The sequence below is a fragment of the Dasypus novemcinctus genome, chromosome 8 (assembly GCF_030445035.2).
Source record: "Dasypus novemcinctus isolate mDasNov1 chromosome 8, mDasNov1.1.hap2, whole genome shotgun sequence".
Classification (NCBI taxonomy): Eukaryota; Metazoa; Chordata; class Mammalia; order Cingulata; family Dasypodidae; genus Dasypus; species Dasypus novemcinctus.
In genome coordinates, this window is record NC_080680.1 from 24,296,577 (window position 1) to 24,440,755 (window position 144,179).

Here is a 144,179-nt window from a genome sequence, read left to right on the forward strand (position 1 = left end):
CAGAAGAATTTCATGATCATTATGCCCAGGTGTGAAATACCCCTCAGGCAGTCAAGGGATAATGAACTGGAAGAATAAGGACAGGAGGCAAGAGGCTGGCAAGGAAACTCTGGCAATAGTTAAGCTGAGAGAAGGTGAATGCCTGGGCTGGGCAGGCATTAAAGGATGGAGAGGAAGCCAGGGATGAGGAGATAAAAAACTGGTGATTGGTTGGGTATGAGACATCAGAGTAAATTAACAAGCGAGACTCTCCACCAAGGTTCTGACTCTGTAAGGTGAAAGGCAATGCCTTTTACAGAAGAAAGAGAATAGGAATGAAAACCAGTTTAGGGGATTTGGTTTTAGTTTAGCCACACTGAGTTGGAGGTGCCTGTGGGACATCCACGTGGAGATGTGAAATGGGCAATTTCCAAATAAGGGTGTGGAGCTAAGGACTAAGGAGGCAGGGGTTTGGGAGTCATTAACATATGGCCACCTTCTTTTCTTTTGCATCTTTTCCTCATTTCCTCCTCCCCTCTCTCCATTGGTTTTTATGGGGTCATAGGTTTTGTTGTTGTTTTTTGTTTGGTTGGTTTTTTGCCATAGATGTGTATATTTTGAATTCTCAGTTTGATTCCATTGGTCTGTATATCTGTTCTTGTTCCAGTACCATATTGTTTGAATTACTGTAGCTTTCTAATAAGTTTTACAAATCAGGATATATGAGTTGTCCGTACATCATACTTTTTCTAAGTGGTTTTGGCTACCCTAGGCCCCTTACTCTCCTACGTAAATTTTAAGATTGACTTTTCCATCTCTGCAAAGAAGGCTGTTGGAATTTTGATTGGGTTTGTGTTGAGTCTGTAAATTGCTTTGGATACAGTTGAGATCTTAACAATATTTAGTCTTCCAATCCATGAACATGGAAATTCCTTCCATTTATTTAGGCTTCTAGTAATGTTTTATAGTTTTTCATTTATAAGGACTTTCCATCCTTAAATTTGTTCCCATATATTTGATGCTCTTAGTTGCTATTATAAATAGAATTTTTTCTTGATTTCTCTTCAGATTGTTCATTACAAATGTACAGAAACACTATTCTTTTGCATGCTTCTCTTGTATCCCACCACTTTGATTAATTTGTTTAGCAGTTCTAGTAACTTTGTTGTGGATTTTTCAGGATTTTCCATATATTGGATCATGTTGTCTGCAAATAGGGAAAGTTTTACTTCTTCCTTTCAAAAATGGATGCCTTTCATTTCTTTTTATTGTGTAAATGCTCTGGCTAGAACTTCTAGTATGTTTCAAATTAGTTAAATTGGATTTTAAGTTTGGTTCTAAGTGAAGGTCAGGTGTGACTAAATGGGAGCCTGAAGCCATAAGGCATGAGAGAAGATAGTTTGTTACTCACAGGTCCCAGAGCAAGAGGGGTGTCATGAGGGGTTGGCTGGAAGCTCAGTTGGCTCAGGAGGCTCAACCAGTGGGTTGGGATCACATAAGAGAGCCAAAGCGGGTCATGGATTCTTAGAATGATGATGAAAAGTCAACACTCATTCTCCAGAAAAACACATTTGCACATGCATGCAAAATGTTTGGATGGTTTCTGAAAGTTCCATCCATGGACCCTATCTGACAGGTTCTAGGTCACAAACCCCCACTAAAGTAAGAGGAGGGTGGTTTGGGAAGCCCTGTAGAACATTAACACTTCAAGGGTGAGAGGAAGGGAGTCTCAAAGGCTACTAAGATGCATAAGAAAGAGTGCCTAGAAAGAAGCTGGAACTTCAGGAAAGGGCTGCAGAAAGTGGGGTAACTGCAACCAAGGGAGGGCCAAGATTCAGTGTCAGGTAAGGATTGCTCAGCATTTGCCAGGTTTGCAATGAGAAGGACTGATCGGTGGGTGCAAGTTCCATGGAGCAGACAGGGCACAGAGAGCTGAGGTATGGATCGCAGGTGGGAAAGTGGACTCAACAAGTGAAGCCTCAGTAACTGCCAGGTCCCACTGGATGTACAGTCAACACACCTCACTGTTTCTACTAGTTACTTTTTTTTTTTTTTCTCTCCCCTTCCCCCTCCCTCCACCCCAGCTGTCTGTCTGTTCTCTGTGTCTATTTGCTGCGTGTTCTTTGTCCGCTTCTGTTGTTGTCAGTGGCACGGGAATCTGTGTTTCTTTTTTGTTGTTTGTTTTTGTTGTGTCCTCTTGTTGTGTCAGCTTTCCGTGTGTGCGGCACCATTCCTGGGCAGGCTGAACTTTCTCTCATGCTGGGCGACTCTCCTTATGGGGTGCACTCCTTGCGTATGGGGCTCCCCTACAAGGGGACACCCCTGCATGGCACAGCACTGCTTGCATGCATCAGCACTGTGTGTGGGCCAGCTCCACATGGTCAAGGAGGCCCAGGGTTTGAGCCACGGACCTCCCATGTGGTAGACAGACACCCTAACCACTGGGCCAAGTCCGCTTCCCACCAGTTACTAATAACCAATCCAATAACCAATATCTAATGAGGTGGTAAAGTTCCTTAAAGAATAAAAGTAGACCTTAAGACTGGAATACGCTGGAGAAGGAGTCAGGAAATCTGCAAGGAAAGTGGAGAAGAAAAACAAAAGGTACAGAGATATCTGAGTTCAACCAGAAATTAGTTCTATTACACCTATGTGGAATTGTTAAATTTTTTCCAGTTAAAAAGTTGAGTTATTTGTTCCTATTTTACATGTGAGATTAGACATTAATAAACGTGGCATAGTTTCATTGAGAAGCAATATACCAATGAGATCATTTCCTCCCACAAAGATGGCAGTTGATGGCACTTGGTTTATAAACAAATTAAAGAAGAAATAAACTATTGCTCAACTTTTAAAAGATATATACGTATTCAAATAATCCACGTCAGTAGCAGGGCCAATCCGCGTGTGTGCAGGTAGCAAGAGTTATAACAAAGGAGGGTGGTAAGTGCAGCAAGGGAACAATCAAAAGAGCTCCTGTTGTTCTAGAAGGGTGTGAAATGGCCTGTGTCTTATTTCTTGGGATTCCTGCTTCCCGTATATAAATAATTCATACTTCCTGGAACCACGAGGAAGGGACTCTCCCCTTTTTTCCTGCGAGTGTCACTGTGAACTAGAAGCTTTGGGCTTCCATGTTCCAGGCTTTTACTGAGATGTCATCACACTCCATGCACTTTGAGAGAGTCTCAGAGCCTTCTTAGCAGAACTTCTTTGAACAAGGAGACAAGATTTCTTGTAGTTCTAAAATATTTTTTTTCTAGGAGGTACTGGGGATTGAACCCAGGACCTCATACATGGAAAACAGGCACCCAACCACTGAGCCAGATGCATTCCCTTCGAAAATTTTATGAATCTTTTTGTTCATTTACAATTCGTTGCAACTGCATTATTAGTTACAAAAACAATAACAACATCTCACTCAACAGACCTATAACAAGTAAAGAGATTTAATCAGGAACCAAAAACCTGACAAAGAAAAGTCTAGAACCAGGTGGCTTCACTGGTGAATTCTACCAAACATTCATAGAAGAATTAACAATTCTTCTCAAACTCTTCCAAAACTGAAGAGGAAGGGAGCACATCCTAACTCATTCTATGAGGCCAGCATCACCAGGGTGAAGACAATACAAGCGTAGAGCAAAAATATCTAACCCTTTGATAGGACCTATAAACTCATTCAATCTTCACAATGCAGTACTAGAAAAATCCAGTATAGATTAAATATTTAGGCACTGTACTGAACCTTTGTAACTGATGGTTAAGAATTATATAGATGCCTTTATATATTAGTTTAAAAATAGCAAAAGGTTAATGTTAAATTGCTGAAACTGTCTGGATTTAGCCTAGATCTGCTATTATGATGGTCATTCTAGACAGATCTCATCCCTGTTTATGGTTACTCTAGACTTAGCCCCTCCCTTGTGTATAACCACTCCATCCACCTTTCTCCACCACCCCCCCCCCCACCGCCAGTTGTCTGTTCTCTGTGTCTGTTTGCTGCGTCTTATTCTTTGTCCGCTTCTGTTTGTTGTCCGCGGCATGGGAATCTGTGTTTCTTTTTGTTGCGTCATCTTGCTGCATCAGCTCTCTGTGTGTGCGGTGCCATTCCTGGGCAGGCTGAACTTTCTTTCACGCTGGGTGGCTCTCCTTATAGGATGCACTCCTTGCATGTGGGGATCCCTACGCGGGGGACACCCCTGCGTGGCAGGGCACTCCTTGCGTGCATCAGCACTGCACATGGGCCAGCTCCACTCGGGTCAAGGAGGCCTGGAGTTTGAACCGCAGACCTCCCATGTGGTAGATGGATGCCCTATCCACTGGGCCAAGTCCACTTCCCTCCACCCACCTTTTTAATATCCATATGGAAAACCTCATGACCGCCCTCTAATTTGTACTTTCCTATTCCAGAATCTTGCTCTCTGACAATGATTATAACCTTGTAACTCACCCTGGTTTGGTACACTCCCCACCATGTTCAACCCCTTAATGTTTATTTGTGAAGGAACCTGTGTCCAGTTCTGCCTCAGTTATTAGCATCCCGATGGTATAAAATATTAGAATTTCTGCAGTTCAGGGAGGCTGATTTGATATTGTACATCTCAGATCTCCTGCCAGTGAATAATTCTCTTTTCCTTCCTAGCCTAGTTTGATGTGTCTGTCTATTCTGCTGTGCCCAGTGAATGAATCCAGGCGAGGACCATCCCAGTCCCTCTTTGACAACATGAGAAAAGAGGGTGATTGAGTCACACAGCTAGTAAGTGGCAGAGCTGGGAAATTGAACCCAGGCAGTTTGCCCTTCACCACTGCCACCTCATTCTAATCTATATGCTCACACACAGGACGTACAGAGAGTCACATCACAAACAACCATGTTCCCTCCAGCCCAAATGGACAATAATCACTTAAACCAATTTGCTTCACCTTTTCTCTTCTTTTTTTCTTTTTACTCTTTGTGAAAGGGGAAGGGAAAGCATTGATTCTTTGAGGAGGAAGTATGGCTAGGGAGCAAAAGCAGAGAAGAATGAGCAAGGCAAGTTTTGGCAGCAGAGACACGATTAGCCTGCCAGAAAGGAGGATTCTGTGAGGCAGACTGGAGAAGGATGAGATTAGTTCCAGGGAGCCTTGAATGCTAGCCAGGCTCAGAAGTTTGGGTTTAGGGTGGTTGGTCCACGTAGTTTCTTAAGCTCTTTAGAACTTTATGTAGGCATTGGATACAAACATGAAGGCGAAAGATTGCCTGATCTCAAAGCTAGAATGAAAACCCACACATGAGCGAGTGATGGGAGAGCCTGCAACCTGAGTGCTGACCTGGGCCCTGACTCCTTGACGGGTTCTCAAAGTATCCCCTGCTAGAAGGCTAGAATCCCGTGAGCCAGACTGGGACGGGACATATACATCAATAGGGCTATACAGTATTCATTTATTCGGGAAATAGTTGCATATCTGCAATAATAATACAAGTTCATTTATTAAGCAGTCTAAGTACCAAGTCTGGTCACAGCAATTTCACAAATATTATCATTAGATCAAAACAAAACCCTGAGAGGTCTACGAAACTGAGGCTCCAAGAGGTTAAGCTAGGGCAGTCTCCTTTTTCAGGAAAGGCCCTGACTTAGAAAGGAGACTTGAGCCATCTTCTGGAAGAGTCTGGTGACTTCTTCATAGTATGCTTCACCTTGTCCATACATAGCTCTTGTATTTTCTGTGATGGGTCTAAAGGCTTGGTGGAGTCATGGAAAACTTTTTTTTCCCCAGAATTTATCAGTGTTGATAGTATGTACTTCCTATTGTGCCACAGCAGAAACACATACTATTTGCTTGACCCACTTAAAGCAAATTGCTTGTTTGGATTGGATTGGCCTGATCTCTTTATTACTATTTCACTTTCCCCCTGTGCCAGCATGTCATCTATGTGATGTAACTTTGTCTTCATACGAAGACCAGTGTCCACACAAAGATTTAGTACCAAGTGATGATAATCCTTGCTCAAGGGATCTCAAAATGATGCTTTTCTGATTTTATTATTAGTTCTATATTTGCTTCTGGCATTATTATATAAGTATAGCTTCTTATCAACTGTGACTATTTGGTTACCCTGAAAAATGTAATTCCTTCTGGCAGTGTAAGTGCTTGCATTTTCCTTTTTTATTATTAATAGTGACTCTCACAGTAATGGTGTCAGGTGCAAGAGTTTTATTTGTCTAGCTTTTTTATTTTTAAGGGTCATTATGGACTCATGAAATTCCATAGATGTGTCCCAATCCATTGTTCTTTCTGACAAAATTGTCTCTATTTTGTTAGCCTTTTTCAGATCACTCCTACGTCTTTTAGGTAAAACCCACACCTTTAGATGCAACTTCATGTTTAAAAGTTTCCTAGTTTCCGGCACAAAAAGCCCTAGGTACAACCTGTACTCACTCCTTTTAGGGGGGTGGTATTTAGAAGATGACACCTGAGCATTCCAACCTCTTCTGTACTGTCTGTACTGCCTCCAGGCCAGGACTATTGGCACAAGCATTCGCTGGCATATAAGTCATTGTCCTCCACTGAGCAACAAGAAAGAACCGATTCAAGGGCTGGTCCAAGTTCAAGTGAAAATGTCCTGAGGCCGGAGCAGAGTCCAGAGGGCCTGGAGAGAAGAGAGAGTAGACTAACGAGGTGAGGGATGGACCTTCTGCCATGTTCCTCGACTGAGAGAGGACAAGGATGGCGATAGCTCAGTAGGCACAATCATCCTCTTAGGAAGCTGGGGAATAGGATTTCTTTATTTTTTCTTTTCATTTAATAGCTAAAATTTGTATTGAATGAGTGAATGGAATTTATGTGGAATGACTGGCTGTGAATCACGTTAGTGAATGCTAACAGAGCAAACAATAAGTAGCAAACTAAACAGGAAAAACTCAGATGCTGGGATTTTCTTGCTTGATACTTTGCCATTTGTGCATTTGTGATTGTGATTGCTACATTGCATATGTGAGACAATCCCTTTTCTGTTAGTAAATTGTTTCTAGCAAAAAAAGTTGGAATAGAATTAAATATATCAATATTTCTCATTTTCTCCAAATTATACTGTGACTCCAAGATTTTCTACCACCTGGTCTAAGAGCCACAGCACAGCATCGAGCTGCCTCCTCCTCCAGAAACAGAATATGAAATAACTGAGTAGACATAGTTCAGGCTGAAAAAAAGTAACTGAGCTCAAGGTGTGATTTGAAACATTTACTTGTAGACTTCAGCAGATATTAATGACAACTGACATTTGGGGTGCATGCCTAAAGTCTTTAAATTTTATGCAATAATTATTTGTTATTGTTATCATTCTGAGCCATATGACTTGATTTAGTAATGACAAATCTTACCTTTTTACAGGTAAATCACATAAAAGGAAACCCCTATACCCAAAAGTTTTAAAGCACTTGTATTGGCATATGTTCATATAACATAATAATCTATCCAAAGTGTACAATCAACAGCTTTTAGTATAATCATAGTGTTGCGCATTCACCACCACAAAAATTTTTAGAACAATTTCATTACTTCAAAAAGAAAAACTCCACACCCCTTAGCAGTCACATCTCAATTCCTCTATCCTTCCCCAGCCCTACATAACCACTAATCTAACCCCATCTCTATAAATTGACTTATATTTACATTTTATATAAATGGAATCATACAATATATGGTGTTTTGTGTCTGGTTTCTTTTGCTAAGCATAATGTTTTCTTTTTTTGCCTGCCATTAGCATCTCATAACATTAACATATATTTGTTCAGTTTCAAAGAAAAACAGTTATATATGCAATATTATCCATATCCATATTTCACATGAGGTTTTATTTTGCTATACAGACCCATGTTTCACTTTCTTTCCTTTTAGCAACATACTTGACCTTAGACTTTCTCTTTAAACAACTGTCATACCCATATAATATCACTGCTAGTTATGAACATTATGTAGTGCTTTCACCTTTTCTATTCATTTCCAAAGATTAACACACATCCTTTTTACCAATTCTGCACAAGTTAACCCTAAGCTTTCCATTCTCTAACCTCATTCTATTTTTTGGTGTCCCATAGTCAAGTTATTCACTGCATGAGTACACAATATATTTAGTTCAGAATAGTGCAATCATACCACACTTGTCCTTTTATGTCTGGCTTGCTTCACTCAACAAATGTCCTCCAGGTTCATCCATGTTGTCATATGCTTCTACTTCATTTCTTCTTCCAGGTGCATAATATTCTGTCATGTTAATACACAGCAGTTTATTTATCCATTGATTGATTGATGGATGCCTGGGTTGTTTCCATCTTTTGGCAATCATGAATAATACCACTATGAACATAAGTGTGCAGATGTCTGCTTGTGTTATTGCTTTCAGTTCATCTGGGTATATACCTACTAGCAGTATTGCCAGGTCACATGGCAAATCTATATTCAATTTCTTCAGGAACTGCCAAACAGTCCACCACAGTGGCTGTACAACTTTCCCATCAACAGTGGATAAGCGTTCCTATCTCTGCCCATCCTCTCCAACACTTGTAGTTTTCTATCTTTTTAATAGTGGCCATTCTAATAGGTGTAAAATGATATCTCATTGTAGCTTTGATTTGCATTTCCTTAGTTCCGAGTGATGTTGAACATGTTTCATGTGTTTTTTTGTATTCTTTCTTTGGACAAATGTCCATTTAAGTTTTTCCCCATTTTTTAATCTAGTCATTTGTCTTTTTATTGTTTATTTTATCCTCAGAATGTTCATTACTAGTGATTTTTACAGGTTGATTTTGTACCCAAACTCTTTGCTGAACTGTTTATTAAGTCTAGTAGCTTTGTCATAGACATTTCAGAATTGTCTAACTATAGAACTGTGTCATATTGGAATAATGAGAGTTTTACTTCCTCTTTTCCTATTCGGATGCCTTTTGTTTTTTTCTTTTCTTGTCTCATTGCTCTAGCTAAAACTTCTAGTGCAATGTTAAATAACAGTGGTGATGGTGACCATCCTTGTCTTGTTCTGGATCTTAGAAGGAAAGCTTTCAATCTTCCCCCATGAGTATGATGTTGGCTGTGGGTTTTTCATATATGCCCTTTATCATATTGAGGAATTTTCCTTCTATGCCTCTTTGTTAATTTGATGTTATGTTAATTTTCTTATGTTGAACCACCCTTGCATCTTGCATACCAGGAATAAATCCCACTTAATCATGGTGTATAATTCTTTTAATATCCTGATGGATTCTATTTGCAAGTATTTTATTGAGAATTTTTGCACCTGTATTCATTAGAGAGATTGGTCTGTAATTTTCTTATAGTATCTTTATCTGGCTTTGATATTAGGGAGATGTTGGCTTCATGAGATATGATAGGTGACTTTCCCTCCTCTTCAATTTTTTTTTTTTTTTTTTTTTTAAGTACTGGGGCCAGGGATTGAACCCCAGAGTCCGTATGCAGGAAGTTGGCACTCAACCACTGAGCCACATCAGATCCCCTAAGTCAGTTTTTTCAATTTTTTGCTTGTTGTTTTTGTTTCTTCAGACTGTATAGGGACCGAACCAGAATCTGAGACTATGTGGGAAGCAGACACTCAACTGCTTGAGCCACATCCATTCCCTCCTCTTCAATTTTTTGGAAGTTTAAACAGGATTGGTGTTAATTCTTCTCAAAATGCTTGGTAGAATTCACCTTTGAAGCCATATGTTCCAGGATTTTTCTTTGTTGGGAGATTTTGGATGACAGATATAATCTCTTTAAATGTGATTGGTTTGTTGAGCTCTAGTATTTCTTGTAGAGTTAATGTTTGTTGTGTGTGTGTTACTAGGAATTTGTCTATTTCATCTAGGTTTTCTAATATGTTGGCATACAGTTTCTCATAATATCCTCTTATGATCCTTTTTATTTCTGTGGGGTTGGTGGTAACTTCTCCCCTTTCATTTCTTTTTTTTTTTTTCCCTCAAATTACTCTGAATTTATTTGCTCTTTGTTTTGTTTTGTTTTTAATTTAATTTTTTTAATTTTTTAAATTAACATCACAAGGAATCCCCTTTTATTTTATTTACTGATTTTATTTACTCACATCTTCTATTTTTCTTTGTTGGTCTAGCTAAGGTTTGTCAATTTTATTCATCTTTTCAAAGAATCAGTTTTGTTTTTACTTTATTGTTTTTTGTTGTTGTTATTGTTCTCCATTTCATTTATTTCTGCTCTAATCTTTATTATTTCTTTTCTTCTGCTTGCTTTGGGATTGGTTTGCTGTTCTTTTTCTGGTTTCTCCAGTTGTTCAGTTAGACCTTTGATTTTAGCTCTTCTTTTTTAATATAGGCATTTATGGCTATAAATTTACTTCTTAGCACTGCCTTTGCAGTAGCCCATAAGTTGTTTTTTTTTTAAGTATCTAGTAGTTTCCAACCTTTTACGTATTTATTTTCTTCCTTTCCCCCTCCTCCTCCTGCCCCACCCCCCTATTTTTGCTGTCTGTGTCCATTAGCTGTGTGATCTTCTGTATTATTTCTCTTTTTGTATTCTCTTCTTGCCTTTCTCCTCTAGGATTCATCAGGATTCAATCCTGGGACCTCTGATGTGGAAAGAGTTTCCCTGTCAATTGCGCCACCTCAGTTCCTGGTCTCTGCTGCACTTCACCTTGACTCTCCCCTGTTGCGTCATCATCTTGCTGCATGACTCACTCATGTAGGCACTGGCTCACCACACAGGCACTTGGCTTGCCACACAGGTACTGGCTTGCCACATGGGCACTGATGTGGGCACTCGACTCACCACACTGGCACTTGGTTCACCACACTGGCACTTGGCTCACCACGCAGGCATTTAGCTTGCCATGCGGGCACATGGCTCACCACGCAGGCACAGCTTGCCACATGGGCACCCACTTGGGCACTCAGCTCACTGTGCAGGCTCTCGACTCACCACGTAAGCACTTTGTTTGCCTCACAGGCACTCGGCTCACCACGCGGGCACTGGCTCATCATGCAGGCATGCTTTCTCTTGTTTTTCACCAGGAGGCCCCAGGGATCGAACCTGGGTCCTCCCATATGGTAGGCATTAACCTTATCACTTAAGCCACATCCGTTTCCCCTCCCATAAGTTTTGATACGTGGTGTTCTCATTTTATTTGTCTCAATGTATTTATTAGTTTCACTTAAAATTTCTTCTTTGACCCACTGATTGTTTAGGAGTATGTTGTTTAGCCTCCACACATTTGCCACTTTTCCATCTAGTATTGATTTCCAGTTTTATTCTGTTATGATATGAGAAGGTGTATAATTTCAGTCCTCTATGTTTATTGAGATCTGCATTGTGACCCAACATGTGGTCTGTCCTGGAGAGAGGCCCATGGGCACTTGAGAAGAATGTATAACCCACTAAATTTGGATGCAGTGTTCTGTATATGTGTTAGGTCTAACTTGTTTATCTTATTTTTCAAGTTCTCTGTTTCCTTGTTGATCTTCTTTCTAGGTGTTCTATCTAATGATGTGAGTGGGGTGTTGAAGTCTCCAGTGATTATTGTAGAGATGTCTATACCTCCCTTCAGTTTTGCCAGAGTTTGTCTCATGTATTTTGGGGCACCCTGGTTAGGTGCATAGATATTTATGACTATTATATACTCCTGGTGGATTGTCCCTTTTACTAATATATAATGGCCTTCTGTATCTCTTGTAAATTTTTTGCATTTAAAGTCTGTTTTTCTAATGTTAGTATAGCTACCCCTGCTCTTTCCTGGTTACTATTCACATTGAATATCTTTTTCTAACCTTTCACTTTCAACTGGTTTATATCCCTGGGTCTAAGGTGAGTTTCTTGTAAGCAGCATATGGATGACTCATGTTTTTTATCCATTCTGTCAGCCTGTATCTTTTTTTTTTTTTTTTTTTTTTTTTATTTCTTTTCCCTTCCCCACCCCCCTCCCTGTTATCTACTCTATGTGTCCATTCACTGTGTGTTCTTCTGTGTGTGCTTGGATTCTTGTCAGTGGCATTGGGAATCTGTGTCTCTTTTTGTTGTGTCATCTTGCTATGTCAGCTCTCCATGTGTGCGGCACCACACCTGGGCAGGTTGCTTTTTTTCGGGTGGGGTAGCTCTCCTTATGGGGCGCACTCCTTGCACGTGGGGCTCCCCCATGTGGGGGACACCCCTGCGTGGCACGGTACACCTTGCACATATCAGCACTGCATGTGGGCCAGATCACCACATGGGTCGGGAGGCCCTGGGTTTGAACCCCGGACCTCCTGTGTGGTAGGCAGATGCTCTTTCAGTTGAGTCAAATCCACTTCCTGGCCTGTATCTTTTTATTGGGGAGTTTAATTCATTCACATTCAATGACATTACTATAAATGCACTATTTACTTCCTCCATTTTATTCTTTTTCATATGTCATATCATATTTTTGTCTGTCTTTATACTCTTTTGGTTATCCTTTCTGCTGTTCTTTCTTCTATAGTCTCCTCCATGACTCTCTCTCCTGTCTTTTTCTTTCAGGTTCTAAGGCTTCCTTTAATATTTCCTGCAAAGATGGGTTCTTCTTTGCAAACTCTCTTAGTTTCTGTTTGTTTGTGAGTACTTTATACTCCCCTTCATAGTTGAAGGACAGTTTTGCTAGATAAAGAATTCTTGTCTGGCAATTTTTCTCTTTCATTATCCTAATTGTATTATGCCACTGTTTTCTCACGTCCATGGTTTCTGTAGAGAAATCTGCACTAAGACTTACTGGTCTGGGCTATGATGTGAACCATTGACTATGGGGTGCAGTGATGCTCAGAGATGAACTTACCAGGTGCAATGGATGTATCACGATGATGGGAGAGAGTGTTGCTGTGGGGGGAGTGGGGGGCGGGGGCGGTGGGGTTGAATGGGACCTCATATATTTTTTTAATGTAATTAAAAATAATAATAATAATAAAAAAAAAACAAAAAAAACTAAGACTTACTGGATCCCTTGTACATGATGGTTTGCTTCTCCCTGCTGCTCTGAGAATTTTCTCTTTAAATTTGACATTTGACATTCTGATTAGAATGTGTGTTGGAGTAGGTCTATCAGATTTATTCTGATTGAGGTATGGTGCACTACTTGGATATGTAAGTTAATTTCTTTTGTGAGAGTTGGGAAATCTTTAGCTATTATTTCCCCAAATACTCTTTCTGCCTATTTTCCCTTCTCATTTCCTTCTGGAACCCCCATGGCATATATGTCGTTGCATTTCATGTTGTCATTTAACTCTCTTGAGCGCATGTTCAATTTTTTCCATTCTTTTCTCTCTTCAGTTTTAGCTATTCCATCTTTGATATCACTTGTTCTTTCTTCTGTCATTTTTAGCCTGCTGTTGAATGCTTTTATTGTGTTTTTTATCTCACCTATTGTGTCTTTTATTCCCATGAGCATTGTTACTTTTCTGTTCAGGATTTCAAATTCTTCTTTGCACTAGCCCAATGTCTCCTTGATGTCCTTTATCTCTTTAACCATATTGGGTTTTTTAAAAGATTTATTTATTTATTCCACCCCCCTCCCCATTGTCTGCTCTGTGTCCATACTCTGTGTGTTCTTCTGAGTCCACTTGTATTCTCATCAGGCAGCACTGGGGATCTATGTCTCTTTTTATTGCATCATCTTGCTGTGTCAGCTCTCCATGTGTGTGGCACCACTCCTGGGCAGGCTGCAGTTTAGCATGGGGTGGTTCTCCTTGTGTAGGGGCCACTCCTTGAATGGGAGTCACCGTTATGCAGGGCATCCCTGCATGGGCTAGCACTCCTTATGTGCAGCAGCACTGTGCATGGGTCAGCTCACCATACAAGCCAGGAAGCCCTGGGTATCAAACCCGTTGACTTCCTATATGGTAGGCGGACACTCTATCTGTTGAGCCACATCCACTTCCCCATATTGTCTTTTAACTCATTAATAACTTGATTTTGGAAAATTGTGCATAGCTCACTGATTAGTTCTCTCAAATCCTGCATCTCTTCCATGGCTTTGATATATTCCTTTCCTTGGACCACATCTTCTATTTTCTTAGTATGGCTTGTAAATTTTTGCTGATGTCTAGGCATCTGATTAGAATTTAATTTACTCAGATGCTCAATTTCTTCCTCTTTTGTAGGGATTTAGTGGCATGAGGCTATGTGTTGCCACTGCTCTTTGATTCTTGGCTCAACCTGGGTTATTAGGATTGTCCCTGCTGGTTGCTCAAAACTAGACACTGGACCCAGTAATTGGTTGTAGACTCTCTTCCTAGGGCCTTGGGGAGGGAAGCTATAGAGGTTGGAAAAAGCCTCTCCTATTTATTTTTAATTTTCTTGCAAGCACTTCCTTGGTCTGCCAGCAGATGGCGCTCTTTGACACTTCACAGTTCAATGCCTAGTCAGTATATTCATTGCAACACAGACTGCATCAATGTGATAGAACTTCCTATCTGGAGGCTAAGAGCCTTGTAATTCGAACTTTCTCTGTGCCAGTTATCCAGCCTTCTCTGGTAGCTCCCTCCATTTTCCCGGCTAGGAAATATTCCCACTCCCCTCTGAGTCCTCAAAAATCAGTACCAGTTAGTAGAGAAGATTGGGAGGGTCGTATATCTTTAGCCTCTTGCCAGCCCCCAAGGCAAACAATGATACTGGCCTGGAAGGGCTCCTGGGACACAGCAGACCAAATTTGTAAGTTAAAAGCTGAGTCAGCCTTAGGCTGTGTCCCTTTCTCCCTTTTCCTGGGATGCCCTCAACAATCAGCCCTCACTAGAAAAGAGGGAAATTGCAAGAGTTGGATTTCTCCAGTCCTGTTCCGGCTCCCAGGACAAACCACTGTGTGGTCCCATCTAGCCTGGAAGGGCTGGTGGTACACAGCAGACAAAATTTGTAGGTCAGAAACTGAATCAGCCTTAGGATGTGTCCCTCTCTCTCACCTTTCCTGAGGTGGTAGATTCCTGGAGCCCCCTTTGTCTGTAGCCCCAGTCCCAGAGGCCTGAGAATTCTGAATTGTCTTTAGTGTAGAAGATAGAACCGACAACAGCACCTGCTGATTTCATCTCAGTTGTCGCAATTTTCCTCCTTTGTCCCTCTCTCCTCTGGGCGGTATCCAGCCTTTGCCTGGTGTCCTAAACTCTAAACGATCTTTTTCTAGATTGTTTCAGCCTGTCCTCTAGCTTTTTTTTCTGGAGAAGAGAGTCCGTGTCTTTCTAGTCTGCCATCTTCCTGTATATCATATCTTATTTACATCTGTGTGTTTATTCTTTTGGCTATTCTTTCTGCTATTCTTACCTCCTACACTCTACTCTAAGCCTTTCTGTCCTGTCTGTCTTTTGAGTTGTAAGACTCCCTTTAATATTTCCTGCAAAGGTGGATTCTTTTTTATGAACTATCTTATTTTCTTTTTCTTTGAATATATTAAACTCACCTTCATATTTGAAGGACAATTTTGCTGGATAAAGAATTCTTAGTTGACAATTTTTCTTTGTTTCCTAATTGTTTTATACCATTGTCTTCTTGCTTGCATGGTTTCTGATGAGAAATCTGCACTAAGTCTTACTGGGCATCCTGTGCATGTGATGGTTTGCTTCTCCCTTGCTGCTCTCAGAATTTTCTGTTTATCTTTGACGTTTGACATTCTGAATAATATGTGTCTTGGAGTATATCTATTCAGGTTTATTCTGATTGTGGTACTCTTTGCTTTTTGTACTAGTAAATTCATTTCTTTTTTCTTGAGAGCTGGGAAATTTTCCACCATTATTTCCTAAAATATCCTTTTTGGCTTTTTTCCTTTTCTTCTTCGGAAACTCCCAAGACAAGTATGTTGCGTGTTTCATGTTATCATTAAACACTCTGAGCCCCTGCTCAATTTTTTCTTTCATTCTTTTTTCTCTTTCTTCAGTTTCAGCTGTTCTGTCCTCTGTATCACTTATTCTTTCTAATATAATTTGGAGTCTGCTGTTGTATGCCTCTAATGTGTTTTGATCTCACCCATTATGTCTTTTATTCCCATAAGGTCTGTTACTTTTCTGTTCAAGTTTCCAAATTCTTTTTGCTTACTCAGGGTCTTCTTGATGTCCTTTATGTCTTTAATCATATTATTTTTCAACTCATTAATTTGATTTTTGAAATTTGCATGAATCTCTTTGATTAGTTGTCTCTAATCCTGTAGTCTCATCTGGGCATTTGATCTATTCCTTTGCTTGGGCCATTCTTCCATTTTCTTAGTAGTGCTTATAAATTTTTTGTTAATGTCTAGGCATCTGATTATGATAGTGAGTTTTCTCTGATGCTCAATTTCTCTGTCTTTCATGGGGATTTAGTGGTGGGTGGCTGTATGTTACTGCTGTTCTTCGATTCTTGGTTCAACCTGTTCTAGCTCTTAAGGTTTGTCCCTGTTAATTGGTCAAATCTGAGCCATGGACCCAGTAATGAGTTCTGGACTCATTTTAAGGGTTTTTTGGGATGATAGATAATTTTGGAGAATTAAAAATTATAAATATAAATGTTTCACTGTCCTTATATATGACTGATAAAGATGCTAGATGTATTTATTTTTATATATGAATAATTCAGAAAACTTTTCAACTTCTTTGACATATTTTAAACTTACAAAAAGTTGCAAGAATAGTACAAAGCTCCCATTTACTCTTTACCAAGTTCACCATTTACATTTTGCTACGTTTGTTTTATTGGTTTTCTCTTGCACACATTCATTATATTTTTTCTTTTTTTTTTTTTTTTTAAAGATTTTTTATTTATTTTTATTTAATTCCTTCCCCCCCCCCCCCCCCCGTTTGTCTGTTCTTGGTGTCTGTTTGCTGCGTCTTGTTTCTTTGTCCGCTTCTGTTGTCGTCAGCGGCACGGGAAGTGTGGGCGGCGCCATTCCTGGGCAGGCTGCTCTTTCTTTTCGCGCTGGGCGGCTCTCCTCACGGGCGCACTCCTTGCGCGTGGGGCTCCCCTACGCGGGGGACACCCTTGCGTGGCGCGGCACTCCTTGTGCGCATCAGCACTGCGCATGGCCAGCTCCACACGGGTCAAGGAGGCCGGGGTTTGAACCGCCGACCTCCCATATGGTAGACGGACGCCCTAACCACTGAGCCAAAGTCCGTTTCCCCATTATATTTTTTCTGAACAACTTTGGAATAAATTGCAAACATTATGTCCCTCTATCCTTAAATATTCCAATTTCCGAAGGGCATTCTCTTATACAACCACAGTACAATTGTCAAAATCAGGAAGTTGAACATTGATACATTATTATTGCTATTGCCAAAATTCAAATTTTGTTAATTGTCCCTATACTATTCTTAATAAGAAACATTTCCTTTGGTCCAGGATCCAATCCAAGATGATGCTTGTATTTATTTGTCATTTGTCTTTAGTATCCTTCAATCAGAAATTTCCTCTACCTTCTTTGTCTTTCATGACCTTGATACTTTGGAAGAGTGCAGGATGGTTGTTTTGAAGGATATCCCTCACTTGGGTCTAATATCTCTAAGATTAGATTCATTTTTGGCAGGAATACCACAGAAGTGATGTTGTGTTCTCAGTGCTTCATATCAGGATGCACACTGAAGTCACTTTGTCTCATTTTTGGTTGTCATTTGGTTAAGGTGGTATCTTCCAAGTTTCCCCAACATAAAGTTCCTATTATTTCTTTCTTTAAAACTACTATATAATTTGTGGAGAGAGCGACATTTACAGGCTATGCAGGTTTTCTTGTCCACATTGAATTTTCAGCCACTAATTTTTGGATCCCTTCTTCATTCTTGTCATTACGGTTGCAAAATGGTAAAGAAAACAAATTTTTGAGTGTTCTTTTTTCCAATGATTGCAAGACTTTTTCTAATAGCAGCCTTATTTAGCTGATTATTAAAAACTACTCACCCTTGACAAAATCCAATTTATTTCTTTTATTTGCTCATGCTTTCGGTGTAAAATCTAAGAAGTTTTTGCCTAATAAAAGGTCCTGAAGATGTTTAAAAAAAACAAACAAAAAAACTATTCACCCATCTCTCATGAACTATGTCCTATTTTCTCATCCCAAAAGGGACAGAGCGTTTCCCACCACAGAATGACCAACTTTGTGTTGTTAGGAAACAAAACCTAACGTATTCAAGCCATGGGCTGGTTCATGGACCTTTGCTTTATTTATTTATTTATTTTAGGAGGTACTGGGGATTGAACCCAAGACCTCGTACATGGGTAGCAGGCACTCAGCCACTGAGCAACACTCGCTCCCCTGGTTCATGGACCTTTGAGTTACACAAGATCCACCAAAGGACTGCAGCTAACACTAACTCCTGCTATAGGTAAAAGTTGGGGAAATTTTCTACACAAACCCAGTCCAGTATGAAACCCTGGTCTCTGCTGTCCACTCAGTTAAATGGTTTTCTCTGAACACTGCAGACAGAAAGTAATACTAGTAAAAGGGAGGATCTTCATCTCTGGAAATCATATCTTCACAGACTCCACAATGGGCTTCCTGGAAAATCTTTATTAATCCACAGGCATTAGGTTGCCATTACCATAACCCAGGCCAAAATTGATGTTTATTCTTCACTCCTTTAGCCTTGCCTGACTAGGTGCAATGGTAACACATTCACCTTCCAAACATTTAGCCCCAGGGATTCAACCCTGGCCTTTCAAGGACTTTCCTAAAAACGAAGCTGTGGTTTGGCTTCCATGGAATCTGGAATGTAATGAGCATTACATTGTACTGGACATTTTAGCTGAATTGCCTCATTTAATCCTCACAGCAGGCCCGAAAGATAGGTACAAACACAACCTCATTTTGCAGACAAGCACAGGCATTTAGAGAGGAACAGGAAAGTAACTTCCTCTAGGTTCCAGCTAGTCAGTAAGAGAGAAAGCCTGGAGTGGAAGCTGGACTGAGCCCAGAGCCCATGCTCTTCACTGCTGTGTTATACTCATCTGAAACACATACGAAGACTTTTTCTTAGCAGGACCAGGAGTAAGAAGAGTTAGACAGGCTTCCAGAGTAAAAAAATTTAAGGAAGTGGTCACTCGCAGGTGCTGATCCTGCACTTGCACAATGCTGTGAGTGACTGTCTCCTTGAACTTTGCATCTTAGCCTCTTTGCTTACTGCACTCTAGGCCCAGTTCTTGGGAAGAGCCACCTGTGAAAACATGTGCTCCTAACAACTCATTGTGGAGCTCACACAGGTTTCCTGGGACAGATGGGTATGTAGTGATTTTAGTTTTCTTCCTGTTTACCAAACGCTGGGGAGAAAGCAGACACTAAGACAAGTACCCACCTGTACCTGGTGGTGCTAAGCATTCATTCCCAGTGGAATCACTGGGGCATGCCAATGTCTGCACCTTCTTAAGAGTCACCTCAACTAAGCACAAATTGTACAGATTGGTTAAACTCTGCTTTCCTGACATCTCATCAGTTTTTCATTTTAACAACTTTTTTTGCACTTGCCTTGCTTGTGATTTGTTTTAGATTCCAACTCTCCCCACTAATAGAATGAGCACCATTGGATACTGACTCAGTTGTGCTTTCCCTGGGCATTTCTTTCCCAAACATGGCTATTGGCAGGACTAGGTTTCAGAGGAACGGCTTCAAATTACGGTTTTGTCACTTAGTTGTGTTCTTGGAAAACTCTCTTGACTTCCCTGAGCCTCAAGCATGTCATCTGTGAAATGGGGCTATTAATACCCCATTTGTAGACTTGCTGTGAAGACTCAATGGAAAGGATAGAAGTACCTAACGGAACATGGTCTTTTGATGACAAGAGCATCCTTCCAAGAATTCTTACTACAGTGATACAGATAGCCAAACAACCTCCACCTCTTCTCACAAGAGAACTACATATGTAAGGGAAGAGAAACAATATACTATGATGAATTTTTAAAAAATTTTTAACCTTCATACTGTAAAAAAATATGGAAGGCTTTTGGGTTTATTTTTATTTAATAAGCTTGTGCATTATGGTATCTGGGTTCTCAGGCTTTATAAGGCATCTCTTAAGGAATGGAATAAGAGATAGGAATCATTTGACTAACAAGCGTGGGTGATTTGGTTATTACGCATGCTGTCAAAGATAGAAGTGAGTTTGAGCAATGACACAAGCTATTCCTTCTACTTAATGATTCTATACAACTGGAAAATGATTTACAATGTAGTCTTGTAAAGTCAAAGAGAACTTTCACCTCATTTTCTGATCACAATTTCTATTTCCAAATTGGGCAAAATGAGTCATAGCTTCTACCAAGGTAATATTTTAAATTATAGCCCCATAAATCCAATTTATTCTGGTATTGTAATCATAGAGTCTGAATTTTCATTAACTCTAAAAACCCTTAACTATTGGCTTTATACATACCTTTTTCTGTTTCCTAAAAAATATGGGGCATTTCACGAATTTGTGTGTGCCATCCTTGTGCAAGGGCCATCTAATCTCTATCTTTTTAATTTTAGCATACGTGCTGCTAAAACAAGCACCACACTTCCCATTTTATGCTAAAAATTCTCTGGATATGATTAGCGTATTTTGCATTTTGGTATCATGGCTCCCTGTGCAATTTATTCTAATTAGGTTTCGAATTTTCCTTTTAGCTAGTGTAGTTAAAAAATGGAAGGGCAGGTCACTGTCCTTTTTTTTTTTTTTTTTTTTTTTTTATTGCTGACCTTCATTTTTTATTTAAATATAGTGATCTTTTTTAAAGAAAAAAAACTTTGCATAGCAAATATTTCACATAAATATAAACACGCATGAGTATTTCATAATAAACCAAAATAAACTTTGAGACATAAGAATTTAAAATCTCTAAGGAACAAAACAACAAACCCAAGGCAGAATCAACAGGAGCAACAAAAACACGCATTTCATAACGCTTCAATAGGTCTTGTCTTTCATCCCACTCGTTAAGGCCTGAGTTACAAAAATCCTACCTTTCCTCACCAAATAGAAACCGTCAGTCTGGCTGTACCTAATATACATCCACATAACAGACTATTTCTCTTTCAAAATAATACAATAAATACATCACACAAATATACAGGCATCCTACTGGAACAGCCTCTCAAATATGAAAGTAAGGACTTTGGAATTTTCAAGTTTTCCCACCACAAAGCACATAGATATTAACACCACATGTAGGAAGAAAAAAAAAATGCAGATTGTTACAGAAATAAAATATTTAGTTAATGAGTGGTATTATCTCAAACCTCTAGTTTATCTGTATAACATTTTCCCAAATCACATCTTTACTGTGGCTTGCCATGGCCCCTCAGACATTTGGACTTAAATCTTCACACCTCACCTAAATAACCCACAGTACGGTAGACATTGTACAGAGCAACAATTGAGTTAGACTTAAACCCGTGATTATCGGCATGGATGGTTTCCAGCTGTCTCTTAAGTGCCTGGGATGTTTTTTCTGTCTGAGCCTAACCTCTGGACTCCACTGATTAGCATTCATCTCTTCCCGATACCGGACCTTAAGCATCTGAATGTCTGTTCCTGTGGACACCCGAAGGAGTAGAGGTGAGAGTGAGGTCCCACCAACCAGAGTTCAAGCAAGAGGGAGGTCAGTACATACACAGGGCATTCCATATGGGTTGAGAGCCCAGAGGAAGAGCCCCTGAAGATAGCACTTGTGGAGTTTGGAGGGGGAGAGGGGAGGGCTCTCCGGGCGGAGAAAGATGACTGAAAGAAGGCCGGGAGGCAGGAAGAGAAGACATCCAAGTCGGCTGGCCCCGGGGGACTCCTCAGAGGTAGTCTGTGAGGCCAAATTCTCGATTTCCAAGAAGAAACGATTCCTTCCACTGGTGGGTAAAGCTGGAGGGGATGGGGATGAAGGGTGGCGCTAAAGGATTTGTGCAGAGACCAAAACCAAAGTCGTGTAGAGATGAACTCTCCAGTCAAGTAGGACGGATGAAAAGAGGGGGTCTGAAGCTGGCAGAGCTTGACCACAAGCCCAGTGCCACACAGAGGCACTTCCTATACAAAAAACATCCTGACTAGGTATGCCAAAATCCACAGTTTTGTTTATATAAATCAAGACTTTGGGAGAAGAAAGAAAAAAATTAAAAATTAAAGTCTTAAATAAATGTTTCTGGTTCACGTTCAAGTTCCTGGAACCTGCCCCAGCTTGAGCAAGTGAAGAGCAGTGAAACAGTTCCCACGTCCAGTAACACTTCAGGTCTCCCAGTCATGACCTTCACCTTCCTGAGCCATTGTCATCACCGAGGAGTTAGAAATCAATTGTAAGAGTCCAGCACTGGGCACGGGGTGTACCCATGGCCTACGCTCGCTTGGGTAGAATGGCATGAGCGTAAGAATGCTGCCGGGCAATGGGTCCCCCCATCCTGCCCACATCCCTGCTCACCAGGGGGTCCCTGTGGTTGAAACAGAGTTGACTTGGTACAGCCCAACTCTAACCAAACCCCTCACCGTGGATCACCTATTTCCTTTCTAGGTCCAGAATGTTTTCCTCCACTAGCTGGGCAGGGAGGGGCCTGCTGTGTGGAGGGACCAGGGGAGGGAAAATAATTTTTATTTATTTTTTATTTGTTTAAAGATTTATTTATTTATTTCTCGCCCCCCACCCCTCGCCCCCCACCCTCTGCCCTGGTTGTCTGTTCTCTGTGTCTATTCGCTGCGTGTTCTTCTTTGTCCGCTTCTGTTGTTGTCAGCAGCACGGGAATCTGTGTTTCTTTTTTTTGTGTGTCATCTTGTTGTGTCAGCTCTCTGTTTGTGTGGCAGCATTCTTGGGCAGGCTGCACTTTCTTTCGTGCTGGGCGGCTCTCCTTACGGGGCGCACTCCTTGCACATGGGGCTCCCCTACATGGGGGACACCCCTGCATGGCAGGGCACTCATTACACACATCAGCACTGCGCGTGGGCCAGCTCCACATGGGTCATGGAGGCCTGGGGTTTGAACCGCAGACCTCCCATGTGGTAAATGGACGCCCTAACCACTGGGCCAAGTCCACTTCCCAGAAAATGATTTTTAATGTCTTCATGCCTATTGAGCCAAAGAAGATGGAAATGTCTCAGGACTGTTATTCAAATGACAGAAATGGGCTACTCCATACTCATTATGGGATGATGTATCACACATTTCACTCAGTATGGAACATTTACTAGTCACCAGTTTCCTGCAGCAACAGACGCGCTGGGAAAACTGCACAACCATGTTGGGATGTGCAGAAGGCAGTCTTGTCCCTTTCTTCTAGTTGCATAGGAAAATACAGCTCAACGTGGAAATCAGGCTCAAACAGTGGTACGAAAACATGGACCAAAACACCTTATGAAAATAATATGCTCATTTCATGCTCGGCATTCCTATCTAGATTCTGGTTTTTTGGAAACTTATTCCTGGTTCAGTTGTTCAGAGAGATTTCTCCACGATGCCTCTTTTCCACTCCCCACCAATGAATGAAGAACACTTAAATGGATCTAAATGAAAGTAAAGCCCCACTGTAATCGGGTCACGCATGGCAGCACGGTGGCTGCTGGCTTAATCCGCTCACCCAGCCTCATGTATTTAGGGACTGTCTGGATCTAAAGTTGAGCAGGAAGCACTTTTATCTTTGGAACCCAGTAAAAATTCCAAGGTACAAACCAAGTCCCATGTATGAGAATCTGTGGCTCCCACAAATGAGATTCGAAGGAGAAAGCAGTGGGTGGAGCCTGGGCTGGAAGCAGGAGGCCTGCCACAAAGGAGCCGTGCACATCACTTTCTTTGCTTGTAAAGGAGTTGAACTAGCAGGTCACTAGGGTCTCATCCAGCTGGTCCTTGAGCATTCTGTTTTTTTTAATATCTCAGACTTTTATTGAATCAATTCATGACCTGGGGAGATTACAATCACCATGAGGTAGAGAGGAATACTGCTGAACAAAAAGAGCATTAGGCTTTTTTTTAAGCTTTTTTTCTCTTTAAAGATAGATGACATAAAACTTTACATTAAAAAACATAAGAGGTTTCCAGATACCCGCTCCACCCACACCAACATTCCCTTTCATCAGTAAGGCACATTCATTGCATTTGGTGAATGCACCCTGGAGCACTGCAACACCGCATGGACCATAGTTTACATTGTAGTTCATACTCGCCCCCAGTCTATCCAGTGGATTATGGCAGGGTATACAATGTCCTGGCATGTGTCCTACAATATCATTCAGGACAACTCCAAGTCCCAAAAATGCCCCATATCACACCTCTTCCTCCCTCTCCCTGCCTTCAGCAACACCCATGTCCACTGTCTCCATATCAATGATACAATTTCTTCCATTGCTAGAGTCACAACAGTTCTATAGTAGAATACCAGCAAGTCCACTCCAATCCATATTATATTCCTCTATCCTGTGGACCTTGGAATGGTGATGTCCACTCCACTTCTAAATAAAGAAGGGGCTTAAATCCCACATGGCTGATGGATGCAATTCTCCAGCTTGTAGATGTAGACATTCTCGGTTCCCTCATGGTGGTTGACCATTCTCACCTCCCCGTCAGCTGACCTGGGTAAGTCCAACGAACTGGAGAGTAGGTGTTACAACTCTGCTGAGGCTCAGGACCCAGCTGGCACATGGCCAGTCCAGAGATTCAAGTCTCCTGAGCATACACCAACCCCAGTGCCAACCACAGATTCAGTAAAAGTGACAGAAGAAGCATGTGTAGAAAGGTTGCATGTGAGTCCAACTCCATCACTCAGGAGAGCATTGGGCTTTTATAGTCAGAACAAGGGAATACACTGGGAGGAAATTTTCATTGGTTAATACAGACTGTATTTCCTAACATGGTTGGTGCAAGCAATTCTTAGCAATGAGGAAGTTAGCTGGTGTACAAATAGGGATTTAGCAGCTGCTGATTGATTGGTTTTAATCCTGCTTTCTGGACAAACTGGGCATTTTCAGGGAATAGAAATTTACTTAGATATTGCTTAGCACGGTATCTCCAATTGGGCCTATAGGATTTTCTTTACCAAGAGATATGGAAGATAAATCCATTTAACCTTCCAGCTTATTACTAAGAGTTTCCTAAATTCTCTTCTAGAACTGAAGAACAATGTGAGTCTGAGATTGAAAGGCCTTGCTGAGTCTAGGACTCTGCCTTGAAGGGCAGGGTGTCAGGCTGGCTCAGACACAACTTCCTTACCACTTTGTATCAATAATTTAAGGTGGTTTTAACATTCTTCTGGGCTGTAATTTGGGGTTTTTCCTTCCTCTTCTCACCTTCAAAGACTGTTTCATTTAACTCATATAGACGGTTTGGCCGAACTGAGGTTTTGGTTTTGTTTTGTTTTGTTTTGTTTTGTTTTTAATTTTATTCATTTTGTAAAAATATTACATTCAAAAAATATGAGGTCCCATTCAACCCCACCATCCCCACCCCACCACTCCCCCCCCCCCCCCCCCCCCCAGCAACACTCTCTCCCATCATCATGACACATCCATTGCATTTGATAAGTACATCTCTGGGCATCACTGCACCTCATGGTCAATGGTCCACATCATAGCCCACACTCTCCCACGTTCCATCCAGTGGGCCTGTTAAAACTGCATCACTAGCTTGGTGAAGATACGGCCTTCGAGTAACCTAGACCAGTGCACATTTGTTTGTTTTGCATCAACAGTGTTAACCAGACAGGACTTTAGTTCTTTTTTTTTAAAGCAATATTTTTGAACCATATTCACGTACCATACAATCCTTCTGAAGTGTATATAGTGGCTTTTGGTATATCACAGAGTTGTGCATTCATCATTGCAATCAATGTTAGAGCATTTTCATTCCTCCAAAAAGGAAACCCTTCTACTCCTTAGTAGTCACCTCTCAATCCCTCCATCCTTCCCCTGCCATACGTATCTGCTAATCTAATCCCATCTCTATAAATTTCTTTTCATTTACAATTTATATAAATGGAGTTAAACAATATGTACTACTTTGTGCCTGGTTTCTAGTGTCTGTCACTTAGGATAATTCTTTTTTTTTAATTGATGAAAAAAATATTAATATATTGCTATCCACTATAGTCCATAGTTGCTTTAGGTGTATTTTTGCCCAACTACCTCCCTATTATTAACATCTTATAATGTTAATGTACATCTGATTCATGGAAGAATGAAATTGTACTACTAACCACACTCATCATTTGCCTCAGGGTTCACTATGTTATACAGTCACTTGTTTCATCCTTTAGTTTCCCTTCTAGTGACAGCTCTAAACTTTGCCTTTCCACCACAACCATAGCCCCATATTGGTATTGCTAATTACATTCACTCTAATGTGCTATCATCCCCTCTATCCCATTCCAAACTTTTACAACCTGATTACAAATTCTGTACAAATTAGGCCTCTGCTCCCCATTCTTTATCCTCGTTCTATCATCTGGTGACCAGTCTTCTAGCTATTAACTCCAAGACTTTGTTCATTATATTTAGTTAATATTAGTGAGATCACACAATAATGTGGGCTTTTTGTTGCCTGGCTTCTTTCACTCAACATAATATTCTCAAGGTTTATTCATGTTGCCATGCATCACTACTTCATTTCTTCTTTTGTCTGAATAATATTTCATTATATGCACATGGCACATTTTGTTTGTCCATTCATCTGTTGATGGACTCCTGGGTTGTTTCCATCTTGTGGCGATTGCGAATAATGCTGATAAGAACATCAGTGTACAAATGTCTGCTCGTGTCCCTGCTTTCAGTTCTTTTGAGTATACACCTAGGAATGGGATTGCCAGATCATATGGCAGATCTATATTTCACTTCCTGAGAAACCGCCAGTTTTCCACGGTGACTGCACCATTCTATATCCCCACTAACAGAGAATAAGTATAGATAGGACTATAATTCTGTTAGGTCTTCTATAGATCCACTTATACTTTGACACAAGAGATTGTTCAAAAAACACAGGAGAAAATCACCCATCATCTCTAAGTTAAAGATTTGACTATCAGAGAGCTCCAGAGCCTCAAACTCCTACTCCAGCCCCTGATCCACCACATTTTTCTCTTGGCGATGGACTCCATGCTAAAGCAGCCCTGTCTTGCAGCATATTTGTGCACCAAAAAGTTGATTTTGAAAGATCCGGCTCTAGCCATCACTTTTACTGTCTGCCTCACTCAACTGCAAGTCATTTCCTTCCAACCTCAAGAGAAATCACACTGGGGAGAACTCTCAACAGGGTTGGAGGGTATTCATAAGCTAGTTGCTTCCTGGCAGCCGACTGGCTCCATTGGTGTCGGGAGCCTGCTGTGGTGGCACTGCTGGCACAAAGGCTGTGGAGAGGCTTGGGCTTTGTCCTCACCTTCGCTGCTAGAGCTGTCATCATTGCTGCCCAAGGAGCTCTCCGAGTCTGAGGAGCTGCTCCCACTGCAACTGCTCTTCTGTTCAATATGTCTACTTCTGCCCTCAGCTCTCTTTTGGTGTCATCCAGCTGAGGTTCAGGTGAGGGGTTTTCTTTCAAGGGAGAAGTTTCGGGTCCAGCTGGGGGCTTCCATGGAGCTTTGAAGGCCATAGGTGGTGGAGGCAGTGGCAGCTGTGGTAGCTGTGAGGAACAAGTGGACTGCTGTTCCATTTGGACCTGGATTTTACTGCTCCCCTCAGCTCTTGTTTTCTTGACATGAACGCTGTTACTGAGTTTCCAGCAAGGGTTCAGCATTGTTGTGATTAATGACAAGCACACAGTCTTTCTGATAAGGTCATTTGTTCCCCGTGAACACAGTCAATGGCAGTGTGGATCCAGGAATACGTGGCAGCATAGTTGTGGCTTCATCCCCTTTGTCAACCTGAAGCTCTCCTTCACAGGAGGTGTCTATGGATGCTGGCTTCAAATCATCTTGGCTAGGGTTTCTCTGGGGTTCAAGAAGCCAAGCAAATAAAAGGGGATTTCAGGGTTCAGGTCACTGTCTTTTTCTAGGAAGTACCAGGGATTGGACCCGGGATACCTCATACATGGGAAGCAGCCCATTTGGAGCTACAGCAGCTCCATGGTTCACTGTCTTTTAATCCAGTCTGTACAGAGTCCCAAACCTGTCTTTGTCCACCACCAAGGGAAAGAAAACACATCAGGTTGTTGCATTTTAAAAAGGTTCATATACCAGTCTTCGCAAGGAGGTCAGACACTGGAGTTAAGTTTCTGCCATTATACCCATAAATGGCAGATTGAAGATTTCTTTTCCTCCATAGAATAAGAATCCTCCATTCCCTTAAACTTAATTGGTTTTGAGTCCATAAAGATTGCATCTGATTGCAGCAACTGGTTTCTTCCTCCAACCATTTTACATGTAAATTCCCCATGCTATCTGCTTTCCATTTATCTGCATCTCTCATAATTACTTCCCATCAGATTTTTTTTCCTTTGCTAGCATGGTGACTACTTATTATAACATTGTGCAGTAATGGGGAAGAATTAATGAAAATCCCTATGTCTGTTCATCAGTAAGAATTACTGAACAGCTATAGCACAAAGGAAGCTTGGATGGTGTTGGTAAGTGATGAGGATTTGGACTAGGGGTCCAGGAACACAAAGTCAATGGAGATCAGAGTGAGTTTTTCCCACAGTGCCAATATGGTGGGAATTTGAGGAGGGGCTGTCTTTAGCCATGGTCAAGCAGAGATGGTGATGCTTTCCTTCGTATGCATCACATATCACATGCTCAACCATGGGTGTACCTGGCCTTACTTAGAAAGTATGTACTTAAAATGCATGTAAATCACCATTTAGAAATCACTGCACTTTTTTTTTTAAGACAAGCATTATCTTATAGCAAACTTACTACATGGCAGGCACTCTTCTAAGTGTTTTTCAAAAATACTCAATAATGCTATAAAATGGGTACTATTATCCTCTCTCTGCAGATGAAGAATCTGAGGAACAGAAAATAAAGTAACTTGGTCGCTTAAATTCATGTATCTAGCAAACCAGGGACCAGCATACTTTTTGTGAATATGTTAGACGTTGAGCTATACATACCATCTCTCACAATTACTCAACTCTGCCACTGTAGCACAAAAACAGCCATAGATGATACGTCAATGAATGGGTGTGGCTGTTCCAATAAGACCTTCACTGATAGACATTGAAATTTGAATTTCATATAACTTCCATGTGTCATGAAACATTCTTTTAATTTTTTTCAACTTATCTAAAAATGTATTTTTTAAAAGATATTCAGATTACATAAATTTTACATAAATAATATAGGGGGTTCCCATATGCCCCACTCCCCACATGGCCCACATATACCCACATTAATAACATCCTTCATTAGTGTGGTACATTCATTGCAATTGATGAACACATTTTGGAGCATTGCAACTAAGCATGGATTATAGTTTACACTATAATTTACACTCTCTACCACACAATCCATAGGTTATGGCAGATATATAATAGCTTGTATCTGTCATTGCAGTGTCATTCAGGACAATACCCAAGTCCTGACAATGCCCCCGTATTACACCTGTTTCCCTCTCCCTGCTCTGAGAACCTCCAGTGGCCACTGCCTCCACAACAATGATATAAGTTCCATTGCTATAAGTCTATAGTAAGTCCATTCTAGTCCATAGTTCATTCCCCAATCTTGAGGATTCTGGAATGGTGATGCCTACTCCACCTCTAACTGAGAAGGGAAGTTCAGTCCCATACAACCAATGGATGGGACTCTCTTGAGTGGTAGGCTCTCAGTTCCTTGCTATGGTGGTTGTCCATCATCACCTCCTTGTTAGTTGCCCTTGGTGAGTCCAGTGAACTGGAGAGAGGTGCTGCAACTCCACTGATGCTCAAGGCCCAATTGGCACATAGACAGCTCAAAGATTCAAGTCTCATAAACGTACACCTACCAACTCCAGCACCAGCTAAGCCAATGCCATCTTGCCAGAACTCAGTCAACTGTTTAAAAATGTAAAAACCATTCTTAACTCATGGGCCATATAAAAGCAGGCAGTGGGCTGGATTTGGCCTATGAGGTATACTTTGCTGACACCAGTAGTAAGTGGTAGAACCAACATTTGGGCCTAGGCAGAATAGTTCCAGTGGGTTCTTAATCACCATATGTATACAGTTTATATCAAGGCAATAAAAGTAAATCATACTCTCTATAGAAAATTTAGAGACGTATAAAAGAGAAAATAAACTAGCACCCATAAAAACCGCAGCCCAGAAATAACCACTAGTAATGTTTGGTGTTTTCTTCTAGTCTTTCGTTTACTCTGAGCAATGTTCAGTTTTTTATTCAAGTTTTTCATTTATCAACAGATAGGAAATTTCCTATTATGAAAGATTCCTACACTAATAATTTCATAATGGAATCAGTCTTTTTAGTAAGAGGACACTCAATCACCTCTCATTTATCTGTTACATGTCTTCATTTCTGTGAGCTGGATTTTAAAAGCAGCCCAATGTGTAGATAAGGTAGGTAAAGGCTTTGGAATCAACCAGATCTAAACTAAACTTAGAAAAAAAAGCTTGAGGTATAATTTACACACCATAAAATTCACCCTTTCATAGTGTACTATTCAGTGATTTTTAATATTCACATTGTTGTGAATATTAATTTTCGTTGTCTAAAAAAGAAGTTCCATAGTCATTAATAGTCACTCATTCTCTTCCCCCATCCCCAGGAAAATCACTAATCAACTCTTTGCCTCTATGGATTTATTCTGGACATTTCATATAAATGGAATCATTCCATTCATACTCTTTTGTGTTCATCTTCCTTCCTGTAACATAATGTTTTCAAGGTTCATCCGTGTTGTAGCATGACCAGTACTTAAGTTACTTTTGATTACTAAAATAATATTAGTAATATCTACTGTATGGATGTATCACATTTTGCTCATCCATCAGTTCATGGACATTTGGGTTGTTTCCATCTTTGGGCTACTGTGAATAACGCTATGAATATTGGTGTATAGGCAGTTGTTTGAGTACCTGTATTCAGTTCTTTGGAGTATACATTTAGAAGTGGGATTGCTGGGTCAAGTGCTATTTTTATGTTTAACCTTTTAAGGAACCACCAACCTGTTTTCTATGGAGGCCACACCATTTCACATTCTTACCAACTGTGTATGAGGATTCTGGTTTCTCCACATCCTCACCAATACTGGTTATTATCTGTATTTTTAATTATAGTTCTCCTAGTGGGTGTGTTAGACCTAAATTTGACTTCAGCTTCTCCCTATTATTAATAGCTATATGAACTCCGAGAGTAAATTCCTTAACTTTCCTTCAATGCAGTTTTCCCAAATGTGTAATAAAAGGCTTTTCTGAAGGTAAACCAAGACCACCACATGTGCAGTATCTGGTGTGTACCTGGCACATAGTAAGTGGATTTTTGATAGCAGTTACCTCTGCCAGCCCCACCATACCTAGCCACCCAGAGGAAATATACTTTGTCACTGAGGACTATAGAAAAAGTTTCCTTTTCTGTATTCTCTCCATGAATGAAAATGGAGAGCGAAAATGAGACCAATGAGAAAGATTAACGAGGTGGGTGGATCTAACCGAAGCACACCATTGTTGACCAGAAGCTTCCACCCTGCTCACCCGCCCCATCTGCCCTGCCCCAACCCAGGTATCTGCCCAAATCATTCAGTCGCCTATTGTTGAAACTTCCAGACGGAAGCTTCTCCTTCCTCATTCCTTTCAACAGCAGTTGGCAATCTGACATCAGCAGAGGCTGTGTTCTTTGTCACAGGTACAGGAGACCTCCAGAACTGACATCTGAAAAGAATTCTGAGCAAGCATGGCTCTAGCCAGTAACCACGAGCTCAAGGAGCTGAGGAGTGCTGTAGCATCTGTAACTGAGGGCCATAGCAATGCTGCTTTCCAGGTGAGCCAGAGTTTCATCTTATTTTTCTTTTAAGACTAAGTAAATGGAAACAATGCTCTCTACTTACGCTCTTGGCAACTTGCTCAACTAAGGCAGTAGGACTATTGGGACACAATAGGATTTTTAATGGTATGCCTTAAGCCTATTTTTCTTTCTTGGACTCCTCTTGGGTTGATAAACCTGATTAGTCTCTTCGAATTGGACCTGTTTTGCTCCTGACCTCTTTTTGTTGTTTGGGGCTCACTGCAGGGGCACAGCACTTACCTGCAGGCACCTTTCCAGAGAACTAGTGAGAGGCAAAGAATAGGGGGGAAAGTTAAGAATCCAGATGCTAGATGGAGTCAGCTCTCTGGGGTTCCTTGTCCCAGTTCCAGATTTGAGGGCCTCTGGGGCTGGCCCTGGAGCCTGCCCAGAGCTGCTGGGTCATGGAAACGAGTCCTATGTCATCATCAACCAAAATTCCCCGAGTGATTAATGCTGCTCAGCCCAGGACTGGGTGCCACAGACCTGAAGGACGCCTTTCACTGGGAAAATACCACAGGCTATGCTGACTGGGTCTGGGAGAGGGATTTTAAGGGCTGTTCCCAAGTGTGCTGGCTTTCCCGACACTTACTATGGGAACTTGGGAGGAGACACAGAGGCTGCATGAGCTGGTGTCAGCAACCTCTTGGGCTTCGGGGAAATCAAATGACAAAACAAAACTGTCAGGTACTAGAGAAAAAGGAATGAGGAAAGTAAGGGGAATTTCCCATTCACGAGTGGCTTTTAGCTGTCTGTACAGTATTCAGTGGTACCCATCTCCTGGGTTACAAGGATTAAATGAGGGGAAGGTACATAATGGCTCTATTATTATTCAAGGAATGAAAGAAATGGAACTGGATAAATACCCAAAAAGAGTAGAAGAGCAAAAAAAAGGGGTGCAGTGGAGAAAGGCCCATGTCACCAGCCACTGGCTGTTCAAGGGAGGTGAGCAGGGCACACACCTCCCAATGGCAGCTCTTTTGGGGATCCCCTCACATGCTCCTAATCAAAACACAGTATCCCCAGGCCTCAGGCACTGAGTAGCGTGTCTCAAACCAAGCAGAGCACCACACCCCAATACTAAAGAGGGGTCACCGATTGATTTCTTCCAATTCATGCATTTCCAGAGATGTGTGTTTAAGCAACAGAATCATTAACTTTTTCATAGGTTTGGGCACCGCTAGGAACTGATAACAAATCAAGAAGAAATAACAACCTATTTTTAACCTCTAGGAGCAGAGCAGGCAGAAACAAACAAGCTATTAGAGTATGTTGTGATGTGGGGAAAAAAAAACCCATAATGATGGATGTTTATACCAAATACATTACAAATAAATGTGTAGGTGGAGTTGGGCCAACTGGGAAGTCTGTGAAGACATGGCAGGAGGAGAGGGGACTTCAGCTAGGGCTTAAAGAATGGTCAGGGATTTCCAAGTCAGAGCAGAGAATGGGGTTAAACTGAGCATTGCAGGCAAAGAGAACTCTGGGCACAGACACAAGGGAATGAAGGAAGGGGAGGCATATTGACCCAGATCTTGTGTGTACAAAGGGGCATTTGAGAAGGAATCAAAATGTAGAGTGACTATCAAAGGACTATTCTTAGGTTGTAGGATCACTAGGATTGAAGGTGGACTAAAATGGAGAGATTTGTGTGTAGTTGTGGCCCCCAGTTGGGAGGTTAGAATAATAGCCGGAACTAGGCTAGTGGTGGAGGTGCCTCTGCGGTAGAATTGGTGGGACCTCAGGGTGGACTGTAAGACCAAGGGCTCTGAGGCTATAGGCTGTCTGGGTGACTTAATGCTTTAGTGTTCTCCTCTGCAAGAGAGGCCAACAATAGTACTGACCTCAGGCTGTTGGGAGAATTAAAAAAGCTAATATATTGGGGGATAGTGCCTGGCACACAGCAAGAACATAATAATGGTAGCTTTTGGTGCTGAGGTAGGTTAAGGAGATTGTGGAATCAGCATTTCTAGTTTGGGGTATTGGCTTGAATGATTTCCCTTAACCTAGATGGGAATCTAGGATTAGGCTAGAGTGAGGAAGAGAACGAGTTTAATTTGAGGCCTCTTAGTTGAAAGTAAGGTGATTCCAAACATCTAGATAAAGGTGGAGCTGAAGTGGGAAGCTTATACCATCGCCGCACTTGGAACGTAGAAGAGGGTCATAAATTTGAGGGCTGTTAATATAGAGACAAGCCAAGGGCCTGGAGAGGATCACTGTGATGGGAAACCTGGGAAACACCAGGGTTGGAGGCCTGGAGAAGTGCAGAAGCCAGAGGGCTGCAGTTAGAAAAAGAGAAGCAGAACCAGGAGAGGAAAGGGGCTGGAGAAGCTACAAGGTTAAAAGGAAAGACTGCAAAGAAGTGGACAGGAAGAGGACCACAGGATAGTTGGATTTGCCAACTAGGAAGTTATTAGTGACCCTGGGTTGGACTGGGAGGAGCAGTTTGTGCTGTGAATGATATTTAAGAGACTGGAGAAAATGAGGACAGAGAGGAGAAGGGAGTAAGAGAGCAGAACGGGGTAAGAGAGGTGCTCAGGGGAGGCAAGGTAGAGGTTGGGGGAGGGGTTGCTTTTTCACTAAAAAACCTAAAAACATTTTCATTGTGAAATATGAAAAAAAAAAACACACATAAAGACAAGTATTCAATTTACTATAATGCAAACGCTTACGTAACTGCTACCCAGGTTAAAAAATAGGATACTGCCCTTCCCCCAGGACTCCAACCCTGAACGTTCTCAGTCACAACCATCTTCTGCCCCACCCCACCCCAAGGAACCACTATGCTAACTTTATGGCAATTTCCTCCTTGCTTTTCTTAATACTTTACAACATAGGTATGAATCCCCAAGTGCCACTTTTGCCTATTTTTTGAACTTCCTATAAATATAAAGATCTAATATGAATTCTTTGCTCATTTTAAAGATTTATAAGGAACTAGGTTGCACAAATTCTTTTGTTCAACTTTATATTTCCAAGATTCAGCCATGTTCTTGGATGTAAGTAGAAATCATTCAATTTCATTGATGTATAGTATTCCATTGCATAAATATTCAAAATGTATCTATTTTATATTTGCATTGTCAAATTTAGGGCTTCTTCTTTGTGCATGCTTCCTGGTGCTTGTGTAGCTAATTTATTCTGGGGTTATACTGAGGAGTGGAATTGCGAGGCCATTGGGTATACATATATATTTTCACCTTTAGTAATAGTGCCAAACTGGTTTCCTAAATAGTTTTTCCAATTTATACTGCCATTAGCAGATTGTGAGTTCCTGTCACTTCATATGATCACCAATATTTATCTGTCTTTTAAATTTCAGCCATTCTGCCGAGTATATAGTAGTATATCATTGAGGTTTTAATTTTCATTTTCCTGGTTATTAAAGAGCTTAAGCAACTTTTTATGTGTTTGCTGTCCATTCAGTGTCTATTTATGAAATACCTTTAAGTCTTATTCATTTTCTCTACTGAAGTTTGACTTTTTCTTATTGACACGAAGAGACTCTTTTGCTCCTTTCTCTCTTCTCCTTCTGGGAATCCCATTATGTATATTATAGTATACTTTATGGCGTCCCACTAGTCTCTGAGGCACTTGGTGTCCTGCCAGTCTCTGAGGCACTATTATTCTTCATTTTTTTTCTTTCTGTGCCTTAGGCTACATAATTTCAATTGGCCTATTGTTCAAGTTCACTGATTCTTCTGTAAGCGCAAATCTGCTGTTGAGTTCTTCTCGTGAATTTTTCATTTCAGTTTTTGTACTTTTAAATGTCAGAATTTCTATTTCTTTTTTCTAATATCAATCTCTTTATTTATTTGAGACATCAGTCTCATACTTTCCTTTAGTTCTTTAGATACCGTTTCCTTTAATTCTTTGAAAATATTTTAAATAGCTGATTTAAAGTCTTTGTCTAGTATAATAGCTAGGCTTTCACAAAGACAGTTTCTATTGGCTACTTTTTTTTCCCCCCTGCATATGGGCCATTCTTTGTTTCCTTGCATGTCTCATAATCTTTGGTTGACAACTGGACATTTTAAAACAACCCCCCCTTTCCAGGGTCTGTTGTTTCTGTTTATTGTTGTTAGTGCTGCTATTTGATTGTTCAGTGACCTTCCTGAACTAACTATATCATATTCCTTCTCATGTTTGACCACTGAAGTCTCTACTTGACTAGCTGAGTGATTGGCTAATTGTTATACAGAGATTTCCTTGAATTCCTGAAACCAGTATGTTTCCTAGTCTTTGTCAGAGAGCTCAGTTTGCAACTCTGTCTGAACCTTCACCTCCTGCTCCTTTGGAGGCTCAAGGTCAGCCAGATGTGAGAGCTTACAGCATTCTCAGGTCTTTCCTTGGCATTGCCCAGCTCTGGACATGTCTGTGACCTTCTAGATTGTTAGACCCCTTATGGACATCTCAATTACCCTGCTTTTCTTTCTAGGTTTTTTTGTTGGTTTCATATTTTCCTCAACTGCTATCACCACCTCAGGCAGGTGAGCTCTGAATCAGGTCAAATAAAAACAAGCCTTGTAAGTGGGGTTTTCAAGAGAGAGCTGCCAGATTGTTCAAATAATGGGATATGGACTTACGAAGTCCATCTTCACCCCCCATCTTCACCTTCCAAAGGCTACTAGTTTGCACTGCTAATTTAGTTTGTTGGTTTTTTATGGACTTACTGTTCTGGTTTTTTTTTTTTAAGTTTTTTAAAAATTTATTTCTCTCCCCTTCTCCGCCCCTCCCCAGTTGTCTGCTCTCTGTGTCCATTCGCTGTGTGTTCTTCTGTGTCTGCTTGTATTCTTGTCAGTGGCACCGGAAATCTGTGTCTCTTTTTGTTGCATCATCTTGCTGCGTCAGCTCTCCGTGTGTGCAGCACCACTTCTGGGCAGGCTGCACTTTTTTCACACTGGACGACTCTCCTTTCGGGGTGCTTTTAGTTAATTCCCAAAGTTCTGAAAAAGTTGTTTGGCAGCCTAGGGTGGAACATGCTCGATCATCACTCAGGAGTAGAGCCAGGGCTAAGATTCTGAGGCATACAGATATCGCTGTGGCCTTTTACCAGAACTGGGGAAAGAATCCTGACATCTGATGGTTGCAGGAAGAGGAAAGGAGAAAAGGAAGTTTGGGTGCCATTTTTCTACACTGTCCAAAGAGAGATAACCGTTTGACTCCATGAAGCATCTTTTGGTTCTGCATGTTAACTGCATGGAGTAGGACCTGGTTTCTCATCCGTCTCTGCGTCTGAACTGGTTGCCACCCAGTTGTCATGCCGGTAATACCTGGAAGCCCAGGGTCATCCACGGGGGCACCAGCTTCAGCTGGGTCAGGAGGCGACTTTCAGGGGTGGGGAAGGATAGTCTGCACAAGTTTTCGTAAAGATGCTTTTTGTCTCACTTAAGACAGGGCAAGACCAGGCTCTAGCTTTCTTTTTTCACCACTAATTATAGAAACCTCTATTCTAGTGTCCCTTAATTTAAATTGAGGGTCACGGTCTGGGAAGCTGGTGTAGCTCAGTGGTTGAGCATGCGAGGTCCCAGTTTCAATCCCCAGCCCAGGTAACTCCTGCCCCGCCCCCCAAAAAAAGTAAATTAAGGGGGGGTGGTACCTGCTGACCCACCCTATCCAGCTACCATTGATGTTGAATGGAGAAGCTGGGTCCTGAATGCTATCTCTGAGCTATTATTTGTCAAACAGGGAAAAAAGTTGGGGCTGTCTGGAGTTTTATGTAGGTGAATTATTGTGGGCATTAACCCCAAGTCTCTAGTGTTCTACAGAAGTTTTGGAATGCTGTCTTCAGCATGACATGATATATCATGATTTTCACTCAAAGCAAGGATTACGGGTCCTTGGTGTGCTAATTCCACTTCATACATGGGCTAGGTGAAGTCACTTTTAACCTTGGCAAGACTAATTTTTGGTAGTTACAGGGTTTATTTTTTCCTTTGAAAGGAAGTCAAAAAAAGAAAAAGATTATCTGCATGTCTTGTGTTCTTTGGAAGTAAATAAAGTTAGAGGTTTGTTTTGAAAATCCTGATTTTGAAGAGAGTGAATCATGCTTTTAAGGAGCTGCCTGTGGGTGTCCAGGAACAAGTAGATCATTACCAGGAACAGCCGAGTCAGGGAAGTGGGACATGAACCTGAAGACTTCTCAAGGTGCTTTTCCAACTTCTGCAATCAGAGGGTTTGTTTGCTTCTTTTCCTCTTAGAGCCAAAGCTCTTTCACATCAAGCATGACGTTGATCTATTCAACAAAACTGTGTTGAGCTCTGAGATTGTTCCCAGCATGTGGTAGGGGCGGGAAGTAGAAAGCTCCTATTTGATTAGTGAGAATAGTTAAACAATGGCAGACTAGCACTGCATCGTATGTGAAAGGCGCTACCTAAGACATAAAACGCTGATCTCATCTAGATCAGTATTTTCCAAAGAATTTACAGGCTTTCATTTTTTTACTTACTCAATAGATAAATGTCGAGCACTTATTCTGTGCTAAGTAGAAGGAGACGATTCAGTAGGGTGCAAAGGATATAATTCACCACAAGCTACCAAGTCAAGAACTATATATATACATTTTTTAAGATTTATTATTTATTTCTCTCCCCCTCCCCGTACCCTGTGTGTGCGTGGTGTCATTCCTGGGCAGGCTGCACTTTTTTCGTGCCAGGCAGCTCTCCTTACAGGGTGCTCTCCTTGCACGCAGGGCTCCCCTACGCTGGGGGCACCCCTGCGTGGCACAGCACTCCTTGCATGCATCAGCACTGTGCATGGGCCAGCTCATCACATGGATCAGGAGGCCCTGGGTTTGAACCTTGGGCTTCCCATGTGGTAGGTGGACGCCCTATCCGTTGGTCCAAATTCACTTCCCAAGAACTATTTTTTTTCTTTTTTATTACATGGAAAATTTCTATGTAGAAAAATCAAGGCCTGGAGTGGGAAGGTGCAAGAAGCATAATCAGGGAGACAGGCAGACAAGAATAGAGGCCAGTTCTCCTGATTGACTTCAAGACCCTTTGCTGATTACAGAATCTTGTTCTCAGGAAACCGAAACCAATAGGAAGATTACATGACAGCAGATTTCAATACCCTCAGGAACATTCTGGAATAAATTAGCCAGCCAGGCTGTAAGACACTGTGACTAAAAGTCATGGTATAGTAAGTATTGGTATAAATTCATCCTTGTAACATGGTCAGAAGGCAATCATGTGACGCAGGTCTCTTTCCACCATGAAAAATGCCCAGCCTCAGAAAGCCACCCAAAGAGGGGTCTAGGAAAACACATCTGCTCCCCTTGTGGATTATCCAGTTGCTTTACTTTCCTGACCTGTGCAACTGTGGGAAGGGTACCAGAAGTTCCCAGCAACACAATCTACACATGCTATCCTGTTACTGGGGAACCCATCAATTCAGGGGGGTCTCAGCTTTATACCCTACCGCTCTGGTAAGACAGGAAGAGGAAAAGTGAAGTGAAGTAAGTGTGTCTGCAGTTAGTTCCATAAATATTTGTGTGCAAAATGAATAAAGGATGCAAAGAGGAACAGGCCCCTTTCTGATCTATAAAAGCTAGCAATCCAATAGAAAAAGGCACATACACAATATATGTCATAGTTGCCCACTTCTCTGCCTGTGTCCCTCCTTTCCATTATATCCCTTTACAGCTTTTCTAGCTTTTAAAAAAAAATTTTTTTTTATTTAATTTAAATTTAAAATTAAAGATACCGAGCCCTGAGTTTTTCATCCACCAGAAAGTCTATTGGTTCAACCATATTTTCAAGGAGGAAGTTGGCTACAGAGCAGCAGTCTAAACATGTGCAGCCAGGGAGGTTTGAAACAAAAAATTGCTTAAAATTGAGGGTCGGACCCACACTGATAAAAGTGGTGGGGAGCACAGGTCTCATTTCATAGCCTGTTGGCCCCAGCAAGGGGCGGAGATAGAGACAAAGGAGCACACACAGCCAACAAAAGACGGGTTAGGCTCCCTGGTAGCCGGTATCACAGCTTCCTCATTCCCCTGCAGAGCATTAAATCTTTAGATCCGAGAAGGAAGAGAAAGGAATAGCTCAGGTGTGCGTAGCCATGGTGTGGGTAGCCAAGGTCCGGAACGCTCCAGGTTCTGACTGCATGTACGTGACCTAGACCTTGGCTGGAGGTAACAAGTGGTGCGCTGTTAAGGAGGAAGTGGGGAGGGAGGGAAGTGTGGGGCTTCTGAAGGAAGGAGCCAGGTGGGGCGCTGTGGCAGCAAGGCATGGAGTGCGCAATCCAAGGCTTTATACTTGAGTCATTACGAGGAAGGCAAAGCAGGTTGAAAGTGGAGGCTTTGAGTCAGACTGCCTAACCTCTCAGTTCCTATTTCCTCACTTGAAAATAAGATTACTAATGGCCCTATATCGGAAGACCATTGTGAAAAACCCATGTGAACCACTGGCCTCTTGCAAATGCTCAAAATATCAGCTAGTATTAATTAAATCTTTTCACTGGGGATGTTTGTGGGGTATAAGCCCAATCAAATTTTGAAATCCGGGTGTGAAGTTTGCCTCTTCCTACAGCAAATATAGGAATCCACTAATGCACACCCTGGATGGAGATGCTAACATGCAGGTTTGAGTCATTATCATGTCAGTGAAGTAGAAACCTCAAGTACCTTAGGTACCTGCCAGAATGGGAGAGAGTTTGGCTCTCAATGTCTGTGTTACATCAAAGGACATGAAAGTAATTTTTCAAATATTTCAGTTCATTCTGATCTATTTCCAGTTCAGTCAAATGTTTAAAATATGTATATGCTTTCAATTTATTCCATGTGTCTCTAATTAATTTCCATTTATTTAGTCAGCACTCTTTGGAAAGAAGGGCTTGTGACCAAGGCGACTTTAGAAACTTTTTTCCATAAAAAATGAACAAATTCAGATACCTATTGTGTAGCAATGTAACCTCTTTTTTTCCAAAGTTAGCACTAATGTTTTTACTATGGCACAAAGCAGTATTTTATAACATTTACTTAGTTTTACAGTAAAAACATTTTATGTATAACTGTAGAGAAACAGCTGTACGGATAGCTTCCAACTGAAAAACAGGTTGTATTTTAAGTCCACTGGACTGTTTGGAAAGTAAATTAGAAAATATTTGCTCCGTAGAAAATAGTAAAAACAACATTTTACAGGCTAGTGCAACAAGTCCATTTAAGAAAAGAAGTAACAGAATTAAACATTTACAAATATCCCTTGAGCTCTGGGATCAAGTTGCCTCTCAGAGCCCTTTACTGCAAAGGTATCAGTTGGAGGCAGTAAGATGTAAAGATCCAGTCAAGTAAGAGAAACAAGGGCCTAGAATATTATAGTAGTTTTTCATTTCTTCAGAATAATTAAAGGAAATGAGACCTACCATACATTTTTAAATCTGTTATAGCATGTTCCCTGAGACTCCCCCACTATAGAATTCTGAGAATTAGGGGAGAAGGTAATGGTGCTCCCAAGCCATAGAACACACAGATTCCCAGGAAAAGAATATCTTAGAACCAGAGAAAGAGAGAACCAAATAGTTTGTCTCAAAAGGAAGCCTCTAACATAGCAGTACAAACCTGTGTGCCCTCTGCCCTTGATTCCTTCTTGTAAATAACAACATTAAGCTTCCAATAGAAAGAAGTGGATTTAATCTCTTTTAATGTCCCGCTGTCACCTGCTTTGTCACAAGAGTCCAAACCAGGGGAGGAATTACGAGGAAGTGATCGTAACTCCCTAACAGAGCACAACTGGGCCAGGCTTCCTCCTGCAAAGTGTTCGGACTTTGGCACAAAACGGACCTTTGCATAAGCAGGGCTGGAAAATGCTGATGCACAGGCCAAATGTAGACTTTAGGCCCTTTTCACTGGATTGCTGGGAGGGTTCCCAATTGGGATATCTGCTGTAATAAGCTGGTGACTGAAAAAGCAAAACATGATTTTAAGTAGCTTAGGGCAGGGGTTCTTAACCTTTTCTGTTCCATGGACCCCTTGGCGAGTCAGGTGAAAACCATGGACCTATTAATAAGTCCACACTATACCTTGTATTATTTATTGAGTATATCACACCCACACAAACACATCCTACAGGAATGTTGTTTTTCTTATTTTATTTAAATTCAAGCTCACAGATCCCTGGTTAAGAAACCCTGGCATAGGGGCCAGTGGACATGCTCCAGAATGACCTTACAGGAGAAAGGTGTCGTGAAGGAAATCCGGTGATCCAGTATAAGCTATAAATACTGTATTGTATAATGTTTCTGAATCCAGCAAACTTTGACTAAGGATCAGGAGCCTTACAAAAAATAAACAGAAAAACCCCACAATCTATTAACAGCTTACGTCTTAATCTTAATCCCTTCAGACAGACTGGGGGCTTGCCTATTTTTTAAAAAACAGCTCTAGAAGGATGTAAGAATAAGAAGGATCTTAGATCTCAATCAATAGAGTCAAAGGGATTATATATCCTTGTTTATTTTTTCTCAACTGTAGGAAGATGTTTTGCTAATAGAACATTTCCCTCATTTCCCACACGTCAAAATGAGTCACATCTTAGGAATTTCAGAAACAGCCAGGTTGGTTCCAGTTAATCTGTAGAAGTAGCACCTTGAAACATTTAAGAGCCTCTTATCCAAATTATAAACAACCAATTTGTTGTTGACAGCTTGTCAATACCATGAGAACAAGGAGTATATCTACAATCTCCAGTAACTAGCACAGTGTAGAGCATATAGTAGGCAATATCACACAAGTCAGAACCAAATATTTTAAGGAGGGAGTGGCCCACTGTGCACAGTGAAGACTTGATTTGGGGACATCTATGATCTTGGCAAGGGTGATGGACTGAAGAGTGAATAGGAGATAAGGAAATGGAGCCAGTAAGTGCAGGTGTCTCTTTCAAGAAAATCAGTTTTTAATGAAGGAGAGAGAAAGAATGCCCACCTATGAATTCTGGGTTTTGGGGCAATTAAAAATGGATAAAGGTGCAAATATTAGAGAATCAAGGGAAGAGGGGGCTAAGTAATATAGTGTGGGAAAGCACAGACCACTGTGAGGCCGAGTTAGGAGTCCAAGGGCGATGTCACATTATTGAATTGGATTCAGGCTTGGATTTTTCCATGGATTTCTTTAGACTTCTCTGTTCTTCTCCCTCCCAAGTGAAAGAAAGCTGTACCTGTAAGAGAATTAATGCTCACTCAATTGTGGAGGAGAAAAGAATTTTATTAATGAACTTGCAAGAACGGGCACACAATCAGAATATGGAGGTTGGTGTGCCGCAGGGCAGGATACAGCAGAATTTATTCCCTAAGCCTGACACACAGATCCCTGCCCTGTTTCTCCATTGGCTGGGTACTCCAGAGGTTACAGCCTATCCAAGAGATCTAATTAACCCACGAGTCCCCCCCAGCTCTGTATTTTTACCCCTATTAGGAGTTGGCACCATTTTCAAACTTGACGCCACTTTCAAACTTGGCGTCAGAGCTGTTAGAAACCATGAGGCTGATTTTAGTTTTTATTTCCCTGATCCCACGTTACCTTCATGTGAAAGCTAAACTAAACCCTTTTCTTACAAATCATCCCTCTTTCTCTTAGACTCTTTTTTGTTTTCACAATTTAGTTTCTCAAATCTAAGAGCTTCCTCATGTTCTTCATCATAGAGATCTTCCTCTTTAAGGGGGTGTAAGTTGTTTTGCTTGGACTGTATGGGCATCTGTTTGGTTAGGGTTGTTTCAATGAGTTTTTGAGCTAACCCTTGGGCACATGGCATGATGCAACATCCAGCTGCTCTGAGTACCCCAGCTACAATGATAAGGAAAGTCAGGACAGACTGTGCAACCCCTTTCCATCTTCCAAACCAGTTTTCCAACCATCCTTTGAGGAAGCTGTCAATTCCAGAATTTTCTGCCAATTCCTCAGATAAGGCTATTAAGCCCCGCAAAGCTTTAGTGACAGTTCCATCTGGTGCCATATTATTGGCGATGAATATACAACTACCCCAATCATAACATAGGTGCTCCCTTTTCCAGCTAGCATCCTATTTTCCCATGTCATTTGGCTAGTGGCATCTAATTGTACTACACTTCTGGTATAATTAATTAAAGCAATGGATTCTATTGGTTGAAAACTCTCCCACCCTATTGATTGACTCAGGATCCCTTTTCCTATTGATTAGTTCAGGATCCCTCTGCATAGGGGTCTCAGGGCCTGTTACCTGCTCACTCCTTCATCCCCCCTTTTTTCTCTTATGGGTGATATGGTGCAGTTTCTGAGTCCAGCTACTTCCTGCTGTATGGGGGCATAGTTAAATGGAAGGAGGGTTTGGAGCAAAGGGTCAAACACAGGGTCTGGCAGCCTGATCCAGTTTCCCCAGGGCAGGCTGGAGTACAAGCTGAGATTTAAGGGCAGCCACTAGGGAGAATAGCTGAAGTATAGATTGGCTCCAGAAGCCACTCCCAGCAAGAATAGGCAGAAGCAAGAGAGGTAAAACATACCTGTGCTTAAAGGAAGAGAAGGATACACAAGAGGAACACAAAAACAACACTTCACAGAAAGGTCCGGGAAGGAGAAGGTCGGGAATCTCCAACATCAAGCAGACTTTTTCTGGAACATGAATTTGAGATCTTCAACCGCCTCCCAGGAACAGGTGGGGGTCCTCCAGAATTTCAGCAGCAGGGCCCTGGAATCCTTGGAAGAGTGCATTTATGTATCCAGCAAATCTAGTACTGAGTTGAAGCATCTTCTTAGGAGACCGGCAGTGCCCAGAGCAATGAGGGGGAGGAGGAGCCCAAGGAGGCCACATTCCAAAAGGAAGTGGTTCCATGTCAAGCTTGGGGCAGGACAAGACGAGAAGCACATTGCTGAGTGCTTGCTCACCAAGTCGTGCATTGAGACCGGTGCTCTGGACAGCTCTGTGTCCGGGCACGAGAGTGAGACTTTTGTGAGCAACTACACGCTCTTTCTGGCAGAAGTGGAAAGTCTAGCACTGCCATATTCATTCCTGGAAGGATGTTAGGCTCCCCAAGTTCTTCCCGACAGACAAGCTCATCTTTGATTTCCTTTATGACCTCATCACACACTACCAGCAGGTGCCCCTGCACTGCAACGAGTTCAAGATGTGCCTTTCAGAACCTGCCCCTCAGACCAGTGCTCACGAGAGCAGAGTGTGGAACCATGCGAGCCTGACCAGAGCCCCACCTTGGGCAGCCTTAGCTGTGCTGCAGCCCGATGAGGTCAGCTTGCACTCAGCAGGTGCTGCCTTGAACAAAACCTGCACACCTTGGACAGTCTCCAGGCATTCAATGACAAGAGTCCTGAGGAAGTATTATGGCAATAATGTACTCTCTGAAATGGCACTGCAAGCAAATGGATCATTTTGTTGGACTCAATTTCAATTCTAACTTTAACCCTGCCCTGGTTGAACACGTCTTAAAAAGGTACAGGCATCCTTCACCTGCTATTGTCGAAAGAACAGCCAGAATTTTGCACATATTGCTAACTCTGGTTAACAAATATAGAAACTGGGACAAATCTGAGATAAATACCCAAAGCATGGCTTACTTAGCAGCCTTACGCACAGTGTCAGAGAATGCTCAAAGTCACTGCAGCCTAAACATACAAAAGTCTCTGCTTCTTCCTGATATTTCAATGGAAAATATCCCACTCACCATGGTGACCTAAGCTATAAGACACTCAAGGAGAATCAGCCATGATCCTCTTCCAAAAGTTCTGAAGGGTACCTTGCAATCACCCATCCAACCATAGGTCAAACCAGTCCCCAAGCAAGGAAATCCATGAACCCAGACATGGGACAGCCCTCCCGGCTAACACCAAGAAGCTGCTTGGAACAAGGAAAAGTTTTGATCACTTGATATCAGATACCAAAGTTCCCAAAAGGCAAGAAACAGAGTCGGGGATCACAACACACTTTTCTGCCAGGTTTCAGATCTATCTATTGATTAGCAACCTGTTTCCTTCAATGAAGAGAAGACTGGCACATAACATGCCCACCATCGGGACATGCTGTCCCTCCCTGAAATGAAGGCTGAGAAATATGTGAACAAGGCCAAGGGCAAGAAGTTCCTCCAGTACAATCGACTGCAGCTCACCCACATCAACCCCAAGGGCCAGCGGCTGACTCCTCAATTTATGACCCCTTGCCCACGTGGATCCGTGGCAGCCAGCCCATGGCCCTCAACCTCCAGACCCCAGACAAGCCGAGTCAGGTGAACCAGGCACTCGTCCTGTCTAGTGGGCACTGGTATAACATCAGAGCACCAATTCTGGACTCCAGTAAGTGAGAAATACCCACTGCCTTTAGTGGTGTCATCCTAGGAATTAAAGACAATTTACCAAGAGATTTGGCTTACATTCTTATGGCAAAAGGTTTGCATTGCAGTACTGCCATGGACTTTGCCCATGCTAAAAAGCCATTTGCTGCGTGTTTGGAGTTGGCAACAGAGTTCTTACCAAAACTTCATCAGGTCATGCTGAATGAGATGCTGCTTTTGGATATTAATACACATGAAGCTGGAATTGGGCAATGTGGAGAGAGTCTGCCTTCCTACCTCACTAGTAGGATTCAAGGATATCTAGAAATGAGCCTTCCTGATATTCCTCCTCGTCAAGCTACAGCTGAGGAGTGTGTTGCCTCTATATTAAACTAGACAGAAAATGAATACCTTACACTACAAGTTCCTACACTTCTGCTTCAGACTAATCCATATGTAAAGCCTCCAGCAGCTATATGCAGAAAACCTCCAAACCCCAAAGAAAGCAGATGAACTGAACCCCACGGGGCTGACCAAGACCTTTCACTTCCAGATCAGTAACCCTGAGTTGCCCTCCTGCACTTCACAGTGTATGAGGAAGACGTGTTTAGTGACCAGAACTTTCTGGCTCAAGTCATCCTCTTGGGCACTAACAAAGTCAGCTGCAGTCAGTGCCCTCCTGAAGGCCTGAGGACAGGGTGCAGAGCTGTGCCTTTGAGGAACAGCTACAATGAGGACCTGGAATTGGCTTCCCTGCTCATCGAAATCCTGGTCTCACAGCCTGGAGCCTGTATTCCAGCAGCAAATGCTAGACAAAAATCCAAGCCCTTCTTCTTACTGTTCTAGCTACCCTGGTAAAATATACCATAGATGAATCTGACCAACAAGTTCCCCATGAATACCTAGCACAAGCCAGTGCTGTCCTCCCAAAGTCCTTCCCATTGTGCAACCTGCTGGACGGGGATTCTCTCAAGGTCCTTCCGGTAGCATCTTGTGGAGTGTCCATAGCCACAGGTTTAATGGCAGTGGTTTTTTTCTGCCAGGTTGTTGATTCATCTCTTTATTCCCTAATCTAGGCTGCCTCAGCTGCCCCTGAGAGTTTACACCTTCATTCTTAAAGGGGTGCTGAAGGATGATTGTCATTCTTCTGTAGCTACTTCCTGCTGCTCAGGGGCAGGAGGCCCTACCTGACAAGGTGTAAAACCCTCCTGCTACTCTATCATGGTTGGAGGAAGACAAATCTGGCACCTGGGATGAAGCTGGATGAAATCTCTGTATGGTTAATAAGACATTAATTCCGGAAGAAATAAACATAATTAGAATTTTGAGGATATAGGGTTTCACTAAAAGGATACTGGGCCACAAGAGTAGAAAGGGCCAGGTGCCTCTAAAGGCTGCATCTTCCCAAAGTGGGTGGACTTTATTTTGTAGGTTTTAAAGGCTAAACTATAGGAAATGAAAACAGACAAGGTTTCTTAAGGGGTGTCCAGTTTGCCTTCCCCCTAGAGTCATAGGCATTTGGGTTAGAGTTAGAGGGAACAGCTGGCTTTGACAGAGACACTACTTAGCTTTGTTTCTTGAAGAAGTATTTCAGGCCATCCAATGACTGGCACTTGTATGACCCATCAGGTGCTTCTGGTGAGCTGGCGCTTCCTTGGGCAGCTGGTTCATCAAGAGAAGCACACCCACACAGCTGTCAGAGTTAAAGGGATTGCCAGGCCATCCCAGAATATGACGGGGACAAGTTTTGGAATAAGGGCTAAGAGGGAGACTTGGATTAAGCATGTTCATTAACTACTTAGAAAATGAAGTTTACCAGGGCCTTTTAATATGTTCAGTATCCCTCTGCATATGATCTAGAAAATGTATCACCATAATTATCAAGCATATATCTAGAAAAGGAGAGATATAGGTACAGTACTTAATACTAATCAATGTACTAACTAATGCATAAGTTCCTTTTTGAGTTGCAATTAATAGATCTAATCTCCAGGTTTGTAACACCATATAAGTTGTCTCCACATGGGAGCAGACCATAATGCCAACTATGTTTAAGTTCTACTCACAGCACTCTGGTAATCACTGTTCCACTTAGCATGTTCTTCACACAGCCAGCGTGCTGCAGCACCATTGACCCTAGAGAGAAGCTAGGAAGGTAGGCGTCAGTGTTCTACCAACCTGGTGTATAGCACCCTTCAGCAACATGAAACAGTGCCAGTCTGGAGGGGATATCCATTGTGGCATCTGGCCATTTTGAGCCATCAGTGGCTACTGCAAGAGTCTGAAACTGTCATGTAGTCTCCATTGACTTCAGGAGCACAATCAAAGACGTATTAGATACCTTTATTGTTTTAGGGGTCAGTGACCAACTTGGCCAATAACTCAAATGGAGAGGCAAAATGCAGTGTATTGAAGGCCTGGTTTGAATGCACAAGAGAGCTTGACCGTGCTAAAGTCTATCTCTTTGGATTTTTAGACATTTTTTAAACACTTCTAATGCAACGTGTAACATATCAAATGAAATTAACTTTTTAGTACCTTACTTTTTACTTCTACTCCTTTACCATGACAGCATTAATTAACAGATATTTTACTTCAGCAATACAGATGCCCAATGGAATCAGGAGTATCTTTCTTTACTACCACTTGAATATGCAGATTGAGGTGGCCTCTGACAGTTGTTCCTGTTATGAAGTTACTTTTTATTATTAAAAATCAATTCAGTTTCTGTTTAATAATGACTTACTGGAATTAGCCATTCAAATATTTGAGTTTAAACAATGCTGCTACCAACTTCTTATAATTATCCATAACCACATAGACAATAGTTGCTTCATCTCAAGACTAATTCCACCCTCACAAAATACATTCCCTTCCTTGATGCTACCTCTTGTAATACCTTCTACAACTTGCCATGTGCATTCAAGTTTGGTCCTACATAATTCCATTCTGACTTTATGAAATCCAGCCATCTTATCTTAGGAAAGAACACTTTCCTTTAATCAAACGTATCAAATTTTAGTCAACATTCCCACAAACCTTTTACTTCTTTCTATTTCTCCTTAAGTCTCATATCCCTCATTCTGTTCTGTAAAAAAAGAATAAGCTATTCATCTCAATTTAGGCATTTCAAAGATTTCCATACCTTATTTGTCAATATAAGCACTTATTTAATTTTTAGCCATTTGAATAGAGCTCCTTTAAGAATTTTCATTTGTCAGTTTACTATTACCATCCGGAGGTATCAAAATATACACTGAACAAACAAACACAAAAAGAATTGTGAAAGCAAGGTCAGCACAGAGCCAATCCTCATCTGCCCCATGTCTTGGCCAAAATACATCAGGTGGTCTTTTCCTTTGTTCGTTCTTTCCCTTGGTCTGATCATTATCGGTCCAATGTTTCAGCATCCTCCCTAATGGACTATCCGGAGGAATGTCTCTGGGGGACCCTACAGATACCCCTTTTCCTCTTTTTCTGGCCAGCTGACTGCTCCCTCCAAAGCTTCAGATCCTAGATGAGCCCCCAAAATTGTTAGAAAGAAAGCTATATCTGTAAGAGAATTAATGCTCACACAATTGTGGAGGAGAAAAGAATTTTATTAATCATCTTGCAAGAACAGACACACAACCAGAATATGGAGGTTGGTGTGCCGCAGGGCAGGATGCAGCAGAATTTATTCCCTAAGCCTGGCATGCAGATCCCTCCCCTGTTTCTCCACTGGCTGGGTACTCCAGAGGTTACAGCCTATCCAAGAGATCTAACTAACCCACTTGAGTCCCCCACCCTTTGTATTTTCACCCATATTAGGAGTTGGCGCCACTTTCAATCTTGACGCCAGAACTGTTAGAAACCATGAGGCTGATTTTAGTTTCTATTTCCCCAACCCCACATCACCTTCACGTGAAAGCTAAATTAACACTTTTCTTAACAAGTGAGCAATAGAGGTTCTTAAGGCAGTTTCCTTTATGCAAATAAATCTGCCTAAGTCAGAGAAAGGCAAGAAACAATAACAGGCAATGAGAACCAGACTGAAATAATTTCACATCACCAACACAAATATCAGAGGCTATGGTGAGAGTGAAAGACAATCCCATAGCAGCAAGGGCACTGCTCTCAGTCTTGGAGACATAGTGGTCAAATCTACATTTATATGGCTTTTAGCTAGTTCTGGGCTCTGGAAACTCTGTAAAAAAAAGAAATAAAAATAAGTGCATTTTGAGAAATTTAACTTAGAGTTTTTGGTCTTATCCCCAGATTTGATGAAACTATTTTGAAATAAAGAGCAGATTACACCACCATCTGCACGTGCACACGCATACCAATTTTGCTTTCGTTAATGCATCCTCTGGGATTCCTTTTGAATTCACCTTCAAAAACTGGCCATTTCTTCCACATCACAACCAAGAAAATTAATATTGCTGCAATATCATCTACTTTAGTTCATGTTTCAATTTCCCAATTGTTCCAAGCTCAAAGGGGTTGAGTGCCTGCTTCCCATGTACAAGGTTCCAGGTTCGATTTCTGGTCCCTCCTAAAAAAAAAGCCACTGGGTTTTGTCTCTTTTAGTCTGTAGCAATTCAGTCCTGTAACACTATTTCCTCCTTTGTGCTCATGACTTTGACATTTTTTAATAATCAGGACCAAATGCTTTATGTGATAGGCTTGGAAGAGCAGCACCACCAAGTGGACATGGTATGCATCAACCTCTAAGCCCACACGAGCCTATCTTATCTGGCATGGGAATTACATTGGGAGTTAATATGTATTTCATCTTCCAAATATAAACCAGGAACTCTGATGCATTCTGATGGTATAAACAACCACTTTTAGTAAAAAATCAGATGGCATTAGCTTTATAAACTATCAAGCAAGATGCTTAAACATCATTGATTTGTGTCCTTTTATTTTAAGACTCTCTGTGCGTAATGATACTAAGGCAGGGTGTTAGAAAGGTCCATATTTTCTCAGATGTATTCATACGGCAGGTGGGAGAAGGGTGGGGGAAACCGTTCAATGGGCTCATGGGGGAGAGGGGCACATTCCATGCAAGAACTCCAAAAGGAGTCAGAACTACTTGTATGAAATGGATATGAAAAACAGAAAAGTACTCTCATGACATTATATTAATACATATGAGTAGTAAAAGAAAAAAATAATTCATATAGTACAGAAAGATTTAAAAAAAAAAAACAACTTCCATTTCCACCTCCCCATGCCTGCCAGGCCCCTCTCCCAGAAGTGTCCGTCCCTCCAGATGCTTTCCATCTGTGTGTGCACATCTTAAATGCACACAAATGGAATCATATTGTACACAGCCTTGGACCTGCACAGCTTGCCTTATCATCCAGGGACCTCGCTCATCATTTTTGTCATTGTTGTTCTTTCATTTTTTTATTTTATCTTCTTCTCACTTATTATTTTTGAGGAAGACATTGTATTCTATATTGTGAGTATCATAATGTATTTATCTATGGGCACATGTAGGCACTTTTCAAGTTTTGTTTGGGTTTCTTAAATTTATGTATTTAAAACAACCAAAGTGGCAAAAAATAATCTATGTGATTTCATTTTTCAATGAGCCAGAGCTTATATTACCATTTCTGTTTAATTCTTTAATTTCCTCTTTACCTTTAGCAGTCCTGAAAACTGCTTTCCTTGGTTTTTGTTCTTTTACTAATTTATTGACTCACTGTCAACCTTTCTTGCATTTTAATTTAAATAGATTTAAGGCTATAAAAATTTTCCTATAAGGCCAGCTTTTCAGGTATCCCATAAGTATGGACACTAGAGTTATCATTATTTTTATTATCTCTAATATTAATTTATTTTAAAACTCTTAATTCAATATTAATTTTTATTCTCATTTTGTAGTTATTTTTTGGTTTTGAGTTCTAGTTGGATCCAAATGGTGGATTTGGAGAGTTTATTTTATTTTACTTTATTTGCTTGGGTTTTTTTTTGGTTTGTTTTCTTTTATCCCCTCATTTTGCTTATAAGTTATACTGTATTATGCTATGATTATAGAATATTATGTACAGTATTTCTATTTTTGGGTAATCATTGACGTTTTCTTTGTGGCCTCATGTAGGTCAATTCATGACCATTTTTTAAAAGGTCTTGCTTAGCTGTGGGTGATAACATGGAAGTTCATTTCTCTGTTTTGTGGAAATCTATGTGCATGTTTAGTCCAGAGCTGATAGGGGCATTGCAGAGTGTGAGGACTCCAGGCTCCTGTCTTGTTCTGAGGAGCATGCCTCCATTCCCATGGCCCTCAAGCTCCGAGGTGGCCCCTCCAACCTGAACACATTCTACCAGCGGGCTGCATCCAAGAGACAGAGAGGGAAAATCCTACCCTTCAATGCTGAGGGTCTTAACTTGGGATCCATAACAGAATTCAGGTGGTTTGTGAACTTGGCTGGATGTGTATTTTCACTAAGTTCTAATTAGAACAACTGAATGTACGGAACAAATTCTAGCACATTAGCAGCCCTGTGACTTTGTCATCAAAAGAAATCAATATATTTTCATTACAATGAAATTAAGGTAGTTATTGGAACTTCACCACTGGATCTAGTTGATTTTTTCCTTGACTTTTTTTTTTTTAGAGGTACCAGGGATGAACCCAGGACCTCATACAATGGAAGCAAGCCCTCAACCACTGAGCTACATCCACTCTCCAGAGAGAGTTGGTTTTTTGTTTGTAACGGGATCAAACCCGGGACCTTGTACATGGGAAGCAGGCTCACAACCACTTGAGCTACATCCCACTCCCCTAGTCTTTGATCCCAGCCCCCCCAAGATGGCTCCCTTGTCTGCTAGCTCATTGTTTTTAGCTCATTGTCTGCTTATTTTCTCTTTAGGAGGCACCAGGAACTGAACCCAGGACCTCCCATGTAGAAGGCAGGCACTCAACTGCTTGAGCCACATCCACTCTCTGCTCATTTGTTTTTGCTCAATGGCAGCTTGTTGTCTGCTCATTGTTTGTTCTTCTTTAGGAGACACTGGAAAACAAACCTGGGACCTTCCATATGGGAAGTGGGCATTCAACCACTTGAGCTACATCTGCTCCCCTATTCCTTGACTTTTAATGTGCTAATAGAGATGCACATATATTATTCAATCACAAATTTGCTTTAATATTTCAATAACTATTTTAACATAATTGGTTTCCTTTGACTCCTATGTATTCTCAATAAGCTTCACCTACTGCCCTTTTGGACACTTCCTAGAAGTGGTACACACTTTCCATCCCATTGCCAGAACTTAATCACACAGCCTCACCCAGCTATGAGAGAAGTTAGGAGAGGAACTTTTATTCTGGGCAATCTTAAAGCCCTGCTAAAATTCAGAGTTCTATTTCTAAAGGAAGAGGGAGAAGTACATATTGAGAACAACTAGCGTCAACATATTCTCTTTTCAGCTTATGTAATTCAATAGATGTCAATTAGAGTCACATTATTGTTATTTTGCTCTTCTTTATCCTTGTTTTTATCTTCTTGATCTGTAATAGAAAGATTCCCTTTTTTTTTTTAAGATTTATTTTATTTCTCTCCCCTTCCCCTCTGTTGTCTGCTCTCTGCGTCCATTCACTGTGTGTTCTTCTGCATCCGCTTGCATTTGTCAGGTGGCACCGGGAAACTGCGTCTCTTTTTCGTTGCATCATCTTGCTGAGTCAGCTCCCTCTGTGTGCAGTGCCACTCCTGGGCGGGCTGCACTTTTTCTTTTTCACTCAGTGTGGTTCTCCTTGGAGGCCGCACTCCTTGCACATGGGACACCCCTACACAGGGGCACCCCTGTGTGGCACAGCACTTCTTGCGTGTGGCAGCACTGCGTGTGGGTCAGCTCACCACACGGGTCAGGAGGCCCTGGGGATCGAACCCTGGGCCCTCCATATGGTAGGCAGACACTCTATCAGTTGAGCCACATCCGCTTCCCAGAAATGTTCCTTGAACAATTGTTTCAGCTATTTCTCCCCGTATTTCCTTTATGTTAATCATGCTAATCAAGATTGCAAGGTTATGCTTTTGCCCAAGACGCCGTGGCCTTCCAGTGCTGGGGTTCTTTGGCTTTCTCACCACGTGGCACTGTCCTCTCCTTTCTCGCTCCTGTGACTTCCAGGTCCAGCACTCCAGGTGAAGGCCTGCCCTGCTTTGCTGGCCACGCCTTAACTAAATGTAGCATCGACATCTTCAAGAGGCCCTGCTGACCATGGACTCACACCCACAGGGAGGCCAACTAAGATTGTGTGTCTGTTGGGAGACATAAGTCAGTATATCACACTGACCGTTGCTGCTTTTGAACATATTAATTGCTTGTTTTTCTGTATTCAGCCTTAGTCTAAGATCATGACCATTCTTAATATTTTTATATGTTGCTGAGGTTTTTTTACCTTTTTTTTTTCGCCTTTCCAAGTCACTGAATCGTTTTGAGAATATGATTGCGTTTTGTTCGTCAATCTGATTTTTAAGTAGGCTGATTCTGTCCATTGATCAGTTTGCCAGATATATTTGTTCTTAGTTTCTGTCATCATATTTTTTGTAGTGCTTTTTAAAAAATTTACATTGAACGGTCTATTGGTTCTTTGGTTTGGTTTCTTCTAAAGATGTATTTTTTTGTTTGTTTTTAATGGTTCCTTTTATAACCACTTAAGACTAAGAGTAATCACAAAATTAGGGTGCTTTCCATCTTTCATTCCTTTCTTTACTTCTCCATCATTTGATTTTTTTACTGAGTATATATTTTGAGCATTTACCTTTCTAGCAACCTACTTGTACTACCGTCTACCTTTCCTCTCCTTACTCTTTGTGATGGTCAGGTTCATTGGTCAACTTGGCCAGATTATGGTGCCCAGTCGTTGGGACAAGCAAGCACTGTCCTGATTGCTACTGTAGGAACAGTAAATCATCAGTAAGTGGATTACATCAATGACCGCTTACATCTGCAATCAACTGAGGAGATTGCCTTCAATACTGACAGCTGTCTCATCCAATCAGTAGAACACATTAAAAGGGAAAGTGCTGATTTAAACAGTCAGAAGAGAGAATTTCCATCTATTTCAGGCAGCCAGCTTCTCCTGGGGGAGTCACTGAAAACCTTCCTTGGTATTCTCGGCTTGCAGCCTACCCCGTGGAATTTAGATTTGTGCAACCCCACAATTGTGCTAGACAGTTTTATATAATTCTCATAATATTTACAGATACCACCTGTCAGTTCTGTTTCTCTAGAGAATCCTAATACACCTTTTAAGCATTGTTCTGATTATTCTTTCAGGGATAATAAATATTGATAATTTGTTCTGGAATCATAATCACTGAGTTTTAGACTTTAATTAGTTAAATAGGGTCAAAGTTTACTATCACTCCGTTTACCATAATTTCTCCATTTGTCATTTGCTTGGCTGAAGTTCCTCCAGTAGTTGCATAGGAACTATTGTATGAGTACTTGTATGTTTAAACTGATTTTTTTTTTTTTTTTTTTTGAGATACTGGGGGCCAGGAATTGAACCCAGGACCTTGTATGTGGCAACCCAACACTCAATCACCCAGCCACATCTGCTTCCCTGGGTTGGTTTTTTCATTTGTTTGCTTACTGTTTGGGTTTTTGTTTTTTCAGGAGGCACCAGGAACCAAACATGGGACCTCCCATGAGGGCGGCGAGCACTCGGTCGCTTGAGCCCCATCCACTCCCTAAACTAATTCTTTTAATTTGATGATCATAAACTTTCCTTTCATTTTTCTTCTACATCAGGTGCAAACTCTGCCTTTCTACTCCTTTCTTGAAATGCCTATACTTAAGGGTACCCTCTCACAAAGATCACACAAGGAGAAGATTTTACCAGGGTTTGTGAGCCGTAGGAATCGCTGGTGTTCGCGCCACTCACCGTAACACCCAGAGGCCTGATTCTGTGCACCAAATTCAAAGCTCCCTCAACATGCAGAGGGGACGGTCGTGTGAGAGGGGTGAGACCACGCGCCCCGGGCTGGCCGTGTTGCTCTCCTCCCACAAGCTCTGCTGCTCAGTGGCCTGGAACACAGCCAAGCCAGGAGGACCCCGTGCCGGGGAGGGGCAGCCCAGCCATGCCGTCCAGCCAGGGCCTGTTAACTCACGTTAAGGCCCTCACAGGCCTAAGACCTAAACCGGAAGGTTTCATGTGCCGAAAAGGTCGGCAGCCAAAGACCAAAGGCTTATGGAATACTGTCTTCCCAAATACAAGTATTTCGGGGCAATTCAGAAGACGGCATGGTAGAGAAATGGCAATAAAGAATTAGGCATCTATAAATGGTAAAAGTTTAAAAAAGGCAGGGGGGGCTCGTCCCCATTTTTTTTGTTTTAATATTTATGTTTTATTTATTTCTCTCCCCTTCCCCCATCCCAGTTGTCTGCTTTCTGTGTCCATTCACTGTGTGTTCTTCTGTGTCCGCTTGTATTCTTGTCAGTGGCACCTGGAATCTGTGTCTCATCTTTCTGTTGTGTCATCTTGCTGCGTCAGCTCTCCGTGTGTGCGGCACCATTCCTGGGCAGGCTGCATTTTCTTTGCACTGGGCAGCTCTCCTTGCGGGGCGCACTCCTCGCATATGGGGCTCCGCTATGTAGGGGGACACCCCTGCGTGGCAGGGCACTCTTGCGCGCATCAGCACTGCATGTGGGCAGATCCACACGGGTCAAGGAGGCCCTGGGTTTGAACCCTGGTAGGTGGACGCTCTGTCAGCTGAGCCAAATCTGCTTCCCTCCTCTCTTGTTTAATGCTTAACCAGACATGTGCTAAGCAACAAGATAGAGGAAAAGACAAGAGGGACAGGGAGCACATGACAACCACCCCTGTGAAGGATCCCGGAGCTGCCCACAACCTTTCAGAACTTAGTGCAAGAAAAGGTTAGGAATGTGGCCTTTGTTCTGTGTGTCCCGATAGAATTCTATAGAAAAGGATACCATAAATTAATATGGGAGGGAGGGATGGCTCATTTCAGTAGTCTCCAATGTTCCGAAAGGTATAATATGATTTTAGGAATTCAACCACAGGAATAAATGACTAAAAAAGACCTCTCCATAACACCCACTACCCATCAGTAGTCACTCCAATAGCATAGTGAGTGCAAGATAAAAGAGACGAGTAGGAAACAAACTCCAAGCACAACACACTCCTGGCTCCAAATTCTGCCCTTCACAGGGACCTCAAACCAAGGCACCCTTTAGTACGCCCAGCAACTAAAGCTAACTGGAGAAATTAAAAGTGGTGTGCCATAAACTGCTTTGAAATACTCATACGCAATACCCACAACTTTCTTACCATTCAATAGCATGACAGGCTTTGCAATTAGAACACAGTCCTGGCTATAGGAGTTAGGTGCACCAAGGTATCTGGTAATCTGAATAGTTTAGCAGGTGGAAAGAAACAACGGGCTAAAAAGTAGTAGTTATGGTTCCCCTTACAGTGAATGACTCCAGTTTGAAAAGAAGCTGATAAACTAGTGTTGTCAGGGTCATTTTCAGGCACCAATAAATACCCACAACATGCCCATTATTTCTGTTGGAAATTCTCACGTGGGAGACATTGTTCTTCCTGAAAAATGCCCAAAGGTAAAGGTCTGCACTCTGCTGGGGACAAAATAATCCCATTAAACTGTGCAAAACATATCCAAGCTGGTGCTCCTGCTGTAATTCAAATGAGCCACCCACTCTCAATCCCCATACACACGCACACACACAAACACATGCCTTCCTCGGATTCCTTGTCCACTAACTTTAAAAAGGCAGAAGCCTTCCCTGTATTCTACAGGTAAGTTGCAGATCCTGCCAGCAGGTGGCAGGAATAACCAGCAAGCAGAAGCTGAAGGTCTTAGTGGAACTAGAAAACGTCAGAATTCAGGAAGGGAACCATAGGAACATCAAATTGAATCTGCATTTTATAGAGGGGGACAGTGGCTTGGGACAGTGTGACCAGTGTCACACATGTTCTTAGGGACCCTAAGGACTAGCCCCCATCGTGTGTTTCACCAACTGCTGAATTTTTTGTTTTTAACTTCATATCATAGAAAATTACAGCATTCATAAAAATAGTAAAATGATTTCCCAAGTACCCATCAGCCAAATTCAGCAATTAGCAACATTTTTCTATCTTCCATTCTCTGTCTCGGTGTAAATTTTTTCCCTTATATATTTCTACACCAAGCCCCCAAAGGTACTACATTGCTGGTTACTGTGTATCATTAGTGCAACATTAAAATCACAGTGGGTCATATTGATTCAGCAAACAAGCTTTAGTATAATATCTGCTATGTGCAAGGCACTGTAAGGTAAGATATAAACAATCGTAACACAAGGAAAAGTGATTGTGACAATACGTACACTGTGCGTGTATCTAGGTAAGACTTTGTTCATATTTATACACTGTTGTGAAGTTTCAATAAATGGAAAATGAAATAAAAGTGGGATTTTTTTTTAGATGCTTAGTGCCAGCCAGAGCTCTAAATTTAAAATGAAAGTCATACACTTGCTCTTTTTTCAAAGACAGTCAAGCTCTCAGGGGATAGGATAGCGGAGGACATTTCACAGAAAGGTGAGGGAACCTGCCTGACACCATCTAACGTTACTTTATTTGGACTTTAATATCCTGTGAAAAGGCAAGTCCGAATGAAATGGGAGAGAAGTTAGGCCCTCAGAAAAATGATAAAAGAGCCAGGCGTTTGACACATCTGGAAGCTCTGGACTTCAAACACTCCTCCAGTATCAAACTCCACTCAGTCCCTTAAGGAAAGCCGAGATGGACTAAAAAGAAGGTGTTTTCCTTGCACTCAATACTACCAGAATGTGCTTGAAGCCAGAGGAAACTCATTTTGACATGTTCATAAATCCAACATCTAAAAATAAAACTACGCAGCCTGCTGTTTACTACGTTTTATTTGATTTGATGAGTTGATATGTGATGTGGAAAGGAGTTGGAGCCCTCATCTTAGCCTATCCAGCTCTCTTCATCAAAAGTTACACGGACTAGGCAAGTCCAATTGCCCTCCTCTCTCTTCAAGTTTTGGGCCACACAGATCTTTCCTATCAGAACAAAATAAAACAAATCATCTACTTTTTTTTTAAGATTTATTTTTTATTTATTTCTCTCCCCTTTCCCCGCCCCCCCCCCCCCAGTTGTCTTCTCTCTGTGTCCTTTTGCTTTGTGTTCTTCTGTCCTTACCAGTGGCACCGGGAATCTGTGTTTCTTTTTGTTGCGTCATCTTGTTGTGTCAGCTCTTAGTGTGTGGGGCGCCATTCCTGGGCAGGCTGCACTTTCTTTCGCCCTGGGCGGCTCTCCTTACGGGGCACACTCCTTGCGCGTGGGGCTCCCCTATGTGGGGGACACCCCTGCGTGGCAGGGCACTCCTTGTGCGCATCAACACTGCACATGGGCCAGCTCCACATGGGTCAAGGAGGCCCTGGGTTTGAACCGCGGACCTCCCATGTAGTAGGCGGATGCCTTATCCATTGGGCCAAGTCCGCTTCCCTCTACTTTTTTTTTATGAACACCAAGATTGATTGGTTATTACTTTAATCAGATGACTTAGGGACACTTGTACATCACTTGTACATCCGGGTATCATTCATTGAAGAAACTTCTCTGATTTGTTTTTTGTTTTTTGTTTTTTTTTCTTTTGCACTGACATTGAAGTTTTCCAATCTGTACTTTTTCCTCAGCATGACGATGCCGTTCTTGAGAATAAGAACACCTCAAGAAATAACTCGCTAAGGAGTAGAGCTGTGCAAAACAGAAAGCAAGAAAACACTACAGAGGTATGGCTGGGTAAAGCTGTAACTACGGTAACTGCTGGACAACAAGGTACCTGGAAATGGTAGAAACAGAAAGCACAGCTCTCAGCTGGTGTTCAGAGGAGTGAATTAAACATTAATTAAGAGTTTGCAAGGCAGAGTTGTGAAGAAAACACACATGCCCAGACAAAGAGATTTTGTTTTTATGCATCTGTTCTCTAAGTCCCCTAAGGGAACAGAACCAGGGCTTCCTCTGGCATCCCACTACTACGGATCCCAAGCTCTACCCCAAGGCTTAAGCACTGCTTAAGCAAACACGTGAACGTCAAGACAAGAGGGGAGGCTCTAAGATGTAGTTCTAAACTGTGTTCCATCATACCTAAGGTTCTTTTGTGAAGCCTAAGAATAAGATTGAGCAGTCTCTGCTCTCTTCCTGACCCCCAATGTCAAAATGCCACTTTTATCTCTTTTACATTTTGAACTTGTGGGTAGGCTTTCATTTGAAGAAAGCCTTCTGCTGCTTAAAAAGCAACCAAATCACCTACATAGAGCATCCTTTAAAAGTAATTCTGGGTGCTTATTATTGTGCCATTTATTGTGTGGAATTTTCTCATTATAAAAAAAAGTAGAAAATTTGGAAAATTATCACATTATAATTTGGAAAATTTAAAAAATGATCTATAATTCCAGAAAAAAATAATCAGTGCCTAACATCTTGGTATATAACCTTCCACTCTCATTTTTTAATGCAAACATACACCTACATGCATGTGATACCTATCCTGGACTCTTACTAGGCATATTATTTGGCAATGATTGATCTCACTTACTATATGGTCAAAGTATCCATGTCACTCAATATCCTTCAACGAACAAAAATGAAAACCATAGTAATGCTGGATATTCCACAAATAGCAGATAATCTGGGAGCAATTTCTGTATAAGAAAATAACTTTGATCATTTAAATCCAATATTTAGCAAAGTTTGAATATTGGCCAAGTTGTATTAGAAAAAATTGAATAAGGCTCATGGCAGCAGCTGCCACATGGTGGTCTTGCTCACCTCCCTAGTTCCTGGGGTCCAGCCCCCCAGAATGAAGATAGTCTGAGTCAGGAGTATAATGGTATAGTATAATATAATATATATATATTATATATTATATAATATATAATATATATAATTGGCACCAGTGGACTATAAGCAGAGATGTGGTCACAATTTATTTCTATGATTTTTATATTTTAAAAGTAAAGAGAATCAAAGGCCTCCCTAGATATGACAGGTAATCAAAAGCTGAGATTTGGCATTATACCTCTTAGAGCATGTTCAAAACAGCTCCACATCAGCACACTTTTTTCCACCCCTGCTATTGCTTCCAACAGTTGGAATAATTATTTGAGATGTTATTGCTAAATGGAGGGAGGTAAGAAATCGGGGGAACAGGACAGATCCATGATGTCTGAGAGCTCAAACTGCACCTAGAAAGACGGATTGCAGGAATGATGGTCCAAGTATGTAATTCACTCTATTAATTAGAGCAGAGGCTAGCTGAGTAAGGGAAATATTCCACTTTACCCCAACTAACAGAAGGACCCTCAGTCCCAAGGGAAGGCTTGTCAGCCCTTGAAGGTGCTGAGCTAGGGTTCACATCTGCAGACCAAGGCAGGAAAATAAAACCAGCTTTGATCACAGTCCTTTCCGAAAGTGGTGTTGGCGGGGTATAAAGGGAGATTTATGTGTCCTGTGTTAGTAACTTCTTTTCAGCACTTGCCTGGAAACAGAGCCGGGGTTGAATGATTACAGTTGAGCAGGAGCAGAAAGTAAAATACGAGTCCGCTCCCTAAAGAAAAGGAAAAGTTACCCGTGGCTCCTTTTGAAGGAGAGGAGGAGATAAAAGTGATCTTGGATTTATTGTGATTTATAAGGGGACAAAAATATCGGTGCAATAGATAATAGAAGCCATCTTCTTTCATAATTATTTAAAAGGAACTTTTGAAAGGTCTTTGCCGGGAGTCTTGAGCAAAGGAGATCAGGGTTCACTGTGTCCAGGATGCTCATCATTCGTCTCTGCTCCAGGGAGAAGAGTGTATCACCATTGAGCAGGATCCTCCAAAAGACACAGACAACATAGAGGACGGCCAAGACACACGTCAAAAGGGGTACGATTTTTAAACCATGAAATAACCCCACCTACCTCCTATTTGGGTCTGCCATTTTGTCTTATTCCCAGTATAATTTTTAACATTTATTAAGATTTATTAGAGATCATCACCACCACCAATCCCTCTCCCCATGACCTACCCAGTGCCGTTTTCAGAAAAATTAACTGACCTGGAAGATAATCGATGTAGCAAATTCAAACTGCTGATGTCCTGGGAACCCAATTTGCTGGATTTGAATTCACCCAAGCCAGTCTCCTAATACAAAGGCATAAATTACCAACCAATTACGCCCAGTCCATTCAAAAATAGTTCATTTTCTCAATTCGAGTAGTAAGCAACTGGTCTTTCAAAATTCAGTCCACTTGAAATCCCAGACAAACTGATGCCCTTATAGTATCGTGAAGATATTCCAAGTCTTTACATCCCCATGAGGTAAGAGAGGCAATGTGATTATTTTTCAGACCAGGAAAATGAAACTCAGAGAACTTTCTTACCCAAGCTCAGTCACCTGGAGAGGAATAAAGCCACGTTAAAATTTTCTATTCTGATTCCTACTCCCAGATTGTCTCCAACTCTACTGTAACACAAAAGTATTTATCCATTTTCTAAATTTCTATTTAAATTTGATTTGAATTTCTGCATCTCTGGGGAACTTGGTTTTGATGCATAGAAAACGTCTCTGGAGTTGGTAAAAATTAGGGTTGGGAGCTCTTGTCACACATGCATCTTCAAAAGAATCTTTACCATCTCAGAGACCCGAGTTTAGTTCCATCCTTCATTTCACTTCATGAGTGCCCGACCCTGAGGACTAAGGTTCTTTTGGGTGGCCAGAGGTAATCAGGTTACACGTAATGTTAATGGAGCTAAATCTACCACCAGCAGGTTGGCAGGCATCCAGCCTAGATAACCAAATGGCCTGTTTTCAGCTATTTTATGCAGGGTCTGATTGCTGTAATGGACTATACACATTCCCTGCAATTTAGAAACCTGATCAATCTAACCCAAAGTAGACAAATGTGCCTTATTAAATGTCACTTTCTATCCCTGCTACTTTTAACACCAAGGATAAAAGCATAATTAACCTTTCCTAAAGTTAAACCATGAAAAAGTTCACCTGAACTATACTTTTATGCCCCTAATATCTTCTAGAGCAGTGTTTTTAATTCTCAGTTCACATATTCACAATACATGCTTCATGACACAATGCCTATTGTTACTATGTGGGTTGCACTCTGATAGTTCCTTTTTCCCTTTTTCTGAAAGGTGATTTTGTTGCATTGTGTGGACCTCGCAACTCACCACTGGGTCCTGACCCACAGTTATAAAATATCACTCCAGCTAAGCAATATATACTCCCATATCATCTATCTACTAGTAATTCAGTAAATGACTGTTGAGTACCCTTAGCGCCCAAGGTCATAATGTTTCTGTTGTAGGGTTCACAGACAACTATTCTCCAGGAGGTTTTAATTGGTCTTGGGTTCATAGCAAAATTCAGTCAGAGAGGACAGGAAGGGTAAAGCACAGCAGGACACCTTTGTCCAAGGAGATCTAAGAAGGCTTTATGGAAACTAGGGACTTGAGCTGTGCCGGGAAGCTGAAGGGTGGCTCAGACTTGAACAAGCAGGCACATCAGAGAGGAAGGCAAGGGGAGGTACTAACCAAAGGGAGAGCAGGTCTCCCATCTAAGGAACGAAGGTAGGAGAGGAGAATGGAGTTTGGGAATCCTCTGTGTGGGGATGAAAAGGGGTTGTTTTAGAAATGCTGACCACCAGCCAGAAATGGTGATGGCTAAATATGCACGTGAATCCCTTCCACCCGGCCTCCAGGGAAAGAGAAGGGAAGAGGCCTCCATTAGCAGCCAAGATCCAGTTCAGGCGTGGAGGGGACGTAGCAGACAGTCATTGCAGTTTGGGCTCTGTGGCCTCCCTCGTGGGGGCTGGGGATACCAGCCTCCCCAGAAGACACAAACTTTGCTCATATCTACCCCCCCTCCATGACCAAGCCCAGAACAGAAGCGAAAACATGCCAACGATTCCAGAACTTTTAGAGAGAGGCCTAGTACAAGCCATTGGTACAAGTCATTACAAATCCACAAAATTCTGCTTTACATTTCAAGTATCCAGTGGCATCTGTCAGACTCCAATGAAAGAGGATGTGATTGGGAATAGGGAAACAACTTGCTAGGACTTAGTAGAACAAGTTGGATGGATTTTTTAATCGTTTAATAACCACAGATTAAAAACTACTAGAGGTCCTTACAGACTAGAAACTCTCCCCCTGTGATTTCTTTCTGCTTCTGGTTAGTCATCCACCGCCGCTGCTCTGTATGTTTTCTGCATCTTTTTAAGCCCCCAGGACATGGCACACTCATTCGCTAAACCTGGATCTAGGCTGTGGTTGGTTCCAGCCTAAAACAAAATGGTGCTTCCCATTCCTAGTCATAGGATGTAAGCCTCAGGAATTGTGCTTTGTTGTTTGTTTCACCAAGGCAGCTATGGAATCCAGCCTTTGCAAGCCATTTTATTTCATGTTTTCAGTGTTTGCTTTTGTGTTGTTACAGATACCTGGGAAAGAAGTACGATACAGTTTGTGGTTTTTATAGGAAACACAAAACCATCTTTTGGCATATCATCTGGGGCATCTTATTAGCAGGTGAGTAGCAAAGGGGACAGGGAGACCAATGTCTCTTTTTGGGGATCCCCCGAGACTGAGCTTTCTGTGGAAATCTATGAAATCTCCCCTTCCCCTGGACCTCCCTGAACCATTTAGAGGCAGAGAGGTAATCAGGAAGCTCCTGAGTCTTGGATCATGATGGGACACATGTGGAAATTGCCCTCCGTCCTATGTATGATCCAACAGCTAAATTTTTGAGGCATCGTGTCTCACAGCTTAGGTAGAGATTGCTATTGTGATGTGGATTTAAAGGGTGAATTGGTGAATGCAAATTCAGAAAGTGAACAATCTTTACAGATGGACCTTTGATGGGCCTGTTTTTCTACTGAAACTTAGGGTGAACCCTAGCTGCAAACCAGGAGAACCAACTCCTTTGCCAGGGGTTGCTTAAGCAGTTGACCTTTCTCTGACAGCCTGAATGCTTGGTGGGGAAAATGACTAGTACTAAGTGAGGGGTGCAATGACCAAGCTTCAAGGTTCAATGACTCAGAAGAAGTTCTGTAAGAGAAAAGACCTAGCCCTCTGTCCTCCTTCTGAACACACGCAACAGGAATCCAGTACCTCTCATCAGAGGGGCTAATGCCCATATCAAGAGCATCCCTGCATCCAATCGTTTCTTGATTAACCTCCCCAGTGGCTGCCCGCTGGTCTCCAGGCAGGTGCTGAAGATGCTGAGGTGTGTGTTTGCTTCCCCGACAGCCTACCTGTGTGTGGTGATTGCAGCTTGTGTGCTGGACTTCCGCAGAGCCCTTCCTCTTTTTGTGATCACCGTGGTTGTCATCTTCTTTGTTGTCTGGGATTACTTGATAGCCAAATATGAAGATCGAATTGCTGCATTCCTGTCTCCCGGGAGAAGGCTTCTGGACAGCCATTGGTTCTGGCTGAAGTGGTACCTATGGATGGTTCTTACTCTGTGTGGGAGGGATGTGGGTCTTCTCCAGCACTGTTCCAAAACCTGTGCTGAACCTGGTTCCTCTTTTGGGGGATACTGAAGCCACCCAGGGAATAATCTGCTAAAATGCCTTTGTTTACAACCAAGAAATCAAAGCGATAGGCCATGTGTTCACTTGTCCCTCGGACTGCCTGAATTTCAAGTGCTAGTAAATGAGAAAATGTTACCTAAACCATGGTGGTTAAATAACCTTCCGTGCACTCCATTAGCGAGACAGCTATGTACCCACGTATCAGGAAGCATGCATTAGCACTAATGCAAAGTGCTGATAAGAGGGAAAAGTGCATGTGATAGAAGGGGCTGCGTGGGAGCTTTGAGTTTCCTGCATGATGTTTCTCTAGCCCTAGAACTAAAAATTGTTTTTAAAAAAAGGAACAGCAGTTGTGAAGTCATCAGCAGGAATGGCTTTATAGCTCCCCAATTTGTCAGTGTAAGGACAATAATCATGATCAATCAATAATGTCTGTGCTGGCACAGAATGGGGAACGGTAGCCCAAATGCCACTTAATCTCAATATCCAATTATAGTGAATAGTTCTAACCTGCTAGGACAATTAGCTACAGAATTAGATGTGCAAAATGGTAGAAATCGCTGACAACAGATCTGCACAGAGCATTCATTTTTAGGGCAATTTATACAATTTATACACATTCTTTTAAAATTTAACTTTCAAAATGGGAATCATGGGATATATTCACTCTCGAATTTACTTTTTGAATTTTTAGTTCCTCTATGGAACTGTGACCATTTATTTTAACTAAGATTTTTCACTATTTTTAAATGTTCTCATGAAAATCTTTACACATAAACCTTTCTTTTCTGTAGTGCTGATTAATTTTGACCAACTCTTTACTTGCATTTCTTTATTTACTGGTGAAATCAAATACTTTTTCAATCAGGTTTCTTTCCCCTATTTTCTCTCCATGACTTTTTTGTGGGTTTTAAAAATTGCTTCGATATTGAGGACCACTAGCACTTGACTTCTTTGTGTAGCCAATATGTTGAAAAACCATGATCAAGGACTCTGATCAAAATACAACTGTATTTTTTTTCAGCTATCATTCTTTCTCTCTCATCCAATGGGAGCTATCTACCCTGCCCTTTGTTTAAAAATACTGGGGGGAGTGTATGAGACGGCGGCTGAGCACCTGCTTCCCATGTACAAGGTCCTGGGTTCAAACCCCAAGTACCTCCTTAAAAAAAAAAAAAATACATACATACATACATATATATATATATACACACACATACATACATATATATGAAGCCCATGACCTTTTAGCTCACTCTTTGTTAATAGTCCAACGATCAAAGGCATATTTTAATATTATAATTAGCATGACCAGTCTCATGAAATAATGAAAACTATAAACCTGACTAAATGTTCCTTAATTCTTCCCCCAGCTTGGGTCTACCTTCAGGCAGGGAGCTTGCTCTGGGCAAGGGTGCAGTCCTTCTGCTTTCTCCTTTCTCCCTGTCACCGGTCAGGGAGCTCTGGGCATGAACCTGACCTCCTCAGGAGGAAGGACCTGCAAATTACTAAAGCAGATCCCCATATCCTGCCAGTGGCTGCTTGGAGCGTTTTCCTCAGCCTCTCTCTGTGAGGCCTCTGCTTCCACCAGATGGTCCTATGGGGTAAGACTCTAAATTGGTTCCCTCCAGCATGGCCCATTTGCTCCACCAGGAAACTTCACACATCCTTGGACCTGATAAACTCAGGAAGTGACATCTCAATACAGCGCCCTCTCTGGCTCTACCACCAAATCAGTGAGTCAGCCTTGCCATAGCCATTCAATTCCTCAGGAGGAGTCAGACCCAGTCCGATTTAGCTCTCTGAGGCTCAGATGAGGTGTCCCAACTGCACAGAATATATTTCAAGTCCTCATTAAAGCGCTTCTCATTAGGGAACCATCCCCCAAAATGGAGGCGAGGACTCCCAGTAACTCTCTCCAAGAAATCTCACCTGCCTTCCCTCTCCAAATACATTTTCTCCTCTCAGTCCCCTTGATATAGCCTTGATCCTGGCCCAAGATTCATGTGACAGATTTCTCAGAGGCCATCTACCTTTGAATCTACACATGGTGCACGTCTCATCGCTAGCCACTGTTGGCAATGGTCCCATCTTCATCCTTGCACTTTTTGCGCTTTGTGAATTTTTTTGACATGCACAAGACTTTTTAATGTAATCAGATCTATCCCTTTTATGATTTACTCCATAGTTTACAAGCATAAACAACTATTCTGGAAGCACAGCTTCCTGATGCTGGGGTGTATAACTCTTGCTAATATCACTTCTTTGTTAGATTAAGCTTGATTATGGTTTTCAAGCTAGCACAAGAAATGGAGACAATACCTCTTTTCCCATTCTCTTAGGGTGATTTGGATCATGCTTATCCTGGGGGTTATTTTCTGGCTGATCCTTGACACTGCCAAATTGGGCCAACAGCAGCTGATATCCTTCGGTGGGCTTGTAATGTACATTATCCTGGTATTTCTATTTTCCAAGCACCCAACCAGAGTAAGTATGAAATCAATCTTTTTTCTTTCTTTTTTCCCCATGTTAAATAATGATTGTGAGAGAAGTTAACTATTATTCAATATTATTTCTCATCTTGTTAGGACATTTTAAATGACTAGCATACTGTTCTTGCCAAACTTTCAGAGTACCAAACACTACTCTCAAATTTTTCATTCCCGATAATTTTCCAATTATACAACTGGTGAGATTTTCCTTCCCCATCAAGTCTAATTTCTATTCATGTACCCCATGAATACACAAACACACATACAAAGAAAACTCATCCATTTTTAGCCTAAATTTCTCCAGACCAGAAAATAATCTAATATTCTATCATTGGATTCTGCAATTTTTCAGATTTCCATTTTGCACTTTGGGCTTTTATACCCCAAAATGTTGTCCTTATCATCATTAAACAGTTTTGGTCACACTGAATTCAATTCTCATCCTTACTCTGTCAGGCTCTAACCCACAAAATGGGCAAGAATTCTGAGACATTGAAGCTTCCTATATGCAATTTACAACGACAAATTGTAGAAGATTTTACCAGCCGAAAGATTGACCCAAGGGAAAAACCATTGATATGAGACCAAATAGGATCCAAATGCTTTGCTTTGTTGGGCCGAACACCTCTGTTTTCTGTGCCTCCTGCCCCTAATCCTTTGCAGCCCCATAATCCTTTATAGACCCAAAGTCCTTTGCAGGCCACTCATCTCAGGTCCAAAAATGAAAGATGATGGGCCATTACTGCTGTACTCCTGGATCTGCTTTAGAGTTAATTGGTTCCTATTACATTGAAATGAGAGCCCCTCAACAGGGTTGAACACATAATTCACTTACAGATCATCAGATCAACAAACCCTGGAGCCACAGAGAAGCTGTGTTTTACCTTTCCATTTTCCAGACAGAAAACATGTACAGTACAGGTCAACCAGGAAGGCCAGTTGCTTCCTCCTTTATAGCTTTAATTATACTGTTCTTTGACCTAAGCTATTTTATCATGACATGGCATTTATATCTTCCAAGTGAACTAAAGGCTTCACATTCAGATTTACAGAAGGCCTACAATCCTGAGTTTTTTAGGTGTGATTATGTCATGCGATTCTCTGCTCGTGACTTGGCTTCCCCACAAATGGATCATGGGTCACATCCAAGAATGCTCTAGGCCATGCATTTGCTTCCAAACAAATAGTGATCCTCTGAGCATTTATGCTGAGTTCAGTATTTATGTTCTAATACGAGATCTCTGGATCTTTCTGTATAGGTTTACTGGAGACCTGTCTTTTGGGGAATTGGTTTACAGTTTCTTCTTGGGCTCTTAATTCTAAGGACCAAACCTGGATTTATGATGTTTGATTGGTTGGGCAGACAAGTTCAGGTAAGTTCAGGTCAAAACACCTTGCTTTTCTAATGCTTTCAACAGTTGGATGTATTCATCAGTACATGTTAAAAATAGGTTTATTTGTCTGTATTAGTCGATCCACATTTCAATCTGATAGCATGAGTTAGACAAATAATTTCGTTTGTTAGAATATGTTAATCTAGTTAGTTTCTCAAGATCATGTCTGCCCCTTCCCATATCAGCCACTACATCACTCCCTATCCCTATTTCCCCCTTCGTCCCACACAAGACTCTTCAATGTCACACTTCTAAGATGCTCCCCCACACAGAGAAATAAGCTTTCTTTGCCTCTTACAGTAACTAGCACTACCCATTTGCCATCAACGGTTTGCTGGAGCAAATTAGCATGCCGAGCTCATTCTTTAGTATCCTGGAATCAAATTAAATATCAGACAAAACAGGAAACCTGAATGCAGATAGAGTTCAAAAATACACTTCCTTCCCATTCACTAGAGGGGTCAAACTGAGAAGATTAACTCAAGTCTTTCTCACAAGTCTGCCAGGTTCCACCCTCTGCTGAGTCTAGAGAATCCTGTGGACTATAGGATGTAATGGTTTTAGTGATCTGCTCTTTTTCTTTCTTTATTTCAGACTTTCCTGGGGTTCACTGATGCTGGTGCCTCATTTGTCTTTGGTGAGAAATACACAGACCACTTCTTTGCATTCAAGGTAAAGTAAATCCCTTTTCTCTGTAGTTAATGCCTTTTCAGTAGCTTCTCAGTCTTTGTAGATGTTCAGGCATAGCTTTTCTTCTTCTTTTTTTTTTTTAGAAGGTACTGGGAATTTTACCCAGGACCTAGTACAGGGAAAGCAAACACTCAACCACTGATCTTCATCTACTCTCCAATGAGACTTGGGTTTTTTGTTTGTTTGTTTGCTGTTTTTAGGAGATACTGGGGATCAGACTTGGGATCTCATACATGGGAAGCAGGTGCTCAACCCCTTGAGCTACATCCACTCCCCAGGTATATCTTAGCTGACCAAACAACCAGGTATATAACTAACTGCCTGGTGTGAGTCATCTCTGAACAATCATGTGTTAACACACTGAGATGTTCATGTCATGAACTGAATTCAGAACTGGTAAAAATAAAGTCACAAGAAAGGACTAACTTGCTACCCAGACCTGCCCTGGTATCTGACTGCCTTGCAGTGGGCAACTCTTGCCCCCCACACGCCCCTCCCCGGGGCAGTGGCCTCTTTCATTTCACGCTAGAGCAGGATCCCTGGGGACTTACTGGAAAGATGAGCCCTTTCACTCCCCCAAGCTTTCAGGAAGACTCTGCCTGCCTATTAAAGCCGATAAAGCAGCAAAAGGCACACAAGTGGTTGAGCTGATAATGGCACAAAATGTCCAGATAGATAGATCGAAAGATAGATATAGGTTTTTCTAAATTAGATGCTGTACAAATAGTCCTTGGTCATTCTGTGCCTCTGGAGGCAGCTGGTCTCTGACACGCATCTGGGGAACAGCGGGGCAAGGGGGTGTGGGGAGATGGGGTGGGGAGGGGCCCAGGTCATAGCTCTGTGGGATCCGTGGTGGGTAGAAGCTGCCCCTGTAGAAACCTCCAGGCTGCCTGAAGGCCCCCAAAGAGCATCAGGAAATAGAACCTTTAAAAAAGACAATTTTTGTTGGCACAGAGCTATGTAATCAATTTTTTTAGTGTTTGAAAATCTACAGGTAAAACAATGATCGTAAAGGTGAGAGAATGAAGGCTTACTCTACAAGAGGCAGGGTAGAAGAAGCCTGCTCGCCTTACCTGATCCCGGCAGCTGTCGGGAAGTGCTCCCTGTGGCAGATACAGATCTGAGGCCGCTCAAGATGAATCTTGACCAAGGTTACTCTGCAAATTAGTGCTGAAGGCCACATCTGTTTAATGTCAGAACAACAAGAATATCTCCCTATGGCCTTCAGTTTGTTAATCTAATTATCAAATTCTCCCAAAACTTTATTACTTCTATGAGGCAATACAGTGGGAAAAGCTCATCATAGCAGAGAGAGGGAGACACATACACATATCTAGGAACTCTGTTCAAGCTTATTCAGAACAAATTAGAACAAGAGGGAGTGGATGTGGCTCAAGCAGTTGAGCACCTGCCTCCCACATGGCCAGCTTCAGTTCCTGGTGCCTCCTGGGGGGGGGGGAAAAAAAAACAACTCATGGAAGCCAATGTGGCTCAGTGGTTGAGCACCAGCTTCCCACATACAAGGTCTTGGGTTTAATCCCCAGTACCTTAAAAAAATTTTTTTTTAATTAGAACACAAGACTATCAGGAGGAAGATGCCTAATAATAAAAGTGTTGTTTCGAGTAGTTTTATGGGAGACCCAATCTGAACCTGCTGAAACATCTCTCTCCAGAAACAGGCATACATTAACCCATGATCCCTTCTGTGCCTCCGCCAACCCCCTCCTGCAGGTCCTGCCGATTGTCGTTTTCTTCAGCACTGTAATGTCGATGCTGTACTACCTTGGACTGATGCAATGGGTCGTTAGAAAGGTATGGCGTGTGGAGCTGATTAGTCATTCCAGGGACAGCCTTAAATGCCTTTTGTCCAGGCGGCTGAGTTTGCTAGGCTGCTATGTCAGCACAGTGGGTTGTTTGGCTTAACAGTGGGAATTTATTGGCTTGTGGTTTTGGAGGCTGGAAGACTTGCTTCCTCCCGGGGCTGGAAGCCTTCTGGTTGGCCGACAATCCTTGGGTTCCTGGAGAACCTATCACATGGCCCCGTTCTCTCCATAAAGCCTCCAGGAATCCAATTAAGACCCACCCTCATTCAGGGGTCCCGTCTACAATGGGGTCACAGCCACAGGAATGTGGATCAAGAAATCACCTAAATCTGCACCAGGTATTTCCAAAATGCCAAAGTATCCAAGAGCAGTCCCCAAATTATTAGAGTCAAACCCCCCAAACACCTACATGTGTCCAGACAGGGAATTTTATCTCAGGGGTTCCTAACAAAGCTTTGGCTTGCAACCTGCTGCCATGAAACCTCAACAATTACTTCTTTGGCAAAAGAAGTGACTTCAATAGGCAGAACGTTTGCCCCAGGAAGCACAGACCCTGTTCTTTATCTCGGTTATATCAGCCTGTGCCTTACACAGAGTCATTGTTTACCTTAAGAAGGTTACAAGAGTGGACACGTCTGGTTGTGGAGTTGCTAGAGAAACCAAAGCAAGAATGGGAAGTTGCTTTTTCTTCCTGAGGGAGTTTTAGAAACACACACACACAAAATAGATATTTACTGGCTCATGTCAGCCATCAGCCCTGTGCTTAAAAGTCAGATGAGAAAACTGGAAAATATGTGAGCTAGTTTGGATGCACACAAGAGCAGGGCAGTGCAGGAAGAGCTCGGGCGTGGCCACAACCCTCCTTTGATTCCTCTGAAATAAGTAAAAAGGTATAAACAGAGAGAAAGAGAGAGAATCTGAATACTAGCAGAATTCAGAATTCCAGAAAGAAAGCCCAGGACCCAGAATGTTCTGATCGCTTCAAACAATTAGAACTACTTTACTCATGTCTAAGCTCAGAAAGAACGGGGAGTGGATACCATAGGAAGGCCCAGCGTGAGACTTTGATTCAAAGGCCAGTGCAAAAGTGAAATCATAAACCTCGTTCATGTGAATTAAGTCGAAAAGGTCAAACCTCAACTCCATTACAGCTCTGCCACTGCTTCTAGCTGAGTGACCTTTGGCAAAAGCTATTCTGTGCCATGGTTCCGCTTCTATGAAACGTGGATAATTATAGGACCTCCCCCAAAGGGTTGTTAAGAAGACGAAATGGGTTAATTTGGGTCAGTGGCTTAGAACAGTGTGTAGAATGCATGATGGTGAGCAATTAGTATTCATTACCTGTCTACAGTGTATTTTTAGAAATTCATTTATTAATGTTCAAAATCCATACAATGACTCAGACTTACTGCTCAAACAGGAGAATTTGGCCCGCTCAGTCAGCTACATATGGTACCATCACCAGCCTGCCAACAACGGTTGAAAGCCTCAGTATTTTACTCCAGTTTTGTTTTTGCTTTTTATTCCTGCTTTGCAGTTTTGTTAAGCAAATAGTTCTTCACTGGCTTTGTCCCTTTTTCCTCTTAGGTTGGATGGTTAATGCTAGTTACAATGGGATCATCTCCTATTGAATCTGTGGTTGCTGCTGGCAATATATTTATTGGACAGGTGAGTTGTAATAGCAAAAACCAAACCAAAACAGAAAAATCCTGCTGAAGTGGATGGTTTCTTTCCATAAAGTGGAATAAGAAAGAGGGACAGCCATCCCTTCCAAGAACCTGTGTGTCCTACTCTGGAATTTGGGTTCTCAAAAATTCATAGAGGAGGAAGACTGAATATTCTCAGCAAAGCATGGGCCTTCTCATATAGATTCTCCACAAATAGTTTCTGATTATTGAATTTATTTCTCACAGTCATGGTAAAAGATGTGTCCTCTGATCTGTCCCAGGGTGATGAGCAGTTCTTAGATGATAAATCCCCTCTAACAGTCCCATTTTCCTAATCTACCTGATCTCTGGCAACCGTCCAGAGGTTAGGAGAGCTTCTGCTCGAATGGTGTTCACCGTTTATTTTGAAACTGCAAATGTGCAACAGGAAGCTTCACATTCTGCACAGTAATACTGACCTAGAATTTGTTTTGTGGCAAAGGAGGAGACCAGGAAAGCCTTTCCATCAACCTCATTGCTGTATAAATACTCAAAGCTCACTGTCAACTTACCTGAACTGGCCAAAGATCTGTCCTTGATGAGCATGAGGAAAAATGATGACGGGTTTTTTAGGTTGTGATTTTCACCACTCTGATCTACCACATGGAAAAATGCTCTCAAAACCCATTTAAAGAAAAAATATGGTGCCAAAGTGTGTCCCTCAAATTAGCACTCCTAGGGGTTCCACGAGTAAGAAGCGGTAATAACAAACACCTCGCTCAGGATGGGTAGCTTTAGGCAGAATGGAATCACACGCCAAGGAAACTGAATGTGCATGCCTGCCAACACCACTGCCCCAGGAAATTGGATCTGAAGCAAAAATGAAGTCACCCAGAAAAATCCACAGCCCCCAATCCCAGTTTCACTACCTCTCAAGGCAGGTGAGCCTCCTTTTCAAGTCCTGCTCTGTTCACTCACCTGGAGTGTAGTCTTTAGAGCAAGGCCCATATTTCCTTCCCTCCAAGTTGAAATTTTTATAATTATAGTCATAAACTCTCCCAGGACTAATTAGGGCACCATCTTGAGTTGATTACTTCTACCTGTGGAGTAAGAAGACTCAGGGACTGGGTTATCCATAAATTGAGGCTCAACACGTTCCGTCTTTCAGAACAATTAGAAATAATGAGGGGGAAATGGTAAAATTGCACACAATGCTTCTGTGGTGCTCAATTTGGCAGTTAATATGCTAAAAGTACAGCTATTATTTATGGAGTGGCCCACATTACAGACCCCCAGGCCTCCATAATGGGATTCAAATCTCTCCAACTATGCTCTCTCCGGTTCCTTCCTACACTGAGGGGAAGAGCAGCTCTGATTCTCAATTACGAAAGGGCCTCTGGGCACCTGTACATGTTATTGCTGGTAATTTTTATACCTATGTCCCTAATTTCCCTCTGCTGTCAGACATCAGTGGGATGGATTATCAAACATGAGCGTGCATCAGAATCACCTGGAAGGTAATTCTTGTTTAAATCTTCTTGAAAACACAGTTTGCTGGAACCCAACCCCAGGTGGAAGATGGAAATTCACATACATTTTGATCACCAGTCCATCAGGCCAGGCCACTGAGCAGAGTTATTTGGCCAATGATGTTCCAACCATTAGAAAAGGGTACCAGGTACAGGGTGTCCCATGGCACAGCAGCATCCAGCCCTAGGCCAGGTGGAGTGCTCATATGTAAACTGGCAAACATTCCAAATTTACATACGCTTGTACGTGCACAAGGACCCAGAGCTCACAATGGTAACTCAGAAGTCAATAGGGGGAAGTGGGTGTGGCTCAAGTGATAGAGCTTGTGCCTACCATGTCGGAGGACCTGGGCTCAATCCCTAGAGCCTCCTGGTGAAAAAGAGGAAGAGAAAGTGTGCCCGTGCGGCAAGCCAGGGCCCACGTGAGTGCCCACAGGGTGAGCCAGTGCTGCATGAGTGCCTGCACAAGTGCCTACATGGTGAGCCAGCGCCCCCCACAAGTGAGTCACACAGCAGATATGACACATCAAAAGAGAGACATGGGAAGTGTCAAGGTGAAGTTCAGCAGAGACCAGGAACTGAAGTGGCGCTATTGACAGGGAACCTCTCTCCCCGTCAGAGGTCTCCAGGATTGAATCCTAGAGGAGAGAAAATGAGAAGACAAGATGACACAAACAGCAAAAGCAGCAGGGGAAGGGGGGAAAATAAATAATAAATAAACCTTTAAAAAAAAAAGAAGTCAATAGGGTGACTTCTCAAACTTGACCGCATCATTATCACCTGGAGGGCTCTTTAAAACTCAGGTAGCCAGATCCCACCGCAGAGGTTCTGATTCAGTAAGTCTGAGAATTTATATTTCTAACAAGTTCCCAGGTGATACTGATGGAGCTGACTGAAGGACCACACTTAGAACAAGAGCTTTAGAAAACGGATTCTCGTAGGAGCCAGATGGACCCTAAGATTTAAAGGGGAAGATTTCATCAGTAGTTGCCCTTCTTTGTCCCCAGACCGAGTCGCCACTGCTGGTCCGCCCCTATCTACCGTACGTCACCAGGTCCGAGCTCCACGCGATCATGACCGCCGGGTTCGCCACAATTGCTGGAAGTGTCTTAGGGGCATACATTTCTTTTGGGGTAAGAATGCTTTGGAATTAACTTATGGATAATTCAATCTCATCTTTCTTTGCTATTGTTCTTTCTTTTTTCTTTCTCATTGCTGGTGGAAAAGGAGGCCAAGAAATTGTCCCTTTCCCTCTGTAATTGGTCATCGTTGCTGTGGCATTTGAATAGAGTGACCCCAAGAAGCTTCTGGGCTTCACTTTCCTACCACTGCATCTAAATGTGAGTCATAGCCACCCACAGCAGAAGGAAATCATATGATGGAGTTACTTTGGCTGAACATTTAAATATGTAAAAACAATTATAACTGCCACGAGTAAAGGAGATCTAGACCAAAGGGTAGGCAGACCATGGCTCATGGGCCAAATCTGGATCGTTCCTGTTTGTTTTTTTAAATAAGTGTTGTAGTGGAACACAGCCACTCCTATTCATTTGGTCTTTGCTGGCTTTTGTGCTACAAAGTTGAGGAACTGTGTCTGGAAGAGCCAAAAACGCTTTCTGTCTGGCCAATCCCTGATCCAGAGCAGCAGTTCTCAAACTTTGCTGAATGTTGGAATCATGTGGGGATTATTTAAAAATCTCCATGCCCAGGCCCTACCCCAGAGTGATTAAGTAAGAATCTCTTTGGGTGAGAGCCAGGCATCAGTATTTTTTAAAACTCCTTAGATTCCATTGTATGTGTGAGAGCTGGTGCTCTGTGGTATTTTAACTAGTGACCGTGTCCCCAGGCACTTAGCTTACGAGCCACACATAAATATAACCCCGGGAGAGAAATTTCATGACACAGAAACAACTCCATGTGGTGCCGGGAATGAGGATTTCTTACCGGATAGGTGAGCTCACTCCAGGCCTTGGAGAACCAATCTGTAGGAAGAGGGGAGGAGAGAAAGTCCAGGGTGGGTTAGGAATAAACATTTGAATAGCTCCTCAGATAACTCATTCTATCACCACCGTAGGGATGATGCCCTCAAAAGTGGGTTAGGTGTAATGGGAAGGGGGGAGCAAAATATAGGGAAGAAGGTCCAGAAACAGAAGGAGGGGAAGCGGATGGAATGGGGTGGGCGGGGGGCGGGGAGGTTTAAGTAGACTTGCAATGAGGAAACTAGAAAGAGCTTACAGATTAAAGGGACTGTGTAAAAGAACAAGGGATTTCAGGAGACATCTGTCCTTGCCTGCATGTGAACCATGTATCCTCACCCCACCCTCCAGATATCGATGACATAATGAAATATGGGCCTTGTATGTGAGCATTCTAAAGGACGGCAGAGAGGGGAAGGAGAGGGGAAGGAGTCTTCTTTGAAAGTTCAACCTACAACACAGGAAACATCATTCTCTGGCAAACAATCAATTCCTACCCTGTCTCTCTCTTTATAAGGCTTTTGGGCCATTCTTTACGAACACAACAGAATAGCTTCAGCCCAAGTTTAATTTTCTTTCTTCTGAAATTCCAGGTCTCATCCTCCCACTTGCTAACCGCCTCGGTTATGTCAGCACCCGCGTCCCTGGCTGTTGCTAAACTCTTCTGGCCTGAAACAGAAACTCCTAAAATAACCCTCAAGAATGCCATGAAAATGGAAAATCGGTAAGTGAGCACATTCACCTACTTAGGGACGCTAGGGGCTGGGGGGAGGGAGTGCAAATTCAAAGTACAGCCGAGTGGAAGGTGGTATTAAAGCAAATTTCATTTCCTTGTGAAAATTTAGACGTCTTCCAAAAAATTCTTGTTTCAACACCTGAGGAAAACCTTTCTAAACACCTGGGAGCCATTATTTCAGTACATTCCTTGGCTGTTCATTATAAAGAAAGATCCTTATAAATACAGCATAGTGTTCATTGAGCCTTAGTTTGACTGTTGCAATTCTGGACTCTTCAGATATAATTGGGTGAGGAGAAGACCAGAAACCTATTTTTTCAGGGAAAAGGAGTGTGATATAGATATTCTTGGCCTCTTTTTGTTTTGCTTTTTTTCCTCTATATAAAATAAAGAAAAAAAAGTGGGAAAGGACTAAGAGATTTAGGTTGTTCAAAGGGATTTCATTAAATAGCAGAATTCATCAACCAACACGTTTCTAGATTTGTTGCCTGTTTGTGTGTAGGTGGAGTTCATTCATTTTCTTTTTTTTTTTAAAGATTTAATTTTTATTTATTTCTCTCCCCACCCTCCCACACACCCCCCCCCCCCAGTTGTCTGCTCTCTGTGTGCATTCGCTGTGTGTTCTTCTGTGACCACTTCTATCCTTATCAACAGCACCAGGAATCTGTGTTTCTTTTTGGTGCACATCTTATTGTGTCAGCTCTCCTTGTGTGCAGCACCATTCTTGGGCAGGCTGCACTTTCTTTCACACTGGGCGGCTCTCCCTACAGGGTGTACTCCTTGCACATGGGGCTCCCCCACACAGGGGACACCCCTGCGTGGCACGGCACTCCTTGCACACTGTGCATGGGCCAGCTCCACAGGGGTCAAGGAGGCCTGGGGTTTGAACCGCGGACCTCCAGTGTGGTAGGTGGACGCCCTATCCATTGGGCCAAGTCCACCTTCCCACTCATTTTCATTGTCATATAATATTCAATGAGTGAAAAAGCAAGTTGCCAAAGAATATATATGGTATGATTCTACTTGTTAACTTAAAAATAGATGTAATTAGCAGAGTGCCTCAATACTCAGTAGTCGAGTGCCTGTTTTGCCCACACAAGGTCCCGGGTTCAATTCCTGATACCCCCTAAAAAAATTTTTTTTTAAAGTGAAGTTATACAATAGATTACACAGGAATACAAAATGTAGGAAAACTGTAAAAGAAAGAGAATGCAAAACAAATTCTGGGAAGGTAGGTACTCTGAGATTAGAAGGAAGGGATAGGATTAAGGAAGATCACACGGGGGTCCACCAGCAGTAGTGGCATTTCATTTCTTCAATGAAGTGATAGATACCAGGCCTCCCTTGTTCTGTTATTATACATACTGAGAATATTTTATAAAATACAATATATATATGCAGTTTATTTTTATATAGTTTAAAATTTTATGTATACTATAAAACATATCCTATATTTTAATAAATATTCTCCGGTAGCTACTTGATATTTAATAAAAATATTCAAAACCCACATTTTTTTCTTTTACAAATTTTTTTAAATTATAAATTACCTCAGATTAAAAGAGTAACATGGCAGACACACATACGCCCACCACTTAAGTGCAAAAATTGTATGGAATTCCGGTGAGTGTATTGGCCTGAGAGTTTGCCCCTCCTCCCAATGAGCGCTGATTATGCCATGCCTGCACCTGTGATGGCCACCCACTGACAACTCAACTTTATCCTTTTTTGATAAAGGGATTCAAGGAACCTGCTGGAAGCCGCATCACAGGGAGCATCCTCATCTATCAGCCTGGTGGCAAACATCGCTGTGAATCTGATTGCCTTCCTGGCTCTGTTGTCTTTTGTAAATTCAGCCCTGTCCTGGTTTGGAAACATGCTTGGCTACCCACAACTGAGTTTTGAGGTATACTTCTACCATGCCTTCCATTTTGCTAGATACCTAGATACTCTGACACATTGTCCCAGCTTGCGATACAACACTGCCCCCATCTCCTTAACCGCTTTTCTCTGCCTCCTGTCACCTCCTCCCAGTACATATTCATTTGTTCCTGACCCCATGCCCAATATTCCAGGTTATGCCAAATGATCCAGTTTTAACCTTGACTCCTGATGGATCCAGTGGGCAAGAGAATGTGAAAGAATTTCTATGCCTAAAAGGGACATGACAGGGGCAAGAAAAATTTTATAGCTTGGGATGTGACTGAAGCACTGGATGCAAATCACTGCTCAGCTAATAAAGTATCCACTTTTGGTTTTGTAGCTAATATGCTCCTACATCTTCATGCCCTTTTCGTTCATGATGGGAGTAGACTGGCAAGACAGCTTTATGGTTGGCAAACTCATAGGCTATAAGACATTCTTCAATGAATTTGTGGCTTATGAGCACCTCTCAAAATTGATCAATTTGAGGGAAGCAGCTGGACCCAAATTTGTGAATGGTGAGCAACAATATTTATCGGTGAGTAGTTGTTTTGATTTTTTGACACACTTCATCGCAGGCATCCATTCATCAAATACTTGTTGGTACCTCTATGTGTCAGGCACTAGGAGAGGTCGTTGGCATACATCAAACAGAAAAATAGACCCCAAATCTGATTTCATGGAGCTTATTGTGCCGTGTACCTAGCTCATTGTGTGTAGCACCTCATAATTTTCAGTTATGCTGAATTTTATGTGTCTGTGTCTATGAATGTATCATGTGTGTGTCCATGTGTATCCACATCTGCCCATGTGTCTCTTGCGTGCCCATGCATGTGTAGGAGCACAGCCGATTCTTACCACTGTGATCATTTACTTTTGAGCACTGGACAGGCTGTTGCAGAGTCACATGAAGCTGGGACAGGAATCAGTCAGTAAGCAAATTTTTATCGACCTCCTCCTCTGTGCCTTGTGCTAGGCTCTGAGGTCACATCATTCAATGAGTCCTGAGGCTCCTGGCTTCCTGGGACTCATAATCTAGGGGCCAAGAAAGTATCCTACCCTGGGGCATTTGTGAAGGCTGAAAATATGTCCAAATGCAGCCCAGTGCCAGGACATCTTAAAAGAGAGAATGAGGCACAGTCACTCCTCTCCACGCACATGAGGGGAGAGAAGTAACTTGGTCTGTGGTTCAAAAATTGACACCATATAGTTATGTCAGCACTTCAGGTTCATAGTCTTCAAGTCAGTGCTCATACCTGCCGGGGCTTTGATGGGGAAAGGGAACAAAAGAAGGGGCCATATTTAGGATATTTGCAGCTGAGTCTCCAACTTTTTGTGAAGGACAGAAGCATCACACATGGGAACTCTTAAGGAGATGGTGAAAATTTCTGACCACCACCATGACTCACTGAAGCAATCCATTTGGAATTAACATCCCAGACACTAATTTGGTGTTGAAAGGATAGGGAAGGGAAAGCATGCCGTCCAAAGTTCTAACTGAGATTGCTCACCCCTGACTACCACCATCTTCTCTCCCAACCTCTCAGAAATCAAACTCCAAATTTAATCCCATGTATTACACCAATGTAACACAGTACTCCACAAGAGTCCTGACTGGTACTGTATGGTCAGAGCATTTTGTCCCACACAGCTGATGTGAACAGAGGCTCTGCAGGTTTGTTTTTTCACATTTTCATTCTTCAAATCATCACCTTGTGGAACTTGGCCTATCACCCTGTTTGGATGCTGCCACAAACCAGTTAGCGTCCCTGCCAAAAGTCAACAAATTTAATTAAATGAAATATTTTCTGTCCCCCACTGCCACTTGCCAGGAGAAAATCACTTTTGTTCATGAGCGAATGCAACCTCCCAGTTCTGGCAGTGCCAAGCAGTTGTATGAGAAAGTTTTTAAGAGGGTAGAGAAAGATGTGTAGAGCTGATTAAAGTTTGGGGTGAGCCAAACCCTAGGCAAATACACAGAGCACATTTCAAAATAGGAATTCAGTGGCTTCTGCCATTGAGTCACAATGGGAAAAGGGTTTCCTTTCTCCAAATTTTTGATCTCCCATCCACGAAATGGGGATAAGACTCTGCAATTTCTGCTTACCAACTAGGAATGGTGAGCATGTCCCAGCAGTCTCCTAGGAAAACCTCTATAAGACCGAAGTGTAAGATTTGGATCCATGAGGCAAAACCCTCCACTGAAATCCACTGAGCTATGCCCATTGCTGCCCCCATCTACAGTCTAAGATAGGAGGTCAGACCACATGTGTGCTGTAGAGTACCTGGCATGAGCCCTTTATGGCGCCATCTTCTCATGAGGGTAAGGTAGTGCTTGGTTTGTTTGCATGTACTACATCCCATGGTATGGAAAGGTACAGAAAATTATGGAGGGAGATGGAAGCCATCCTCCCCATCATTTCTTTGCCACCCAATTCCTCCTTTCTCTTCATAACATATCTCGGATGCCTTTCCAGAGCATATGGCATAGGAATCTATTTTACGACAGGGCCATAATTTATTTTCACCAGTCTCATGTTGATGAGCAATATTTAGCTGTAGTCAATAGCACCACAGTAACTGTCCTTGGGCATATGGCATCTTTGCTCAGGTGCAAGGAGAGCTGTAGGATATATTATTTTTCTACTGTAATGCATCTCTTTCCATCCTGTCCTCTTGCATATTTATAGGGAAAGTCTTCCTTTCAACCTCCTTTCCTCTTCATGTTCTTATAAAACCCATCTGTGGCTGCATCTGTGCATCCCCTTCTCAAAGGTCCTCAGAAAGGAGAAAGGGAATGTCAACCCTCTATGGCCATCTTTCTGCCCACAGTTTCTTAATAAGCTGGCCTGTTGTTGAAGCCAATCGAACTAAATGAAAGCACTCGAGTGAGCAGGGGATGAGCAGGGAGGGGGAAACAGTTGCTTTTTGAGGTATGAGTGACTGCGCAAGGACTTGCATCATTTTTTTCCTGCCTGCTCTTTGCACAGTGATTGAAAATATCAACAAAGGAGTTCTCAGAAACATTGGAAAAAGAAGGGCCTTATAATCAACAAAAAACCTACCAGGACCACTTGAGCCTTGAATGTGAGCTTTAAAAAAAATCTACCTAGCACAGGAAAAAAGAAAAGCACAGCTATTTTAGAATGTAGGCAGGTCCCCTGTTTGCCTGGTTTGTTCTTTGAATCAAATCATAGATTCAGGATATTGGAAAAGAAAATGATTGCCTTGATCGTGTGGGTGCCTTCGCCAGTTACCTGAGAAAGAGGGATCAGGCTTGAACAGTGCCCCTTGACTATAGGGATAGAGCCCCCCGACCATGGTCACACTTTTATGAACCCCTGCCTTCCAGCTTCCCGTGTCCAGAGAAAGAACTATTCATTCTCCCACCTCCAAGTAGGAATCCTAATATTCCTACAGATGGTAATAGTCAGAGCTGGGACAGAGAAAGGCAAGCATGCACCCTGGCCAGATTATAAGGAAGTTCCTTTGATGTCTGTGAGTTTTCTTTTTATTAATATAACTCCTTTAAAAGTATGCCTTTTTTACTGTTATAATTTACATATAAAAATGCACCCATTTTAGGTGTACAAACCCATCACTTCTGTATCCACCATCACCCCCAAAATAGAGAACATTTCCATCCCTTTTAAAAATTCCGTCGTGCCCTTTTTCAGTAAATGCCTCTTCCCAGCCCATTCCCAGGCAACCAATGAGTTTCTTTCTTTCACTGTAAATTGCTTAGTGTCCTTGTTTGCTCAAGTCTGCCTATGCAATGTGCCAGAAGTGGGTTGGCTTTTATAATAGGGATTTATTAGGTAAGAGCTTACAGTCCTGAGGCTGTGAAGATGTCCAAATCAAGGCATCATCAGTGATGTTGTCTCACCAACAGTCAGCTGCTGGCAGACCCTGGACTCATGGCACACAGCAAGTCAGGATGGTGGTCTGCTGGTCTCTGTCTGCTTTCTCCTCCAGGCTCACCTGCTTCGAGCTTCTCCATGGACCTAGCCTCTCAGGGGCCTCGTTGCTTCAGTTCCTCCACCTATTCCAGCCTCTAGCCTCTCAGGGTTTCTGTCTGTCTGCAGCTGTAGGAGATCCTGGGGTCCTCTCTCACATGACAGGGTAAAAAGGCAGCTTCTTTCTCTGTGTCTTTCTGCTTGTTTCTCCCACTTATAAAGGACTCAAGCAAGAGACCCATCCTGGGTTATGCCCACTGAAGTACTACAATCAAAGGCCCCCAATTGAATCCAATGCAATCAAAGGGTCCCACACTCACAGGAATGGATTCATTTCAAGAACGTCATCTTCTCTGGGACTCACAAAAGCTTCAAACTGTCACACTTAGCATCCATGTTGTTATATATAGTGGTGGGTTTTTCCCTTTCTATTGCAGAGTAGTATTCCATTTTATGGATTCCACAATTTGTTTGTCCATTTGCCTCTTGAGGAATATCTGGGCTGTGTCCAGTTTGGTGCTACTATGAGTAAAGTTGCTATGAATAGTCATATGCAAGTCTTTTTGAGGGCATATGTTTTTTATTGTTGTTGGTTTTTAATTTCTCCTGAGCAAATACCTAGAAGTAAGATTGCTGGGTCATACAGGTTCTTATCTTAACTTGACAAGAAACCATGATACTGTTTTGCAAGAGGTTGTGTCATTTTATATTGAAACCAACAAAGTATAAGGATTCCAGGTGTTCCACACCCTCTCCAACACTCAGAATTGTCAGTCATTTAAAATTCTAGCAGTTCTACTAGTAGATGTGTGGTGGTAACTCATCATGGTTTTAATTTGCATTTCCCTAGTGACTAATGATATCAAACATCTTCTTGTGTGCTTATTGGCCATTTGCATCCTTTGTGAATTATCCAAATCTTTTATCGATTTTTCATTGAGTATTTTTGCCTTTTTTTGTCTGGATAAGTCATTTCTCAAATTATTGTAATGTGAATACTCTCTGGGACCAGTTTTATGTCTCCAGTAACTAGTAGGACAGTGCCTGGCTGTATAGCAGTTGGCCAGGTTGTTTTGAATAACAGAAGTTATCATTGAGCAGACAGTAGCATTTGTAGATACCAAAGCTATCAATTCTAAGTACTCTGTATAAGAATTTTCAGAATCTATAGACTGGCCCTTTACACCTACCCTCAAAATTCAAGGGGAGACAGGAAAAAAGAGTCTAAGCAGCAACAAGTATTTGATACCAAGTACCGTGCATTTATTTGTCAATATTGATCTGTTATCAGAATATGAGAACCAATTAGGATGCTATATTTATTAAACTAGGTCAGATCATGTAAACATCTTGTGTCTATGTTTGCTTACAGATTCGTTCTGAGATAATTGCCACGTATGCCCTCTGTGGTTTTGCCAATTTTGGTTCCCTAGGAATAGTGGTTGGTGGACTCAGTAAGTAAAAAGAATGTTGTTCAACAACAGATATGCTGTAAAAGTACTTCATATCTCCATTTTGCTCTGTAATTCTATTCATTTCAGGGGAAAAAAGGCCTTGTAGCAGCAGGATATCTTTTTGGAACTGTTTTTTTCATCCCTGTTCCTCAATGTCATTTTTCTGTCAACATCCAAGCTAACATCAGGAAGAATTTGCTCTAATGTACAGTTGCTTCTCCCAACCTTGGATGACACATGGGTTTCCCCTTGCATGCTTATAAATTTATAATGGGCACCTGGAGAAGGAGTCTAAGGAATAATGGAAGTTAAAACCCTTTTTCTCCCAGGCCAAAGAGCCTCTCTGGATGTAGAGTTTATCACTAAGCTCTTAGATCTTGAAATTTCCCAGCTAAGCTAAAAATAAATTAAATTAAAAACCGACTAACCTGAGACCAGAGCCCCAGAACAATTCAGAGGTAGGGAACAGGGAATTTGGAAGGCTAATCAGTAGTCTCAACAGTCCTCTCATACTTCCATATTTTTCAGCATCCATGGCTCCTTCCAGAAAGCAAGACATCGCCTCAGGGGCAGTGAGAGCTCTGATTGCAGGGACCATCGCCTGCTTCATGACAGCCTGCATCGCAGGTACTGCAGCCCATCCTTTGCCTCTTGACTTCACATGCCCACAGTTTTCAGGGCCAGTGCCTCAGACCTGCATATCCAGCCCAACTTGCTGCAGAAAGCTGAAAGCCAGAGCTGCCGTTAAACATCCTGTGACATTAAATGTGGTGGAAGGGGAGTTCAAAGACTTCGTTAAGTAATAAAATAAATGGCCTTCTGTTCCATTTCTAGGCATGCTCTCCAGCACACCTGTGGACTTCAACTGCCATAACATTTTAGGCAATGCCTTCAACTCCAGTGTACCAAAAAACACAACCGAGATCGTATCTTGCTGTCAAAGTCTGTTGAGCAGGTAATGTACTTTTTATTGCAAACTTTTTGTAGTCCTCCCTTCTCAAACATGAAATCAGACATAAGCACTCTGCACACCTATTATTATTGCTTCTAAATAAAGCAAAAAAGTATATGGCATTTGTAAGCACACTTCATTTCGACTTTCCGCACCTAAGCCTAGGAACCATAATTCTTGGGCACATCACTCAGCATTTACTATGTGCCCAGCTGCGTGTTAAGCACATGGTATGAATTAGCACACTTCAACCTTGCAACCACCATATAAATTAGACGTTATTACATTTTTGTACTTGGTAAAACCAAGGTGTATTAGTCAACTAAAGGGGTGCTGGTGCAAAATACCAGAAATTGGTTGGTTTTTATAAAGGGTATTTATTTGGGGTAGGAGCTTACAGATACCAGGCCATAAGGCATAAGTTACTTCCCTCACCAAAGTCTGTTGCCATGTGTTGGAACAAGATGGCTGCCAACAGCCGCAAGGGTTCAGGCTTCCTGGGTTCCTCTGGGCTCAGCTTCTCTGTTTTCTTCACAAGGTCAGCTCTAGACTATAAGGCTTTCTAGACTTTGTCTCTCTCCACAAGATCAGCTGTAGACTATCAGGTGATCAGTTCTGTCTCTCTCCCCGGGGTTTCTGCCATGTCTAAGGAGCTGTCTCTATTTTTCTGTGTTCTTCTCCTGGTTCAGGTCCTCTCTTCCTGGGGCTTGTTTCTCTTTGCTCTATGTGCTGACTTCCTGGGGCTTCAGTTTAAGACTGCAGCATTAAACCCCAACATCAGAACTCCAACATCAGAAACCCCTCAACTCTGTCCTTTGCCTTGCCTTTCTTTTACCTGTGAGTCCCCACCCACCAAAGGGTGGGGACTTAATGCCCTAATGACATGGCCCAATCAAAGCCCTAATCATAACTTAATTATGCCCAGGTATAGACCAGATTACAAACATAATCCAATATCTATTTTTGGAATTCATAATCATATCAAACTACTACACTCCACCCTCTGAATTCCAAAAAGACATTATAATATTCGAAAAAACTTTAAATCAGTAACAATGCAAGTACTAAATCATATTACAATTAATTTAAAGAAATACAGTTTGTCTTGGAGCAAAGTCCTCTCTGCTATAGACCTCTGAAACTTACAAAACTATTTATCTGTCTTCAGTACACAAATGGAGAGAAAAAGTACAAACATTTTCATTACAATAAGGAGAAATTGGGAGGGAAACATGAGTCATGGGTCCTCTACAGTTCAGTAAACCTTCACGGCATCCTCTATTTGACTTCAAAGTCTGAGAGTCATTCTTAAGAAGATGGTTTCTTCTCCTTGGGGCCATATGGGGACCCACCCTTTCCACAGGCTTGCCCAACAGCCATTTTTTTGGTTCCACCTTCATCAAGCATCTGGGTGTCGACCAAGCTCCAGTCCTCTCCCTCCAAGAGTGTTGGTGTGATTGCCACACCTTACCCAATCTTTGGGTTAGAGTCTTAACCCTTCTCATACAGTGACATGAAGACAATATTCCCCCTAAACTTTGGCATACAGGCTCAACTCTCTCAGAGCAATGACTTGACCACCTGACCTCCCCTAACATTTGAGAAGGTCCACCCCTCTCAGACCTGTGGGGTGCTGACCTTAACTACCATAATCATTGGGGAATGTGCCCCACCCTTTCTGTATCCTGGGGCAGCAAAACTCTCCCAGAATATGGACAGTAACATCCACCCTCTTCAACTGCTGGGGCAAACTCACCCTCTCTGTACACATGGGTGGGGTTCCTCTCTTGGCCCAAGGTGATGTCTTAATTCCAGATCTCAGCTTCCATGGCTTTCCCCTTAAAGCTATTTCTCCTTCAATCTCTCCTTTCCATGTCCCTTTTAGTCCAAGTTGACAGTGTTTTTGTTCATACAGCTTGTATTAGTCAGTCAAAGGGGTGCTGATGGAAAATATCAGAAATGGTTTGGTTTTTATAAAGGGTATTTATTTGAGGTAGGAAACTACAGATACAAGGCCATAAAGCATAAGTTACTTCCCTCACCAAAGTCTATTTCCGCATGTTGGAGCAAGATGGCTCCTGGCTGCTGCAAGGGTTCCGGCTTCCTGGGTTCTCTCCTTCCAGGGTCTTGCTTCTCTCTAGGTTCAAGGTTTCTTTCTTTTCAGGGATTGCTTCTTCCTGGGGCTGGCTTCTCTTTCCTCTGTGAGCTTACTTCCTAGGGCTCCAGCTTAAGGCTTCGGCATCAAACCCAACAGCAAAACTCTGACATCAAAAACCCTCAACTCTTCTATCTCTTGCCTTTTACCTGTGAGTCTCCACCCACCAAGGGGTGGGGACTCAACACCCTAATCATAACTCAGTCGTGCCAGGTACAGATCAGATTACAAACATAATCTAATATCTATTTTTGGAATTCATAACCATATCAAACTGCTACACAGCTCTCTCAAAAACCTTTTTGGTTTAGCATGCAGGAAGCAGGGGTCCAAGCCACCAGACAGTAAGACTTTCCACAGGTCTTTCCGACATAACTGCATTTTCAATTTATCAGTTCCAAGTTCAGTTAAGTCCTACAGTGGGGTACTTTCATCTGGTAGCTTGATTTCCAGAGGCTTAGAATTTCCAGAATCAGTTTCTGTTTTCTTTCTGCCCAACAGTTCAATCCTCAGTATATCTTTCTTGTCTAGCATTTTGTTAAAAGCTGCAAGCAGAAGCCAAGTCACATTCTCTCATTTTACTTTGGAAATTTCTTCATCTAAATGCCCAGGCTAGCCATTTTCAAATTCTGACTTCCATAAAACACCAGAAGTTAATCTTGCTAAGTTCTCTGCAATTTTAAAACACAGATCACCTTTTCTCCAGTTTCAAATAATAGTTTCATCATTACTTCTAAGGCATCATAAAAAGTCTCTTTAGCATCTCTCTCACAAGTATTTCCTTCTAAGGCCTTATCAAAAAAAACCTTTAAGCTCCATATTGCTACCAACAGTCTCTGCAAAGCAATTTAGGTCTTTTCCAACAAGCATCTCACAATCCCTCCAAAAAATACCCCTTACCCATTTATAAAACCATTCCAACATTTCGGTAATTGCAAAAGCACTTCCCACTCCTCAGTACCAAATTCTGTATTAGTCAGCCAAAAGAGTGCTGGTACAAAATATCAGAAATTTGTTGGTTTTTACAAAGGGCATTTATTTGGGGTAGGAGCTTAGAGATAAGCTTAGGCCATAAGGCATAAGTTACTTCCCCCACCAAAGTCTATTTTCACATGTTGGAGCAAGATGGCTGCCAATGGCTGTGAGGGTTCAGGCTTCCTGGGTTCCTCCCTTCCAGAGTCTTGCTTCTCTCTGGGTTCAAGTTTCCTTCTTTCCCATGGCTTGCTTCTTCCTGGGTTCAGGGTTCCTGTCTTCCTGGGGCCGGCTTCTCTTTTCTCTATGAGCTTACTCCCCGGGGATCCAGCTTAAGGCTTCAGCATCAAACTCCAACACCAAAACCCCCCCAATTCTGTCTTTTGCCATGCCTTTTATCCTAAGGCACCCTAATGAGGCGGCCCAATCAAAGTCCTAATCATAACTTAATCATGCCCAGGTACAGACCAGATTACAAACATAATCCAAAAGCTATTTTTAGAATTCATAACCATATCAAACTGATACCCAAGGTTATGGGGGCTAAAATGTGTGGCTTAAAGAATTGAGGTACAGATTCAGGTCTATCTGCCTGTAACCTATGACCTTTACTATGACCCTTCTCTCCCTACTCCCTTTCTTCTCAAGGGGATCGAGCCACATACATCATCCTGCCAACGTGATGATGGGCTTGAATAGATGAGGGGCCATCTGTGACCCATGCTGGCCACTCCCACCTTGCACAGTCTGATTTCCAAAAGGAATATCCCCTACCCCATCTGCCTTCCTCAATGTGAAAGTGTTTTTACTAGGATTGATTCAATGCTTCTTTTGTTTATTCTGAAGGAAATAGGGGGAGTCCTTGAGGTCATCCAGGATTTGAAAACCAAAATTACCTACCTTATGCCTCTGTCCTTGGGCCACCCTAGCCATAATATGGGGGAGAAAATTGGCTTCTTGCCCTCTGTTAGTTTCTGTGTGTCATCTTTTGTCTACAGTTTCCCCCACGTAAGGCTCAACTAATTGCTTCATTCTGCTTTTCCAACAGCACTGTCGCCAAGGGTCCCAGTGCAGTCGTCCCAGGAGGAAACCACAGCCTGTATTCTTTGAAGGGCTGTTGCAAATTGTTGACTCCATCAACATTTAACTGCAGTTGGATCCCTAATGAGTTTTGAGTTTAGTCTCTTCTCCAAAGAAATTCTGAGTACAGGTGACGAAATTTCTTGCTGTGGGGAGGAGAAAAGCTCTTCTCCATAGATTGATAACTCCATCTTGAATTGGAAGGAAAGAATGAAAACAGAAATGGATCCATCTGATCAACAGCACCATCTCCTCCGCATCCCTCCCCATCCCTTCCCCACTGGAAACTACTATGATGTCCCAAAGTGGGATCTTCTCTCCAGTCCCAGCAATGTTTTCTGGCTTTGGAATTTCTGAGCATTTCACCAAAATACAGATCTAAATGGCAGCCCCCAACAACTGGGCTATGATTTAGCCACACCCTCATAGTGTCCTGAATGAGTCTTTATCTTAGTGGTCTGGAGTTTTAAACACATCTCGGGTGAGCTCATTCTGCATTCACCTTGACTGGCCTGAAATAGGCTTCCTCCTCTCGCCTGGAGGAAGACCAATCTTCAGTCACCTACACAGAGCCTACCTTCAGGAAGTCCTGCAGAAATCAGGAGTCCCTCAGTAGAGTGCTTAAACCATATCTAAGCCAAGTTTTAGATCCCTTGTGTTTACAGAGTTCTATCAGTCAGCTTGAGCTAAGTAATGCTGCAGTTAACAAACAACCCCAAACCTTGGTGGCTTATAAGCAAAGTTCTCATTTTTCCACTCACATACAGGTTTATTGAGGGTCAATTTTGGCTGTGCTCCATTATCTTCATTTACAGGATCCAGGCTAAAGGAGCAACCCTTATGTGAGCCATGCTGGTCTTATGGAAGAGAGAAAAAGCAGTAGGGGGGTACCACATGATAGCTCTTAAAGCTTCTGCTAGGAAGTGGTACCCTTTACATTCCATTTGCCAAAGCAAGTTATAATGATGAGATGAGGTCAATGGTGGATGAATTATCCTCTCATAAGGAGGGATAATGATATTTTGAAGAAATAATGTGGTATCATAAGAATGCATAATATCCATATCTCCCTTCAAGGAGTCAAACTGTTGTGCAGCATAACTGTCATGGCCTATGCATAAGCAAATTTGGTTATATTCCTGGAGACAAAACTGGAGAATGGCTACCCTTCAAAGTTTTAGTCAAAAAGCCATGTAAATGGCAGGACGCAATGGCAGCATCTGCCAGTCTCTACCTTCTCTACCAGGCCTTGCTATTTTCAGCTTCTGGCTGATTGTCTATGGCTTTCTCTCTCAGCTTCTAGGAGATTTTCTCTCTTTCTGTGGCTGTGGCAGTTTGAATTTGGTGAATCGAAAAAATAGATTATTTTTTTGAGCTAATCCATTTCTGTGGGTGTGAGACCCTTTGATTATATTAGAGTCAGTTTAAGACCTTGATTAGATCACTTGACTAGACTGCTTTTGATTGGACTGTGTCAGTGAGGTATGACACATGTTGGGTCTCCACCCTCTTGCTGGGTCTGATATAAATGGAGACACAGAGGAAGCAACCATTCTTACCCAGTCACGTGAGAGGTGGGACTCAAGGAGCACCAGCAGCTGAAGCTGAAGCATGAAGCCCCCAAGAGGCTGGGCCAATGGAGCACCTCAAAGCTTAAGAGACAAGCCAAATGCCTGATAGCCCACAGTTGAACTTGGGAAGAAAGTAGAGCAGCTGAGACTGACAGAGAAGGTCTGGAAAAAGACAAACCATATGCCTGGTCACCCACAGCTGAGCTCCGAAAGACAGATTCTGGAGAGCAAAGTGGGCCTCAGAAGAGATCGGCTGCCATCTTGCTTCACTATGTGGCAGGACACCAGTATGATCAGGAGCTGACTTTGGAGAGAAAGCATCTCTGATGGTGCTTTGATTTGGAAATGCCATGGTCTAGGAATTGTAAGATTTTCCCCTAATAATATTCCCATTATAAAAGCCAAAGAAAAAGCCATGTCCTGGCTGAGAGCCAAAAACCTTCCATTGATACCAGCAAAGCATCAGCATCAGACTTGCTTAGTAGATGTCAGCAGCTCAAAAGAAAATTCCAGAGACAATGGTGGAGTGTTCTTCAATGAAATCCTCATCACCAAAGCTCTAGATAGCATAGGAGAACAACTCTGTGTGGCAAATCATAAACATCAATGACTCTGAATCAAATGAGTTAAGATTCTGAATGTGAAAAAAGTTTTTGGAATATCAAGTAAATTATTTTGTTTATATTTTCCTTTTTGTGTGTGTATAAGAGTAATTTTTTTTAAAGCTTATGTAAATAGTTGGGGTTTTTTTTGGTGTGGTCGTGGTGGGAAAGGAGAAGGGTAAAGATGCCCAAAGGAGTCTTCATCTCTGAAGTAAAATATGCTAAGATATTTCTAAATATTATTTGTATCATTATTTCTTGGAACTTGATGCACCTTTCAGTCATTGGACTTGTTTTGTTTTGTTTTCTTTTGTGGTGCCAGGGAATGAACCCAGGACCTCATACATAGAAAGCAGGACCTCAACCACTGAGCCACATCTGCTCCAGTGAGAGTTGGCTTTTTGTTTGTTTGTTTTCAGGAGGTACTGGGTATCAAACCAGGGACCTTGTACATGGGAAGCAGGGATTCAACCACTTGAGCTACATCCACTCCCCTCATTTGACTTTATTTTAGGAAAATATATTTGCATGGCTTTTTCCTCTTGTTCTTGCCAATTATGCATATGTTGGTTCTCCTTTTTCTCTTTGCTCTGGTTATTTTTTCTTTATTCCTTTTTAACTCTTTGCTTTTTTACATTCAGTTTTGCTTAATCTTCTAAATGCTATCTTCCATACCCCTAATCATTTCCAAGAAACTCTTTGCTATTTCTGGTGTGACTTTTTGGCCAACTAATTTTTTAATTCTATTTTCATCAATATTCCTTCAATAGCTCTTCTCTAAACTCTTTATTTCAAGAAATACTTAACTCCTGCCCCAATATATTTGTTTTCTCCTTTTGATGGTTTTCAAATTATAAGAAGTAATAGCAGTTTCTTATAAAAAGTTAAGATTATACATGTATTAAAAGGGAAACATCTTTCTCCCCACCCTGTTCACTCCATCTTTCTTTCCAAACACCCCTGAGATTATCCGTGTTAAATGACTAGTATCTATATTCTTCCTTGCTTTCCAAATACATAGGAATGTTTGTATTCAAATAGAGTGAATCCATTTAGTATCACCTTCTCACCTTCAAATTGCTTTTTGTTTCACCTGACACTATATCTTGAACATTCCTACAAGTCATTAGACACAGTTTTAGTGCTAGCTTTCTCCCCACAGATTCTATGTGTGTATACAGAATTCTTTATAAATGAGATAATATACATGATGGGGGAGGGAGAGATTTGGACTTTTTACTTTATTTCTACTTGCTTTTCCTTCTTCCCTTCCTTGTCCCCTGCCCACCACACACAGGTAACCTGGGTTAATAATCTGATATGTGGCCTTCTGTACTTTTATCCATATTCAAATCACATTTTACAAACATATACAGTTATTAAGGATTGGGATGATAGTTTTACAAAACTGGGATTATTAACATTTCTATGCAACTTACTTTTTTTCTATAAAAATACTATCTGAATATTCCTTCTTCAAGTACACTAACAAAACTTCATTCTTTTTAAAAGTTTCATAATGGCCTATGGTGTATCAAGTATTAATATTGATTCTACCTCTTTGAAGAAGTATATACTTTGTTTTCATATTTTTGCAACTCTGAACAATGCTTATATGTATCTTTACATACTGGCGCTTTCCAATAGAAATATAATGCAGGTCATGTAATCTAAAATTTTCTAAAAGCAATGATAAAAGCAAAAAAAAAACAAAAAAAAAAAACCCCAGGTAAAATAGTAACATATTTTGTAATATATTTAACCCAATATACCTAAAATATTATTTCAATGAAGTATTTTACATTCTTTTCATGAAACTAGGTCTTCAATAGCTAAAGTACATTTTATACTTAGAGCTTTACTCAATTCAGACTCTGAATTTTCATTATAAATGCTTGATCTGTATTTCAAATTCATAAAATTTCAGTTGAAAAGTAGATTCACATATTTAAGTTGTTCCAAACATACTTAAGTTTCCAACTGCTAAATCAAGTCTCACTTTTTAAATTAAATTTTGAAAGCTCCTCATTGCATAAGCCATATTTCAAAATGGCTATCATACTGGGCAATGCAGATCTATAGGATGACTTCCCAGATGAATTGAAAAATGGGCATATTTCTGATATTCATATATGTTGCCAGTCTGCTTCTTGGAGAACTGTGTTATCTTAATTTTCACCTGCTCTGTAACAGTCTTTCCAATGGTTTTGTTCATTTATCCGTGTATGTGTACTATTTCTCTTTTTTAAAAAATTTTCTCTTTCAGTGTATCGTAATCACGTAAGTCCTTTGCTGATTCCTTTTTTAATGTATTGTCCATCTTTCAATTGAGGAGCGGGGTGTTATTCCTGAACTGTAGAAGAAAGGATAGTACGGGTAAGGGCCAGGCAAGCAAGCTCTTTTGGCTTTTCTCCTGAAACCGCATCATCAACATCCTGTCGCGCTGTGGCGGCCATGGGCTGGCTGGAAGGTTCCCTCCCCAGCAAACCCGCTGGACGAGGGTTGTTGGTTCACGGTGATGCCTTTACTCCTCTTTAGCTGACAAAGGAACTGGGGGACTGCCCCCCCACACACATATAAAATTGGTCCTTCCCCCACTCACCCACAGTCCACAAAATGGCTGCAGTGGAGCATGTGTTTCCTCAGTGGTCCGAGGCCACTTGGTACTGACACACTGGAGTTTTTTTTTTTTAAGATTATTTATTTATTTCTCTCCCCTCCCCCTCCTGCCCCAGTTGTCTGTTCTCTGTGTCTATTTGCTGCGTGTTCTTCTTTGTCCGCTTCTGTTGTTGTCAGTGGCACGGGAATCTGTGTCTCTTTTTGCTGCGTCATCTTGTTGTGTCAGCTCTCCATGTGTGCAGTGCCATTCCTGGGCAGGCTGCACTTTCTTTCCTCCTGGGCGGCTCTCCTTATGGGGTGCACTCCTTGTATATGGGGCTCCCCTACGCAGGGACACCCCTGCGTGGCACGGCACTCCTTGCACGCATCAGCACTGCGCATGGGCCAGCTCCACACGGGTCAAGGAGGCCCGGGGTTTGAACTGAGGACCTCCCATGTGGTAGGCGGACGCCCTAACCACTGGGCCAAGTCCGCTTCCCCACACTGGAATTCTGGGAGCATCAGTCTCACACACCCTGACCTTGTTTCAGGACAGGGCTGTGACAGCAATTCTCGAGAATTCTGCACTCTGTCTAGTCTGTCCATGAAATTCCAAGGCCCCTGCCGTCGCCCTGCGTCTACCATCACACTGGCACTGTTTTCACTAACCCGAAGGACTTTTTTCAAACCCAGCATTATGGCTCGAGATAAGACTGTTGCCTCATTTCAGGAAGACGAAGTTTGCTTTGCTGCTGCTGCTTCTTCCTATGACTTTCCACTGGCTTCCAATAGGAGGGGGAGGCAGAAAGGACATTTTTCTTCTCAAACCAAAAACTGGTTAGAAACAAATTCTCAGACATTGCAGAGGCCTTAGACTCTCAGCCAAGAATAGAATATGGGATGTGAAGAATTTTCATTAATTTTTTTCCATTGGTAAAATTAACATACCTAAGCAGTTAGGTATAACTCGGCAAGGTCTTTAGTAACTACGCAAATTACTCATACGCATTCGTTTTGCAAACACTTCCAACTAATTGCTTTTATACTTTTACAATTTAATTAGGTTGGTAGGGCACTGTGAAGAGATTAAGAGTCACTCAGTGAAGGCTGACTTTCAATTATAGAACAATTCCAGAACCCGGCATGCTTATAAAGACGGTATTAAAGGCCGGCCAGCACACTGTGTTCCAGCAAGAATTAAGCTACCCCGAATATACTGGCGTGGAGGAAGGAGATGTGGCCATTCACATTTTAAACAGGCAGGAACACGGGCTCTGGGACGACATGTCTGGTACAGGTGCACCATATGGTGCTAATGAACCATATGGTCCCTAGAAAAGCTACTTTTTATAGCCTGTTACTTAATAAAAACTTTTTGTTTTAAGCTCAGACAGGAAGGAAAGTCTGCACCTTACCCATTCTTTTTCTGGCTCTAAAGACAACACAAGCTTGTGATCATAATTATGTTTTCCTTTATATTACAAATATAGATATTATATTTATTTTATCCAAGGTGACTGCCCCCTGGATGTAGTGTATACTTTCAACCCTGGTCCCTAGTGGGCTACTTTGGGTTTTCATTTCAAGACACTGGAATTTAAACAATGAATCTGCTTGCAGCCCCGTCCCCATCCTGCCTTTTACAAAACAAGACCGTGAGTAGTGTCGGGGTTACAGCTGGTGGACAGAACACAGAAGTACTCAAATAACCACTTGTGAAATCTAGTGCGCTGGCAATTGACAAGGATCCACCTTCCCAAGAGAAACCAGAACTGGGAAAAAATGGAAGTCTTATCAGCCATATCCGTATGCAGAAGGTCCTACCTTTTTTAAGTCCTGAGCATGCTTCCAGTAATAGTCACAGAAGAGGATTAGAGAAACCTACGTTGTTCAGAAACGCTTCCTCTCCTCCCACCCCAGCCATATGAGCCCCCTGGTCTAATCTGAGTCCCTTCAGTTCCTGGGTAGCTCTCATTCCTTCACTGTTCACTGAACGCCCGTCTGAACACTAGGGGCTACTATCCGCATTACCTAGTACCCGGCATCTAGTAGAAACTCAGTGAACAGTTGTTTATTCGATGAATGAGTGAATGAATGATTGCCACAAAACAACTAACCTCCACCTAAGAACAGTTAATTTGATCACTTAAAAAATATTTAAACCTTTTTTTAATTTTTTTAGAAATGAAGTTTCTTTTTTTTTTAAGATTTATTTTTTATCTCATTTATCTTCCTTTCCCCCCTCCCAGTTGTCTGTGCCCATTCACTGTGTGTTCTTCTGTGTCCACTTGTATTCTTGTCAGTGGTACTAGGGATCTGTGTCTCTTTTTTGCATCAGCTCTCCGTGTGTGCAGCGCCACTCCTGGGCAGGCTGCAATTTTCATGCGAGACGGCTCTCCTTATAGAGTGCACTCCTTGTGCATGGGGCTCCCCTATGCGGGAGACAACCCTGCATGGCAGGGCACTCCTTGCACGCATCAGCACTGTGCATGAGCCAGCTCCACACGGGTCAAGGAGGCCCAGGCATTGGTGTGGAGAAAATGGCCATGGTGGCTGCTGGGGGTAGGGAATGGGAGGAAGAGATGAGATGTGGGGGCATTTTCAGGACTTGGAGTTGTCCTGGGTGGTGCTGCAGGGACAGTTACTGGACATTGTATGTCTTCCCATGGCCCACTGGGTGGACTCTGGGAGAGTGAGGGCTATGATGTGGACCATTAACCATGAGGTGCAGTGGTGCTCAGAGATGTATTCACCAAAGGCAATGAATGTCTCATGATGATGGAGGAGGTTGTTGTTATGGGGGAAGAATGGGGTGAGGGGGGTGGGGAGTATATGGGGACCTCATTTTTTTTAATGTAATATTAAAAAAATAAATAAAGACAAAAAACAAAAACAAAAAACCCTGGGCCTCCCATGTGGTAGGTGGATGTTCTATCTGTTGAGCCAAATCCCCTTCCCTTTATTTTTTTTTTTTTTTGGAGGTACCAGGGCTGAAGATTGAAACTGGGACCTCATGTGGGAAGCCGGTGCTCAACCACTGTGTTTAAATCTTTTATCAAAAAATACATACTCAACATAAAAATTGCAAATGATATACAAATGTATGCACAAGAAAGTGGAAATCTTCTACTTGAATCTTTTGTCCCATAGTCACAGTCAGCAGTGGTGGTGTCACTGTTAATTTTTCTCTACATTGATAAATAATACAGTAAGTTATCTATCAAAGTGGGGTGGGCAACTTCTTTCAAGTCAATGCTTGAAGGATTCTCACCTTCTATTTCTTGGCAACGCATAATTTTCTCATCTTACTATTAACATTTACTATGTTGTACAATGGTTTACAAACAGAAAATTCAGGACACCAGCCTTCTTTATAATCTGTAATTTAGTCATGCAGACAACATTGAGGCTAACCGGAATCACTAAGAGCACCCCAATACCCAACATAAATAAGGAATTTTTTTAGGGTAACCAGAGTCTCTCTGCTTATATAAGCATTGCTCTGCTATCACATTTGGAAAAGCTTTTCTAGAAAATGGAGACTAAGCTGGCTGCTACTTCTGGCGGGAATGGAAGTGTGATTCAGCAGGTAAGAGCTGAGCCTCACACTGAACTTCCGGGGTTCAAATCCCAGTCCCACTAGTCACTCGCTCCAGCTTACCTGGGAAATTTGCACAACCACTCTGTGCCTCTGTTTCCCCATCTATAAAGTGCAAATATAAAACCTCCTCCCCCATATTTTTGTGAGAAGTAAGTCAATTCTCACAAAGCACTCAGAAGAATGCCTCTCAGAGATGCACCTTTTTAAATTGAGGTATAATTTATGTACTGTAAATGTACAGATTCTAAGTACTTATTTGATGAGTTTCGACAAATGTATACCCCCATGTGATTACCACTCAAATTAAGATGTAGAACATTCTATTAATTCAAGGTTCCTGGCTCCCTTTCCCAATCGCTTTCACCCTTTCTTTCCCCGTAGAATAGTTCTGATAAATGGTTCACATAGAACTTCATATAAATGGAATCAATCAGTATGTGCTTTTATGTATCTGGTTTTTCTCATTGAACAAAATGTATTTGACTCTTATCCAGTAGTTTATTCAATTTTTACTGCTAAGCAGCATTCCATTACAATGAATAAACAAAATGTTTATCCATTCTCCTTTTGATGGACATTTAGGTTTTCAATTTTTGTACGGTGGATGTTTTTGGAAAAAACTCCTATTGGCCATACATTCTTTAAGTGTTACCGAATTTTTTTAAGGAGGTACCAGGGATTGAACCCAGGACCTCATGTGTGGGAGGCAGGTGCTCCCACAACCATTTGAACTACATCTGTTCCCCTCAGAGTGTTCTTTTTTTTTTAAGATTGATTTATTTTACTTCACTTATTGATCCCCCCTCCCTTGTTGTTTGCACTCTATCTGCCGTCAGCTCTCCATGGCGGCACGGGCCAGCTTGCCTTCATCAGGAGGACCGGGGAATCGAACTCGGGGCCTCCAATATGGTAGACAGGAACCCAATCACCTGAGCCACATCTGCCCCCCTCCCCTCAGAACGTTTTAAACTTAGGAAATAGGAGTTGGAATGTGAAGATTTAGAGATGGTGTGGTTCCCTTACGTGTGGTTTGCTCCTAGCCCCTTCTCTCCCTCATCGTCTTGCTGAATCTCCTTACTTGTTTTTATTCTTCACAGGGATTTCCAAGACTGTTGGCTTCAGGCCACAAACCAGAAGAGAGGTGTTGCCTGGGCCTCAAAGAAGAACAACAGGGAAGCCAGAGCACCACGAGGCAACACTGGGCTGAACAAGACGTTGGCTGGCTGGCTCCTCAACACACTAAAGAATGGCACTTTCATTGTATGGCATTTTGTGGAAAATCACATTCACTGGAGACTTAGAAAAACCAAGAATTACAATTAACATTTGACATCATAGTGCGTGGTAGTGCAGGAAAATGAAAACAAGAGAAATGCAAAAAGCATGTGGCAGCTTGAAAATATTATATGGAAGCCTGATAAACATGCAAGGTGAGCTCTAATCACCCCATAACAGATTTTGTCCCAGCAGCCTGAAAGGTACAAAGCAGCCATCAGCTGAAAATTTTATTACTTAGGAGCCGTATCAATTTAATGCCATTTATGTGAAAGGTTGGCCAAGTTCTTAAAAGTACTTGTGCTAAACAAAGACCCAAGTTCTCATTAAATCCACCCACCAAAAGTCAACCTGAGGGAAGCAGATGTGGCTCTGCTGATAGAGCATCGGCCTACGATATTGAGGGAACAGGGTTTGATACCCAGGGCCTCCTGACAGTGTGGTGAGCTGGCTCACGTGCAGAGCTGCCGCACACCAAGGAGTGCCGTGCCACGCAGGGCGCCCCCGCATAGGGGTGCCCCACACGCAGGAGTGTGCCCCGCAAGGAGAGCCACCCCACGTGAAAAAAGCACGGCCCGCCCAGGAGTGGCACCACATACAGAGAGCTGACACACCAAGATGATACAACAAAAAAGAGACACAATTTCCCAGTGCCACCTGACAAAACAAGCGGATGCAGAAGAACACACAGCAAATGGACACAGAGAGCAAACAACAGGGAGAAGGGGAGAGAAATAAATAAAAATAAATCTTTAAAAAAATAATAAAAAAATTTTTAAAAAGTCAACCTGAGGGAAGCCATGTGGCTCAGTGGTTGAGTGCCAGCTTCCCACATACAAGGTCCTGGGTTCAATCCCCAGCCCAGTACCTCAAAAAAAAAAAAAAAGTCAACATGTAGGGAGCAGATGTAGCTCAGTGGTTGAATGCCTACCCCTCATGTATGAGGTCTCAAGTTGAATCCCCAGTACCTTCCCGCCAAAAAATATATATATCCTATAGTCCATGCTGAGAGAGGGACACCTCAGACAACTGAGAATTCTTCATTCTCTTTGGCCTTCCATACGTCCATGTCTGAAGGCGGAAAACAGGTTATTCAGAAAGTGAGGGCTTCTGCGGCTGCTTTAGCCAAACAGAGGCAAACAGAAGGGAACAATATGTTCTTGGGGACTCAGGAGAGGTCGTCCTGTCGCAGGCTGCCTTGACTATTGTTTCCATAGCAACCAACTACAGAGCCCTCAAATGAGCAGGACGTGCAGAACACAATGTGCTATGAGCTCACGGGGGTTGCAGCTGGACACCCAAGTAAAGTTGTTTTTTCTTCCTCAAAACCTTCTAAGGTATTCAGAAAGAATTCCGATCAAAATTCCACTTAAAATTGGCATGGGGATGCTCTTTTCCAGCCTCCAGCATAGTTTTGATAAGATACTTTATTGCAAAAGGAACAATATTGCTTTCTGTTATAAAAACATGCCCATAATCGTAAGACAAAAATAAAACCTGTACCCATAACCCATCACAAAAATATGAGTGCTAATAATCTATCCATTGTGTGTGTAATTTAAAAACAAAAAGCAAAAACACAAACAGCAAACAAACAAGAAATCCAACTCAGGGGAGCCAGTGTGGCTCAGTGGTTGAGCACCGGTTTCCCCAGTGTAAGGGCCTGGGTTCTCCCTCTGGTCCTGGTACCTTAAAAAATAAAAAATAAATAAATAAAATAATAAAAATGCTAAAATTAATACATCCTAGCGCTCTCTTCAAATCACTACATAAAGACTTCCTTAAATCTTTGGTGTGTATTATATAGATTGACTATAATTTATTTAGTAGTCCCTTATTGGTGGTTGTAGCCCATATTTTGTGAAACAAATAATGCTGCAGCGAATAGCCTCTACCGATGTCATTTCACACATTTTTCAATATGCCTGGAGGAGGAATTCTTACAAGAGGAGTTACTGAAAGATACTGACAAATTGCCCTCCGTGGAGATTTCACTGATTGATATTCATACACCAGGCATATACAGTGCACCATTTTAAACTTCTGAATTTTTGCAAAAAGCAAAGGAAATGGCTCCTCAGTGTAGCTTTAAACTAATTTCCTGCGTTTCATAAGGCGGGGCATCTTTTTGTAGGCTTAAGAGCCATCCACATTTCTTCTTCTGAGAACAGTCTATTCCTATCCTTTGCCTATTTTTTCACTCTCGTGAGCATCAATTGTTTGATTTATAAAATAGAGATTAAAATATCTGCCTCAGAGAATTAGCCTAAGAAGTAAATGGATGTGGAATGTTTATCCCATAGAAGAATTCAATGAATTTCAGCAACAGTGCTTGTCGTATTATGTGTGTTCAATAAATGGTAGCTAATTTTCATCATGTTCTTGGTTGTAATCATTAAAGATGATTCTTTGGGTGGATGGGACAAACAAAAGATTTAGAAACACCAGTGTTTAAAAGAAAGAGATATTAGTTAGAATATTAAAATCAAAGCTACCTAAAGAAATAAGACAAATTGATGGAGAGAGAGAAGGATAAGTTGATGGATAAATATGTGATGAAGAAAAATAAAATGTTTAATGTAGAATATGAGTAGTATGTTTCACCATAAAAATCTTCCAGTTTTTCTGTACTTTAATTTTTTTATATATAATAAAATATGTTGGGGGAAAAACCAAAGCTACCATCACTCCCTCCCACTAGTCCTAACTTCACAACAGCCCGACAAAACAATCAGTGGCAGTGGATGATTGATTTTCTTTGTGTCCTGATATTGCACATAGAGTGAAGAATTTGCAATCCACCTCCCAGTCTATTTTTCAGGCCATCTTTGTGAATATGATTCACTCCCTTCCCCCAAAATTCATACTTATTTCCTGCTGATCCAGCTGACAGATTCAATTTACACACATCTGCCACCAGTATCACTAATGTCTCCGAATCCTTCCCTCATTGCTCCCCCATCCCTTTTCTCTCCTGCCACCAACTCCCAGAGTCCAAAGAGCTTTGCACGCAGGAAACTGCAGAGAGGAAGAAGTTAAGACTTGGGATTGAAATCTCTGTTTCCAGGGCATGGGGAAGCCAAAGACAACTGTGGCTTTCTGTTACTATGACACAGGTGACTCTGTAGAGTTGCCAGCCTGGAAACAGAGACGCGATCAGTCTGGTCTTGTTGCCATAGTGAGGAGGAAACAAGGAATCTTTCTCCGTGCCCATTGGTGCCTGGCGTGTCAGGTGGTTGAAAATGCAAGTGTGAAGAGCCCACATCAAATCATTAGTATTGAGGCACATATTAAATTTTGCCCGCTGGCTCTGTGGGCCACTTCACAGAAGATATTGGTGAGGGGCAATGTCTTCTTACTATATCCTAGAAAATACTTAAATATTTAAAGCAAACCATATATATTATATATATTTATAGGCAACTTGTTTATGCTCTTTTTCAAAGGAACATTGAACTCCAGGTTGAAACATTCAACTCTGGGCAACCAGCATCCTCGAATCCAGTATTGGTCAAAACATTGTCCCTAAACCATTGATTGAATCAAAATCTGCAAGTATCTGCACTTTTCACTGCATCTCTAAGGTCATACCAAGGTAAACTTTGAAGTTTGAAAACTGTCCTATTCCAGCAGCACACCTTTAAACTCTCATGACAGGGAACAGAGGTGGCTCAAGCAGTTGGGCGCCTGCTTTCCACATGGGAGGTTCCAGGTTCAGTCCCCGGTGCCTCCTAAAAACAAAACAAAAAACAACAACAAGCAAACAAACAAAAAGACCAACTCAGGGGAACAGATGTGGCTCAGCAGTTGAGCTTCCCCCATCCGAGGTCCCAGCTGAATCCCTGGCCCCAGTACCTAAAAAAAGAAAAAAAAATCTCGTGACAAAGCAACCATTCTCATCGTTAGCACTCAAACTTATCACCACTCTGGATCCTTTTTGTCATATCCTATCCCCACAGCACCCCAAGAGGCCCATTCTTTGAAAGTGATTTTGTCTACCAGGCAAACTGCATGTATGAATAATGAAGACATACATACCTGCCCACCTGATTGGATGGGAGAAGCAGTGTCAAGGTATTACAGTGATAAAACTTTCACTTCGAACCAAGAGAAGTTTGTCTTCCTTTGCAGCCTCAGCTCAGGTGAATGTATACAGCTCCTTAGGCTCTCAGAGATCAAGAAGAAAGCTCATGTTCACCGGTGGACAACTCGTTATCTGGGGTTCCCAAAGTGGGATCTACAGAAACTTTTAAAACACTCCACGACACTCAAGATCCTGCTCTTGGATTCTGCCAACTCATGTAAAACAAGAAACAATAACAAGATCCATCCTTTTTCTAAGGAATTTTAACTTATTTACTCATTCGTTTATTTATAATTAACCCACTCTCCAGAATGGATAGAATTTAAAGTAATCTGCAAAGATTCATAAAATAATCTAAAAGACAAAGAGGTGCAGCACAGCCTGCTACTTGTTTCCCGATAGCCCATCTCCCCCTTCCTCCGCATTAAGAAACTTCATTTTTCACTAAGTACATGACTAGCTTACATGCTAGTGTAGTCACGGAACTAAGGTCTGCTCCAAGAAGATGTAAACGGAAGTGGTGTGTGCAACTTCTGGGACATATCTTTAAAAGGGAGACTAGGTTGAATCCCTTTTCCCTCCTCTTCTTCTTCCTGCTGGAAGGAATGCATGTGTCATAGCCACAGCTGGAGCATCCATCTTGTACCATGAGTTGGAAGCCAGGTGTTGAGGGTGGCAGAAAAACACAATAGAATTCTGGGCTCCTGATGATCGTGGAGCTGCCCTATCAAACTTGGACCACCAACCCAGAATTTCACCTCAAAGGGAAAGAAGTATCTGTCTTGTTTAAGGCACTGTTTCTTGGGGTGTTCTACGTCTCGCAGCCAAACCTAATCCTTACATTAGTAAGTGAGGGGAGAGGGAGATAGAAACATGAAGTAGAGGTAGGAATGAGGTTAACACAAAAACTTCACAACCTAAGTGAAGGGGAAGCAAATTTGGCTTCAAACTTTCTAGTGGTTAATGTGAAAATAAAACTTTTGAGGACACAATTTGGTCTCCATAAGGTTTATTTTTTTAATGGCTCATTATTCCAATGTATGGAGACAGAGAACATCCATCATGTAATAGAATTAACAACAATCACAACTTCCTTATGGGAGAAACAATATGTTTCATAATGTTCTTTGGGAGAATCAAGGTACAGATAATGTGAAACCGACCTGTGTATTAGTCAGCCAAAGGGGTGCTGAAGCAAAGGACCATAAGAGGTACTTTCTCTCCCAAAGTCCGGCAGCTACAGGTTAAAATCTCTAACGTTTTATCACACAAGTCTAGTTGTTGCCTCCCCAAAGTTCAAAGATGCCCTCTCATTTATATGCTGAATTCATAACAAAGTCTTTTTTTCCCCATCAGTGGAGTCTCTAGTTAGGATCAGCTTCATTTGAAATTGTGCAGCAAATGGTAAAATGAGGGGATTAGAGGCTATCATTAATAGCAACTGCAAATAACCTTTTAATCAATTCTGTTTATCTCCTTCCAAGAAAGGAGTTTCTCTTCTCTTCCATTTAGGGAATCTAAAATTTTTGCCTGCCATTAGCAATCATCTCAGCAGTGATGAGGATAAAATGTCAACCAACTTTTGGGTAGATATTTTCCATTATAAAGATTTTTGGTTGCATTCTATTCTCCTTTGGTCTGTAGACCTGCCTTGTATGTGGTAGGGTAGGTACTTTTGCTTCATGTAAAATACTGGGGCAGAGGGCTTAAAAGAAGGGATGCTGGAATCAGGTTACTTGAGTCAGGGTCTCGGTTCCACCACTTACCATCTCCATGACCTTGGACATGTTATATACAATCTCTGAAATTCAGTGAATCAGTAAAATGAGGATAAAAATCATACCTACCCCTCCGAGATGCCTTAATAATCCCATGGGGCAACTCTGATAAATCGCTATAACCATTAGCAATTGCAGGCAAGGAAGCGAGGACTGGAGGAGTTAGGTGGTCTCCCCAAGAATGAACAGTTTAATCTGCAGAACCAGGAAGAACCTGGCATCTCAGCCCCAGATCTGGAGCTCGTCTGAATCAATTTAGGAGCAGAACCAAGGTCAGACATTTCCAGTACTTCCCCTTTCTCCCTCAAGCGCTTGCTTTCTGCAGTCCCATCAGCTATGTGAGAGCTCTTAAAGAGTAAAAGGAATACTGCCTCTTTTTGAGGCTGGGATCAATAGAAGAGAACAGAGCCTGCGGAATGGCGGTTGGACTTTCGAAGCCCTGGAAATGCTGGTCGCAGCTTGCTTCTCCAGCTGTGTTTAGCCTCAGGGGCGCCGTGGGTGACCAGGCACGATGTGAAGGCCACAGCTGGCCACAAGGTGGCAGGATGTCACCAGTGAGGATGCTCAAGCCCAACCTGCACACAGCGAAGTGCTGGCCGCGGCCAGGGCACTGACAGGTCTGACGCCTGAGAAGACAAACAGAAATGTCCAGGTAACACCAGTTCTAAACCGAAGTTAGTGCCGAAATTTCTGCAAATGCCGTTCTCCTACCTAATGGCTCAGCTCTTACTGAAGACACCTCATCAATCTTCACACACAAAAAGGAGTCTCAAGGTGACCATGAAGCTAGTCCAACATAAACAGCTGTCTGTTTGCATGAATCCCCATTTTCAAATGTTTAAAGAAACCAAGAAATTTTAGGTGCTGGGAACAACCTTTCCAGAGGCCCCAGAAACCCGTTCTTATAAAGATGAAAATAGAAAGTATAGCTAGACCTAAATTATTTCTGTAGAACTCAATCACAACATTGAGTTCAACATTTTTAAACATTTTTAAAACTGGATTTTTAAAATCACCCTAACCATTTCCGAGCTACATTCTCTTTTATGCTACGGAAAAGTGAATGTTTAAGAATATATATATTTTTAAGTAAAAGTCTAACTATATTCAAGATTATTGTATAGACTTTTACTTTTGGGGCTTTATCTATTTTAATGCCCTCATTTTCCAGAGGAAGAAAATGGTGTTGCGAGATGTTAATTAACTTGCCCAAGATGACACAGCACCTGAGCTCAGAACTGAGACCAGAACTCTTGTCATCTGACTCTCAGGGCAGTTTGGACTATTTTTGATCTTTTATTTAATCGTGCCAGGAAAGTCGTGATTTTCCTTGACTCCGTAGAATAGAAAACTGCTTGCAAGGGGGGACAAAAACTAGTCCAGCAGTTCAGCTTTTTTCTCTATTAAAAAAACAGCACTTCAAACAAAAACTGAGAAGCTTCATGATTGCTACAATAGCAAAGCCTTGAAAATTAAAATAATAATAATTATTATATTAATAATAATAATAGGAGTACCTAAAACATGAGTTAGGGGTAAGTCTCTCTAGAACCTAAAAAAGAATCTACTGGGTCACAGAGGCTCAACTGGGTCATGAGATGGAAGGAAATTCATCAGAAGGAACGAAAGCTCTGTCCAGAGGCTCTGGACACCCTCTGCCCTGTCTCACAGGTGTGACTGTAAAATAATGTGTTTGATTTTAAAAGAAACACAACCAGAACTTACACATCTCAGTGAGTCCTGTGTCTCCAAAGCAGTCAGTCACTTTGGAAAGCTGCGTATTTATCCCAGAGCTGCAGCAACTCAAATATTAATTCTTCTTTGGGAATTGCCTTCAGTGCTTCAGCATGTTCTTCTAAATATCTGCCATGGACTTAAATCTTGGTCTTGTAAGAGTGAAGCTGTTTCTGGAAAACCTCCAAAGATACTTACAGAGTCAGCTTTTAGGATAAAGGGAGATAGTCAAGGCAGATAATATTCTGGGCGGAATAACTGAGCTGTGTTCTAGTAATTGGGCTGATTTTCTCCTGTGGCTTAGAAATTACACCATATGCTTCATTTGGTGGAAAAGATTCACCCTTGTCAGGAAAAGCATTAAAAGATCACTAACATTTATTATATTACAGACTTCAAAATAAAACTTCTTAATTCTAGTTCTGGATCATTTTGCATTTTGGGGTAAGTTACTCTTCTCTCTCCCAGCTCATTTCTAAGTTTCTCTAGGGCCAAGTCCACTTATTTCGTTGAACCACATGAATTTGCTGCCATTTGACCATTTTTTACCTACCCAATCATACGGTTCAAAGTAACACATTCCACATCTTCATATCTTAGCACGGGGGCCAAATGGAATTCAACAGTGTTCGCTAATAGCAAATGCTGAGGCAGATTATTATGAAAGTCAATATTGCATTGCTAGAGGATGAGCCAGCACATGCTGCCGAACAAACCCTTACGATGTGAACAGGAGGCTTTTCCCTTGATAGTTTGACTTTTTATGCATTCAGGGTTTGTTTTTCTTACTGTCTAATTTCAACTTACACATCTTGAGGGTGAAAAGGGGCCCATCAAGAACAACAAACAGCCTTTCAGACACAGAGTTACTCTGTAAGAAACCTCCCTCCTGGGCTGGGTGTTGATGAGCTGCGCTGGGCTCTAAGGGAAGCAGATTTGCTGAGTTGGTCGTGGCGAATCATGGTTAAAAGTTAACATGCGACCAGCCTTCTTTCCACTCCAGCTCTTCGTCTCTTGGTGTTGGGTTTAGTTTTTCCTTGTCCTCTGTTTACTGTCAAAGCGTTATCAGCGTGCCCCAGGGCCCCAGGGCCCCAGGGCCCCGCGGTGCCCCAGCCTGTGTTGACATTGGCCTGACTCTCCAGCAGCTGCCGACCAGGATCACCAACCTGCCCGCCCGCGAGAACCGGGCCCATCGGTTAGAGCCTGGAATCCTGCAGTTCCTATTGCAGTGTGAAATATGCCAGGCTCGGGCGAGCCTAGAAAAGCGGTGTGGCATCCACTCGCCTCTTGCATGGTACGCCTCTCAGCTCAGGAAAGCCAGCCCTGGTAAAGGTGGCCCCGAGGAATGAACCGGGGGCGCAGCAAAGCCATCAGGATGCCTGCCCCTGCGGGACGTCCCTTCTAGAACCCATTCATCCGCCTCTCGGCGGTGGGAAGCGGCTCCCCAGCCCAGCTCTCCCCGTGGGCGCCCTGGGCTCAGCCCCAAAGGGCCCCACCCCCTTCCTTGCTTCTTTTCAAAAATCATCATCAGTGGGAAGTCCCTTGGCACGTTCAATTATATTGTGACAAATTTTAAATTGTTCACCTGCTCCTCAAAGTGAAAACAAACAAACAAACAAACAAAAGTGGGGCTACATGGCTGTAGAATTATGATCTCCGCTGGGGTCTTCCCAATAAGTCCACAGGCGAGGGGGGAGGTGTTCACACCTCCTTCCTGGCAGCCTGCCAGCAGCTGAGCTGACCAGGCCACAAGATCCATCAGTGTCGTCCAGAAAGGTATTTCTTTTTTCAAAAACAACCTTTTGTGATTGCAAAAGCAATTTTCTTTCCATGTCAGATATTTAGAAAATGTTAATAAGAAAAAAAAAGTTAAATATCATATTCTTATCCCCAAGAGATGACCGCAGTTAAAACCTACTTGCCTTATATCCTCCCGCACTTGCCCCCTGCAAATACACATACATATCTTATATATAGATCACATATATAATGTACATGTATGTAGGTTTTACCAGAGTGAGAGCATTCTATACCTATTCTTTCGTGTCTGTCGTTTTGAGTCAGCTTTCCATGCCAATCCAGTTTCTTCTCATCTAATACCTTCCAAATTTCCTGCCTTGTCCCTGATATGTCTGTTGTTGAAACTTGTTCTCTCATCATCTTATCGCCTTTAAACTGGAAATGCGATCCATAAATGTAACCAGATTCAAGTTAAACAGTTCTTAGCTGGAATCAGCAGAGGGGACGTGGTAGAGTTTGGGAAACACACGGCACTTAGCTGTCTCGCCCTTAGAGATGCCACGATGGCCTTGGGAGCCTAATCCTTCCAACTAGAAAGTAACCATTGTGGTGTGACTTTGGAAAATTATTTTCCAGGCACTAAACTTGTGTAGCCAATATCCACTGACCATACCATAAGCAAATAGCGAACAACCGACTGGACAAGACAGAGAGTTGGAAGAGTATAGTGGGGAAGAGGGAAGGTGAGATTTTTGCTTAGTGTTCATAGCCGGAAGGAGGAGTGAGGATTGTAGCACTTACCATGCTCTCTACTTTCTAAAGTAATTGATACACATGAATGCAGTCTGGCATAAACTCAGAAGTTCCAAGGTCCAGAGTGAGACTCAACAACTGGTAAAGTCATCTCTGGGTGTTGTGTTTTTTTTTTTCCTGAGAAGCTCTTCATAGGAGATCATCCAGGGTTCTCATTTCTCTTTGAGCAATCATTAGTCAGAGTGACATTGCCAGGTTTGTACATGTAAATTCTTCAGAAACAAGAACAGACTTTAATCCTCCCCCAGAGGAACCTGATCTAAGCACCTGCTTCAGCTGCACTCACAAGGGGCTGGAGATTGTCGCACAACTAGAAAATAACAGGGGGCTCGACCCCATCCCCCCACCTCCCCACTTCAGGCTCACTCTCCATCCTGGGGCCAGTGACTTTGCGCAGGTGATGTGTTTGCTAAGCGATGGTTGCTGAGTTCAGTCCTAGAGAGGTGATATCCAACAAGGTTCTCTCAGGTCCACATACCATCAGGCACCCAGCCTCATCAGGAACAAGGGATCGGGACCCAAAGGGCGCCTGTCTGTCTTAGCCATGCATGGAACACTGGTGCTACTTGTTTTTTCAGGATGAGAGTGTCCAGTATTAAAGACAGGAAAAACCTGACTTTGTCCATCCTACAAGGATGCTCAACTGGAAAGCCTCAGAAGGCAAGTGCATCTGTGCCCCTGAGCAAAACATTCTTGCAACAAACCAGAGCTGAGCTGCTCTGTCTGAGACTACTGGGGTGGCCCAATTTTCAGAACAATAACAGAGGAGATGTGCAATTAACCTGAATACAGAAAATTGGCCCAGGACATGAGAGGAGAGAAAATAAGTACTACATATCCCAGGGGCCACACACACACACACACACACACACACAAGTAAACAGTATAGTTAGGTGGTGCAGTTCAGTGACACTTTTAGGGCAGTTCCAACCACTCTTCTTGGTCTGCCACATAGAAAGAAAACTTGAAAGGGCTTCTGGGAGCACTTGAAGAACATCAGTCTGTAGTGGCCCTCTGAGTGAGTGCTCAGAGTTCAAAGGGAGCTTTTTGCATGTCTGGTAGACACACAGCCCTTAGCCAAATGGAAACCAATGTCTTCCCTCTAAGTGATCCAGCCAGGTAAATTTTCTCCTAATGGATATTGCATTGAAAATTAAAAGGAAAAGAAAAGAGTACAGTGTTTAGAAAAATGGGTCCTAGGGACCATTCTATCTGCTGTTTTAACCCTGGGAAGACTACTGTAGCCTCCCTTTTATTGGAAGAACCTAGGACAACCAGTTCAGCTGGAGGCCTGCTGCAGCCTGCCACCAGCCCTGATTGACTCTGACCTGCTGAAAAACTGAAAAGAGAACCCTGAGCCATTTTCTCTGCAGCTCGATGCCTATAATTCTCTGTCTTTCTAAATATTAGCAGTAGCCCAGTTATACTTTTTTGAAAATACTTGTTCCCCTCTGCCTTTTTTTCTTTTTTTTTCTTTGACATCCCCAACCACCATGGCACTTTCCTTCAGGGAAAGGGTTTTTAGGTAAAGAATAAGTAGTTTTCTTTTTATTTGCTTTTCTCCCTAAGGAGCTCAGGGATGCTACTTTTTTATTTCTTGATAGCTTTTTTACTTGGTTAAAAATCACTGGAAGAATAAGAAAGGAAGAATAAAGAGTAATTCCTTAGTTATCCAAAGGCTATATTAACTAAAGCCCACAGAAATACATCTGCATATTTATCACAAATTTATAAGCATTTAAAATATTCAGTTGAATGCCGTGTGCTTTCTTTTGCATCCCGACAGAGCTGTTTTTCACCCTGAAATCTGAGGCTTGGCTAAATTTGCTTGACTGCTTTACTCACTTAAAATAAAATTTTACTAGTAAGTGGACACCCAGTCTGTTCAGTAAACTCGTGACCTTTGAATTTTCTAACAGTGGTCTCCTCCTAACCTGGACCTAATCTGAGGTGATGGGTACACACAAATTAACCCTGTCTGCCCTAGGACGCAGTTTTCTTCCTTACTTAGGATGATTCTCTGAATAGATATTGGGCTCCCTCCAAATTATACCAAATTGCCTTTTCCAGTTCTAAAGCTGATACAAGCAAATTCTGGTAGCATCCATGGAATAAAACCACTCCTTCTCATCCTCACTACCTAGATTCTTAGGTTAAGAGGCCACTTCCCAACTGGGCTAAACATATCTTGTTAATCCTTAGAGGTGCTCCAAGTTCAGAAGACAAATTCCCAGGCCTTACCTCCCACAGACTCTGATCCAGTAAGGTCCATGAATCTGCATTTTCCATAATCTCCTGCCTCCAACCCAAACACACTTTGATAAATACTGCTCCAAGAGCATTACTCTCCATTGCTTTTGATCAGTGCTGTGTTAATTCATCTATCTGACAATGACTGGGCTTCCACTTTGTGTAAAGTGTCACTAGAGAGGCAGATGAATTTCATATGGGTTCCTGCCTTCAAGGAACTTACAGGCTAGCAGGAGAAATGAGACATGAACCCAAATAGCTACTCAAAGGGAGTAACAGTTTGTCATAAGAAAGGGACAGATAAACTATTACAGGAGTTCAGAGGAGAAAGACTTGACATTGAGATGGGAGGGATGGCGGCTGGCTTTATGGAGCATGTGAGGCTCTTTGGTGAAGCCTGAAAGAATACATAGTTTTTGTGCTTGTGATGGGAGAAAAACGGGGTCTTCTGAAACACAGCAGGAGCAGTGTGAACAAAGGCACAGAGTGGGGCGGTATGAGGGCTTGTGTCCGGAAGAGGAGTCATTTAACTGGCCTCGAGCACAGGGTGCAGGAAGGGAAGTAGAAGCAAATGAGCTTATAGAAGAGAGTTGCAGCCAGATCTTGAAGGGCTTTTGTCTTAGCTTGCCAGGGCTGCTGGAACAAAGTATCATAGACTAGCTGGCTTAGACAACAGAAATTGATTGTCTCATAATTCTGGAGGCTAGAAGTCCAGAGTCAAGGTATCCGCAGGCCATGCTTCCTCTGAATTCTGTAGGTTTCTCATGGTGCCTTGCCGCCAGTCATTCTCTGCCTCTGTCCCATGGCCGTCCCTCTGTGCGTGTGTGTATGTGTGTGTGTGCATCAATTGTCTGTCTCTTTGTACAAATTTCCTCTCCCTATAAGGACTCTAGTTATATTGGGTCAGTGCCCAGAATCCAGTTTGGTCTCATCTTAACTACTAACCTCTTCAAAGATTATCTACAAAAGAGTTCACATCCACAGGAGCTGGAGTCTGGACTTGAACACGTCTTTTTAGGGGACATGATTCAAACCCTAACAGCTTTGAATGCCAAGTCAAGGACTAGGGTCACAAGTAAGCACTTGGGATATACATGGGCAAGGAATGAACTGAGAGCAGATTTGCAAGTAGCTCTGAGCTACTCCAAGAAGTAGCAACATGGCGGTCCTGCACATTTGCCCAAGGAGGTCGGAAGAAAACTCACTGGGGTCTTCTCTGCAAGGAACCCTTAACCCTGCTGTCCAGCCAGAAGTCTCCTCATCCATTATTCCTCAGAATAAGACAGCCAGTACAAACTCACATCTGCCTCACAGCAAGCCATTAATATTAGAAAGGGGTAGAGCGTTCACCGGTGGGTTTTGTCATCCAACCTGTAAGTGCTCCTTGAAGTGGTAAGATAAGAGGAAATTGTAAGGCGAGAGTCCTCCTTGCGCCCACACTTTCTTCTTCTTGAGAATATTATGACCTCTCCGGTCATGTTCACACACACACACACACACACACACAGCCAAGGCTTAGGGGAGTCAGAGCCATGCTCAGCTGGTGAGCTGAAGATCAGGAAACCCTGGCCTTAGGACTAGGCTTTCCCTGGTAGTTTCCACCAAGTTTAATGAATAAGTCTCAAGTGTTTAGCTCTACATATGATTCTATGCAGACTTACAGGAATTTTTTTTTTTTCAGCTTTCCTGATTTCTGCCTAGGGAAAAGCCAGACCATAAATATTGAAGGTATCCTTCTTTCTTCAGTTGTATTTCCACCTCCACCTTGTCCCACTAAACGTGCCCCCCCACCCCCACCCCACTCAAGCACTGGCTGTCCAACTGCGTTTCAAAAGACCCTGTGAAAATCCCTAATTGGAAGGCTAATGCCTTTGAATGCTCTTCAGAATCACCAACAACATAGATTGCCAGAGCAAATTACATCAATAAAGTCAGCGGCCACCCAATTTTTCACCTTAGTCTCATCAGAAATACAAAACAACATGTGCCAGAGATAAATGAATTACAATCAGAAGCAGGGAGCCAGAAGCAGCAGATGCACATCAGGATTATCAGCCCAGGTGAGGGGTCATTTCTCCAGAAATCTAATCAGGGGTGCATAACCTCCCCCATGGAGCGCACTGGGCAACAGGCAGCCGAGGGTTTTCTGCTTGCTTTGTGACAGCAGCACAACCTTTAGCAAGCACGGCTATGTCCCTTGTGACCTTTTTGCATGTCTAATATTATAAACAGCCATTATATGAGGCATTAGCAATACAGCGTCCGCTTCTCTCCACTGGTTTTATCTCTTTTATTGCCAACAAATTAAACAGAGATAGATTAGCTGCCTAGTCCTGCAGCTGGGCTAGCTTGTTCCTTGTGTGACCCGGTCTTTGTGGACCACACTTTAGGAAAGGGCAAGGAGAGCAGTTTAAATGTTCACGGCTGCCTTTGTGTGACGTGTTCACCCTTAATTAAAACTTCCAGGGAGCGGTTGAGGCTCAAGCAGTTGAGCGCCCACTTCCCACATGGCAAGTTCTGGGTTTGGTCCCGGTGCCTCCTAAAATCAATCAAACAAATGAAAAAACCAACTCAGCTGATGTGGCTCAGTGGGTGAGTGCCCGCTTCCCACAAATGAGGTCCTGGGTTCAATTCCCAACCCAGGGACCTAAAAAAAATAGCAGCCTGTTCAGCTGAAACAACTGAGTTTCAACTGCACCGTGATATTTTCCCACTACCTAGCAAAGACCTGGAGGAAAATATAACACCTCAGAGAAAACCTTGTCCAGTGTGATGTTTCTTGCCCTGCCTCCCTAGAGGATGGTCGAGCTGCCCTTCCCCTTTCAATCCCGTTCACAAACTGTCACCACGGTGGCACAGCAATCCTGGTGCAACTCCAATACAGGTGAGAGGCGAAGGCAAGTGAGAAAGGGGGGTTAACCCTCCAGAGTGCTGGTCTCTGTGGAGACCCAGAAATAGCTGTTTGCCATGGTTGACAGAACTGAGGCAAAGGCAAAGGATCTTTAGCAGAAGATCAGTTTGCAAGCTGGCTCCTGCTGGAGAGACGGCTGGCACCTGCAGAAGTTATCCCTTTTTTCCTGGGGGAGTCCCCAAGCTGCTGGCCCCTGCTCTTATCACACAGGCTCAAAAAAAATGTGCATGGAAGTCGGTCCTTCCTCATGCTGCATACACATATACCACCTCAGTGGGGAAACAGAGCTAGCTACCCTAGAGGTTGCCCTGTAGTTTTGCTTTAAGCTGAGATAAATCAACCCTGGAGACCTCAGATTTTTGGCCAGGGCAAAGGATCTAGAGCTATGTTGACCATTATTGTAGCCCTCGTCACATGGGACTGTTGAGCATTTGAAATGTGACTCTCCTGAATCAAGGTTTGAGATGTACCATAGGTATAAAATATAGATGGGACTTTGAAGACTTAGTGCAGCATAAGAAACGTAAAATATCTCATTTATAATTTTTATATTATTAAATATAGAAATGAGAATATGTTGGAGTGTATTAGTTTCTTACCACTGCTATAACAAATTACCACATTTTGTGGCTTAAAACAACACAGATTTATTATCTTACAGGTCTGGAGATCAGAAGTCCAAAACGGGTCTTATTGAGCTAAAATTAAGGTGTTGGTAGGCTTAGTTCCTTCTGGAGGCTCTAGGGGAATAAACTGTTTCCTTGCCTTTCCCAGCTTCTAGAGGGAGCCCATATTCCTTGGCTCGTGGCTCCCTCCCTCTGTCTCCAAAGGCAGCAGCAGAACATCTCTCACCCTTCTTTCATAGTCATGTCTTCCTCAGACCTCAGCCAGGAACTTTTAAGGACTCAGGTGATTCGATTGGGTCCAGATAATCCAGAATAGTTTTATCTCAAGGTCCTTAACTTAAATCACATCTGCAAAGTCCCTTTTGCCATGTAAGGTAACATATTCACAGCTTACGGGGATTAGGTTGTAGGTGTCTTTGGGAGGCCATTATTCTTTGTACCACATGGATATATTGAGTTAAATACAATATATTATTTAGATTTGTTTCACCCACATATGTTTGCCTTTTTACCATGTCTACTAGAAATTTTAAAAATTACATATATAGCTTGCATTGCATTTCTACTGGCAGCACTAGGCTCAAGCAGGGGTTCTTAACAAGTGGTCCGTGAGCTTCAATTGAAATTCAAAGAAACGATATTCTTGTGGGACGTGTCAGTGTGGGTGTGATAAATTCATTAAATAATACATGGCATAGTATGGACTTAGGAAGGGGTCCGTGGTTTTTGCCTACCTAGCAAAGGGGTCCATGGAACCAAAAAAGTTAAGAAACCCTGGCCTAGAGCCTCTGAATCACCAACATTGCCCTCAACCTGCATCATCCATGCCAAAGGATCAGCCCGCCTGGGCCCTCCCTGGAGTGAAGGGTGCTGCTCCCACTCTCAGTACTCGTGGCACGTCCCCCGGTTGTGTGAACATCCTACGCCTCCGGTGACGTCTGCGAGTCCTGGTTTATACTCGTGTCCTAGCTTCCCAGTTCCCCTTCTCTTGCCAAATATCTCAGATTCAAGGAAGCATTAAAGGGTTACCCTATCTGTGTGTCATAAGTGAAAGATAAAGCCACACGCTCATCATCAGTCAAAGGGAGCACCAAATGGGTCTTCCAGTGGTGGCAATGAGTTGGCATTGATCCGCCCCCAGCCTTCCCCAGTTCCCAAGAGAGGAGCGTCTCCACCAGAGGGTACAGCTGGTTGACATTTCCACCTCCTCAGGCCACAGTCAAACTGACCAGCTATACCGCAACGACTGCTGGGTTTTAAATCATACTTTGTTGTCATTTTAGAATTACAGAAATAGCTCACTAATTACACAAACAAAACATTAGGATAATCTAGAATATTTGAAAGCCACCTATCATTCTCCACACATACCCCCAATGATAAACACTGTTAATGGTCTGTGGAATGCTCCGTCAGGCATTTTCTTTGTGCAACAGGCTTGGTTGAATCCTTCTGTGACAAACAAGCGTGAAGTTGGCTTCTCTGTTCTTTGACAAGCCCTCCCATGCCATGTGGCATTACAAAGACCAAGATCAGCCCAGTCACTAAAACACAATCGTCCAGTAATACTTATGCCACTTCTGGCTTCATTTGGGTTGACACTCACTGAAATTCAGGACATGTAACTATTATTGGTCGGTTCAGAGTCTCTGTCCTGGGTTTTCTCCTTCCTCCCAGAGAAGCTGTTTGAAGATGATTGAGGTGGAGAAAGGCATAGAGGACCCCCTCTCTTGCCCCCTGTTCCAGGGCTGCTTCAAATGGCCTGAGTGAGAGTGAATGTGTGTGCATGGGTCCGTGTCTGCACTTCGTTGTTGTTTGTTTTTTGAGGCATCAGGGCCAGGGATTGACCCCAGGACCTCGTACGTGGGAAGCCAGCACTCCACCACTGAGCCACAGCGGCTCCCGGTGGATGCGTTTTGAGAGCACAGTGCCCGTTGCTGCCGGCCAGTGCTCCCTCTTCATCCAGGGCTGCCCTGTGAGGCTGGTGCCCTGTGCCTGTTGGACGCCCTCGGGAAGACTCCTGCCCACCCACGTTCTTGTTCAGACAACAGGGGCTACCAGGCAGGGTTCACTCGCCAGGCTCAGGGGATAGCAGCCTCGCCTCTCCTCTGCACCCCCCCCCCCATGGATGTCACTGCACCCCTATATGGGGTATGTCGTCTCACTTGACTTAACTGCCTCCCCTTGCCAGACTTCTCTTCCTCTGCAATGGAATCTGCCACCTGCTCTCCTAAGTACTGGGCGGGTGGGCAACGGCTCTCCCCAGCACCTCCACCTAACACTCCTTCAGGGAGCTTTGCTTTCTGAGCCTTTCCGCAACCCTACAAGCAACATGCGCCAAGCCCGTTAGGTGTCAAACACCTCCTCCCCTCCGGTGGAGGGCTGGAGGAGGGAGATTACTACCTCAGGAAGTAATCTGTCTGCCTCTCTCTCCAGCCACCTTTATAATGGAAGGGATGGCAACGTAAGACCTTCTGGAACCCATCTCAGAAAGCCTGCAGTGGCCACCCAATGCCGAGCACCCTTGTTTTCAGCTGGGTTTCCTTTCCCTGTAATGCGGTAAACCCAAAAGGAACAAGAAAGGTCTTCTGTGGATGTTCAGACCCTCCTATGCATATATTAACATATTTTACTGTTACAGGGTTCCCTCTTGGGGCAGAGTCTCCTAGGTCTTAGTATTTAAATTAATGATACACGATGACTTCAATTATTGTTAAATAAGGCATATATATGATTCTCAATATTTAGGTCATTGAAACTTTAATGAAAAAAAAAAATCAAACGGGAGTAAGGATAGAAGAAATGAGAACTACGCAAGCCTTGCACAGATTATCCCCATCATAAAAGTGCAAGCCAGAGTCATCTAAGGGATGGAGCGATGTCCCAGTCCACACCATGTTTGCCCCTCACATGCTGGCAAAGCCCGTGAATTCCTGGGCCCTACACCCACAGAGAAATAGCTCTTAAGCCAAAGTTGGAGCATTAAATAAATGTCTCTTAAAATCAAGTTATCCTAACCCAAATTAATGTGTTGCACATGCACAAGACATTTGTCGTTTAAAAATAGGATCAGATTCTCCTGCAATGAACTTTCTCCTTTTAATAAACTATCTCCATCATCTTTCCATGTAAGTACATAGAGATCTGTCTCATTCCTTTTCGTGGCTCTATAGTTTTCCATTACAAGAATGTATCACAATTTAGTTAGCCAACTACCTGTTAATGGACATTGGATTGTATCTAGTTTTATACTATTATAAATGATGCCTTAGGAAACATCTTCGAACATAAGCCTTTGCAAACTTGGGCTAGTGTCTTTGTAAGATAAGTTACTAGATGTTGAAATTCTGGGTAAAAAGATACATACACTTTAAATTGTAATGAATATTACAAAGTGTTCTCCAAAAATGTACCAATATTATTGGTTCTACATCAAGTTATTATGAGGATTTAATTTTAACCAATCACATAGGAAACATATCTTTGTTGTTGATATAATCTGCGTTTCTTTAAATTATTAGTGAGGTTGAACATCTTCCCATGCTTTTTTTTTTTTTGACAATTTGCATTTCTTCTGTGAATTCCTTGTAAATGCCCTTTGATAATTTTCTATTCCGTTATTGCTTTGCTTAGTCATTTTTTAAAATTTCCTCCCAAGATGGCTCCCTTATCTGTTTGCTTGTTGTTTTTGCTCATTGTTTGTGCTCATTATCTGCTCTTTTTTTTTTTTTTCTTCTCATAGTCAGCTGGAGACAGGCGTTCAACTGCTTGAGCTATATCTGCTCCCCTCCTTAGTCATTTTTAAAGGAGATTTTTATATTGGGGCAATTAAGCCTTAGTCCATCATGTTGTATGATAAATATAGTTTCCTGATTGATATTTTTTAAGCTTTATTTTGGGGGGATTTTTTTTTTTTTTGGCCATGCAATTTTCCCTTTTTATTTATATGCAGAGATTTATGTTTCCTTATGACTTTCTATACTTTAAAAAGCCTTCTTCACTTCAAGGTTATAAAAATGTTTAAATCTTTTTTTCATAGTTTTTTGTTTTGTTTTTAAAAAACAACAACACTGAAATCTGAATTCCATCTGGAAATTACTTCGGTATAAGCAGTGAAGTAGGGATTTACCCCCGCCCCCCAAATGGCTACCCATTTTTCCCACCACAATGTACTGAATAGCCCCCTTGTCCCACTGATACAAAATGCTAACTTTATTATAAATTAAATTCTCATAACTACTTAGGTTCGTTTCTGGACCCTGTTATGTTCCATTAACCTGTTATCCTTCTCCAGTAGTACATGACTGTGCTGTAGTTTCTGTGGTTTTAAAATACTGTCTTTTTAGAGAAGAACTTCACCAGGGATGTAGCTGTCACCATTCTTTGCTAAAGAGAAATAAGCCCAAATAATACATTACTGCGTTCTTTGTTTTACACAATTATGTCTTGGATTTTCAGATACAGTCCTAACTTCAAATATTCTATTCTCATAAATCATTTGTTGTCATAGAAATTCTACCAACTCCGCACCCAGCCTACTTATCTCAGACACTTTCTCCTTCCAGAAATGGAACAAAAATCTATTGTCAGATATGCGTCCTTTTTCCATTTGACACATATAGTTCTGAGACCTCTTTCCCCCTGGAAGCTTGTAGATCTTCTCTTAAGATTAAGTTTTGAAATTCCACAATGCTTTTTCTTGGTGGTATTGTTTTTGCATTCATTATGCTGGAAATTTTCAATCTGAAATGTATTACTATACTGTAGTGACTGTTCATAATTTCATGTACAAAGAATCAGCAATCAGAATAACATAAGTTTGGAGTTGGAATTTGGAACAACGCTTTCAAAATTCTATTTGTGTGTGTGTGTATCCTAGTATGTGTGAGTGGGGAAATAAGCTGAAATACAGAATAATATCTTTAGCCAGGGAAGTAATAACCTGCAAATAAACTGCTATCTTCTCTATCAGCTGATAAACTTGTATATGGTAGAGACTGTTGACTTAAGCCCCAGCCATAAGGAAAATACTCAGCACAAAGCAGCCAATTAACGAGTTTTCAACCAAATGACTAAGGGTTCTGTGTTATATGGGACTGGAGGAACCTGTGGCAACACAAGCACAGCAGCTTTTCACCATATAACAATGATCCTTAGGTTTTATGGGGTCTCAGCTGCTTTTGAGAATATAATAAAAGGCATGCATCCTTTCCCTAGAAATATGCTCATAAATTCTCCATAAGCCTCCTGGCGTAGAGGTGCTGGCATTTACCATAACAGGTAAAAATGCCTTTCAGATATAGGTTTGGGTAATTTTACTATTACTACCTACTAAACCTGTCCTTTGGCCACCATTTTCTCAGCCTGGAGATGTAAGCCTTTCTTCCGCGATATACAGTCCAAAATTTCCTAAGGGAGACCCAAACTATAAAAGGAATCTGTAATACAAAATAAAAGCACACACAACCGTAATAATTTGTGTGTGTATGGCAGGGGAGGGGGGAGGGAGGGGGAGGAAGGCCAAGCCAGGACCATCACCTTGAAGAAGTCCCTATAAGAGAAACCCGTTCCTTCTTGAAGAAAACTCCCATCATTAAAACTCCTAACTGGTAAATTAGCATCTATAAGATTGAGAAAATATAGTAGCAAGGACCTTAAAAGGCCACCGAGTCAACAGGAGACGATAAAGGAGTGGAGTCAAGGGCAGAAACACGATCAAATAACACGCATCAGGCCTGTCAGGAGAGAGTAGACACGGGCAAGGCGGGAAACTGAGCGCTAATGCCTCCAAGCGTTAGTAACTACAAAGGCCCTGCAGACCCGACGGATTAAGCCACACCTTTTAGGAAAAACGGACCCTTCGTCCAGGCCGGGCCCCACCACCCAGGGCCTTCCTCCGACCTCAGGCTCAGACTTTTCCCGGGTTAGGCGTGCAAAACCCGCAGGCTCCCGGGGCCTGGGCACCCTCTGATCCCCTGAAAAGTCTAATTAATGGCAGGGCTCGCTGTCTTGCGCACCCAGGGCCGCCCCCCGACCCTCCAGCCTCAGCCGGACTCCAAAGCCCTTGTGAAGCTTAGCCACGACCCCACAGCCCCGTTTCTTACCATCAGTGCTTTCGAAATTCTAAATGAAAATGATCCTCCACCTAGAACTCTATCCAGCAAACGACCAATCAAGGAAAACAGGGCAGGTGATATTTTTACATAAGTCCCAAACAATTTATTTCTCATGCACCTTTTTTAAGGCTAGTCGAAGATGTATCCTAACAAAACAATAGCTGATACTAATAAAGCCCTTACTCTCTGTGCCAGGCACTATTTGAAATGCTTTATGTATATTAACTAGTTTCATCATCCCACACACCTAAGGAGTGGATACTTTTGTCACCCCCAATTTACAGAGGTGCCAAGAAGTCAAGTGACCTGCTCAAAATCTCAAAGTGATAGATAAAGAAAGGACTAAGCCGAGGATGAAGACTTGGGTCTAAGGAAAAAGGGAACCACCCAGGAAGATAGCACAGAAAAGTCGCTGGATGATGCAAAAGTAGCCTCAAGATGCCAGCTGAGCACCCCTGTTGGGTTTTGAAGCTGAAGGGTAGAGGACTCTGGGATGGGGGTTTCTAAGGGAGAGGAACTGTTTGATAAATTGCCTGATATAGTTGACTATTGGGGGAATGAACTTGATCAATATGTGACCAATCTGGAGGATGTAATGATAGTATGCTATTTGGCAAATAGCTAAGATATTATCATGTAAGTACTGATTACTGATTTTATAAACAATTTTTGATACCAATAAAAAAGGGAATGTGGGATAGTTAAATTGTGTGCGATGGGGTGCATGGGTGACGCAGTGTAAGAAAGTTAAATCCACATTAACCAAACAAAGACAATGAAAAATGTCAAAAATCAAGAAATCAAGAAATGGCAATATAAGCATAGTCTTCAGTAAAATGGCAGCAAATATGGGAATAAACAGCTAAAACAATTTAAAGCATTTGCCTTTGGGAAATAGGACACAGGGGTAGAAAGAGATGGGGAATTTTAGTACTACTAATTTTAAAAATATACATTATGAATCAAATTCTATTATTTTTTAGTTATATACAAAGGAAGAGATGACTAACAAGAAGTACAGAAAAATACTGACCCAAATACATGGAGTATGACCTGTTTGGAGTTCCAGAATTCAGATACATTAATGATTTTTTTTAAATGTCTGCATTTATGGTATAGTATATAATATTAAACACAATAAGACATAAACAAATTTAAAATGTATACCAGTCATTAAAAACTTTTTGTTAATATAAATATTTCATGCAAATCAATTGTCCAACCATGTGTAAGTAACCTATGGTTTCGATGTTTCTTGTGTTTAAAATTAAAGGTGAAATTATCATCTGAGTGTTATAAGATGCATGTTACCTTTAAATATTTTCCTTTAGACCTTTCTTTGTTTTTTAAAAATTTCCTTTAACTAGCATGCATTGCTTTTCTATTCAGAAAAAAAAAAGTTTAAGGGAAAGATGTTTTTAAGACCTTTGGTAACATATTTGGGTTTAAAACTAGATTCAGTTTCTATTTTGACAAAAACAAAAATTTAATTAAAAAAAGAAAGAAGTGAAAAGAGGAAAATCAATTTAAAAAGAACAGAAAGGAAAACTGTCCCTGTATCATTCGATTATATCTGGTTTTTCTGAATGAGTCAAACCCAACTTAACAAATCCCAAAAGAAAAATAATTTATTTCACATTTTTGTTGTACCAGGACTCTCATCAAATTTTACTAAAAATCAACAGGAAGAGGCTGAGGACCAGAAACCATCTGTTACCTAGAGACTGCTCAGTGTGATTGTATGTGTTATAAAATGCAAAGAAGCACTAGGCTGCTTTCTACTCAAGGTATAACTCTGATAAGGAAAGAGATGAGAACAAAGTGACAGCAAAAATTCCCATCTCTTCAAAACTGTCCCCAAGACAATGATGGATCTAAGAAAAGCAAACAAGAGGCCGCACAATCCACTGATCTCCTTCCCTACGTATATGGCATGGCTGCCATACAGAAGACTGCAGGAAGTTGCATGTCAGAAGGTAACTTGATTGAACCTTCTTCCCCCGTAATTTACTTAAATGCCAAAACTCATCATGTGGCAAGTCAACAGCTCCATATAACATTTTCACGCAAATGACCCAGCATCTCTAACTCCCTCTAAGTACTTTAAAAACACATTATCATCTCATCTCATTTTACAGCAAGGTCTTAAAGAAATGCCATTTCTTTAAATGAAATGTTACATGAATCACTGCTGAAAAGTGCTTGTGACAAAGCCAGCCTGATTACCCGAAATCCAAGGGCAAGAAATCTTCATCTCTCAGGAAAACAGAGGACAATGCTTGGTATGGAATTCACAGCAACAAGGATTGCCCTCTAGGAAGTGCAAAAATTCCTGTTCAAAAATAGAATGCAGATTGTGGGATCAGCCTGGTATGTTCCCCCAGATGCCAGACCACCCTTTGATCCAAGATGGGACTTTGAGAATGTCTCTGGAATCTGACTTGTCTCTCAAGGCCTTGACGCTGCCTGGAATGAGTGAATTAGGTTTAAAACTGTCCCTGTAAAGTCTAGTCCAATGCTCAAGAGGACTGTTCTGGAGTACCTTGGGAGACAGGTCTAAAAAGATGACTGCACTAAGCCTGGACCAGATCATCTAGTATCTTAAGGTGATGCTTTCTCAAGGGGTCTTCAGTGATGACCCTCAGAGTCTTCATTGTACCAGTGCAGGTTCCAAAGCTCTGAGCCCAAGCTAGAGCAGCACCAGCAACCCATGGCACAAAACCATACCAGACATTTTATGGCTATATAAAGACCCCAGAATAGCCTGGTGCTTCCTGAGGGTCATACCCTCCTGACCTTGGCTTCCCAGGCCACCATCTAACTGGCAGGCAGTGATCAAAACTTGCCCTCAGTCCTGCCTGTGCCTTTATCAAAGTGAAATACCTGCCAAGGGCTTCACTCTCCCACCACACCCTACTTCCATCCCTATTTTCCATGACACTCTCCAGGTGTGGACAGGTGAGTCCAAAGCTCCAGCCTGGTCACCTGACTGTCCACCTACAGGTCTCCTCCACCACAGCTGAGACTGCTGTCCCGAGCTGGAAACAACTGCCCCTTTGTTTACCAGTCTACAAAGCAGCTTCCAACCAGCCTGCCCTGATTAAGTCAAAAGTGCTCTCCCATCCACTTAATCCCAGCACTTCCTTCACAGCAGCAGCGATTTGCTCCAGGGCACTGAGGGTGTGAGCTGTGTCACCTGCCTTTATCCTCTAACTCAGTCTCAGCCTCACACCCTAGAGATTTGGAGGGGAGTCGAGTATCTGACCCTTTTCACTTCCCTCCCCTCTGATTATCAGGGGTGGGCGGGGAAGTCTCTTGGCATCTGGTTTCCCTGCTGCCCTTGCTCCTTGCAGCCATCAGACACTCTTGTAGGGGGCTAGTGGTCCGCCACTGGCCACAGCGCCGGCCTCACTTGACCAGCTTCCTACGCGGGCGCAGGTCTTCCCGTGAGGCTTTCCAGAGGTGCTGCTGTGCTGGGCCCAGCCCCGGGACCCTCCTGCAAGCACCAGCCGCACCCTGCCCCAGAACGGGCCCCCTCAGGGGAGCCAGGCTCGGCGCTCTTCAGGACCTCACCAGGCACGCTGCACTCCAGCCCTCTTCAGGCTCTGGAAACCCAACCCCACCCTGGGGCCCGCCTGCCCTTCCAACCCCCGAAAGACAAAGCCTTGATTCCTTTGCTTTTCTTCAATAAAGGGGCTTAATTGCCAGTGAGGAAGCATTTCACCGTCCCACAGGCCAGACCCCAGACTCCAGAATGGGAAACAGTTGTTTCCAATTCCTAAGGGAGGCAGGGGAACAGAGAGTAAGATCAGTTTAAATGCTCTGCTCTAAGTGCCATTTTGAGACACTGCATCTATAAAACAGAATTCTTTGTAATGCATGTGCTTATTCATCAAACATTTATGGAGCCTGCTGTGGGCCCAGCAAAATGCTAGGCAGTGGGAATATATAGCAGGAGAGACACAGAGCCTACCCTCAAGGGCTCAAGTCTCTGGAAACCTCGACAACAGCCATCAAAGAGGCTCCTAGATCCCCCATGATGGTTACTGCCACTTAAAGCCATTTATTACTTGTCTACAGGCACAGAATGTAAATTTCCATATCTTACTGTACCCGTTGGTGACTTTACTCTCAGAAAGGACTGTAGAAAGTATTTCCTTAGGGTAGAGCCCACGAATAGCTCAACACCGCTAATCGCATGCGTTCTCACAGACTTCCGCCTGTGAAACTGGAATCTGTTCACTCATATCACTTGATCCCTCCTTCCAGAATTACAGGTAGCAAGCCTGCGCGTCCTATGACTACATTTTATAAATGGAGAAAGCAAAGCCCAGAGAAGTTCGTTAATTTCCAAGGACGTGGTTAAATGCCGTGGAAAATGCCGAGCCTCTGGCCAATGAAACATAAGCCTCTCCTCACCCCCAGTGCCAAAAACCATACAGAAAGATGAAAGTTCCTGTGAATGGTTGGGGGGTGTTGTGGTTGGCAGAGGGAGATTTGTTGTCAAGTAATAATGTTTAAGCTCAGGCCCCTTTTGCGGATCATGGTATAAATCAATACATTCCAGTTAGAGACTGTAAAAGAGATATTCCCACTAGAGATTGTAATTTCTCACTTGTTTTAAAATTGTGATTTGCCGGGATCTGTTTTCTCCTACTAAAGAACAATTTTTTTTTAAATTCTTTTCCTTAAATAAGTTCCTCCACATTGTATGAGCTGCAAGCAACCCAGTCCTCCTTCCAGCGGTCAGCAGTGCATTTCTGTTTGTTCAACAAGGTGAGGTTTACAGGGCCCAGGGGCACAGAGAAGAGAATCGTAAACATACCTCACCCTGCAGTCAGCATCCCTCCCTCACCCCGCTCACCCCAAGAGGAAATCCATATGTAAATGGTACTTAAGGTGAATAAAAACAGCTGCTAATTGACCTCCCACAAGTCAAAGAATAAAACAAAGACTGCCAGAGCTTTAAGAAATTGCCAGGAGAACACCCAACAGCTAATACATTCACTTAGGAGCTAACCGAGAGGGGAAAGTGGGGGGATTTTGAGTAGAACAGAGGTAGTTTAATGGTGATTATGCTAATTAAGGGTGGAGAACCCTGCAGAGGGTGGAGTGACCCCATTGGACTGTCCACTGCTGGTTAAAACAAGTCCCCCTCTTCACCAGCCGGGAAAGAGTCTTCAGTTGGGTGTCGTAAGGGTCTGGCTCAGGGCCATGTATCACCTTCAGCTGGACAGAACCAGTTATGATGAAACTTGGCAGTTCACTTTAATATCCCCTGGGCAAATGCTGCTCTAAGTGGAAAATTTTCCCCTAACAGAACAATGAGGTCCTCAGCTTAGTGCTAATCCACCCAGCAACCATGAATAATACATATTAGTGAGTAAACAAACGTGAAGTGATTAGAACAGTGTCTAGTATATATTGTGTCATTTTTGCTAGTATTATTATAGTCGTGTACATTTAAAGTTGGAGAAACTGGGACCCAGAGAGTTCAAGTAAGATATATATATATATGTCTGTAGTTGGGTGACTAACAAATGTCTCCCAACCAGCAAGTGTTTGAGCTAAATTTTAAATCCAGGTCTTCGACTTCAGTGGAGCTCCTCTCTCCTTAGCCTGACCTTCCCCTTTGCCCAGAAATCTTGACACACGTAAGTTCCTGGGCAGATGTTCAGTTTCCTGAATTCTATTAAAAACTACTCTAGAAAGGGAACTTCCAAGCACATACTAGTGCATCACTACAAAGGGCTGAGGAGGCTGTTCGTCTTTAAATAGGAGCTTAGAAGGAAAAGAACCCTTCATCCTTCAACCTAAAGGCTGCAACACAAGGAAATTCTGCGACCTTTTCAGTCCAGAAAACTTATAGCCTTATAAAGGACAGAGGACCCCCAGTGAGGCAGATTATGTTTTCCAAAAATAGTCCCAACAGTATCTCCCATCCCACCTCTCACCCTACAATGCTGACAGTGGGATTTAATACTCAAGAGGTTGAGTCTTGGCTCCCTACTTCTTTTTCCTTGCTTGATTCTGGGTGGACTTATGACGACAGCAGAAATGAAATTATGTGACTTCTGAGGCTATATTACAAAAGACCATACAGTTTCCTGCCTGGTTCTTTGGATACCTGCCTTGGAGTCCATCCACTTTCCTGTGAGAAAGCCTAAATCGCCCCACCGAGAGTCCCTTGTGGAGAGGAACTTCTCTCCCACATGTCAGCCAGCACCATTTTGCCAGGCATATGAGTGAGCCACCTTAGAAAGGAATCCTCCAGCCCCAGTGTGAGTCACCCTAGCTGGTGCCACCTGGAACACAGGTGAACTGTCCCTGCCAAGCCTTTCCCAAATTGCAGATGCATAAACAAAATAGGTAACTGTTATTTTAAGCCACTGCATTTTGGAGTGGTTTGTTATCAGCAATAGACAACCTGAACAGCCAACTATCTCTAGTGGCAGAAAACATGTCTCATGCATCTTTGTATATTAAGCTGTAATTGAAGGACTTCAAGTTTGAAGGGTTCTTGATGTTTGTTGTTGATGATTAAATCAAAATCCAAGGCAAACATGGTAAATACCCAAATCCAAGAACGCAAATATCGTAATTTGGGATCTTGAAAGAAGTCTTAACAATCATCTAGGCCAGTTCCCACTCCCACCTTCTTTTCTAGATGAACATGCTGAGGGTCAGACATGTTAAGCGATTTATATAGGTTATCTCACAAGTCAGTGGCAGAACTGAGCCTTGAACCCGAATTCTATTTGAAAAACACCAGAGTAAAACAAGTAAAACTAAGCTTTACTTCATGTAGCAAATAATCAACCCATGGACTCCAATAACCCAAAGAGTAATTGGGCTGAGCGTTAATTTGGAAAAAATGATAAGAATATATCAATTTGAAGGCAGCAGAATCATATGAGACTGAAGGAACACTAAAGTATCTGGGAACTATATTCCTAACATCCACGTTGATTTAAGAAGTTCTTTTATGCCCCCATTGGACATTTCTCTTAGGCAATGAGTTGACTAATTTCATCAAATAGGTAAATAATATTTATTTTATATAGTACCATTTTGGGCTTTGCTTCTCTTTAACAAAAGAGTTTGAACTAAGTTGGGTGACAGTTCTCCATGGACCTCTAATGATTCTGCACATCTTATGATCAAGGCACTAGTCACCTTTTATTCTGAACAATTTTTTCAGGAATGCTTGTCTAGTGAACAACTTTGGGAGACAGGGGCAGTGCTTCCTTTTGGAGCAACAGATAGGTATGCTTACTGCCCATATGAAAGATCCGAGTTCCCTAAGCTCGGGAGTCCTATAACTCAGCCATGCCAGTGCAGTCATCCATCTGGGCTCATCAGCATCACCTCCATGGAATTTGGGGGCAAGGGAAACTGACATTAATATGCTATTCGTGCTGCTTTCCGTACCCTGAGTAATAAAGTTCTCTTTGTCTCTGATCCAGGAGTCTTGTGTCTTCTGCCACCATCCATGAAACCTGTGACAGGGTAACCTATTAGCTTGCAAGTGGGGTAAAAATTTCAGACCCTTCTCCACAGTGTCTTTTGTCCTGTTGGAAATGGGGCCAGATAAACAAAAGGAGAACAAAGCTTTTTAGTTACAAAGAGTGATTGCCTTCATTGATGGCAATAATGAATCTCAGCAAGTATTAACCACCTGTTAATTTTAGAGTGCCACAAACTTAAAAATCCTTCCCTTCTCTGGATATACTGTACCTGTACCTTAATTCTTTTTTTTAAATATACTTTTTATTTCTTTTTAAAAAATACTTGGATTACATAAAATGTTACATAAAAAAATATAAGGAATTCCCATAAGCCCCACTCCCCACACCTCTCATCCTTCCCCACATTAACAACTCCTTTCATTAGTGTGGTACATTTATTGCAATTGATGAACACATTTGGAATATTACCACTAATCATGGATTATTGTTTACATTGTACTTTACACTCTCTCCCACTCAATTCTGTGGGTTATGGCCGTTTATATAATGACCCATATCTGTCGTTGCAGTGTCACTCAGGACAATTCCAAATCCTGAAATTGCCCCATATTATACCTCTTTGCCCTATCCCTGACTTCAATACCTCCAGTGGCTACTGTCTCCACATCAATGATATAATTTCTTCCATTGCTAGAATCACAATAAGTCTATAGTAAAATACCAGTAAGTCTACTCTACTCCGTATTTTATTCCCCAGTACTGAGGATTCTGGGATGGGGATGCCCTTTACACCTCTAATTGGGAGGGGGATTCAGTCCCATATGGTTGATGGATGGGCCTCTCTTGCTTGCAGTTGTAGACTCTCTCAGTTCCTTGATATGGTAGTTGTCCATCCTCATCTCCTTGTTAGTTGTCCTGGGTGAATCCAATGAACTGGAGAGTAGGTGTTGCAGCTCTTCTGAGGCTCAGGGCCCAGCTTGCACATGGACATCCCAGAAATTCAAGTCTCTTGAACGTCCACTTACTAACTCCAGCACCAACTATAGGTTCAAATAAAGGGAACAGAAGAGGCATGTGTAGAGAAGTCATATCTGAGTACAACTCTGTGACACTAGGGAGCACAAACTCCAAAGTAGGTCCCACTGGTGAGGCACCAACCTCTGGAGCTATCTGCCATTACTGTAGGACCTGGGTGTCCCCAGAGTCCTCAGGAGCCCCACTATTTGGGGTAGTATCTACTTTGGCTGTCTATGAGATCCTGCTGAAACGTGCATAAGCATTACCTCTGGGAAGACCTCCTGACTCATTTTGAAGTCTCTTAGCCACATAAACTCATTTACCTTTTCCCCCTTTTATTCAAGGTCTTTTTCCAGTTGCATTGCTTCTTAGTGTTTGGTAGTCATCCCTTGGTGCCAGAGAGGCTCATACATGGGAGTCATGTCCTGCACTGGGGAGAAGGTAATGCATTTATATGCTGGGTTTGGCTCAGAGAGAGGCCACATTTGAGTAACAGGGAAGCTCTCAGGAAGTACCTTAATTCTTTTAAATCCAGTGGGGCTGAAATTTCAGAACCCTAGAGACAAATCCTGGCAGAGAAGGTTTTCTGTGAAGCCAATGAAGCTTAAGCTCTAGGAGCCCTCACTGCACAGGCCCCTTCCTAGGTGTGGGAAGAGCCCATGTGTTCACATGGTCATGTGTTTCATAAATTTTGCAAAAGTAAGATTTTCAACTTCAGTTGGTCAAGACCACTGTCTCTTTCCATTCTGACTTTTCCCCCATCACATACCTCTTCATGTAGGGTAGATATGGAGTGGACACAGTTATTTTTGGAATACCATTGAAGGGGAAATTGAATTTGGGATACACGTATTTTGGGTTTAGTGGGAAATGGTTACACATTCTACAGTCACATCTGTGTATGGTTTAGCTGTCCCTGTGTTGATATAGCTTCCAAGAATATTCCTACTGCCCACTGTGCCAATATACCAAACATAGTGGTGGGAAGCTCCAAGGCCAAGGCTGTATCAGGAAGTGAAAGGGTCCCACAGTACCTGGTACTGCAAGGATGAGCATAATGGAGGAAACACAAGAATTGAAATGTGTGAACCAGAAGCACATCTGTGGGAAATTCTTCCAATCATCAGACACGTAAAAATGCAAACAAAGGACCCCTGTTCAAAATTCCTCATTAGGCATACCCAATGCAGCAGGTATAATAATAGGTCTACCACTCATTTTCTTTCATATTTGTTGGAAATTTGGCAAAATGGAGTTTATCACAACTTTTGTGCTTATTTAGGACACAAACACTAGTACAAAAGTTGCTGCATGAGGTTCCCCATGTTTTATGCATATCAAGATATCGGATTTTGTCTTAGCATATCTGATGCATCCTGTCCTGACAAAGTCAGTTTCTGATGAAATGGCAGCAAAAATTGCCACCAATGCACAGAAATGGAAACACAAAACACAAAAAACACAAAACAGTGTTTCAGTGACAAAATTCCTATACATCTTCATCAATAAGTCCATGGATGCAGTTCAAGCATAATTTAAATGAATTTATCCGATTAAATAACATAATTGAACTTGGTGGCAATTTCAAACTGCATCTGAATTGCTCACATGGCTCTTATTTTCAGATTAATTGTGTTCATTGTTTTCAGAATCACTGATGATAACAAAATAAATATGATAGGAAGTGTCCTGGGAAAAGCCAATAATATAAATGGAAAAATAAAAATCGTCAGAAGCTGCAAACTCTCTTGGTATGATTAGACAGTGGAAACAGAATCCTCGGATGGTGGAAATTACAAAGGCAGATAAAAAGAATCACAATAGCCAATAAAATACAGATGGAAATTAAAGCAGAAGAGATAAAGGAGATTAGGATAATCAGGACTCTCTACAGCAGGAAACAAAAGAAAAGAAGACCGAAGTTATTGTAAAGGAAAATGCATTTTGTACAGACAATGGAGCAAGCATCAGGCCCACAGTCACTTCATTTTAATGAATTTGGTGACTCTGTTACATCATCTTTTCCAATGAATATCCAGTCAAAAGTGTAGGCGCAAAGGTATTCTAGAGGTGTGTCGGGCTGTTAGGTAATAGCCTATTATTTTCTAGACTTTATAAAGTTTATGATATTTGTCAGTTTTGTTTTGTTTTTTAAGATTTATTTTTATTTATTTATTTCTCCCCATCTCTTCATTGTTTACACTTGCTGTGTCTGTTTATCTTCTTTTGTTTCTTTAGGAGACACTGGGAACTGAACCTGGGACCTTCAATGTGAGAAGGAGGTGACTAATCACTTAAGCCACCTCCATTTCCTGTCTTTGTTGCATCTCTCATTATGTTTTTCTTCTTGTGTCTCTTGTCACGTCAGCTTGCCACTCCTACCCGTCATGTCAGCTCTCTTTCTTGCTTGTCCCCTTCAGGAGGCACTGGGAACATTTGCTCCCTGCTTTGTTGTGTCCCTCATTAGTTTTTCCTCTTGTGTCTCTTGTTGCAACATCTTGTTGCATCAGCTTGCCATGCCTGCCCATCGTGCCAACTCACTGTCGTCTTTTGGAGGCACTGGGAACTGAACCACAGACCTTCCATGTGGTAGGCAGGAGCTCAATCACTTGAGCCACATCCACTTCCCTATTTGTCAGTTTTTTTAACATTGTAGTTTGCTGTAATTTCTTTTACCATTCTAAGTAGTGTCTTTGATAACTAATTTCATATTTGTAATTTTGTATGGTTTTTCTTAAAGAAAGTCCCTGAATTAAATAAGCTTCAAGCCCCACAGACCCAAGATCCAACCTGGAGACTGGGCACACAGTTTCATATGCTGTTGATTCTCTGTCAATCAATGTCAAAGTAATATTCAGATATTATTTCTGTTTGAAGAAGAGAAGATTCATGTATTAATACTTATGGCAGGAGTATATCAGTAAGAACTCCTCTGGGGGAGCAGAACCACTTTGAGTGGTGTGGAATAAAGGATTTGTTAAAGATACTAGACTTTACACCATTGTGGAAGAGCTAAGGAGGTAAAATCAGGAAGGAGATTGGTTGGAGAATCAGAGAAAAGTCACCAGCTAGGGCCCATGAAGGGGAGCTGTCTGAAGTTGCAGTCGGTCAGCAGGGCAGGCAGTCAGGAGAAAAAGCTGGGTGAGAAGGGAAGGAAAATGAACAAGTGGAAATGCTTCAAGCCAAACTGGAGCCCGCATCTGTCCTTCACAGCGTCTAACCCCAGTGATACTGGTGACCTGTAGAAGTTGGTGCCTTTTGCTATGGAGTTGAATACCGGCCTGCCCCAGGACTGGGAGAAGCTGAAGGAGGTGACCTGGCAGGAGCTGAAAGAGATGCTTGTGGGGGCATGAGCTGCACCAGCCCCCGAACCAGCATACTGGCTGCCGTTTAACTTGCGACTTGCAAATCTCATGCAAATTTCTCTTGTGGCCAATCCTAACCTGGAATCACAAAGAGAAGGGGGCTGCGGGAAGCATAGCTCCAGCTCAGATAAACTGATCCAGGACAAGACAACTAGAAGTAGTGTCTGAAGTACTTGGTTGGTGCCAAGATAGAAAAGAGAGTTCTAGTGAATCTAGCAAGAATTTACTACTGCCCAGCGAAGTTTAGAGAAGGGCTGGGGTAGAAGGGTAGCAAAGTCAGACAAATTTTACTGATGGGTTTTTCTGCAAGACAAAAAAGTTTTCCCGAGCGGAAAATAATATCTACACTCAAGAAAAAAAAAAATCTGCAAAGAAATTTTACACTTTTGAGGTCATCAAGGGAATTGCTAAACCAAATATTCTCAGATCCATTGCTAGAGGTATTGATTAGCCAAGCCTGAAAGGAGCATGTGTTTGTATGGTTAGTAAGTAACCTGGGCTAACTAGTGTATGGAAATCTGTACAAGTGATATGGAAATATCCATAATTAGAAGGCATTAATAATGGAGATAAATAAACCAGAGAAATGCTACCGCAAATCTCAGCTTGTTAATTGCTGCAGTCATACCAACTCAGGAGCACGGGCACAAAGCAAACCAACATAGCTTGTTCCTAATGGTCATCAAAAGTCAACATTTTTGGTGCTCTCTCATCTAGTCGCTCCACCCCTAAGAATTTATCACAAAGAGGTAATTACGGATTGTATGATACTTTGCTAAATCATTCGGTGAAATCTTTAGGGGACAGAACTGAGTTAAAAGAGATGGTTCCTGGATTGCTGTAGCAAGACAGTGCTGCTGACTGTAGGACTTTTGCTATGCTGAGTGAGTATGCAGAGAGGAATGACTGAGAGCTGGACATCACAAGGGACATTTGGAAACTGTCTGGGGAAGAGAAAGGAGAAGAGGCTACTGGCTAGAAGGAAGAATGGGTGGGAGGTAGAAAACACAAACATCAAATGACCAATGATCCTGAGTTTCTATTGTGTGGCATGTGCTGTGTGGCATATGCTATGCATTTCCCCATGAACCATTCCTGCCTTATAATTCATAGTGGGGTTAGCTTGGTTTTGGAGACAATCAATGTGCTGAGTCCTACTTCAAAATGGGCATCAGGCAAAAATAGAAAAATATAGAGAACTATTGGAAATGGTCTAAGTATTCAATAATTGGGAATCATTTAAATGAATTATATCATTTCCAAGACAAAAAACATACCAAACCAATGTTAAAAATTATGCTGTGAAAGAATGTTTAATAATACAGAAAAAACATCTTAAGTAAAGCAAGCTCATGTCAATTAGAACATAAAGTATTAGCATAGGGAAAAGATAAAGGGTAAACACCAAATGCCAAAAACTACTATCTTTACGTGGTAGTTGGGCTGATTTTGGATTAGTAAATTTTTATTTTATTTTATTTTATTTTATTTTATTTTATTTTATTTAGGAGGTATCAGGGATTGAACCCAGGACCTTGTATGTGGGAAGCAGGTGCTCAACCCCTGAGCTACAACCACACCCAATTTTAGGTTCATAGATTTTTCTTTTTATTTATTTGTAACATCTTACATTTCTTTTGTAACAAGACAAAAACAGTGGGCGTATGCAGACTTTTCTTAACTGGGTGAAACTTATACCTAAAACAAGGACTCACAGGTATGAAGACAGAGAAGAAAACGTGGGCCAATATTCATGTTCCCAGATACATGTGACAAAGGACCAGAAATCACCTGTCACACACCTATCACCCTCAGGTGCTGGGACACCGATCAACGTGTCCTCCTGTCCTCTTCACCCCCAGTGGAGTCACAAAACAAAGGTGCAGGAAAGGGCCAACACAGGGAAACAGATGTGGCTCAACCAATTGGGCTCCCATCTACCATATAGGAGGTCCAGGGTTTGATGCCCAGGGCCTCCTGGTGAGGGCAAGCTGGTCCATGCTGCAAGCTGGCCCGTGCAGAGTGCCAGCCCATGCAGGAATGCTGCCCCACACAGAAATGCCTCTCTGCATGGGAATGACTCCCAGAGCAGGAAAGCCACCCCACGCAGAGGTGCCAGCCGACACAGAGAGCTGGTGCAGCAAGGTGACGCAACAAGAGACAGAGAAGAGAAAATAAGAAGACGTAGCAGAACAGGGAGCTGAGGTGGCACAAGAGACTAATCGCCTCTCTCCCACTCTGGAAGGTCCCAGGATCGGTTCCAGAGCTGCCTAATGAGAACACGAGCAGACACAGAAGAACACACAGCAAATGCACACAGAGAGCAGACAGTGGGGGGAACAAGGGGATGGGGATGGGGAGAAATAAACTTTAAAAAAATAAATCTTTAGAAAGAAACAAGAAAAGGGCCAACACAGAGACGCTGCTCAGAGTCCTCCGAGTGGGGTGATCTGAGCTCTCACTGGACTCTGTCACTGGCTGCCAATTCTCTGCAGAGCAATTTGCCAATATCAAGAAAAGCTGAAGCCGCACTTCTGAGTTTATACCTAAAGAAACTCTCACATGCACACAGGGAGACAGTAGATATTAGGAGTACTAGAATTTGTATTGAAGTATTATCTCCTTCTCAATGAATTTTGTTCTATGGAAAATATCAAATAAGAACAAAAGTAAACAGAGCAGTTTAATGCCTGCCCCCCACCCCCACCCCCACCCCCACAGACGTGTAGCTCAGCTTCAGCAATTATTAACTTGTGGTCTGTGCAGTGAAGAATTAAGATACCCAGGAGAGGTCTGGCCTTTGCCCTCGGTTACGGGGAGGTGATCTCTAGTTCCCCGGGATGTCTTGTCTGACAGAAGTGTCACTGCCTGGGGGCTTTGGCCACCAGACAGTATAACTGTGTGACCTGGGGTGGGGGCTCTGGACAGTGAGGTATCAGTTCCAACCTCCAGAGGAACCCGCGAGGCTGGGGATGAAAGGTCAGTCACACAGGCAGAACGTGACGGAGCCCCAATCAAAACTCTGGACACCAAGGCTCGGGTGAGCGTCCCGGGGTGCAGTCCTCTGAGCATATCGCCACACGTCGACCCTGGGAAGGAATGCGTCCTGCTCCACAGGGAGAGGACAGCAGACGCTCTCTGCATCTGGTGCAGTCCCAGATTCTGCCCTTTGTGTCTTTTCCTTTGGCTGATTTTAATCTGTGTTCTTTCCCTGTAATAAACCATGACTCTAAAGTAAGTATGTCAGCTTTCAGGGAGTCCCGTGAGTCTCTCTAATGAATTATTGAATCCGAGAGTGGTTTGGGAACCCCCTGAACTCGCCCTTGGTGCCCAGAACGGAGGTGTTCTCTTGTGGGGCCTGTTGGCTCTGACTTAGTGGTTGGTTAACTTTCATAGTTGACCTTAACTTCTTCATACCCAATCTCATTTCATTTTTACCCACCACTCTCTCTTCACCACTCCTGTATTATTTGGAAAAAAATCTCAGATGTCATATCATCTCACCCATAAATATTTCAGTACATATGTCTCAAAAATAAGGACTCTTAAAAACAAGCATCTAAGACAAAATAACAACCATTCCTTAATAGCCTCAATTATCAGGTCAGTGTTCAAATTTTCTATTTTTTATAATGTGATAATTCTTGAGATAATTGGAACTATGAAAAATGATTGAATAATATTTAAAAGTATTGCAAAATTTTTTAGATGTGATAATGATATAGTTTTTTTTTAAGTTATGCTAAACTATTTATGAATAAAATGATGTGTTGTCTGGTATTTGCTTCAAAATGGGGGAGTGGGAGTACGGATGAAACAAGATTTGGCAGTGAGTTGATCACTATTCAAGCTGATGATGATATATGAGGGTTTACTAAGCTATTCGCTCCATTATTTTATGTATTTGAAAATATCCATAATAAAAAGATTTTAAAAAACAGATCTACATAATATATTGTTTATGCATAGACTGAAAGATAGAAAGATAGAAAGACAGAAGAAGAAAAAAAAGGAAAGGTCATATATTGTTTATGCATAGACTGAAAGATAGAAAGATAGAAAGACAGAAGAAGAAAAAAAAGGAAAGGTCAAGATGAACACAAAATTAAGGCTTTGGTTACCTGGGGTAGAGTGAGACAGAGGATAGTTGAGATGTAAATCTTTGGAAATGTTCTAGTTGTTGGTTGATAGGTTGGTGGTAACCCTTGTGTTATTTTTAAAGTTAAAATATTAAATAATAGATAAAAGTGGGCCATATATGGACCAATGCTAATATGATAATGTCACAAATAAAGGATTATAATTTATCCAACTCTGGGCACTTGAGGGACAAAAGAAAAAGGAATAATTTGCATGGTAACTAGTACACACACTCGCGCGCACACACATTTAACTGAAAGAAAACTTAAGAAACAATACTTACCGTTACTACATCCAACACTTTGATATCTTCCATTCTAATTCACTTTCTTTTTTTTAATGTTGGGCCCTCCACCATTTAGCGATTGGGAAGAGGAGAAGAACCCAGCAAAAGAGATCAGTCCCTTATGCTTTCTTAATTAAAAATACGGTGAAAGTCTCTTTTTACCCCTGGCATCAGGGTGAAAGCCTACTGAATAATTAAACCAACTTTGGCCTTTTAGAATTTGAGAATTTTAAGAGCCATCACAAGGCCCAGGGTTTTTCAAAAAGTTTCAGGAAATCGGTTTAGTGAATCCAATCCATCAGCAAGTCCTCCAGTGTCTGCCTTCAAGGCATAGCATAGATTTGATAATTAATAGTGATTAATCTCTTCTACTGCTACTACTTTAGTCCACCCAGTCAATTCTCAGAGTTCCTGGGAGGAACTTTATAAAACTTATTTTTCCATGTCTTATTTTTTCATGCTTCCCTGCCCTCCTGACCTCATCTTCTCACTCACTCAGACCTGGGGTATGTCCCTAGTAGGGCACGTGTAGGGTAATAGGAGGAGACGGCTGTCCCAAGCAATCACCCTAAAGAGCCCAGGTACCTCCTACCTCTCCCCCAATGCATTGCCTCTGGATTGGTGGGATTCCAGGAGACTTGCTTACTCATTGCATCAGTTCTCTCCCATGTATCTTTGGGCTATGGTGCCCCCATCAATCTTATCCCATCTTCTCTTTGTCTTTCAAGAACCCCTCAAAGTTTCTGAATCACTCATGGCCCTGCTTCTTGCTTTCCAGAAGCAGCAGGAATTTTTTATACATATACATACTTTGTACCATTTCTAGAAATTTTGTAACAGAGGAAACAGATGTATGTATATGCTTAATCTGACATCCAGTTCCATTTCCTGCTTACATCTCCAGCCTCATCACTCACTGTTCTTCACTGTGAACTTCATGTTCCAAGCACACTGCACTCCTTGCAACTATCAAAAAGGGAGAAACTTTCTCTCTTACCATCTTTGTTCTTTACACATGCTATTCCCTCAACACACAATGTTTGTCCTTGCACCCCTGCTTTCTGACGAACACACAGTTTCTTCACCTGGTTAATTCTTACTTGACCATGCAATCTCCATCTTAGAACCAACCCTCCCAAGACCGGGTTAAGTGTCTCTCTCATTTGTCTCTTGGTAAGTATTGACTTTGATGATCATCTTGTGTTAGATCCAGGCCAAGTTTCTCATTTCACACCTTCCTCAGGGAGGAAACTGATACCCAAAGGCAATGATTTCTCAAGGTTACAGAGCCAATTAATGACTGATTCTGGGTCTCCTTCCCCCCAATTCAGTTATTATCTTCAGTGATGGAACCAGGTTTTAATGCAAATTAGTACTTCTTGCATTTCTGAGTCTAACAATATGACCTTTCTACTCTATTTTCCTATCATATTGCCAGCTGTCACAGCATTGCTTTCAGGGAGACTGACCTTACTTATTCCTCCACTCCTCCATATTTTCTTCTGTTCTGTGGATGTCTTCTAATCCTTTGTTGGCTTAGAAATCAGATAACTGGATTTTTTTCAAGATGTAAGAGTACATAAGCAATGGATAAAGACTCAAAGGCTTTTTTTTTTTTCCAAAGGCTTTTTATCAAAGTGCATGGATTTCAGTGCAACTGTTTTGTGTCATTTAATCAGACTAATACAGAATGTTTCTGAGTCTCTCATAGTTTTAGGCCATCATCTAGATCTTGACTTCCCAGAGAAGTCAGTTATACCAGGAGAAGGGTTGCTTTATACCTTCTCTCTTCTCTGTATCAAATCCCTGGAAAATTCAAATACCTCTCCTTGTCATGCAGTGTTTTTCAAGACCCTGAAATATAGTGTCCTTCAATTCTATATTAATGCTTTAAAAAAACAAATAAAATCAAGTTGATAATAGTTTATTATATTTGCCTTATCAAAATATTAGACAGAAATAAGTTTTATTTACTTTTTTATTTATTTCTCCCTCCACTCCCCATTGCTTTACACTTGCTGTCTGCTCTCTGTATCTATTCACTGTGTGTTCCTCCATGTCTGCTTGTCTTCTTCCAGGCAGCACCAGGAACCGATCCTGAGACCCTCCAGAGTAGAAGAGAGGAGCTTTATCTCTTGTGCCACCTCAGCTCCCTGGTCTGCTGCATCTCTTATTGTCTCTTCTCTGTGTCTCTCTTTGTTGTGTCATCTTGCTGCACTAACACTCCACGCGGGCCAACTCTCTGCACAGGCCAGCACTCCTGCACAGGCCAGCACTCGTGCAGGCCAGTACTCCTCTTGGACCAGCATTCTGCATGGGCCAGCTCTCCAAGTAGACCTGCTTACCTTCACCAGGAGGCCCCACGAATCAAACCCTGGGCCTCCCATATGGTAGATGGGAGCCCAACCACTTAGCCACGTTCACTTCCCCAGAAATAAGTTTTAAGGGTAGAAAAATATAAGATGGGGGAGGGGGGGTAGATCACCTATATGCTGTGAGTAAAAGGCAACCATATATGTGGGATCAAAAATATTCCACACATTCAACACAAATGTGAAAGACAAGGGAGAATCTTTAATTTTTCTGTAACTGACCTTGTCTTTTTCAGAGACCCCACTCCACATGGCACAGGTGACTGAGGTGAGAACTTTACAGAGTATCTAACTCTCCTCTGGTTTAAACAACCTCTTCCAGATAACTTACATCTCTTTTGGGTAAGTGCTCAGATATTCAGATTTCCTCCATTTCCCCCGTTCCTCTCCAAGTTGGTGTCTGAGAGTGTGTGACAATATGGGACCGTTATTAGGTGCTACATCTCCTATACATCACCCTCTTTCCCTCCTCCAACCCTGATTTAGCTTTACTGGTGGGCAGAGCACAGAGAAACTGGTTTACCAGTCAGAGATAAACTAGTCGGCATGTGTCAAAAATATTCATGCCTGTTGCACTACTGTTGACACTCCCACACCAGATCATTTTAATGACAGGTCAGCTTGGCGAAATGTGTATGGTTACCAGGTTTGTATCAGAGGACTTTATTTTCCTGCCAAATTTGCCTTAAATAAGAGATTTGATTTTAGATGTATAAAAGGGAGCTGACCGGATGCGCCTCCTCCTTTCACCCTTCTGATAAGGGAAAAACCTTCAGCCGCAGGAAAATCATTCCTGCCTTCTTCTCCAGTCCTCAGTTGCACCTTCTCTCTTTCCCTCTGCAGTGTCTCTTCACTCTGGGTGCGACCTCCCTCTTCTCTGCCACCTCTGTGAACAGCTATTGCCAGGAGGGAAAAGCGTTTCCTTATTCGGGAGTTCTCTGTGGCCACATCCCCAGCTTCTCTTCTCCACAGGTCCACAGTTCATCCAGGTCCACCCGACCTCCTCCCCCATCTCTTCAGCCTTGCTCTCTGCAGAAGTCTCCTTAGTCCTGCTCCAGCTCATTTAGAGGGAGCTACCATCTGGGTTGATGCTATTCCTGTGATATTTTCTCCAATTCCAACAGGAGACCAGGAAAACATGACTGAAGAGACCTACCCAAGGGCCTGTGGCAACCTGGGAGCTCCCACCCACCTCTTCCACGTCACAGGCCAGGGCTCTGCTCCTGGAGTGCCCCTACTTGGCTCATCACCAGCTCCTGCAGACTCAATGCATGTGCGTGACACCCTATAACCTTTAACCTTTAAAGGCCACCTGTTAACCCTTGACTCCACAAGCACTTGGAAGGAACACGAGATCCCAAAGCAGAGGCACTTCCCTTTTAAGAGGAAATACATTTGTACAGTCGTGTCTTAAATAAACATTATGTGCAGACAGTCTCACAGCTGGAAAAAATGTTCTTTGACTTTTTTTCCCAGACATTGGCCCTTTTTATGGTGCCATAGATTCAAACAGACCCTGTAGAAATTGTGCCTTCAGAGTCAGTGGCTGCCACCTGCAAGCATCCTGAAAAAACAAGCTTGTTAATGGTCACAAAGCTGACTTTTTCAGGATCAGAATCCTCTGCTGGCCAGAGAACCCTGGAAGAACCACTTGTCCTGTTTCCGATTTGAGGCGTGGGACCGACCACAAGCACAGACTGACCCTGTGCCCCCACAGTCACTTGACTTGCCACCCATGTCACACTAGCAGGTAAAATGAGGACCATTAAACTAACCAGATTCTCTCAGCCTGGTCAGGTTGCCTTTGCAAAGGCCCCTGTTCTGTCCCTTCTCCTTTTGAGCACACCACCAGCAAGTGGCACAGCTCTGACTCTTGGGAAATTGCAGCCCCCCAGGCCAGGTGGAAAATCACAATCAAGACTGAGGAGTCTGCTCTTCAGTTGGAGTCAGCAGAGCCTGAGCCTTTTCTCTGTGCCGGGCACTGTGTTAGCATCTGTCACTTCAGCTCCACCAAACTGAGCAAGACACAGCCCCACCCTTTAGAAACTTCCAGAATCTACTGGGAGTGGCCACACATGTGTGCACACAAACGCTACCCCAGGGATATAAGAAAAGTACAAGCAAAGTGCCAGGGGGATTTACAGGTAAGAAATCACATTTAATTGGGAAGAAGTTTCATTTGTAACATAGACCTATCTCTTTGTGTTTTCTATGTAAATAGAAGACAAAATTAATGACATATGATGAATGCACGACTCTGTGATGAAAGTGAGAGCCACTGAGTGTACATGTTGGATAGATTGTACAAGGCATGGGACTGTAAAACACAGTAAACCATGTGGAGGAAGATGGACTGTGGTTAACCATAAAAATATGAGAGTGTTCTCCTATGACCTACAACAAATGTACAATATTAATACATGGTGCTAATAATAGGGGGTGCATGGAAAAATGTACCAAATGTAAGCTATGGACAATAGTCTGATGATGATCTTGCATAATCTGTAACAAATGTTCCACAACAATGTCAGGTGTTGGTGGAGGGGTGATATATGGGAATTCTGGAATTCTGCGCATTATGCATGATTGTTTTGTAAGTTCACAACTTCTCTAATAAAAATATATATTAAAAATTAATGACATATAATTATTTTAAAAAATTGAATCTCCCATGCTGAATACACCCATTACACCTGAGGAAGTGCACTTGAATTTCCCACGTTCACACGAATTGCATACTTAATTTCCCAGTCGAGACACTTCTGTCAATGTTTGATGAGAATATCACAAAGGAGATGGGCTCCTAGCCACAGGCCATCAGGGAGTCCATTGACTGATCCCAATTTCTTATTTTTCTATGTCCCAGGCATCATTCTAGGCACTTTGCAAATATTAACATATCTAATCACAAGCACCCAAGGGGCAGGTTACATTATCACCCCCACTTTACAGATGATTAAATTGAAGCACAAATTGATTATATAACTTACCCAAGGTCAAGTATCTGATAAGAGGTGGGGCTGGGATTCAAACTCATGCAGTCTGAGCTCTTTACCACTACACTGCTTGTCAACCTGATTACAACAGTCCTCTCAGATTTGATCTACGTTAGGAGACAATTTCTTATGGGTCTATTGTATTTCTGCACATCTTTGAGCAGAAGCACTGACTACCTTTGTTCCTGACTATCATTTCAAGATGTCTGTAAACTGAACAGCCTTGTAATATAAAGATGGTGTCTCCCTTAATTATACTCCCTTGTGATATACTCACTGCCCATTATAAAAGATTCAGGTTCCCTGAGCTCAACTTTCTCTCCTGTAATTCAATCCACAGGTAATATCTGGCCTTTTCTCACTGCCCTTTGGATGCTGGCACTCTGGGAAGTGGCACAAATACTCACACTCTGGCTACTGCTATTGCTGTGAGAAAGTCCATTGTCTCTG

General features: G+C 42.2%; 1 protein-coding gene, 1 non-coding gene and 1 pseudogene across 2 annotated transcripts; 1 reads left to right on the forward strand and 2 right to left on the reverse strand.

Moving 5' to 3' along the window:
- Positions 1 to 20,310: 20,310 nt before the first annotated feature.
- LOC111760241 (U6 spliceosomal RNA) lies at positions 20,311 to 20,413 on the reverse strand. The gene has a single exon (XR_002793995.2). It is a non-coding gene; the product is annotated as a U6 spliceosomal RNA (small nuclear RNA).
- A 6,688-nt stretch (positions 20,414 to 27,101) lies between these two features.
- Positions 27,102 to 27,880, reverse strand: LOC101427339 (ELL-associated factor 1 pseudogene; annotated as a pseudogene).
- Positions 27,881 to 31,521: 3,641 nt separating this feature from the next.
- SLC28A3 (solute carrier family 28 member 3) lies at positions 31,522 to 92,645 on the forward strand. The gene is made up of 18 exons (XM_004449452.4): positions 31,522 to 31,759; positions 59,714 to 59,809; positions 61,863 to 61,945; positions 64,512 to 64,603; positions 65,324 to 65,513; positions 67,950 to 68,094; positions 69,359 to 69,472; positions 70,088 to 70,165; positions 71,915 to 71,995; positions 73,594 to 73,674; positions 76,189 to 76,314; positions 77,751 to 77,881; positions 79,631 to 79,799; positions 80,157 to 80,354; positions 85,145 to 85,226; positions 85,755 to 85,853; positions 86,061 to 86,181; positions 90,354 to 92,645. Exons 1-18 carry the CDS (start codon positions 31,673 to 31,675, stop codon positions 90,478 to 90,480), a joined length of 2,100 nt encoding a protein of 699 aa, XP_004449509.2. The 5' UTR covers positions 31,522 to 31,672; the 3' UTR covers positions 90,481 to 92,645.
- The last annotated feature ends 51,534 nt before the right edge of the window (positions 92,646 to 144,179 follow it).

What these genes read in the sequence shown, in the direction of transcription:
- SLC28A3 (XM_004449452.4), top strand. Translation starts at nt 31,673, where the DNA reads ATGGCTCTAGCCAGTAACCACGAGCTCAAGGAGCTGAGGAGTGCTGTA. An exon ending in ACCACTTCTTTGCATTCAAG is followed by an intron (nt 70,166 to 71,914) that starts GTAAAGTAAATC and finishes CCCCTCCTGCAG; the next exon opens with GTCCTGCCGATTGTCGTTTT. An exon ending in ACCCACAACTGAGTTTTGAG is followed by an intron (nt 79,800 to 80,156) that starts GTATACTTCTAC and finishes TTGGTTTTGTAG; the next exon opens with CTAATATGCTCCTACATCTT.